This window comes from Felis catus, chromosome F2, assembly GCF_018350175.1.
Source record: "Felis catus isolate Fca126 chromosome F2, F.catus_Fca126_mat1.0, whole genome shotgun sequence".
NCBI classification, from domain to species: Eukaryota; Metazoa; Chordata; class Mammalia; order Carnivora; family Felidae; genus Felis; species Felis catus.
In genome coordinates, this window is record NC_058385.1 from 20,785,488 (window position 1) to 20,929,666 (window position 144,179).

The following is a 144,179-nucleotide window of genomic DNA, read 5'->3' on the forward strand; positions in this document are numbered from 1 at the left end:
TCCTCTGAAGTTGAAACTCATTAAAAAATACTGAACCAGACAAGTAATAAAATGAGGGAAAGAAAAGGAGAATAATTATATTAAAGAACTGAATTTTAAGAAAAATTGCTTTAAGACTAGTTTCCAGGAAGCCAAGGCAAAAAGTGAGCATGGTGAATTATCTAGACATCATCTCACGTATAGTTTTGAAACATGGTTAATGTTTAGTCTTACATGGATTCTCTCTTACCTGGAGTATCTCATGAATGGGTTTTACATGGGGTCTGGGATGCATGTATTTTTAAAAATTTCCCCAGGCAATTTTGATAATTAGCCAAATTTGATGAACACTAGTCTAATAAAGAAAGCACAGCAGTTCATAGAAAAGAAAACCTTTTATCCAGCTCTGAAATCTGAAAGGGATTTTGTTCCATGGAAACCAAAGAACACTGAATAATAAAATAGACAATGTCCTTGATAGGTAGCATTAAAAAAAAGAGATTTTATTTGTGTGTATCTCACAGCAACCTTTGATAAATAAAAGCCAACAACCCAATACTAAATTAGAATTCTTTTTTTTTTAAATTTACATCCAAATTAGTTAGCATATAGTGTAACAATGATTTCAGGAGTAGATTCCTTAGGGCCCCTTACCCATTTAGCCCATCCCCCCTCCCAAAACCCCTCCAGTAACCCTCTGTTTGTTCTCCATATTTAAGAGTCTCTTATGTTTTGTCCCCCTCCCTGTTTTTATATTATTTTTGCTTCCCTTCCCTTATGTTCATCTGTTTTGTATCTTAAAGTCCTCATGTGAGTGAAGCCTTATGATATTTGTCTTTCTCTGACTAATTTCGCTTAGCATAATACCCTCTAGTTCCATCCACGTAGTTGCAAAAGGCAAGATTTCATTCTTTTTGATTGCTGAGTAAGACTCCATTGTCTATACATACCACATCTTCTTTATCTATTCATCAGTCGATGGTCATTTGGGCTCTTTCCTTCCTTTGGCTATTGTTGATAGTGCTGCTATAAACATGGGGATGCATGTGTCCCTTTGAAACAGCACACCTGTGTTCCTTGGATAAATGCCTAGTAGTACAATTGCTGGGCCGTAGGGTAGTTCTACTTTTAGTTTTTTGAGGAACCTCCATACTGTTTTCCAGAGTGGCCGCACCAGTTTGCATTCCCACCAACAGTGCAAAAGAGATCCTCTTTCTCTGCATCCTCGTCAACATCTGTTGTTGCCTGAGTTGTTAATGTGAGCCATTCTGACAGGTGTGAGGTGGTATCTCATTGTGGTGTTGATTTGTATTTCCCTGATGATGAGTGATGCTGAGCATTTTTTCATGTGTCGGTTGGCCATCTGGATGTCTTCTTTGGAGAAGTGTCTATTCATGTCTTTTGCCCATTACTTCATGGGATTATTTGTTTTTTGGGTGTTGAGTTTGGTAAGTTCTTTATAGATTTTGGATACTAACCCTTTATCTGATATGTCGTTTGCAAATATCTTCTCCCATTTTGTTGGTTGCCTTTTAGTTTTGCTGATTGTTTCCTTTGCTGTGTAGAAACTTTTTATTTTGATGAGGTCCCAATAGTTCATTTTTGCTTTTGTTTCCCTGCCTCCAGAGACGTGTTGAGTAAGAAGTTGCTGCGGGCAAGATCAAAGAGGTTTTTGCCTGCTTTCTCCTAGAGGATTTTGATGGCTTCCTGTCTTACATTGAGATCTTTCATCCATTTTGAATTTATTTTTGTGTATGGTATAAGAAAGTGGTCCAGGTTCATTCTTCTGCATGTCGCTGTCCAGTTTTCCCAGCACCACTTGGTGAAGAGACTGTCTTTATTCCATCGGATATTCTTCCCTGCTTTGTCAAAGATTAGTTGGCCATACTTTTCTGGGTCCATTTCTGGGTTCTCTATTCTGTTCCATTGATCTGAGTGTTGGTTTTTGTGCCAGCTAACTTAGAATTCTATTGGTATCAGAAAAGAATCATCTGGGTTGATAGAAGAAATTATATTCCTTGGTCCTCTCTAGAAATTCTGATTTGGTAAATCTGGGAGGTTCCAGAAATGTGTATTTGTAGTAAGCTCCCCAGTTGATAGTGATCCAAGTGGTCCAAGAGCATATTTTGTGCTGAGAGACTAGATGGCTAAGAGTATTCCTGGGAGTTTCAAGTTTAGATACAAAATTTTGAGATATACCATTTTGATAGACATTTTTACCTTTTTTGAAAACTGAAACAGGAGAAGGAGGCTGGATTATCTACTTCCACAAAGTATGCTGGGAAGACTTCTGTGGTATGAAACCAGAGAGCTTCTGCTAATAAAAATTTTTCTTCACCTCTTGGGAAAATATGAAGAGCATAGGTTGCTTTATATGGCTCCAGAGTAGATGTTAGTCTCACCCTAAAAGGAGGAAATGGATACTGAATGGATTAAAATCTCATGGAATTATGGGGACAAACGTGGGAAAACTAAGTAACTGGTCTTTTGTCAGAGAAGTACTTTCCTCCAAACTTAAGTACCAAGGATATCACAGTAGTATTATAATCATGCACAAAATAAGTTCATTATAGCCTGGATTGCTGCAGCCTAATTTATATTTGGAAACCTCTGATTTGGAAAAATACTATTTTCTTCAGAGGAGTGCTTCTATGGGGCCAAAGTTCTTAAAAACGCTAGTAAACGTAAGTGAGGAAATCTGTCATTTTAGTGTTAGCTTGCCTGCAAATTCTGTAGTGGGTAACTTAACCAACCACAGAGAAAGTATTTGTTGAGAGATAGAGGCAAAATCTTTTTCTCTTTACATTGGCTAGTTACTGAATCCTAAATTCAGTTTAGATCTCAATGGGAGAAACTTAAACTATGATAGATCTTTAGTACTGTACTGTGTTATGATTGGAATACAAAGTTGGGATCTACCATACAGCTATAAATAGTACTCTGCTGGCTTCGGGTAACCTCAGGTCTAGTTATCTTTAGATGGTTTCATACTGCAGTGAAACTTTAAAGGCCATGGACGTCCAGTTCACCTTCATTCTCCAGGTCCTACAGTCTAGATACTAGGTATAGGATTTCCTCTTAGGGGAATCTTTATGCTTCAGATTTGTATCCATTAAGGATTATGAACTTGGAAGATTCTTACCCTTTGGGCTAAGAGAAGAGTAAATAAGCATGTGTCTCTTATTGTTTATAATTCCTGAGGATTTTTGCAAGAGCACATTCTATGACAAAAGTGCTTGCTCCACCGGACTAAAAGAGTTGGAATTTACCCATTGCATACTATCACTATTTTGACATTAAAATGTTTAGTTTATATCACATTTATTTAAAAATTTCTTTAAAAATTTTTTATTTAAAATATTTTTAAAATATTTAAAAGTTTATTTAAAAATCAAATAGTGCCAACAGGAAAACCCTTTCCCAATCTCTTCCTTTTTTTAAGATGCCTTTTCTGGCATTAATGAAATTCTAACCCTTTTATTTCCTGATTTATCAATTTTAGACTTTATTGACTTTCTATTATCATAGGTGATGATTCAGCACTCACAACCTCTTATTTCCTTTCCTCTATTATCCTTATACCACATTAAAAAAAAGTTTATTTACTCATTTTGAGAGAGAGAGGGAGGGAGCGAGAGGGAGAGAGAAAGAGCAAGTGAGAATGAGTAGGAGAAAGGCAGAGAGAGGGAAAGAGAGAATCTCAAGCAGGCCTTATGCTGTCAGCATGGAGCCCGACACAAGGCTCGATCCCAGGAACCAAGAGATCATGACCTGAGCCGAAATCAAGAGTCAGATGCTTAACTGACTGAGCCACCCAGGTGCCCCCTTAACACAATTTTTAGTCAGTGTTTACATTATTGCCTAGGTAGAATTGCAGAGACCAAAACTATTTCATAATTATTCCTTCCTTGTGTAGCTTGTGTTTTTTGGAATCAGTGCTTGCCTCATTTTTTCCCCCACCAGTATAGTTTTCTATTTACTGATCATTGTTTCAGTTGTTCAGCTAGTGCTGTTGTAGGACCACCACAGATTTTTTCCTCCCAAAGGCTCAGGAGTACCAGGTAATCAATCAGTTTCCCCTCTGGAGATCTCTTTTTGAAGCCCCTACCTCCTCCTGCCCCGAAATAAATAAATAAATAAATAAATAAATAAATAAATAAATAGGATAAATAAATCTAGAGCAGGGTTTAGGCACACCTTTGCCTTAGAATATACTTTTGACGTTTTTCTATTTTGGATTTACTATATCAGTTGTGTGCCTTTTTCTTGTTCTTCTGGAGTACATTATCCAGCAGTTCCTGAGAGGTGCATGGCAGCCATAAACTTTTTGAGTCCTTGCATTCACACATGGCTGATAGCTTGGTTGGTTACAAACTTCTAGGACAAATAATTTCTCCCTCAGATTATTGAAGGCATTATGTCCTAATACACACTGAAAAACAAAAACAAAAACAAAAAAACAGTGCCGTTTCGATTCATGCTCCCTTCCAAGTGACTCCAAATCCCCAATCCTACTACCATACCCACAACCCAGACTCTTTCAAGATCTCCTCCTTAGCCCCTGAAATTTTATAATGTTATGCTCAGAAATCTTATAATGTTATGACTTAGTGTGGGTTGTTTTATCTTTTTTGTATTGCTGGGCATTAGTAGACCCTTTCAACTGAAAGACTCATGTCCTTCAGTTCTAGGAAATTTTTTTGTACTTCTCCTTTGATAGTTTCTGCCCAATTTCAGTCCTTTTTTTTCTGGAACCCCAATTACTTTGATGTTGTACCTCCCAGTTTTCTCCCAAAATCTTCTATCTTTTCCCTTCTGTTTTCCATCTTTGTTTTGTTTTCCAAAATTTCTATTTATTTTGGTTATATCTTTACTTAATCAGGCTTTTTCCTAGAGCTGTTTTTCACAGCATCCTGTTCTTGTTTTACAAATTATAATACCTTCCCTTATCTAAGAACACTAATAATTAAAATATTTTTTTGTATACTCTTTTTTTCCCTATCCCTGCTTATTTTGTTCTTTCATTTCTTATGAACTTTGGATTTCTGTTTATATTAAGAGATATTGATTGGGAACTGTATATATGTGTGGGTGGGCTTCCCTGGAGGGAGATATAGCTAATCTGTTGGAGAACTCCTCTATAAATTTATGTAAAGTTTTTTTTTTTGTCTGTACCATTCACTTTCTCTAGAGATGAAATTCCCAATATTCTATCTAACATTCATCTCCTTGGAAGCCACTGTTCTGGGGACAGGTAAGGAAAGGGGAATGGGAGTTTACTGTTCTTTCACTTAATTTTTTTTTTCTGGCCTTCCACTTCTAAGAATAAACTTTGGTTTCTTTTTTGGGGCAGCTGTTGCCTGGCTGTGTATCACTCGGGTATGTTGCACATATAAGCTTTCAACAATCCCACTTTTAGAACAGAGCACTGCCCCCACCTTCTGTAGCACCTGGTGCCTGTAAGTCCTAATCTTCTGAAAGGGTTGTTAGGGTGACTTGGCTCTCTTCCTTCCTACAGCAATTTCAGGATATAGTTTTATCCCTGCCCTAGCTCTATCTGTAGTCTTGCAAAATTTGGTTGTAATCTATGTGGTCCCCTCTTGCATTCTGTCTTCTCAGGTTTATGCGTTTTACTATTATTTTTTTAATCTATAACTCTGTATACTTAGTATGTATTATTTTTTATTGGGTCTTGGAAAGGAGTAGCAATAAACATGTAGTAAATCTGCCACAAATGGTACTAAATAGAATTACATTCTCAAAGAATAATGCTTACTGTTTTTTAAAACTGCCTATAATGTTAATGGATTTTAATGTGGATTTCTTGGGGATTCAGAATTTTAGCATTTATGTGCAATCTTTCAGGATAAAATTGGTAATATGCAGTAACAATATGGTAATATTGTTGAGGATTTAATGTTATATAATCCAATAATGGGTAAAATAAGCATAAACAGCACATAAGAGTCTTTATTTAATACTACTGACTTTTTTTTTTTTTTTTGGCTGGTAAAACACCTCTGTCCTAGTGATTACCCTATCCTTTTGGTATTTTTGGTATCTTTCCAGAGATATTTTCTGCATATGCAAGTAAATACACCTATACATATCCCTCCTCCATTTTAATTCCAAATGTTTCAGAAGGCCCCGCTCCATGGAGGTTGGAAGTAAGACTTTCACAATCAGTGTTTCAAATATTGAACCTTTTTCTTCTATCAAAATGAAGTCTCCGTTCAAGCACCCTGCCCCCCCCCCCCCCTCCCCGCCAACGGAATGGGGGAAAAGACCGATAATGGTGCATTTTCCCGGTCCAACAATGCCTGGAAGTTCGTAGCGTGTCTCACGCTGGTCCACGCTCTGGTAAGCACAGAGTGATTTGCAAGGGAGGTGGTGCTAATGTATCGTCCTGGCAGGTTGAAGAAACACCTGTACTTGAATCTTTTCTCGTTTTCTCTAGGATTTTAGCTTCCCTGCTACTAGCCAATTTTACTTTTTCTTGAAGTGACAATCGGGGACGTGAAGATACTCCCAAATAACTTAAAAACACTCAAAAACTCTCACAGAAATACACAGGAAAGGTTCAGTTTGCATAGAGTTGGTCCGGACATTCTGTGAGCTACTGCAGGGAACTGTTTTATCATACACTGGAAGGAAAGGAAAGCAATTCAGTAAGGAATCCATATTGCTCTAGAATTCCTTTGACTCTTCTTTATCTGAGAACAGACCTCATCCACTCTGGCTACAGGGGTAGGCATGTGACCAAACCTGGGCCAAATTACAGTACCTTATGTCCTGTACAGCTGAGACTGGCCTAAGGAATGGGTAATGAGCCAGTGTAAGTCACGGAGCCCTTCCCCTAGGATTTTTTCAAACCGAACCTGAAAGCATCAGTTTTGCTTGCTGGTTATGGAGCGGTTAGGATATGAGCCCAGAGAGGCCTGTAGCCATGTCTCCTGCCTTGTGAAGAAGCCAGTCTGACCCGCAAAAAAGGAAACAGAGGTGAGAGGTTTGGGGTTGTATTGATGGGATCCATATCTTTATTCTTGTTCGCAAGCCTGGCTCCACCCTTATCCTTCTTAGGTTGGTTACATGTGCCAACCAACTTCCCCTTTTGCTTAAGCTAGTTGAAAATAAGTTTCTGTCACGTGCAGCAAAATAGATCTTGCCTATTCGGCTCCAGTTCCATAGACCTAAGTGCCTCCTAGGTATCTCCCTCTGTACGTTCCTTGGTACTTCCAACTCATCTATAGTACAATGCATCTTTCCTTCCTTAACCCATTCTACCTTCTCTATTTCCTGTATTTTCTCATCCTGGTTATCGGGTCAACATCTACCCAGCTGCCCAAGCCAGGAATCTAGATCTCTACTAGACTTGTCCTTTTCTACTTGATCCCCCTCTTTCAAGATCTAGTAGTTTCTAAGTACTATTCCTTTTCTTAAATACTTCTTATACCCTGTCTTCTACTACCTTTGAGACCCCTTCTGCTGCTCTTTTTCTTCTCACTGTACTGAAAAGGCCAATCTCAGAATCCTTACCCAGTCCACTGTTGAATGGGGTTCCCTTCTGGTCCCAGATGATTGGTCTAGAGTAGTTACATAAAGGCTGGTCAGTAATATAAAAGACGGGATGGCAGGAAAGCACTTGAACAGGGACACTGAAGGTTAATTACACCAAGCAGGTCCTCTTCTACGAGGAGATCTGCATCTGAGACATGTACAGGTCTACTCAGTTGTTGTGAAACAGAAGTTGAAGATATACAGAGAAAGGCAAAAGTGATGACAAGGAGAATGCACATTCTTGAGTAAACAGAAAATGTGTTTAAGCAGAAGCTGTGAGTAATTCAAAACTACTGAAAGGGTATATTGAAAGGAGGGTATAGTAATTGGCTATGACAAACAAAGAGGAATGAAATCACAATTGTTGGGAACCAACTCTTGCTGTTGGGAAGACAACAAAATAATACTACAACTGCTCTAGACTATGATTAACTGTAAAAAAATTTTTTTAATTTAATTTTTTGAATTTGCATCCAAATTAGTTAGCATATAGTGCAACAATGATTTCAGTAGATTCCTTCGTGCCCCTTACCCATTTAGCCCCCCCACCAACAACCCCTCCAGTAACCCTCTGTTTGTTCTTCATATTTAAGAGTCTCTTCTGCTTTGTCCCCCTCCATGTTTTTATATTATTTTTGCTTCCCTTCCCTTATGTTCATCTGTTTTGTCTCTTAAAGTCCTCATATGAGTGAAGTCATATGATTTTTGTCTTTTCTCTGACTAATGTCACTTAGCATAATACCCTCCAGTTCCATCCACGTAGTTGCAAATGGCAAGATTTCATTCTTTTTGATTGCTGAGTAATACTCCATTGTGTGTGTGTGTGTGTGTGTGTGTATATATATATATATATATATATATATATATATATATATATATAAACCACATCTTCTTTATCAATTCATCCATTTGGGCTCTTTCCATCCTTTGGCTATTGTTGATAGTGCTACTATAAACATGGGGGTGCATGTGTCCCTTCGAAACAGCACACCTGTATCCCTTGGATAAATGCCTAGTAGTGCAATTTCTGGGTCGTAGGGGAGTTCTATTTTTAGTTTTTTGAGGAACCTCCATACATTTTGCAGAGTGGCTGCACCAGCTCGCATTCCCATATGATTAACTTTCTAATTCCTAAATTATGCATATTCCAGCCTGTGCGAAGCATGGCTGGATGACAATACATTGGTTCCTGTGAGATTTCTATGTTCCCTTGATTCTTTTTGTCTCTAAGACCTCAACCCACAAACATTATACTTAGTTCTCCAACCATGTGATGCTCTGCATATCTGTTTATGTGCATACACTATTTCTTCCAACTGGAACAATTCTTCTCATCTCCTAAACATCTCTAACTTCTAGGGGTGCCTGGGTGGCTCAGTCAGTTGAGTGTCCAACTTTGGCTCAGGTCATGATCTCATGGTTCATGGGTTCAAGCCCCACGTTGGGCTGTGTGCTGACAGCTTGGAGCCTGGGGTCTGCTTCAGATTCTGTCTCCCTGTCTCTGCCCTGCACACTCTCTCTCTTCTCTCAAAAAAATTAAAAAAAAAATGTAAACATTTCTAACTTCTTTACCTGGATACCACTTTCTCATCTTTGAAGACTGGGCTCAGGTTCCTCTAAGCTTTTTTTTTTTTAATTTTTAAAGTTTACTTATTTTGAGAGAGAAAGAGAGAGGCAGGGAGGGGCAGAGGAGAGGGAGAGGGGGAGGGAGAAAGAGAACCCCAAGCAGGAGCTTGGAGCGTGGAGCTGAAATTCATGACCTGAGCTGAAACCTAGTGGGTTCAACCGACTGAGCCACCCAGGTGCCCCATCCTCTAAGCTTTCTATAACCCAACCAAATTTCATGGTACCGCATATTGTAACTATGTATCTCCAGAACTAGAATATAAGCTTCTTTTGAGAGCAGAGATGCTGTTTTGTTCCCCTTTGTGTCCCCAGTGCCTGATCCAGTACCCAGCACAAAGCAGATATTTAATGAATGCCATTGTTTTTGTTAAAGGTCAGTTGCTTAGACTCTGAAAAATCAGGAAGTTGAAGGGCCTTCCATTATCACCCCTCCTCCAATAGGTCCACTTGTAGTGGTGCCATGGTACTTAAAAAAGACCATGATTACATGGCTTTGTGCAGATTTCTTCAGTTCAGAATGCCCTTCTCATCCCTGTCCCCTCACTCCCTCCAAGAACAGAAGTAGGGAGACCAGAGTTATGGGCTATGGCAGTTGTCCAAGCAAAAAAGGGTGATGGCCTGGGCTAAGGACTATTGGTGGAGTTAGAGGCAGAGACAAGTTCCAGAGCTGGAACAGTCAGTATGTACTTGATGAAGAACTGGATATGATATGAGGGATGGGGCATATCAAAAATAACTATTGGGTTTTCTGGTTTGATCAACTGCTGTTTTATTCAAAGAGATTGGAAAGAATGGAGGACATGCAAATTAAGAGGTAAACTAAACATTCACATACACACATAATCAGATTTCTTGTCTAAATTTTGCTGGTATCTGCTATACTTAGGCAATGGGAATACAGATTTTTTTTTTCTTTTTTGGTGGTGGTGTTGGGGAATATATTTATAGCCATTTTTTACCATTTTAAAAAAGTTTTTAAAATGTTTATTCATTTTTGAGAGACAGAGTGATACAGAGCACGAGTGGGGGAGGGGCAGAGAGAGAGGGAGACACAGAATCCGAAGCAGGCTCCAGGCTTGAGCTGTCAGCACAGAGCCCGACGCGGGGCCTGAACTCACGAACCATGAGATCATGACCTGAGCTGAAGTCGGATGCCCTAGCTGACTGAGCCACCCAGGCGCCCCCATTTTTTTTTTTAACAATTTTTAAGTATACTGTTCAGTGGCATTAAATACATTCATGATTTATGTACAATCATGATCACAATCATCTATTTCCAGAACTTTTTCATCTTTCCAAATTGAATTCCTTACCCACCAAACACTTACGCCCCATTTCTCTGTCTCTCCCAGTCTCTGGCATCTACCATTCATTCTTTTTAAAAAAAAAATTTTTTTTTTTAACGTTTATTTATTTTTGAGACAGAGAGAGACAGAGCACGAACGGGGGAGGGTCAGAGAGAGAGGGAGACACAGAATCTGAAACAGGCTCCGGGCTCCGAGCTATCAGCACAGAGCCCGATGCGGGGCTTGAACTCACAGACTGAGATCATGACCTGGGCCAAAGTCGGAGGCTCAACCGACTCAACTACCCAGGCACCCCACCATTCATTCTATTTTCTGTCTCTTATCAATTGGACTACACTAGGTATCTCAAGTAAGTGGAATCATATAGTATTTGTCCCTTTGTACTGGCTGATATCACTTAGAATAATGTCTTCAAGTTTCACCCATATTGTAGCATGTGTCAGAATCTCCTTCCTTTTTTTTTTTTTTAATTTTTTTTTTAACATTTATTTATTTTTGAGACAGAGAGAGAGAGAGAGAGAGAGCATGAACAGGGAGGGTCAGAGAAAGAGGGAGACACAGAATCCGAAACAGGCTCCAGGCTCTGAGCTGTCTGCACAGAGCCCGACGTGGGGCTCGAACCCACAGACTGTGAGATCATGACCTGAGCCAAAGTCGGACGCTTAACCGACTGAGCCACCCAGGCGCCACTATCTCCTTCCTTTTTAAGGCTGAATCATAGTCCATTGTCTGTATATACACCATTTTAGTTACCCATTCATCCTTAAATAGACACTTGGGTTGCCTCCACCTCTGGCTATTTTGAATAACACTGCCTTCATGAACCTGGGCGTGTAAATATCTATTCAAGTCTTTGCTTTCAATTCTTTTGGGTATATACCAGAAGTGGAATTGTTGAATTGTATGGTAATTCTGTGTTTAACTTTGGAGGAGCCACCACAATGTTTTCCATAGCAGCTGCACCATTTTACATTCCACCAGTGATGCCCGAGGGTTCCAATTTTTCCACATCCTCCCCAATACTTATATTATTATTTTTTTTGATAATAGCCATTCTAATAGGGATGAAGTGGTATATCATTGTGGTTTTAATTTTCATTTCTGCCGTGATTAGTGATGTTCAGCATATTTTCCTGTGCTTATTTGCCATTTGTATATCTTCTTTGGAGAAATGTCTATTTAAGTCCTTTGCCCATTTTTGAATGGAGTTGTTTATTTTTGTTATTGTTGAGTTCACAGTTATTTTGTAATGTGAAATGGTTTCAGGAACACAATAGGTCTCTAAAGCATGAGAATAAGTGTTTAGAATAGTATGAACATGCTGGGGACCTTGGGAAAAGGAGCAGAAAGAGGTGAGGATATCAAAAAAAGCTTAAAAAAATTTTGTAATGTCACCTTTAGGAAAGAATTTTAAAAGGGCCATTTCTCAGGATTCTGAGCTCATTTTAGTATTGTAGTTTGGCAACCTTGTGGGTTAAATAAGCACTGGAGAGCTGCCCTGAGAACCTAAACCCTATTGAAGAACACTACTTATATAAAAAATGCCCTGTCTTATAAATCCTCTAATTAGTTAAAAAAACAACTTTTGGCATATAATTCATATATATGCTGATGACTACATACTAAAAACTAAACTTGAAAAAGTATGTTGGTTGTAGTAATGGACTACAGAAATAATTATTATATAATGACTTTAATTGGCATTATGCCAATGTTGATGTTCATAAATTATTGTGGGAGACCATTATAAGAAAATATACAAGATACAGGGCTATAGAACTAAAATAAAATCATAATCGATAGAAGCATGAAAACAAAGCTGTTATCTACAGACGTAAAGAAGGATTATGTAGAAATCTGTGCTGTTAACTGCAGCAGCTGGAGAAAATAGCATTATTGGCCATTTGTAACAGATAACTAATCTCCAAGAATAATACTCAGTTTTAAATTACACAAATTCTATTATTTTTAAAGTAGCCATTTTATTGAATCTGTTGAACATGGATAAATTGTTGGATTCTGAATTTTTGATAAAATGTTATACGACTCAGGTTAGATAAGTAACATGTAAAATGTAAAAGGTAATATTTATTTTAGAAGAAAATATGACAATATTTTAAAGTATATCTAGGGTTATTTTCAATGTTCTATACTCTGTCTTTTGTGTAAATAATTAATAGTTAAGAAAATCACACCATTCTCTAAAAACAAACCAACACAAGCTTTCATTAATCTGCAACTAAAGATTAGCTTTCCATTTCTTGTCAGGATCCATGTTGCTAACTGTGGAAAGAAAATTAGAGAGTAAAAATTTAACAACAGATAAGCAAATTTAACGGATTTTAAGTTATTTTGTGGCTAGTAAAAACATTCATTCCTAAAATAATTTTATTGCTCAATATAAAGTGGGTATTTTTTTTTATTTTTGGACTTATAAAAGCATTGTTGAGGCTTCTACACAAAATTCAAGCTTTAAGCTTCTTGATTTTAAGGATTAAACTTCTAGAAAGATTAATTTGATGAATTAACCTAAAACTAGTAAAGACAGATTGACTGCTTTAATATCTTTGTGTTACTACCTTTACTACTGCTAAAACATTTGGCTGTTCCCAAGCCTTCTACATGTGAAATTCTTTGTGGTCTTGTGGTTGGGAGAGGAGAAACTATCTTTCCATTACATGCCTTTGATTATAGTTCTGGTGGGTAAGAACTGCAACCCCTAAGCAAAATTCTAATTCCTGTGGGAACTTTAGGTTCCAACTTGTGGTCCACTGGCCTTTCACTATTAACCCTTCCTAGTGTGTTTCTCCATCTTACAGTGACGTTCAAGGAAGGACTTGTAAGAAAATATTTTAGATGCTGGTAATAAAAGAAGTGAAGTTTGGAAGTATACTTACAGATTTTTCCTTCTTTTTCTAATTTTATTAAATGAAGCAAGACATTATGTTCAGCCATCTTATATAAATGCTCAGGAACAGTCTAAAAGAAAGACAAGAGTGAAAGAAAATATTTCCTTTTTAAAAAAAGAAGTAAATCGTTTTGAAACTATTGAAGAAAAAATGCATCAAAAGGGGAAAATTTTAACTTAAATACATTTTTATAGAGGAATAATCAAAATGATTTCACCTTGTACATGTCTTGCTTTAGGCCACTGTATTTCTATCTATATACCTGTAGATCAAATAGACTGAACAGTCTAGACAGTTAATAGTGTCAGTTTTGTTCATCACTGAATACCCAGTGCTTAGCATAATGGCACAGAGTAGGAGCTCCACATTTTATGAATGAATGAATAACTAACTAACTATGAAAATTATTCTAGATAGTTTTGATGATGCCACAGATCCATTGGCCCTATGGTTTATTTATTAGGTTACATGATAGTATATTTGTATGTTTCCATTGGTTATACTACCTCTCCCATCATTTAGTTTTCATTCTGAAAATTTCCTTAGACTTCTCTTAAAACACTCATTAAAAAAAAAAAGTTTATTTAATTTTTTTGGGGGGGAGGGGCAATGAAAGAGGGGTACAGAGGATCCAAAGTGAGCTCTGCATGGACTCATGAACTGCAAGATCATGACCTGAGCTGAAGTCAGATGCTCAACTGACTGAGTCACCCAGGCACCCCTAAGCATTCGTGCAACAATGAGTTGTATTGTTGACTCACTTCTTACACAACCAACTTGGCACAGCAGTATCAGATATTAATGTTCCCAAATATAAACTTCTAACCCCCAACTCTCCCTTAAGCTCCATTTACCATATCTGCCATTGTGATCTTCTAATTTTTTTTAAATGTTTATTTTTTAGAAAGAGAGAGCGAGCAGGGGAGGGGCAGAGAGAGAGGGAGACAAAGAATCCTAAGCAGGCTCCAGGCTCTGAGCTGTCAGCACAGAGCCCAATGCAGGGCTCGAACCCACAAACTGCAAGATCATGACCTGAGTGGAAGTTGGATGCCCAACCAACTGATCCACCCAGGTGCCCCCAGCATTGTGATCTTCAAGATCTGATTATGTGACTCCTCTCCCAAGATCCTTGAGTGGCTATGCCCAGGTTTATTGGCTAAAGCCCAACTTTTTAGCATGGTGGTGAAAGCTTCCATGATCTGATCATGCTTGCCTTTCTGCCTCATTCCCTGGGATTCCTTTCCTGCCCATCCCCATATGCATTGTGTGCTCCAGTCATATGCAGTTTCTTTGTGGGTTTTCAAATGTACACAATGCTGGTTTATTACTCCCAGGGCATGTTTTTCCTTCTGTCTAGAATGGCTTCTTTTCTCCTATACTCTGGCTTGGGAAATGCTTACTCTTTAAGACTCAATTAAATGATTAAAATTTTAAAGCTTTTCCAGGCAAGCCTTAATACCCTGCATCTTCCATCAGATATAATTTATTCTTCTTTCTTTAATGCTCTGATATACTATAAAGAGGTCTTGGAGGAAGCCTGGTGTGATAGAAAAAGCAAGATATGAGTAGTATCTGACATCTCACTTTTGAGTATGTGACATCTGCTAGTGGTGTACCTTTGGAAGTTACTTAACTCAAACTTTCTGAGTCAGTTTAAAAAAAATTTTTTTTAACATTTATTTATTTTTGAGAGACAGAGAGAGACAGAGTGTGGTGGGGGAGGGGCACAGAGGGAAGTAGACACAGAATCTGAAGCAGGTTCCAGGCTCTGAGCAAGCTGTCAGCACAGAGCCCGACACGGGGCTTGAACCCACGAACCATGAAATCATGACCTGAGCCTAAGTTGCTTAACTGACTGAGTTGCTTAACTGAGCCTAAGATGCTTAACTGACTGAGCCGCTCAGGCGCCCCAGTTTTTTGTTTTTTAAGTCTATTAAATTGGAATAATAGTATCTTCATGTATTGAGAATTCGAGGTATATGAATTAAGGACCTCAAATTACATTTGTAAGTGTGAAACAAGGAGTACAGCATCTAGCACATAATAATGTGTTCAAAAAATGCGAGTTAGTATTACAACTATCTGTTGAACGTGTCTGTCTTCACTAAACTATGAGTCCTTTGAGGGCAGGGATCTCTAATCATCTATGTAACTCTGTATCTCGTCCATTGTGTGGCACAGGAATCTAGTAATGTTGACTGAATACATCTCTGTGTAATACCTAGTACTATTCTGTATGCAACAGGTACTTGACACATATATACAGTGAGTATACCTCTGAACATACCTCTGAATGCAGAACCAGCATTTTTTAGGGTATGGGAAACTGCTTAATGACTCATCTGGGAGGGTTATAAGAGTTCTGCTGTCTATACTTAAGTTAGGAGAGAAAACCCCAGTGTACCAATGTATAGTCTAGAGTGGCTATACTCTAGTATTATGAGGAAATGAACTCTTTCACAGAATTTAAATATTTATGTTACCAGGGTGGCTCACAGAATTTAAATATTTATGTTACCTGGGTGGCTCAGGCAGTTAAGCATCCGACTCTTGATTTCGGTTCAGATCATGATGTCATGGCCGTGGGATTGAGCCCTGAGTTGGGTTCCACATGTGGAGCCTGCTTAGGATTCTCTGTCTGGCTCTCCCTCTACCCCTCCCTTACTCATGCATAAGCATTCTCTCCCCCTCTCTCAGAGAAAGAAAATTTGTATTACCGCTTTGCCAGTGGCACTTTTTATCTTTAGCCATTTTAACCACTCATCCTTCCTTTTTAAAACAAAGCACACTGAGTATGATGTGATTGTCTTGATAACTTAGGCCTATGGAACGTTACAGTTCTTTACTAATTATAACTGGGCCCAGGTACTTTTCAAGCTCATCTTTATACTCCCATGTATCTTATGGCTATACAGGTTGTGGTAGTAGTTATATGTGATATGCTCAAAGGCCACTGATGCGAGGGTTTCTTTTCTCTATATACTAAGTTATTTACTCATGTTCTGTTACATGTACTTTCTCCTTCTTCTTCCTTGTTAGGCATTGCTACTTCTCCCTGCTATCCCAGTATGTCTCTAGCAGATAACCCTTCTCACTTGCTACAGACTAAGACACCAACAATCAAGAGGGATACAATAATACATAAATCGCTACAGGCTGTTGGTAATGGTCTCTCCTACAGAATGAAGTACATAAGGTTTAATTATAGTTCAGAATGGTTTGTTTGGTTTCCCGTGTCCATTTTTGTTTAACTTCTGTGTTCTAGAAAGTTGAGATTGTTGATCTCAAATTTATACAAGCGCACTACTTATAAAATTAACAGACTTATTCTGTTCTGGGATGTGATAAGTCTACCATATGTGTTCTATTACATAGATTCTTCTTCTTTTTTTTTTTTTTCATCTATTTATTTATTTTTGAGAGAGATAAAGTGAGAGCAGGGAGGGGCAGAGGGAGAGAGAGACAGAGAATCCCAGGCAGGCTCTGCTCTGTCAGCTCAGAGCCTGATGTGGAGCTTGAACTCACAAACTGTGAGATCATGACCTGAGCTGAAATCAAGAGTCTGATGCTTTAACCGACTGAGTCACCCAGGTACTCCTGTGTAGAGTATTCTAATAAAACTGTTGCTATGTACAAATAAGATAAATGAAAATTACCTTGTAAATGTTTTTTACCAGCTCCATTGTTGTAAATGATTTTTCAAAATTATCCTGAAGTAATGCAAGAATTTGCTGTTCTCGTATATTTCTGTGAGAAATGTATTCCAGAATTTTATCTTCGGCATTATGGATTACTGGGCCGTGTCCTGAATTAGAATTATAATATTTATTTCAAACAGATAAAAAACACTAAGTACAACTGAAATTAATTCAGTCTGTTTAAAAATAATGCACATGATGTACTGAAAAAGCATACTAAGTGTTCTAAATATGAATTTGTGGAAAATGATACAGGTGTAAGAGATTTAAAAATTACATACAAATTTTAAAAATTACATTCAAAATTTAAAAATTACATACAAACTCTGGCCAAAACCAGAGTATTATATCAGATAAAATCTGCATGAAATGTTACTATATACTTAAAAAAAAATTAACAACAAAAACAGTAAGCACATGAGTAAGGATAGGTACTATTTATAGTGTGCTCATTATCTGCCAGGCACTGCTCTAAATGCATAATAATTTAGAGCATAATATGCTCTAAATGCATATTTAAATATGAAATTTATTGTCAAATTGGTTTCCATACAACACCCAGTGCTCATCCCAAAAGGTGCCCTCCTCAATGTCCATCACCCACCCTCTATATATTATTGTTATAAGAGTCTGATGAGGTAGGCACTCTTATCATACCTTCTTTATAACAGAAGTGGGAGTGTAAGGAGGGTAAATAATTTGCCCACAGTTCAACAGTGAGGAGGGGACAGTGCTGGGGTTCTGACTTGTGAGCTTTTAATTACTCTGTGCTCTTACCCACCATGCCACACTTATAAAAGATTGAAAGGAGGAATGTAAAAAGTAGCTTCATGTAAGTGACCAAGATCTATTAAAAATTCATAAGAACCACAGTAAAACTTTAAGCATCTTATGTATAGGCTAGTCATTCAGAAATGCTGACAACCCCGATTAAGTTATAGTAAAAGTTTTTTTTTAAGTTTTTAAAGTTTTTTTTTTTTTTTTAACATTTCTTTATTTTGAGAAAGAGAGAGCACGAGTGGGGGGAGGGCAGAGAATCCAAGCCGGCTCCATGCTATTGGCGCAGAGCTTGGACGTGGGGCTCGAACTGAGATGAAACCAAGAGCCAGATGCTTACCTGCATGAGCCAACCGGGTGCCCCTAAGTCATATTGAAATTTAGTTGCTCTTTCAGATAGTGCAAATTATGTATGACCCAAGTCTGCAAGAGGGATGTTTAAAATACTTGAGAACAAATTCAGCAGACTAACCTGTTACCATATACAGAGCATGGGCTTTGGTTGGAATATTGACTATCACTTACTAGTTGCGTGGCCATCAGAAGTCTGAATCCCTGAGCTTGTTTCTTCAGCCATGCAATGAAGATCCCACAACCTGCTTCACTGGGTTTTTGTGAGGACAACACTGTAAAGGTCCCTGCACAGTACCTGAGAGGTAGCAGGCCTTAATATATAGTAGCTATGGTTACAGAACGTTTTTTAGTTCCTGCTATGCCAGTAGGCCAGTTCACTGGAGTCACTAAAGCAAACACTCTACGAACCTTTACCAAGGCAGCCTCTCATTAGTTTTACTCCAATGTGAGTACATCAAACATGTGCTCTCTTCTCTTTAAAAACAGCTGTCAGCTTCCATTCCTCTTAGGTCATAATAAATCCAAATGCCCAGCTCCACTATGTTTCCTATCCCCTCAGCAGTAGAAACTCATGAAAGAATATAAGGGGATTGAGGACACTGTAATTACAAGTCTCTCCATGGCTCTCTGGTTAGGAACAAGTTGGAAGGACTTAAACAATTAGGTAACCTCGTTTCTTTTTCCTTCTGGGCCCTCTTGTCCAGTCCTATGTCTTTCTTCACTTTTAGGATAAAAGGGAGGTTCATATTGAAGAGCAATGCCGTGACAGCTGAGATACTAAAACAGGCTTCTTTTTCTGGAGAAGTGAAATGAATACACAATTTTACAGTTGACATGGAAGCTACTGATATTTCAATAGTGTGAGTTAAAGAAACTAGAGCTCAGAGTTCACTGCTAAAATGCAGTCTACAACAGAAACCAAATTGACAGAAGTGAAGACAGTTTGTGGAATGAAAATGTAAATTTATTTCCTTTGTTTAACAGTTCTATTAATAGCTGTGTAGATATTAAAAAATAACCCTTATATCTTTATATAAAGTTATTAATATTACTCTCAGCCTTTTTAATTGCATGTCTTGATAAGACCTGGCGGGGGGGGGGGTGATTTAAAGAAGCACTGTCTATCTCTTCAAGCCCTGAAAACATAAATACACATACAGACAAACCAAAATGAACCTTCTCCATCATGTCACACACGTGGATCGCTACATGTAAGAAACTACCCACCTGGATATATAATATCAGCTTTGACTTTCAACAGTTCTTTTAGGGAATTCATATAATCATAAAGGTCCTCAAATACAGTTGTTCCTTCTCCTAGGATGCAATCTCCAGAAAAGAGAGCATTTTCCTCTTCTAAAAGTAGAGCCATATGATCATCAGTGTGGCCAGGTGTGTGTATAACTCTAGTTAAAAGACAAAGAAGAAATAGTAACAATTATAGACTCTGAGGCTTAGAAGAAATTTTGAGAAGTAAATTATTCTCTGTCCTCATCTCAGTAAGACACAAATAAATGATGTTAACCTGTTAGAAAGCTCCTTTAAAAATTTTTTTAAAATGTTTTTATTTTTGAGAGGGAGCGAGAGAGAGAGCATGTGCGAGAGAGAGTGCACGAGCGAGCACGAGTGGGGAAGGGGCAGAGAGAGAGGGAGATACAGAATCTGAAGCAGCTCCAGGCTCTGAGCTGTCTGCACAGAGTCCAATGTGGGGCTTGAACTCATGAACCACGAGATTGTGAGCTGAGCCGAAGTTGGAGGCTTAACCAGTGGAGCCACCCAGGCGCCTTGGGAAAAAAACCAAAAAACAAAAAAAAGTCCTTTTTTTTCTTGTGGCCCATTGAAAATTATCACCAGAAAATTCTCTCCTTTAAATCAAATTTCTCATTCTGAAGTGCAAACTCAATACTTTCCCACCTTTTTCTCAATAATAAGCATGCACTGATTACAACAAATTTTGAAAAGAGAAAGGAAAATACTTAAAGGAGACAACAATTCACAATCATTGCACTACTCAAAGACAGTGCTTTTATTATTTAAAAACAATTTTTTTCAATTTCCTTTGCATATGTTTATTTTACAATATACTTTATGGCAAGACTATGAGAAAAAAGCACTTTCGTGAGTTGCTGGTGGGAGAGCAAAACGGTAAAGCCCACAATGAAGGGAATTTGGCATTTTCTAGCAAAATTACATAACCCTTTGACCCATCGCTCCCACTGCTAGAAGTTTACCCTGAAGATATACCTTCACAAAAACAAAAAATATATACAAGTTATTCATCACGCTATTTATAAAAACAAAGTATTAGGAACAACCCCATACCCATCCATAGGACACTGTGGTCACATTGTGGTACATCCACACAATGGAATATATGCAGCAGCCATCAAAAAAAATGATGAAACTCTCTATGAACTGATATTGAGTAATCCGCAGGATATACGGTCAAGTGATAAAAAAAAAAAGAGAGAGCAAAGCGTGGTTCTTTTCATGCTTTGCTTTGTTGCTGGTGCAGGCTGCGAAGTCTACTTGGCGTCGCACCCCGGTCTTTCAGGCCATGCGCGGTGGGCCTCAGGACGAGGTGGCTGGTGTGGTTCTGGGAGCCTGCGGGTGCGTGTCTGGCCTGGCGTTTGGACCCCGGAGACACACAGGCAGCTGTACTCCGGCACCCCGCACTGCCCTGATGAGAGCGCGTGGCCCTGGGCCAGCCCCTAACATCAACTTTGCTGAATGTGCCACGAAGCAGATCCTTGACCTCCCTCCGCCTACAGACCCCTCACAGTTGGGTAAGCTCTCCCCCTGCCCTGTCTCCACTTGGCCTTATCACCAAGCACCTTTTCCACACAGCCATCCAGACTGAGGAAGACCTGGAAATTTCAGGGCCACGGGAGCCACAGCCACAGACCCAGCAGTAAGCACGGAAGCGCCCAGAAGGCTGGGATAATGCTGGTGGCATGCATCACCACGGGACCGACTTTGACAAGTATCATCCAGCTTGTTTTGGGAAAGTTGATATGAGGCATCACGACAGAGGAACCGGGGCTTCTGCCCAACCGTCAACCTTGATAAACTGTGGACTGTGGCCAGTGGGCAGACACGTGTACATGCTGCCAAGAATAAGACTGGCGTGGTGTGATCGGGGTACTACAAAGTTTTGGGGAAGGGAAAATTCCCCCAGACAGCCTGTCACCTTGAAGACACAATGACAGTGGGAGAGCTGAGCAGAAGATTAAGGGTGTGAGTGTGTGTGTGTGGCGGGGGGGGGGGGGGGGGGGGGGGGCTGTGTCCTGGTAGCTTGAAGCCATGTGGAGGGAGGTTCATTAAAGGCTAACAGATGCTTTTCTCTTAAAAACAAAGTGTGCAAGAGTGTTGATAATTGCTCTTTTGTATAGAAAGTTAGGGAAATGAAAATGTATCTATTTCCTTATTTTTGTAAAAAGAAAAGAAGGATAAATAAAAAAATGAATGAATGTAGTTGCCTATAGGGGTAGGCAGGTAGGATGTAGGGAACAAAGATACAAGCAAGAAGTCTCTGATAGTAACTTTTTATTGGTTTTAACTTTTAAGCTAATATATTCTAAACATGAAACTAAATAAAAGGCGAAAGAAAACGTTAACATTGAATACAGAAAGAAGCCAATCTTACTATGCACCAGATAGATAACAGCCATACTAATGTTAACTCCAGTAACTCTTAAGTACTAAGATTATACATCCTTAATAGAATATATCCCAAGATTAAAAGAACTGGAAGGATTTTGAACTTGGCTTAATAGGTTTATTTTTGGCAGTGTGAAGGTTACCGTGTTTCTGAGATTATTTTGTGTTTATTGTATCATAGTATAAACGAGTAAGTAAATTGATGTTGAGAAGCAAGGTTTTTACTGTGGGATAAGGAAGAAATATATATGAATGAGGGAATTAAGGTTTTGGGTTGTTTCTCATCTGAACTGAGGAATCATTATGAATTCATTTTTTTTTTTTCTAGCTCCATGAAAGGCCCAGAAGCACACCTCACACTTAGTTCTTTGTTTCTAAATACTATTTCCCACTTAATGAAGTCAGGGTTCTTGAAGACATGGCTGGCTCCAGGTCTGGGGCAGGGAAAGTAAAAAGTGATACGGAGACATCTCTTTTGTCTGGTTCAATGTTACATGAAAATAATTCCGGGAGGCGTATTTTCACAGCTATAAACATGTGTGGGTTGTCTGATATCTTATGGACAATCTTATGAACAATCACACATCCAATGCATTTATAAACAGAACCCCAATCTTTTTTTTTTTTTTTAATCTACAAAAATTGATCAGGAGAAGCACTCTTTTTCAGAGTCTGCGGACTGTCTTATCTGTCACTGTGCTTGCAATGCGTCCTTTCTTTTTCCCTCCCATTCCCTACTCCTGAACTCAGTAATGGTTTTCTTTGATAACCAAGGCAATAAGATTTCTTAATTAGGGGATCAGAAATTCCAGTTCTCCAGTCACCTGGGCAGCAAATGCTTTAATCTGCATAAAAACGGTATTAAAATTCACTTCACATAGGCAGGGGGAGGAAAGGAGATGACATCAGAGGTGCTTTGCCACAGATCAGAGGGACTGCAGCTGTGGCCTTCCCATTCATCAGGTGCCACATTTATCTAGTTCTGCCACTTGTGTGATACAGCAGACTTTATAAGGACGGCTCTCTTAAAAGATTTAGAACAGGTAACAAAAGCTGCCAGACTGACTTGTCTTTGAGAAATTGAATTTAGGTCACTAGAAAATTCTTGAAGGTTATATTCAGAATCAAATCCTACTGAAACACCTGCTTTCTTCTTTTTCACTAAAGGGTTCTTGGTGGGTATTGTCTCTATCTCTATTGTATTTCTCCCCCCAAATTGGCAAGTAGACCAGATCAACTGGACATGAAGTACTTGAGGACTTAAGTAGATTTTAATCTTCTGTTTATGGAACTTTTGCTTAACGAATCTTCTCGTTAACATTTAAAACAACTGGGTTTTACTAACTTTATTAAAGATGGAAATTGGAAACCATGTCATCAATAAACTAAATGTTTTATTCAAATTCTAGTATAATTTGGGGCGCCTGGGTGGCTCAGTCGGTTGAGCGTCCGACTTCAGCTCAGGTCATGATCTCACAGTCTGTGAATTCGAGCCCTGCGTCAGGCTCTGTGCTGACAGCTCAGAGCCTGGAGCCTGCTTCCGGATTCTGTGTCTCCCTCTCTCTGCTCCTTCCCCACTTGTGCTCTGCCTCTCTCTCTCTCAAAAATAAATAAACATTAAAAAAAAAAGAGAATCAAACTTTGGTATAATTAGATTTTTGTGCAAAGGTTATTTACTAAGTCATTTTTAAAAAGCGTGTCTACTTTTTTTGATTCTTTTCATTTACCTCCCAAATCTTAAAATAGATTCCCATAATTCATCTTAATCAGAATTCAGTGAAAAATTAAATGCAGTTCAGATAATATCGAGGGCTTTGGCATCAATTCACCCCATGAATCTAAGATCACATTCAAATGAGGGGGAGGCAGTGACACGAAGCACGCACATGAGAGGCTTTAGGGCACTGATACTGTCATCACTTGATCCAGTGCTGCTCACATGGTTTGTCCAGTTTGTAATAATTCACCATGTTGCGCACTGATGATATGTACACTTTTCTTTTTGTATACTTTAATAAAAAGCTTAAAAAGATATGGTCTGTTCATGGCAGATGGGTGGTAATTAGTTACCTGGGACCAAATGTTCTCAATCTGCAAATTAGGTATAAATCTAATATCCATGATTCTGTAATAACTAATAAACCAGTACCATGGTTCCCAAGCCTTTGAGACAGACCCTTACTGTGTGATGGGGGAAATTCATCATTGCTGAGAACACTCCCTGAAGAAGTAGTAATGTAATGTTTATTATCCTTAGGTATCATGAACAAATTATAGGAGATACTACCGTATTTCCAACAAGAACATTTTTAGAAAATTGCCCATAAATTTATGGTTTATGAATTAAATTTATAAATCAATGGCATGGTAGGAAAAAGGGAACACTGGTTTGAAAGAGGGCACGGATACCTAGTTCTTCATCTTCTCTTTTTCATTCATCTGTTCATCTATTTCCCTCTTTGTAGGTATTTACTATGTGTTGGTAAATATTCCATGCCTTCTATGTGCCAGGGACTGAGGATCTGAAGATGAATCTGGTATCTGCCTTGTGTCAGAGAATAGCTAGCTTATCATCAAACCTTTCTTCTTTTTCCTGGGCATGAATTTAAACTCCATTTTTCCAGCCTCCCTGCAGTCAGCAGTGGCCCACCATGACTGAATTTACAGCCGATGTAACAAAAGGTCTGGTTTGTGAAAGCCTCCCATGAAAGATCCCTTCCATGCTCCTTCTCTACAACCCAATGGATTGACTGAGGTGAACAAGGTGACCTTGAAAACCAACTATTGAGGATGGTGGAGTCGTAAGATGAAAGGTATCCGAAACATTATTTGCAGGGGCAGGGGGCACTGGATAATCAGGAAGCTTTTCTGGACTTTATGTGACTGGGAAGAAAACTTAATTCATGTATGAACCATCATACATTTTGGGATTGGTTTATTACAGCAACTGTCATTAACTAACACTGTGAACCTAAGGGGTTTATTACCGTTTAAGGAAATACCTACTCACACACACACAAATTACAATACAACTCAATAATTACTATAATAAAATACAAGTTATATGAAAGTTAGAGGAAGGAGCAGTTAATTCTGCCTGGGTAAGTAACATGTGAACTGAAGTTGGAATATTTGGATACGGTTAATTGTGTTTACAAGGAAGTGGTAGAATTCAGGCCAGGAAAGTGGTTTGGGGCCAGACAGTGACATGGTAAGGAAAATGAACATGATCTTGTATGCAGTTGAGAGTTATTCAAGGTTTCAAGTGACATGGGGTGTGAAGGGTAGATTGAAAAGGGGAGCCTGGAGACAGAAATATTAAGCAAGAAGCAGTGGTGGTGGACACAAAGAAAAGGGGACAGAATAGACAAATATTTTTAAGGTAAAAACTAACCTCATTAGATGTGGTGGGTGGGGAAAGGGGGAGCGATAAAGGTGAAGTAGAGCCAGCTTTCATCTTAGAAGAAAAATTAAAATCTTATGTGCTGAGAGCAATAGGTATTCTGAAGTCGGAAAGCAAGTCGATCATGGGGGACAGAGGAGAACCATCAGTAGTTCGGTTTTTAAACTACTGAGTTTGAAACAACTCTTCAATCTCACTTAGGTTATGGGAGATTATGGGTCTGGCCTAAAATGTATTTACTTTAGGTACGGATCATCTTTTGGAACTGACGGCATGAGAAGGTCCTTAATTTGACTGAGAGCTCTAAACCACCCTGGCAGGAAATGCTGATCTATTTTTTTAATTTAAATTTTATTAAAAAATGGTAATCCTATAATTCAAACAAATTAATTTTAAAAGAGTAGATAGAGTGAAAAGTCTCTTCCCCTATTTCTCAAGCAACTGGTTTTTCTTCCCAGAGTAACCAATGTTATCAGATCTTTTATATCCTTCTTGAGATACTCTTCACTCTTATAAGCAAATATGCAGAAATCTTCCCCTATTTACTTTTTATAAGACATACATAACCTCCTCCCCCTTCCCTGGCTAAAGGATGTTTACTGACCTGAGAGTGGCACCCTCAGTTTTAATCATGTCTCCATCTTGCAGATAAACATATTGTTGCTTTCCATCTCCTATAATTTCTTCTCTTGGAGGGTTCCGTGGGAGTTTTTTAATGCAATAGGCAGTGTCTAGTAACAAAACATGTAAAATAGATTAAGTCATACTTTCAATGACAATTCAGCCTTTTAAGAGATCAGCTTTCATAGAACTAACACTGTGCATGACGGCAAAAAATACTAACATTAAGAGAGAGACAAGAGGAAATGATGGGTTATAGCAGCGTTACCTCTGGAATAGTATTTTTTCTATCCCAACAAAAGAGCTTTTTATTCTTTCATGTGCTTCTAGGTCTACATAAATGCCCTTGAGATTTTCTAGTCACCCTTATTTTATACAAAAGTTTGAAAGTAGTTCTTCATAATCTCAGCTAGTTTTGCTAGCAAGATGGGTGTTGAAGAGGCAGTAATACAGTACCTGAGAATTTTCTTTCTATCTAGGTCTTAACATAGAGTAGAAGTAGTCATGGCATCATGGCAGTACTTAATAATAAAAGGATGAGAGCACAGTGTTCTTTCTGTGAATGTTGAACGGAAGCCTCAAACCCGGGGCTAAGATATTAAATTGTTAAAATAAATTTAACCCATACTAGACCTCTCACTGACGTTAAGAAAATCAATTAACCAATCAATAGCTGAGTGTGAATTATCTAACCGGTATACTATACATAGTGAATAGAAGCACCATGACATCCAGATGCTTAAAAACTGTCACAGTTGGGGACATAAAATTTACAAACCAGAAATAATTAAAGAACTATCCTTGGTCTCATTTAATGAATACTACGTGGACAATTCAGCTCATAAATGCAACGCTAGTTAAGAGAAAGAAGAAACAATTAGGAAAAAAATTCATAGACTTGATATAACTTGAAGCGTGGCATAAAGGATGAGTAATTTGGGAAAAGGTACTGAGAAGGACTTATAGATAAGGGGAACAGCATCTGGAAAAGCACAGAGATGACCACGTGCGTCTACCAACCTGTCTAATGCAAAACACTGGCTGAGAAGCAGAGATAAAGTGGGATTAGATGCGCTCAGACCATGGAGGGCCTTATATTGCCTTTCACAGAATAGAGGAATTTAAACTTTACCGTATGTGGCCGCTGTACACTCTTTGGAAAGAAAATGAAATAATGTTAAGCCGTTGATCAATATGGCAGCTCTAGGTGGGACAATGGAGGGGAAGAGATCAGAAAGACCAGGAGGGGATGACTAGGTGTCAGAACTAAGGTGACAGCAGTGGACAACATGGAGAAGAAGACATTCAGGGAAACACTGACAAGGCACAGAAATCAGGCTAGAACGGAAGAGAAAAGAGATAGAAATACTGCAAATGTAATAAAAATAAAACAACTGGGACCAGACCTTCCCTCTCCAGCCCCAAACTCCACTATTTTGTATCTTGGAGGCTGAAGCAAAAAATAATATGCTATTCTGGGAACTGGCATTACATAATAAGGCTGTCTTCATTCTGGAGTGAGATGGGGAGGTTTTTTGGTATGTGTTTATTTTTAATCTGTATAATTTTGTCTTTCAGTAGAGAAGTAGAGGTATTACATTTCTTCTGGTTATGAGACCTTTGGTACACAATCCTTCCCAAAAAATCACCGTTATCTCAAAATTATAAAACAAATGTACAATAACTTTGTGTTAGTTTTTAAAGTTACGTGCAAATATGAAAACACATGTCCTCCTCAAATTAACAATCTATATAGGCAGGATGGAGAAGGGCATGCTGAAAGCAATCATATAATAATAATTGTATTTAATAAAAGCTTATTGAGAGATAATTCAATAGTATAAAATTCATCCTTTTAAAGTGTACAGTTCAGTGTCCTTAAAGTATATCCAGGGGTGCCTGGGTGGCTAAGTTGGTTAAGCATCTGACTCTTGGTTTCAGTTCAGGTCATGATCTCACACAGTTGGTGGCTTTGAGCCCCGCATCTGGTTCTGCACTGATAGTGCGGAGCCTGCTTAGGATTCTTTCTCTCTCCCTCTCGCTCAAGATAAATAAACTAAAAAAAAAAAAAAAAAAAAAAAAAAGTATATCCAAAGAGCTGTATAACTCTCTCCACTATCTAATTTTATAATGTTTTCAAAATCCCTCAAAGAAACCCTTTACCCAACTGTAGTCACTCCCTATTCTCTCCTTCTTCCAGCCCCTGGCAACCACTTACCTACTTTCTGTCTCAATCATATAATTATTATTTTTTTTTTTTAATTTTTTTTTTCAACGTTTATTTTATTTTTGGGACAGAGAGAGACAGAGCATGAACGGGGGAGGGGCAGAGAGAGAGGGAGACACAGAATCGGAAACAGGCTCCAGGCTCTGAGCCATCAGCCCAGAGCCCGACGCGGGGCTCGAACTCACGGACCGCGAGATCGTGACCTGGCTGAAGTCGGACGCTTAACCGACTGCGCCACCCAGGCGCCCCAATCATATAATTATTTTAACAGGGAGAAGCCCTCAGTCATTTGTTAAGGTTCGAATAACGGTTTATAACATCATTGTTAATGCTAATTACTGAAGCTGATACAAGTGATATTGTTTATAATACCTTCTAATGAGAATACATTCTAATTGAATGGCATAGAAGCAAACATTTGACTCTTAAGACTGGGATGGGAAATAAACGGCAAAGACCCAGCTTTAGCTGCAAAATAACAGCTATCAGATTACAAAATATATTTTGTAAGATTTACTTAAAAATAAGCCAAAATATTGGGGCAGCCTGGGGCTATATACTTCTCATGTCTAGTAAAATTCTCGTTTCCTGCCAGCTACTGGGAGTTCCTAAATTATACACTGATTGTATATTAAACGTTTGAAAGCAGGATGCTTCGAAGTTACTGTATCTTCTCACAGAAGTCTTTTTTTTTTCTTAAAATTTTTAAATGTTTATTTTTGAGAGAGAGAGAGCAAGCAGGGGAGGGGCGGAGAGAAAGAGAGACACGGAATCCAAAGTAGGCTCCAGGCTCCAAACTGTCAGCCCAGAGCCTGATGTGGGGCTCAAACCCACAAACCCACATGAGATCATAACCTAAGCCGAAGTAAGACATTTAACCAACTGAGCCACCCAGGCACCTGGTCACAGAAGTCTTATAAATGGCATTCATAATTTAGGTGTGGCCTGTAAAACCACAGGTTGTTAGCATCATAAAGCAGTTGAAAAATTTCTGCCATCTGATAGTTAACAAAAATAGTAAAATGATATGGAGCAAAGAAAGTAATAAAATAAAATGGAACAAGAATGCCAGTAATTAAGGATTTAGAGAATGAAGAAATACATGGGACTCTTGCGGGGAGATTCTGAAAGGTACCTCTGTATGATTTCAGTGCTGAGCAACTCAAGGTCTGTATTCAGTTGGTCTAGCTTCAATAAAGTTCAGAATGAAAGTCAACAAGTTACTTCTCAAAATATTAAAATTTTAGTGGCTATAGAGCAGTGTCAATTTTTTTTCTTTATTTTGGGGCTTGAACTCACGACCCTGACATCATGACCTGAGCCACCCAGGTGCCCCTTCTCAATTTTCTTTAAATCAACCTAATAGGTAATCTATTATACAAATATTCATTATTTTATATGGAACCCAAAACTTTTAATTTTTAATTTAAAGAAATAGGTCAAATGTCCATTGGCAGGTGAATGGATAAACAAATCATGGTATAGTCCCACCATGGATTACCACTAGGCAATAAGGAACAAACTACTGATATATGAAACCTAGGTGAATCTCAAAAACAAGACGCTGTGTGAAAGAAGCCAGAGAGTGATTCTGTATGCTTCTATTATGTGACATTTTATTTATTAAAAACATTTTTTTAATGCTTATTTATTTTTGAGGGAGAGAGAGCGAGAGAGCAAAATCAGGGGAGGGGCAGAGAGAGGAGGACAGAGGATCCAAAGCGGGTCTACGCTGACAGCAGCAAGCCCGATGTGGGTCTTGAACTTGCGAACTACGAGATCATGACCTGAGCCAAAGTCAGACACTCAACAGACTGAGCCACCCAGGTGCCCCCCATTATGTGACATTTTAAACAGGCAAAACTAATCTATAGTGAAATAAAGCAGATTAATGGCTGCTGGAGGGAGACTCACTGCAGAGAGGCACCAGGGGACCTCCTTTTAGGGGCACGAGAGTGTTCTTTATCTTGACTGGATTGGTCACAAAGGTGTTTATCAAACTATACTTTTAAAATGGGCACACTTTATGTATATAAATTCAAGTTCAATGAAGTTGATTTATGAAACAGTAGGCCATAAAGATTAAAAAATTTCAAACTGACCCTCATGCTAAAAGAGTTGGCCAAAGCTAGTCAAGAACCTTCAGCATTGATTTTTAATTCACAAAATTTAATGGGTAGACAGATAAAAGAAGGGTGAGGAAAAGTGACACTGAGAGATAATGATTTCCTATGGCATACGGTCCCCTAGGATTGTAAGAAAGGAGGTAAGAGGGGGAGACTGGGTGGCTCAGTCAGTTAAGTGTCCGACTTTGGCTCAGGTCATGATCTCACTGTAAGTTCGAGTCCCTCATGGGGCTCTGTGCTGACAGCTCAGAGCCTGGAACCTGCTTTGGATTCTGTGTCTCCTTCTCTCTCTGCTCCTCCCCCACTCACACTCTGTCTCTCTCTCTCAAAAATAAATAATAAAACATCAGAAAAAAAAAAAAAAGGAGCTAAGAAGGTAACAAAGGTTGGAGCGTTTTTTAATAATGGGCCTGGTGATATTGGGTGCCCTGGCTGAAAATATCTTGGTGTCCCAAATGTAATCTCAAGCCCAAAAAAGACGACACTTAAAAATATTTAAAACATGAGTTGAATGCAGATATGCATTCCTTTTGTGAATGAATGCTCCTGACCTTCTGTCCTTCATGTGTCTTGAACTTGCCAAGCACACCCCAATTCCAGTATCTCTGCTCTTGCAATGCCTTCTGTCTGTTCAGACACGCCAGCCAGCCAGCCATACTGTATGGCTTACTCCCCCTCCCCGTCCACTCTTGATACAAACCACTGCCCTTCCGCCACTTTGGCTTCTCTCCCCTTTTACTTTACTTAGCTTTATTTTTTCTTCATGGCACCTATCGCCATCTGACCTATTATGTATTTACCATTTACCTTCCCTACTAGAATGCAGGCTTCAGGACAGCAGAGCCTTTGTGGTGTTCGCTGCTATATCCCTTGTGCCAAGAACAGTGTCTGGATATAGTGGTCACTTGGGTATTTGTTAAAGGAAGGAATGAATAAATCTGTGTGTGATGGCGAGATGGGGGAATAAAGAGAGAAACAGTAAAGTGTCAGTTCTGAATGGGTTTCAGGTACAGAGAATTATCAGTGCAATTTACCAGCATTTCAGTGTATTGCAGTAAGTGCCTTAAAGTTACAGAGGACCTGAGACCAGGTTTAGAACGTGGACAAAAACAGCAGCTCCCTGTAACACGTTTAGCACAGTGCCTGGCACACAGTAAATGCTCAATACTGGTTAGTTATTGGATCTGAAGTAGTAACTGTCACACAGACAAAATTAAAACCGACCTTCATCACTGGGCAAAGGGGAAAAATAAGCGGGATAAGAGATCTGAAGTAGGAAACAGGACTTTCCCTCTCCTCTTTTGTTAACATTGGGGCAGTATTAAAGTATATTAACTTCTAAAAGTATGACATAAATATATAAGGTACTCAGTAAATGACCAACTAGCTTACATAGTTGTGTAACTGAAATAAATTATTCTGAAAACGTACTTTTCCTCAATGAGCTCAATTAATGCTTTCTGTTTACCATTACTGATGCTTTTACAAATATCTCCTATGCCCCCGGTATGATCATGGTGCCAGTGAGTCACTACGATTTCCTGGATTGTTGTATTAAATTCAGTCAGAGCCTGCTTTAAACAGTTGATATATTCTGGAATTGCTGGTTCTCCAGTGTCAATGAGGATTCTCCTGAAAATTAAATGGAAGATAATCACACAATTGGAACAGAGAGTATCAGCATATGTCTCACATAGATAATTCATATTACATTTAAGAAACTACATAAATTGCTTGGCTTTCAACCTCCTCAAAAACCAACTAAAGGATACTTTGCCTTAACCACAGTAATCTCACTGTAAGAAAAGTTCTTTGAAAAAAACTTATAGGGGCGCCTGGGTGGCTCAGTCGGTTGAGCGTCTGACTCTTGATTCCCCCTCAGGTCATGATCTCAGGGTTGTGGGATCAAGCCCCATGTCGGGCTCTGTGCTGACTGTGGAGTCTGCTTGGGATTCTCTCTCTCCCTCTGCCTCTCTCCAGAGCCTGTGTGTGCATGCTCTCTCTTTCAAGAAGAAACAAAAAACAAAACAAAACAAAACCTATAGTTAAATGTGAGTCTGAACTTGGCAAGTTCAAGGCACAATAATATTGAATACTTACATAGCACTTAAATATGGCATTGTTCTAAGGACTTTACATATTTTAACAATTATGTTCCTTATGAAACTATTTTTTTTAATGTTTATTTTTGAGAGAGAGAGAGAGAGAGAGAGAGAGAGAGAGAGCGAGCGCATGAACAAGCGGGGGGAAAGGCAAAGGGAAAAGGGAGACACAGTATCTGAAGAAGGCTCCAGGCTTTGAGCTGTCGGCACAGGGCCCAACGTGGGGCTTGAACCCACAAACCACGAGATCATGACCTGAGGCGAAACGGGATGCCTACCCGACTAAGCCACCCAGGCCACCTCACTCCCATAAAACTATTTAAAATAGGTATTTCATGGGGTGCCTGGGTGGCTCAGTAAGTTAAGCCTCTGACTTCAGCAGCTGATGATCTCACAGTTTGTGAGTTTGAGCCTTGCATGGGGCTCTGTGCGGACAGCATGGAGCCTGGAGCCCACTTCCATTTCTACGTCTCTCGCTCTCTCTGCCCCTCTCCTGTTCACACTGTCTGTCTCTCTCTCAAAAATAAACATTAAGAAAATGTTTTAAAAATAGGTATTTCATTATTATATCCAGAAATTAAGTAACTTGCCCAAGGTTACTCTGCAAATAAATGGCCAAACCAGCATTCAAACCCAGATATTCTGGCTCCAGAATGTGCTTTTATGCACTTTCCCTTTAATGTTTATTTTTGAGAGGGAGACAGCATGAGCAGAGGAGGGGCAGAGAGAGGGGGACAGAGGATCCAAAACAGACTTTGCGCTGACAGCAGAGAGCCCGATGGGGGGCTGGAACTCATGAACTATGAGATCGTGACCTGAGCCGAAGTTGGAGGTTTAACTGACTGATCCATCCAGGTGCTCCTATCCACCCTTTGAGATCTTTTATGACATCCTCAAATGTCTCATAGATATGGAAGAATTAGATTTAACGGTATTCCTAAAGAAACCTCGTCTTCTGCACTACATAAAAACTTACACTCAAGTTTTACATTGGTTCCCTTCCACATAAAAATGAAGGTAGGAGGGAAGCATGGGGAAATGCCTGAGTTGCTTTATTTCTTGACTTAGACAACCCTGTTATATTTTTCGGCTTTGTGGTTCTGAACCTTCCTTATACTTTGTCCTTCCTCACTATTTTATGGGATGATGTTCTTTCTCCGTGAGGTTTTCCTGAACTAAAGAACCAGCTCACAAACTTCTTAATTCATGCTGCTTCACAGTAACACCTCCCTAATTTATATTGGGGGAGAGAAGATTAGTCTTAATGAAAAGTCTGAGTCATTCATTAATATAATAACTGTATGAATTATCTACTATATGCCATGCCTTTCTTACAAGACAAAAAATCCCGTTTATACTAGTGGAGGGTGGGAAGAGCTATGAAAACAAACAGTAACAGTTGACAGATAAACAGTTCAGCATTCTGCAGAACATTAATATGGGGTAAATGACAGGAAGAAACCGTATGGCTCTTTTATATTGGATGGCTTGTTTCCCTAACCCTATTCCCAGAGACCCAATAAAAACAAACTGTCTGCTTGCAGGATTGGGGTGTTTCTGTGTGTGTGTGTGGGGGGGCATGAATGGCCTTGTGGTCCACAGCCTTTTATCTACACCTTAAGTTCCATGGAGCAGTGGCCATACTTCACAAGTACATAGTATTCTAACTGTCCCTTCTGGAGACAGGGAACTAGATGGTTATATTGGCCCAAGAATGCATTACGAGGTCCTGTAGGCAGTGGAAATGTAAGGAGGAGATGGTTAAAAAACATTGACACAATCAGCAGGATTTTTTTTTTTTTTTTTGAGGGAGACAGAGTGAGCATGCACGCACATCTGTGCGTGCATGTGGTGGGGAGGGGCAAAGAGAGAGGCAGAGAATCTTAAGCAGGCTTCATGTTCAGTGCAGAGCCCAACTTGTGCTTGCTCTTACGACCATGAGATTGTGGCCTGAGCTGAAATCCACAGTTGGACACTTAACCAGCTGAGCCACCTGGGCACCTCAACAGGATTTTTTTTTTTAAACAACTGGAGTTGGAAGGGAAAGGAAAGAGTTGACGATTCTGTGGTTTCTAGGTGAGATGACTGGTACGTCATTAACCAGGACTGTAAACACTGGAGGGAACAAATGTGAGATAAATCTGGTTTGGGCCAGGGTGAATTTTGATGACATTCCAGCCATCTTCCCTTGCTGTTTCTCCGTAGCACCTATTACCATGTGACACATTATATACTTACATGTTTATCTATTGCCTATCTCCATACCCTCCCACAACCTACAAATTTAAGCTCTCTGAGGACAGAAACCTTGTCTGGCTTTGCTGGAACCTAGATAGTGGCATGTACTAGGGAATAAATGTTTGTTGGAGGCAGTGGCTTTATTTTTATCTTATTTAATTATCAAAACAATCCTGAGATTCTTCTCTCATTATATAGATGAAGAAACTGAGGCCTTGACAAGTTAGACATATAAGTAATATAGTAACTTGCTCAGAGTCACAAACTCTAGCAGAGAATATAATTGAATCCATACCTTTCTAACTGCAATGCACATTTTCTTTGGATATGAGGAATACCCTTTGAGGTGGATACTATTCAGCTCTCATTGCACAAATAAGGAATCTGAAGCTTAAGAGAGTCAACTGTCTTGTCCGAAGTCATAAGCTAGGATCCAGATTTAGGTACAGAGTCTTAACTCTAGTTGCTACATTAGACTGCCTTTTCCTATTAAAAGATATACTATTTGCCATCAAGGGAGTTACAATTTTGATAGTAAAGGTTAAACTTGCAGCTTTTGGAGATTCTTTTTTTTTATGTTTATTTATTTTTGAGAGAGAGAGAAAGACAGAGCATGAGTGGGAGAGGGGCAGGGAGAGAGAGGGAGACACAGAATCCAAAGTAGGCTCCAGGACCCGAGCTGTCAGCACAGAGCCTGACGCAGGGCTCACACCCCATGAACCGTGAGATCATGACCTGAGCCGAAGTCGGACGCTCAACCGACTGAGCCACCCAGGTGCCCCAGCTTTTGGAGATTCTTGAGCAGAGGAGGAACACGGAAACACTTGTCAGAAGATCTGGCTATTATTTGTCCACTCAAATGTTTACCGAATACCTGTGTACTGGGCATCACAGGATGGTTAGTAATGCTTTAGGGAAATTTATTTGGCATACACAGGCTAATGAGAATGAAGAATACCAGCTACAACTGCAGTTATTCAGAAATCTTTGAATCATAGTACTGAAAATGAAAAGAAAACCTAGAGAACCCTCATTCATTCATTCAGCAAATATTTACTGTACTACTGCAGCATGTACAAAGCTCTGTGTGAGGTGCTGGGGATACAGTGATGAGTAAGCCTTCATTGCACTTAGTTTGGTGGGCAGTGGAAGTGAGGAAAGACATGAAGTTTCTTCTTACACAAAAATTCATTTTTTGGAGGAAAGATGGCGGCGTAGGAGGACGCTGGGCTCATGGCGTCCTGCTGATCACTTAGATTCCACCTACACCTGCCTAAATAACCCAGAAAACCACCAGAAGACTAGCAGAACGGATTCTCCGGAGCCAAGCGCAGACGAGAGGTCCATGGACGAGGGTAGGAAGGGTGGCGAGGCGGTGCGCGCTACACGGACTGGCGGGAGGGAGCCGGGGCGGAGGGGAGGCCCGCCGGCAAAGCAGAGCCCCCGAGTCTGGCTGACAAAGCGGAGGGGCCAGACGGAGTGTGTTCGGACAGCAAGTGGGACTTAACACCTGGAAGGTTATAAGTTAACAGCTCTGCTCAGAGAATGGGAGGGCTGGAGGACAACTGGAGGGAGAGTTGTTGATCCCCGGACGACAGAGCGCAGCTTGGCGGAGAACAAAGGTGCTTGCCAGTGCCATCTCCCTCGCCCATCCCCCAGCCAAAATCCCAAAGGGAACCGATTCCTGCCAGGGAACTTGCCTGCACCGCGCAAACACCCAACGCTGTGTTTCTGCGGATCCATCCCTCCAGTGGCGGGTCTGACTCCCTCCCGGTGCTGCAGGGCCCCTCCCGAAGCAGGTCTCCGAAGGAAAAGCGAGCTGAGCCTGCCCCTCCTGCCCCCGTGCACCTTGCCTACCCACCCCAGTTAATATGCCAGATCCCCAGCACCACAAGCCTGGCAGTGTGCAAGTAGCCGAGATGGGCCACGCCACCACACAGTGAATCCCGCCCCTAGGAGAGAGGAAGAGAAGACACACACCAGTCTGACTGTGGCCCCAGCGGTGGGCTAGGGGCAGACATCAGGTCTGACTGCGGCCCCGCCCACCAATGCAAGTTATTCAAGACAGCACAGGGGAAGTTCCCCGAAGTCCCGCACCACTCCAGGGACTATCCAAAATGACAAAACAGAAGAATTCCCCTCAAAAAAAACCTCCAGGAAAGAACGACAGCTAACAAACTGATCAAAAACCATTTAAACAATATAACAGAAAGTGAATTTAGAATAACAGTCACAAAATTAATCGCTGGGCTTGAAAACAGTATAAAGGACAGCAGAGAATCTATTGCTACAGAGATCAAGGGACTAAGGAACAGTCAGGAGGAGCTAAAAAATGCTATAAATGAACTGCAGAATAAAATGCGGATGACCATGGCTCAGATTGAAGAGGCAGAGGAGAGAATAGGTGAACTAGAAGATAAAATTATGGAAAAACAGGAAACTGAGAAAAAGAGAGATAAGAAAATCCAGGAGTATGAGGGGAAAATTAGAGAACAAAGTGATGCACTAAAGAGAAATAATCTACGTATAATTGGTATTCCAGAGGAGGAAGAGAGAGGGAAAGGTGCTGAAGGTGTACTTGAAGAAATAATAGCTGAGAACTTCCCTGAACTGGGGAAGGAAAAAGGCACTGAAATCCAAGAGGCACAGAGAACTCCCTTCAGACGTAACTTGAATCTATCTTCTGCACGACATATCATAGTGAAACTGGCAAAATACAAGGATAAAGAGAAAATTCTGAAAGCAGCTAGGGATAAACATGCTCTAACATATAAAGGGAGACCTGTAAGACTCGTGACCGATCTCTCTACTGAAACTTGGCAGGCCAGAAAGGAATGGCAGAAAATCTTCAATGTGATGAACAGCAAAAAATATGCAGCCGAGAATCCTCTATCCAGCAAGTCTGTCATTTAGAATAGAAGGAGAGATAAAGGTCTTCCCAAACAAACAAAACCTGAAGGAATTCGTCACCACTAAACCAGCCCTACAAGAGATCCTAAGGGGGATCCTGTGAGACAAAGTACCAGAGACATCGCTACAAGCATGAAACCTACAGATATCACAATGACTCTAAACCTGTATCTTTCTATAATAACACTGAATGTAAATGGACTAAATGTGCCAACCAAAAGATATAGGGTATCAGAATGAATAAAAAAACAAGACCCATCTATTTGCTGTCTACAAGAGACTCATTTTAGACCTGAGGACACCTTCAGATTGAAAGTGAGGGGATGGAGAACTATTTATCATGCTACTGGAAGTCAAAAGAAAGCTGGAGTAGCCATACTTATATCAGACAAACTAAACTTTAAAGGCTGTAACAAGAGATGAAGAAGGGCATTATATAATAATTACAGGGTCTATTCATCAGGAAGAGCTAACAATTATAAATGTCTATGCCCGAATACGGGAGCCCCCAAATATATAAAACAATTACTCATAAACATAAGCAACCTTATTGATAAGAATGTGGTAATTGCAGGGGACTTTAACACTCCACTTACAGAAATGGACAGATCATCTAGACACACAGTCAATAAAGAAACAAGGGCCCTGAATGAGACATTGGATCAGATGGACTTGACAGATATATTTAGAACTCTGCATCCCAAAGCAACAGAATATACTTTCTTCTCGAGTGCACATGGAACATTCTCCAAGATAGATCACATACTGGGTCACAAAACAGCCCTTCATAAGTATACAAGAATTGAGATCATACCATGCATACTTTCAGACCACAATGCAATGAAGCTTGAAATCAACCACAGGAAAAAGTCTGGAAAACCTCCAAAAGCATGGAGGTTAAAGAACACCCTAGTAAAGAAAGAATGGGTCAACCAGGCAATTAGAGAAGAAATTAAAAAATATATGGAAACAAACAAAAATGAAAAGACAACAATCCAAACGCTTTGGGATGCAGCGAAGGCAGTCCTGAGAGGAAAATACATTGCAATCCAGGCCTATCTCAAAACAAGAAAAATCCCAAATATAAAATCTAACAGCACACCTAAAGGAACTAGAAGCAGAACAGCAAAGGCAGCCTAAACCCAGCAGAAGAAGAGAAATAATAAGATCAGAGCAGAAATAAACAATATAGATTCTGAAAAAACTGTAGAGCCGATCAATGAAACCAAGAGTTGGTTTTTTGAAAAAATAAACAAAATTGATAAACCTCTGGCCAGGCTTCTCAAAAAGAAAAGGGAGATGACCCAAATAGATAAAATCATGAATGAAAGTGGAATTATTACAACCAATCCCTCAGAGATACAAGCAATTATCAGGGAATACTATGAAAAATTATATGCCAACAAACTGGACAACCTGGAAGAAATGGACAAATTCCTGAACACCCACACTCTTCCAAAACTCAATCAGGAGGAAATAGAAAGCTTGAACAGACTCATAACCAGCGAAGAAATTGAATCAGTTATCAAAAATCTCCCAACAAATAAGAGTCCAGGACCAGATGGCTTCCCAGGGGAGTTCTACCAGACGTTTAAAGCAGAGATAATACCTATCCTTCTCAAGCTATTCCAAGAAACAGAAAGGGAAGGAAAACTTCCAGACTCATTCTATGAAACCAGTATTACTTTGATTCCTAAACCAGACAGAGACCCAGTAAAAAAAGAGAACTACAGGCCAATATTCCTGATAAATATGGATGCAAAAATTCTCAATAAGATACTAGCAAATAGAATTCAACAGCATATAAAAAGAATTATTCACCATGATCAAGTGGGATTCATTCCTGGGATGCAGGGCTGGTTCAACATTCGCAAATCAATCAACGTGATACATCACATTAATAAAAGAAAAGATAAGAACCATATGATCCTGTCTACTGATGCAGAAAAGGCTTTTGACAAAATTCAGCAAACTTTCTTAATAAAAACCCTCGAGAAAGTCGGGATAGAAGGAACATACTTAAACATCATAAAAGCCATTTATGAAAAGCCCACAGCTAACATCATCCTCAATGGGGAAAAACTGAGAGCTTTTTCCCTGAGATCAGGAACACGACACTGCTGTTGTTTAACATAGTGTTGGAAGTTCTAGCATCAGCAATCAGACAACAAAAGGGAATCAAAGGCATCAAAATTGGCAAAGATGAAGTCAAGCTTTCACTTTTTGCAGATGACATGATAGTATACATGGAAAATCCGATAGACTCCACCAAAAGTCTGCTAGAACTGATACATGAATTCAGCAAAGTCGCAGGATACAAAATCAATGTACAGAAGTCAGTTGCATTCTTATACACTAATAATGAAGCAACGGAAAGACAAAGAAAGAAACTGATCCCATTCACAATTGCACCAAGAAGCATAAAATACCTAGGAATAAATCTAACCAAAGATGTAAAAGATCTGTATGCTGAAAACTATAGAAAGCTTATGAAGGAAATTGAAGAAGATATAAAGAAATGGAAAAACATTCTGTGCTCATGGATTGGAAGAATAAATATTGTCAAAATGTCAATTCTACCCAAAGCTATCTACACATTCAATGCAATCCCAATCCAAATTGCACCAGCATTCTTCTCGAAGCTAGAACAAGCAATCCTAAAATTCATATGGAACCACAAAAGGCCCCGAATAGCCAAAGTAATTTTGAAGAAGACCAAAGCAGGAGGCATCACAATCCCAGACTTTAGCCTCTACTACAAGGCTGTAACCATCAAGACAGCATGGTATTGCCACAAAAAGAGACACCTAGACTAATGGAATAGAATAGAAACCCCAGAACTAGACCCACAAAAGTATGGCCAACTAATCTTTGACAAAGCAGGAAAGAACATCCAATGGAAAAAAGACAGTCTGTTTAACAAATGGTGCTGGGAGAACTGGACAGCAACAGGCAGAAGGTTGAAACTAGACCACTTTCTCACACCATTCACAAAAATAAACTCAAAATGGATAAAGGACCTGAATGTGAGACAGGAAACCATCAAAACCCTAGAGGAGAAAGCAGGAAAAGACCTCTCTGACCTCAGTCGTAGCAATTTCTTACTTGACACATCCCCAAAGGCAAGGGAATTAAAAGCAAAAATGAACTACTGGGACCTCATGAAGATAAAAAGCTTCTGCACAGCAAAGGAAACAACCAACAAAACTAAAAGGCAACCAACGGAATGGGAAAAGATATTTGTAAATGACATATCAGACAAAGGACTAGTATCCAAAATCTATAAAGAGCTGACCAAACTCCACACCCAAAAAACAAATAACCCAGTGAAGAAATGGGCAGAAAACATGAACAGACACTTCTCTAAAGTCTAAAGAAGACATCCAGATGACCAACAGGCACATGAAAAGATGCTCAACGTCGCTCCTCATCAGGGAAATACATATCAAAACCACAGTCAGATATCACCTCACGCCAGTCAGAGTGGCCAAAATGAACAAATCAGGAGACTATACATGCTGGCGAGGATGTGGAGAAACGGGAACCCTCTTGCACTGTTGGTGGGAATGCAAATTGGTGCAGCCACTCTGGAAAACAGTGGAAGGTTCCTCACAAAATTAAAAATAGACCTACCCTATGACCCAGCAGTAGCACTGCTAGGAATTTACCCAAGGGATACAGGAGTGCTGATGCATAGGGGCACTTGTACCCCAATGTTTATAGTAGCACTCTCAACAATAGCCAAATTATGGAAAGAGCCTAAATGTCCATCAACTGATGAATGGATAAAGAAATTGTGGTTTAAATACACAATGGAGTACTATGTGGCAATGAGAAAGAACGAAATATGGCCCTTTGTAGCAACACAGATGGAACTGGAGAGTGTGATGCTAAGTGAAATAAGCCATACAGAGAAAGACAGATACCATATGGTTTCACTCTTATGTGGATCCTGAGAAACTTAACAGAAACCCATGGGGGTGGGGAAAAAACAAACAAACAAACAAACAAACAAACAAACATAGGTTAGAGTGGGAGAGAGCCAAAGCATAAGAGACTCTTAAAAACTGAGAACAAACTGAGGGTTGATGGGGGGTGGGAGGGAGAGGAGGGTAGGTGATGGGTATTGAGGAGGGCACCTTTTGGGATGAGCACTGGGTGTTGTATGGAAATTAATTTGACAATAAGTTTCAAAACAAAAAACAAAAAACAAAAAAGAAAAAAAATCATTTTTTTCCCCACTAAGACAAGGACCATGAAAAGCATAGAGTGCTAACACAGTGCATTATGTCAACCTAACATAGTCTAAGGGGCCAGGGACAGCTTCCTTGAAGAAATATTTTGGAAGAGTTCATCCTGAACTCTACAGGATGAGTGAAGATAGCTTGGTAAAGAGGAGAGGGATAAGTGGGAGACTTAGGGGAAAACCTGCATGAAAGCCAGGGGGCAGAATGAATACAACCCATCTGGCTGGGATGGAGAAGGGTTGTAGATGAGGTTGATGAGACAAGTGGAAGCCACAAATGCAAGACCTTCTAATTTTAATTTTGAAAATACTATTCCTGCCACATGGGGGAGAATAGATTAAAGAAGGACAAAAACAGTTCCAGAGAAGCCAGTTAGGCTTTCTAGAAGCGTAAGCAGCAGTCATACTGGCGCAGTCTGGGTGACAGAAGTGGACATGGAGAGATCCTCCAAATGGCGTGGAAGTGTGTACAGGAAGCTGAGAAGTGGCAGGGAGGGTGCTAAGCATTTGCACCGATCAAATGTGGGGATGGTTCTGTTTACCGAGATACGGATGACTGGAAGAGGACCAGGTTTGGTGGAAAGCACAGGACTTCAGCTTGTGAAACACTGAGTTTCAAGTGGCTGTGTCATCCAAGTAGAGATTTAAGAAAAGGAGCTGGATATCCTAGTCTGAAGACCAAGTTTGTATTTCACCTAAACTGGAGCTATAACGTTGGGAGGTATTAATGGATAGATAATACGTGAAGCCAAGGAAGTAGACAAGATCCCCTAGATAGAGAATATAGCATGAGAATAGAAGAGAAACTACGATTATATCCTGAGGAACTCACACACTTAAAGATCTGCTAAAGAGGCTGATTCTATAAAGAAGATTGAGAAATAATAGCTAGAGAGGTAAGAGGAAACCAGGAGACTGTGGTGTTAGTAAATCGAGGGAATGGTCAATAGTGTCAAAAGGTCCTGAAGTCCAAATAAGATAGGAATGGAGAAATGCCACTAGGTTTGGTGATATAAGCACCACCTGTGATCTTAGAACTGTTTTGTGCAGAACAAGTGGATACCAATATCTGATCTCTTATTTGTACCAAATTAATATTCATCTCTTGCCACCTGACTTCTACTTTATACAGTAGAGTAACATCATCTGCACGTTATTCTAGCTCCACTGTAGGAATTCGTCATATATATGTCATATATGAGCGATTCCACTGGCCATTTCACCCCATGAGTTGACGTGAGTGGTAACATAAGCAGTATAAAGTGGGAGACTATGAAAGTTTCCCTTAGTCACTTCCAGGTTCTCTATGTCCCTTTTACCACAAGCACTCTGCTACAGTGAAAGTGATTCCAGTGTTTAAAGATACAGTATGTATTTTTCGTACAACATGGCCCCTAAATGCAAGCCAACTTCGTCATCTGGTTTTCAAACAGAACCAGCCATCTGCTTCATTGCTGGAAGAAAAGCAGGCTGCACTGAACTCATTGTTAGATAGTACACGACCTCCAACTTAGTGCCTCCTAAGAGACTTCTCAGGGTAATTCTGACTATATTCCATTTTATCATGGTACTGACGTGGGAACTAGTTTAAGATGACACGCTGACCTAGGGACTTCCTGGGGTGAGGGAGTCCCAGCCAAGACAGAGTCTATCCTAGCTCTGAGGTATGTTTTCTGCTGAATTTTCTATCCTTCTAGTTCTGGAGGCAGCCCAAAGCAAAGCTTTTGTACCTACTTGATCCTACCTTGTTACTCTGAACTTAAGTTTTGTTTTCCTGACTTTAGCATTTCCGATTCCTAAAGTTTTGTTTTCCTGACTTTAATACTTCCACTTCCTTTCATCCTGCTCCATCTAACATTCAGCAAATACAGCAGACACTTCAAATGAAAACTCCAATTATTCTTACTAAACTGTTTTTGGAAATCACGTCTTGAAATATACGATTAAATTCTAGGTTCAAGGAAAACTATTATCTTATTTTTATTTTGTATTACATAGGATATATACTAAAGACGAAGCCTACAAAAACTGTTCAATGCACATTTGTGCAGTACAACACCTCCCCACTTCTGCAGAATTACACTAAAAAAATGCAGCTGAATAAGAGAAAAATCTTAGAAATACAGATAGGTTATTCCACCAACAAAATAACTTAAATGAGGCCACACAATAGTAACAAAACCCAAAATCTGTTAGTGGGCTCCTCTTTCCCAAGAGCTGGGGGGGGGGGGGGGGCTCTAGACTTGAGCAATTTGCAAGCAAGAAAATCCTGCCCTCTGCTGCTGAATTAAGAAAAAGGTCTCAGCACAAGAAATCTACTTTCGTGAAGGGCAATTTATACTCTGAGCAAAACACTAGGTCAAAGGCAGAAGGTGAGCAAAGTAAACGCTTTTCTGGATTACTAACTCTAGGCGATCCTAATTTCTCAACATCTTAAATACACTCACTCTGACATTCAACATCAAGCAAAGTAAGTGGGGTTTCAAAAACAGTAAGGTTCCCCCTCCTCCATTATTTCTCCCCATCGGCTATTTGTCAGTTAGAGGGGCTACCACCCGGTACTACAGTGATTTAGGGGATGGCTGGAATCGGGGCGTCTGACGGTGGTCCCGAGTGGGGCAGCCTGGCCCGGGCAGGTCACTGAGCTCCAGGGTGCCGGCTCACAGCCTCTCCGTCTCCGGCGAGCAGTCGTCGCAACCCCAGTTCCGTGTGTCCCGCAGGCCCGGGTGCTTGTCGGAGAGGAAGAGGGACGTTTACCTGCTGCCGGTCCCTACCAAGTAGGTGTTGGTGCCCTGCAGGGTCATGGGTCCCGGGTTACAGCCCAGAACGCGCACCACCCTGCTGGACAGCCGCTCGACGCGCTGCAGGATAGTCGACATCTCGGTTTCCGCCACCCGCCGACGCGCGGAGACCTGAGCGCGGAACTGGAGACTAGGCTCGGGGCGGGGCCGGCAGTCAGCTGAGCTGACGCCGCGCTCGCCCGAAGGGAGGAGAACTCAGCTGTGCTGGGGGCGGGGCCAGAGGTCAAAGGTCGCCTCCCGGGCTGCGCGGGCACCGGCGGGAGGGCGGGTGAGCGAAGGCGCATGGCTCGAGGCGTCTCGAGGCCGTGTTGGGTTCCGGCTCGTCGGGCACTGTCGCCTGTCACAGGGCCTGGTGCCTTCACAGGGATTTGTGTCCAGACAGGCGAGTTCATCTCAGTGGTCGAGAGACATTTTAACCCAGGAAGTCTTGTAGTGGAGCAAAGGGCAGGCAGGTGTGGGGTTGGTTACAAAACACTGGCCTCTCGTTGTTTTTCGGCCATGGCGCGTGTGTGTGTGTGTGTGTGTGTGTGTGTGTGTGTGTGTGTGTGTGTGTGTGTGAAGGAGCTTGTGAATCTTTTATAATAGCGGCAGCTAATATTTACTTCGTCCTTACTGCTATGCTGAGTGCTTTCTCTAGACACTATTTAACCCTCACAACATTAAGACGTAGGCGCTATTTTTATGGCCGCTTTACAAATGAAAAACGATTTGGAGACTTGCCCAGGTGACAGCTATGAACCCCCGCTCAGCGTCTGCTGCTTTGCCCCCATCTGGTCACGTTCAAGGAGCTTGTCACTCCCTCCGCGGGCCGTGTTCCTGCCCAGACGCCTCGGTCGGCCTTGAGGAGTTGTGTGCCTAAGACCTAAGGGAGTTATTTTCTCTATAAGGAGTCCATTTCTAAGCTGTTCAGCACTAACTATCCCAGTATTAACCACTGCTACCTATTAAAAAAAAAAATCTAGTTACAAGTTACCTAAAAGGAAATGCACAGATCCTATGATCAGTTTCATTGAGTTACGACAATCGTCTGTAAGCCCTACCTCAAAAGCGATCTAGATCATCTTCACTGTCCCAGCCCACTTCTTTTTCAAAACAAATGAGAAATTGACAGTAGATGCTTGTGGTTCTAAAATTTAGGAAACACAGTTTAACTTTTTTTTTTTTTTTTTGCGGGTATTTCTGAAGAAAAGACTGCTATTAATTTGTACAATATTTATTTTGCAAATTATTAGTTTACTATTCCAGATTTCTTGAAAGACACACCTGTATCATGTATAACATTTTCTTTGCCTTGTGTCTCAAAGATGTACTTTTAATGGAAAAGTGTTTCAAAAACCTTTGCTGAAATAATCACGTAAATTATCCCCGTTGTAATAGGAAGGCTGGCAATATGCCCTTTAAAAAAAATGTTTGGAAGAATCATAAAAATTCCCCACATCAGGCATTTTCAACTTCCCAATTTTATTTATTTGTAGCCATCACTTAATGGGTATTCAGTCAGGAAGCTACTTCCATTTTCCTTTTTTAAAATCCCTGAGCTGGAAAGTCAGCCAACCTTTGAGAAAATGGTGGAACAATAATTTCTGGGACTTGTGGGCAGCTCCATTCTTCTATCCCTTGACTTTTTGTTTTAAGTTAGACTTTCCTTTGTGGGTTCCATCTCAAGTTCTTTTAATCCGTTGCCAAGCTCTTCATTTGGCAGAGAATGGACCCAACAAATAATATAAAAGTTGAGTGACTTGATTTGAGACATTAGACACCAGCAGAAGAGGAGGAACAGAGATTGGGTAGTGAACTTGGTTTGGACAAACTGAAGTTAGGATGATTATGGGATATTCTGGTGAAGAAATATATAGACAGTTGGATATATGTGTTGAGCTCAGAAGAGTTCTAGGCTGCTGATACAAAATTGTCTTTGTGGATATGTTTAGAAATGTGACTTGAAGTTAAAGCCCTTCTTCAAGAAATAAGATGAAATATTTTATATTCTGTTCAGTTAATTTATTTACAATCATTTATCATCTGCCTACAATGTGCAACGTATTGTTGTAGACATATGGGGGGGTGTTAAAAATGTTAGTTGGCTTTCTAGAGGTTTATAACTAGGAAGGAGACATACATTATCTTATTTTAAAGCATGTGTGGGTAAATCCTAGAGAAGTATAGTTGAAGTGGTGGGATTGCAAGGGGGAAGGGGAGAATCAAATTAACTGGGAAGATCTGGGAAAGCTTAAAGGTGGTAGGGCTTTGAACTGATTCTTAAAGGACTGATAGAACTTGATCAGGTAGGTGGAGGTAGGAAGGGTATTCTAAACAGTAAATAATGTTGAGAAAAGGCTTGGAAATAGAAGAACTGTAGTATTTATTTGGGGAAGAAAAACCAATAATCATATGTTCTTGGGGCATAGGGTTTGAGAAGGTATATAGTTTGAAAAAGGTAGGTGGTACTAAGTTAAAAATACTTCGTAAATTTCTTTATCAGCGTACTTCAAATTGAACAATCTCTCTTCTTCCTTTTCATACACTTGTCATCTACTTGGATATGCTGGGAAGCAAATTGTATTTTCTTGAAACTTAAATTTTGAATACAGTAAAACCTTGTAACCTAGTTAACTTATAAAAGGGGCCATGTGATTCCTTCTCCCAATGTGATAGTTATGAAAGGGTGTACTGTAAGTTCCAGTGACATAAACTCTGTTATCACTAGATGAGGAAATCCCATAATATGACTAACAGATGATTTCAGTTTCATTTTAGTATTCGATCTTAAAGGTTTACATACCCTTTAATGACACTTATTTTCAGTGAAGAAGAAATAAAAGATGCCAAGGATGAAGATTTTCCAGAAGGGACTTTGAGTTAAAGACAGCTTTTTATACTTGACAAGTAAGTCTGTATTTTATATGTATTGAATTTGGTTAACAAACGAAAGTTTGCTAGTTTTTATTTCTTCGGATGTCTGGATTATTGCAAAGAGATCCCACACAGCGGGCAAAGGTTATTTATTTTGGCTGGCAGCCAGTTAGCCACATAGCTGGGTTGACCTTTGACTGAAATTGGATTGAAACTGTCCTATTAAGTCAGCACGTATCACAAATTCTCTATGAAGTCAAATTTTGTAGGTGGTATTATTTGTCCTAAGGTGATAAATGGAACAGTGATTATACTGTAGGGATAGATAGGAACCATCCTTTATATAATTTATGCAACTATGTGGTCATTGAAGGAGCTGGAGAGCCTCTTTATGAGAGCTGCTGTGTTTATTGCCTTGCTATGTAGTTTTCTTTCCAGTTGGCATTATGTTCTGCCTGACTAAGTTAGGAATATAGAAGTTGCCATGTCGGATCAGTCTATTGAGTCTGATGTTTTGCCAATAACTTAGGAATTATTTTTGCCATTTTGTAAAATTTGTTTCAGAATTGCAAGTGATTTGCATATCCAGGCCAGGTAAAGGAAACTATCTTTGTGGGGATAGTGATTAAGAAATGTACCCATGGAGTGCTTAGGTCTGTAACGTTAAGGAAATTATCTACATTAAAGTCAGTTTACTCATTAGAGATAACTCACAAGCCTCAGAATTCTGGCCAATAATACCCTTCTCATAGAGATTTGTGAGTATTAAATAAAATGTGTCTAAAAATACTTCACACATAGTAAACCCTCAGCAGTGGTATCTATTGTTACTATTATCTGTTCTTCCATTATATATGTGATATTCTTTTCCCTAGGTAGTGAAGCTTAACAAATTTCATTTTTAAAATTAAAAATGGGACTACTCTATGACCCAACAATTGCACTACTAGGTATTTACCCAAAACAGATACAAAAATACTGATTGGAAGGGGCACATGCAACCCAATGTTCACAGCAGCATTATCAACAATAGCCAAATTATGGAAAGAGCCCAAAGATCTATTGACTGATGAATGGATAAAGAAGATGTGTATATCTATACAATGGAACATTACTCAGCCATCGAAAAGAATGAAATCTTGCCATTTGCAGTGATGTGGTTGGAGCTAGAGTGTATTATGTCTAGCAAAATAAGTCAGTCAGAGAAAGACAAATACCATATGATTTCACTCATATGTGGAATTTAAGAAACAAAACAGATGCACATAGGGGCAGGGAGAAAAAAAAGAGGGAGGCAAACCATTAGAGACTCTTAATGATAGAGAACAAACTAAGAGTTGCTGGAGGGGAGGTGGGCGGGCGATGGGCCAAATGAGTAATCAGTATTAAGGAGGGCACTTGTGATGAGCACTGGGTATTACATGTAAGTGATGAATCACTAAATTCTCCTGAAACTGATATTATATACTATATATTAACTAGAATTTAAATAAAAACTTACAAAAATACTATATTTTTTAGAATGATATTAGAACAGGGTTTGGATGCACATTGAACACATCCAGTATGACCATGGTAAGGAATTTGCCAATTTTTGGTGGAGCTTTTGTTTCTGGAGGATATATTTGAAATCTAGTACATTAGATTTTCAAACTAGCTGTTCTTTTCACCTGGAAAACTTTTCTACATGATATAGATATAACTAATTTCATTACTCATTTGCCTACCTCCTCAGTGAGGCCTGTCCTGACTATTCTAGTTAAAATTGCAACTCATAATGGGGGGCACCCAGGTGGCTTAGTCAGTTGGGGGACCGACTTCAGCTCAGGTCACGATCTCATGGTCTGTGGGTTTGAGCCCCTCATCGGGCTCTGTGCTGACAGCTCAGAGCCTGGCACCTGCTTCAGATTCTGTGTCTCCCTCTCTCTTCTCTTCCCCCCCCCACCTTGTGTTCTATCAAAAATAAGTAAATATTAAAAAAATTAAAAAAAATAAAATTTCAACTCATGATGAGACTATCTCTACTCTCAACTCCTAGAGTTGTGTTTTTTTTCCATAATAGTTATCACCTTCCAGTATAATATTTCATTCACTTACTATTTTTATTGTTAATTGACTGTCTTCCTCTGCTAGGATGTAAGTTCCACAAGGGCAGGAATTTTTGTCTCTTTTGTCATTTGATATATCCCAAAAGCCTAAAATAGCACATGGTAGGTTCTAAGTAAGTATTTAATTCAATTGAACAGAACCTTCTGATTAAATTTCATCCTCCTAAACTCCATGCTTATGTTGGGCATGATGTCTTTCATTTTAAAATAAGAAGCATACTGCAGGGAAATTCAAGGCCTGCTGGATAGGGAAAACTCAGATTTTAAAATTATTTTTTTCTATCCTGTTGGCCACAGCATTCTTGACAGGAAGAGTAGTAATAGCGAGCTTTTTTTTTTTTTTCTGTAAGAAGAGTGAAATACCTTTTAATATAATTTTGAAGACTTTTAAACAAAATACTTATACATGGTAAAATAACGAGAACACTGTAAGTATTGGGTTGTGTGTGTTTTTAGTAACATTGCCCCCTCCTGGTTTTTAAAGTAATAAATGTTCTTTATAGAGCATATCAAGTGTTAGTCTATTCAGGCTGCCATAACAGAATACCGCAGACTATGTGGCTTAAACAACAGAAATTAATTGTTTACAGTTCTGGAGTCCAGAAGTCCAATATCATGTTGCCAGCAGGGTTGGTTTCTTGTGAGTCCTCTTTTTGTTGGTTGCAGATGACTGCCTTCTTGCTGTGTCCTCATGTGAGTGTATGGGAGGAGGGTGTGTGGGGGAGATAGGTCTGTGTTGTCACTTCATTGAAAAAAAATTTAACGTTTTATTTTATTTTTTAAGAGACAGAGAGAGACAGAGTGTGAGCAGGGGGAGGGGCAGAGAGACAGGGAGACACAGAATCTGAAGCAGGCTCCAGGCTGTGTCAGCACATGGGGCTTGAACCCATGAATGCGAGATCATGATCTGGGCTAAAGTCGGATGTTCAACCAACTGAGCCACCCAGGCACCTCTGTCACTTTGTTTTATAAGGGCATCAGTCCTATTGGATTAGGGCTCTGTCCTTATTCCTTTTAAACTTAATTACCTCCTGAGAGGCCTATCTCTAAATACAGTCACACTGGTGGTTAGTACTTCAACATAAGAACATGCCACAGTATTTTTACTTAACATTCTTGAAAGTGAAGTCAAAGATGCCAAACTCAGATGCTTATAGAGATCAGGGAGGCAGGCAAGGTAATGATGGTAACTTAACATTTATTGAGCTCTAACTGTATGCCAAGTGCTAGAGGTTTATGTGTATTATACATATTACCTTTCTTAGTTTTCACAACAACCCTGTGAGGTATATGCCATTATTATTTCCATATTTCAGGTGAAAGAAAATAAGGCATAGGCAGGCAAAAGAACATGTTTAAGGAGACACAGCTAGTAGGTAGCTGTATTAGCATTGAGACCCAGCTGCTGAAATGACTGAAGTTAGGTGGCTTACTACTGTGGTGAACTTGAGAGAGCATGCCCCCATTAGTAGGAGGCATCCACTACTAATGAAGGAATATTAGCCTATTGTAGCAGATCTTTCAGTTTTTTGATAGCCGTGAAAAATCTGGATTTTTATATGAAATATTGGCAATTACTTAGGAAAATTAAAAAAAAAACACTGTTGACTCAAACTTTTTTTCTTTTTCCTTTTTTTTTGTAGCTTTGAAACTTTTATTATAAAAAGCTGGCACTCTTAAACATAAACTAATAAGAACTTAAAATTCATTGCACATGCAGCACCTGGGTGGCTTAGTTTGTTGAGTGTCTGACTCTTGATTTCGGCTCAGGTCATGATCCCAGGATCAAGCCCCACATCAGGCTCCATGCTGAACATGGATCCTGCTTGGGATTCTCTCTCTCTATCTCTCTGCCCCTCTCCCCCACTCTCTCTGTCTCTCTAAAATTAAAAAAAAATCATTGCATATTTACTTCATTTTTTAGCTTGACCTTGTAGTAAATCTTTAGCTTCATTGATTTTGGCTGCTATAAGGAGATCCTCTCCTGTCTAGGTGATTTAAAATCGTAATTCGTTGATGAGCATCTCTTATTTTTCCTTTATTGGCAGTAGAGCTTATGCCTACTACTTATTTTTTATTTTTATTTTATTATTATTATTTTTTTAGCTTACTCCTGCTATTAGTGCTGCTTCTCATTTTGTCATTTCGGGTTCAAACCCACCTCTGTAACAGCGACCACTGAAGGCAGATTTTGGTAGACTTTGAAAAGCTTGTTTTGCTTTAGGCTCCGTATGGTTTATGGCTTACAAAATTATAACAGCCTGCAAATCCTGCAGCAGTAATGGTCAATCCATTTGCTACCACTGTATTGGCTCTGGCTCTGGGTCTGGTTTAAGTCCCCTGCTTCTACCCAGCCTAGAGGCTGCAGCCACCAATTCCATGCCTTTACCAGAGAGCACCACTGGCCGGTGCAAAGGGCCCAGACACACACACCCCACGAAATGTGGGAGCATCTTTCAAGTCAGACAGATTTTGTCTGTGGATTGCATTCATCCCACATTTATAAAATAGGGGTCATAATAGTAGTACCTATCTCCTAAATTTGATGTAAGAATTAATCTTACATCAAATTTAACCTTACATCTAAATCTTGTATAAGATTTAGTTTAATGCCTGACACATAGGGCTAAGTAAATGTTAGCTAACATTAGTAGCATAAACATTTTTTCCAGTCATTCAAATTCTTTAAAAGTATCATTTCCTATTATTTTTATTTTAAGAGATTATATAAGTAATACATGAGTACATGTCTCTTGTAAAAAACTCCAACAATATAAAAGAGTAATTAATTGCAGGATTGAAATTGCATTTACTTTCTACTCCCAGCTTCCTTACTTTCTCCATATATAATTGAAAACCATAAATGCTATATTTTTCCTTCTGGCACTTGTTTTTTTTGCTTAACATATCTTGGAGACCTTCTGAAGTCAGTTTATACAGAGCTGCTTCATTCTTTTTAAAAGTTGCATAGTATATTCTTTGCTATGGAGGTAAATTAACTTATTGAACTAGGTCTCTTGTCATCTAAATAGTTTTCAACTTTTTGCTGTTCTAAAAACAGGTTTTGCAAAGAGCACATATCTTCGTACACATTTGTGACTATTTCCCTAGGCTTGATTCTTAGGTAGAATTGCTGAATCGAAACCATATAAAGTTAACTCTAGAGAACAAACTGATTGTTACCAGAGGGGAGGTGGGTGGGGGGATGGGTGAAATAGATGATGGGGGATTAAGAAGTGAATTTGTGGTGATGAGCACTGGGTGATGTACGGAATAGTTGAATTACTATATTGTACACCTGAAACTAATATAACACTGTGTGTTAACTAATGAATTAAAATAAAATTTAAGAACCATATTAAAAATTTTCACAGCTGTTGCACCTTTGTTAAATATTTTTTGGTAGCTGTGTCATGTTGCATTTTGTGAATCTACCATTATTTACCAATTCCTTATGTTGCCACATTTAGATCATTTCTAGTTTTTTGCCACTTTAGATAGACAAGTGATAAATATTTTTGTTAGTAGGTTATAGTTTTTAAAAGTAGTCTGACAGGAAGTTGTCAACTAATAAGTTTATTTCTGAGGCTTTACTTTACCAAAGCTATTATAAGAACTGTATGTAGTGGTACTATGTTGTTTTTAGAAAAAGTACATGTTTGATAAAGTTATGGACTAATATTATACTCAAGATTTTTAGAATCTTTTATGTATCTTTCATTTTAGGTGTTGTCATCTGTAATGAAGATCATTGAGAAAACTGAATGAAGACTTTTAACATTGGATCTGGATAGGAGGTTTAGAAAAGAAAATTAAAATTAGTCACTTTAGTTTTAGTGTTCCAATCTCATAATATTTATTCTTTCTTCTGAATAAATTCAGGGAACAGAAACTAAAATTCATTGCTATCCTAATGGACACAAATATTTGTTCTTTGTGTGTGTGTGAGAGAGAAAAAAGTAGCTAACCAAGAGCTATAGTGATTCATAATGAAATACACTAAATTGAATTTTATGATGTCAGTTCTTGGCATTGTAATCTATATAACTGATTTAATTGTGGACATCTGGGTGTCTGTCAGGTTTTTCCATGAAGGACAATATGTTTTTGGTATTTTAACAGTAAGCTTTATGTTCTTTGGAACACTTGTGGTTCAGTGTTTTAGTTATTCTTGGTTCAAGGTTGATTTAAAAAAAGCAGGCCAAGAAAGTCAGCATTGTTTTCTTCTACTTCATTGCTTGCAAGGAGGAGTTTTTACAAGGTGAGCATACACTTTTGATCATTAACACTATTTTTCCTTCATCCAAATAAAAACTATGTTTCTGTGTTTGGGTAGTGAAATGTACAAAGATCCCCTATTTGCATGTAGCACAAAGGTTACTTGCTCCTTAGTATCAGTGCTTATATGAGTCATTGCTGTACTGTTAGAATTTTCCAGGTTCATTAATAGACTGTTTTAATTTACCTAATTAAGTTATTTTTTCTGATATGTATTCACTTAATATAGGAGGGGAATGACTCTTTTCTGTGCCTTGTGAATCTTTTATCTTCTATTTTATATTCCAAGCCTGATAATGTAAATATGGATTATCACTTGCAACTCTGATAGAGCACTTAATTTTTCAAGTTACTTATACCACTGATTTAACTAAATGAAATTTTTACTGCAATAATGCAGTAGCCATGTGCATAACTAAAAACAACCTTAAGAATCATCTTGTTCAAAACCTTATTTTATAGTTAAAGAAACTAGGATCCAAATAGTCCTGAGAATTCTGTGATTTTCCATATGTCTAATTTCATCTGACATTTTCATTATTATATTAAGGAATTTAATTATGTTAAAAGCAATATATATATTCTAGGTAAAGAGAAAAATTAAAGACAAATATTAAGATGATAGGATTAATTGTTTTGTTACAGTTAGATTTTGAATTTGGGCTATTTTAATAACCATCTATCTTGAGAGATATTTTAGTGGCTCTAGAAATCTACTGAGTAGTTATTTTGTCTCTGCATATTATATTTTCTTGGGTTTCCATTGTTGCTATTCAGAAATTAAATGCCAGTCTTTTCTAAAGTTTTGCCACATTTCCTTCTGGGATTCCAAGAAAATATAAATTAGACCTCACACTGTCTAACGTGAGTGTTACATGTTAGATGTTTTCAATTTTTATTTTCTGACTCTCTGTGGTACATTCTGTGAATTTTTTTCATAACTCTTTAAAAAATTTCACTAGTACTTTCTTTTGCTGTGGGCAAAATGTTATTACATCCAACCACTGAGTTTCAAATTTTGACTATTATAATTTTTATATTTGGAAACTCTATTTGGTTCTTTTCAAGTCTGCTATGTCACTTTTTATAATTTCCTTAGTTGTTTCATTTATAATTGCAATGTCTGAAGCCTTTTCATGTTTGTTCCAACTGGTTCTGCTTCTGCTCTCGAGTACTCACATTGCCTTGTTTTCCTGTGTACCTGGTGTCAATGATCATATTCTGGTCATTGCTCTTGAAAAAATTATTTGTGGGGCCTTCACCAAGCCCTCTGTAGAGGCTTTGAGTTTTTTCTTAGGAGATGCCTAAAAGGTCTATCAGATGGGCTCTCCATTTAAATTCTTAGCTTGAGGTTCCTTGGTCTTACTTAGGTAATGCATAACTGGTATACGACTCTGTGCCAGGAAAGTCTGTGTCAACAATAAATATACTGATCAGTTTTTAAACAAATCAGCTTATTAAGGTATAATTTTACATATGATAAGATGCACATATACATATATAAAAGGCATCTTAAGAGTTTTGAGTCATTTAGTCTTCTAGTCCATGAGCAAGGTTTTTCTGTCCATTTATTTAGACTTTTGAAAATTTCCTTAAACAAAGTTTTGTGGTTTTTTCACGTATAGGTCTTTTTTTAAGTTTATTTATTTATTTTGAGAGAGAGAGAGAGAAAGAGCATGTGCAAGAGGTGGGGGAGCAGAGAGAGAGGGAGGGAGAGAATCTCAAGCAGATTCTGCACTGTCGGTGCAGAGCCCTATGTAGGGCTTGATCTCATGAACCACGAGATCATGACCTGAGTAGAAATCATGAGTCTAACACTCAACAGTCTGAGCTACCAGGTGTCCTTAATGTATAGGTCTTATATATGTTTTGTTATAGTTATCCCTAAGTATTTCATTTTTTTGGATGCTATTATAAAAGTGCTATTTATTTTTAATTTTAATTTCCAATTTTTTATTGCTGATATATAAAAGTATAGTTTTTATTTTTTAAATGGATTTTAAAAAACTGAAGTATAGTTTATATATTAGTTTCAGATGTACAACACAGTAATTCAACTATTATATATGTTATAAAATGCTCACCAGGATAAGTGTGGTTACCATCTGTCACCACACAAAGTTATTATATTATTGACTACATATCCTATGCTGTACTTTTTATCCTCATTTATTTTATAACTGGAGGTTTGTACCTCTTACTCCCCTTCACCTATTTTGCTTATCCTCTCATTCCCTGCTTCTGGTAACTGCCAGTCTGTATTTATGAGTCTGTTTCTGTTTGTCTTGTTTTGATTTTTAGATTCCACAGATAAGTGAAATCATATGATATTTGTCTTTCTCTGACTTATTTCACTCAGCATAATGCCTTCAAGGTCCATCCATGTTGTTGCAAATGGCAAGAGCTCATTCTTTTATGGCTGAGTAATACTCCATTGTGGGAGTGCCTGGGTGGTTCAGTCGGTTAACTGCCAGACTCCTGATTTTGCCTTAGGTCATGACTCACGGTTCGTGAGATCGAGCCCTGTGTTGGGCTCTGCACTGAAAGCATGGAGCCTGCTTGGTATTCTCTCTCTCCCTCTCTGCCCCTTCCCCACTTCTGCACACGTGCACATGCACTCTCTTTCAAAATAAATAAACATTAAAAAAATACTCTGTTGTGAATATACTACATCATCCTTATCCATTCATCTATTGATAGATACTTTGGTTGCTTCCGTATCTTGGTTATTGTAAATTATGCTGAAGTACACATAGGAGTGCACATATCTTTTTGAATTAGTATTTGTGGGGGGGTAAATGTGGAAATGAAATTATTGGATTGTATAGGATTTCTATGTTTAATTTTTTGAGGAAACTATGTTGTTTTCCATAGTGGATGTACCAATGTATATTCCCACCAATAATGCATGAGGGTTTGCTTTTCTCTACCTCCTTGCCAACACTTATTTTATGTCTTTTTGATACTAGCCATTCTGATTGGTGTGAGGTGATATCTCATTGTGGGTTTTGATTTGATTTCCCTGATAATTGGTGATGTCGAGCATGTTTTCATGTGTCTGTATGTCTTTTTTGGAAAAAAATATCTCTTCAGGTTGTCTGCCGATTTTTTTATCAGATCATTGTGGGTTTTTGGTGTTGAGTTGTATGAGTTCTTTACATATTTTGAATATTAACCCCTTGTCAGAGATATCATTTGCAAATATGATAGGTTACCTTTTTTTTTGTTGTTGATTGTTTCCTTTGTTTTGTAAAATCTTTTTAGTTTGATGCAGTCCCAGTAGTTTATTTTTGCTTTTGATTCCCTTGCCTGTGGAGACATCCAGAAAAATGTGGCTAAGGCTGATGTCAAGAGTTTACTGCTTGTGTTTTCCTTTAAAAGTTTTATGTTTAGGTATTACATTTGGGTCTTTAAACCATTTTGAGTTTATTGTTGTGTTAAAAAGTGGTCCGGTTTCATTCTTTTGCTTGTAGCTGTACAGTTTTCACAGCACCATTTATTAAGGAGACTGTCTTTTTCCCATTGTATATTCTTGCTTAGTTTTTGTGGATTAATTGACATACAAGCATGGGTTTATTGCTGGACATTATTCTATTCGTCGATTTATGTGTCTTTTTTTTTTTTTGGTGCCAATACCATACTGTATTTTTAAAAAATGTTTATTTTTGAGAGAGAAAGCATGAGTGGGATAAAGGCAGAGAGAGAGGGGGGCAGAGGATCTGAACACGGGCTCTGTGCTGAGAGCAGAGAGCCTGATGTGGGGCTTAAACTCATGAACTATGAAATCATGACCTGAGCTGAACTCAGAGGCTTAACCGACAGAGCCACCCGGGTGCCCCAATACCATACTATTTTGATTACTATAGTTTTGCAGTATAGTTTGAGATCTGGGATTATGACACCTCCAGCTTTGTTCTTTCTTAAGATTGCTTTGGTTTTTCAGGATCTTTTGTGTTTCCATACAATTTTAGGATTATTCATTTTAGCTTTGTGAAAAGTACTGTTGGTATTTTGATAGGGTATTTTGTGTTGGATCTTTAGATTACTAGAGTAATATGAACATTTTGACAATATTTGTTTTTCCAATCCACAAGCATGGTATATTTTCTCACTTGTTGTGTTTTCTTCAGTGTCTTACAGTTTTTAGTGTACAGGTTAAATTCACTTCCTTGGCTAAATTTATTCCTAGGTATTTTATTCTTTTTTTAATTTTTTTTTAATGTTTATTCATTTTTGAGAGACAGAGAGAGACAGAGCATGAGCAGGGAAGGGGCAGAGACAGGGAGACACAGAATCCAAAGCAGGCTCCAGGCTCTGAGCTGTCAGCACAGAGCCCAACGTGGGGCTTGAACTCATGAACTGCGAGATCATGACCTGAGCTGAAGTCGGATGCTCAACCGACTGAGCCACCCAGGCACCCCCCTAGGTATTTTATTCTTTTTGATGCATTTGTAAATGGGATTTTTCTTTCTTTCTGCCAGTTAGTTGTTTGTGTGTAGAAACACAACACATTACTGTATGTTGATTTTGTATCCTGCAACTTTACTGAATTCGTTTATTAATTCGAATAGTTTTTTGGTGGAGTCTTCAGGGTTTTTATATATAGTATCATGTCATCTATAAATAGTGACAGTTTAACTTTTTTCTTACCAATCTGGATGCCTTTTATTTCCTTTTGTGCTGTGGCTAGGACTTCTAGTAATAGGTTGAATAAAAGTAATGAGAGTGGACATCTTGTCTTGTTCCTAATCTTAGATGAAAGCTCACAGGTTTTCACCAATGAATATGATATTGGCTTTGGGTTTGTCATACATGGTTTTTATTATGTTGAGGTATGTTCCCTCCAAGCCCAATTTGTTAGAGTTTTTATCATGAATGGATGTTGTGCTTTGTCGGATGTTTTTCTGCATCTCTTGAGATGATCATGATTTTTATCCTTCATTCGTGTTTTTTATAATGATCTTCTATCCTATGACTTTGATAGGGTCACTTATTAGTTCTAATAGCTTTTTTTGTAGACATTTACTAGTTACAGTAACTCTTTTGTAGACTCCTTAGGAATTTTTTTTAGGAATTTTTTACATAGGGAAGCATGCCGTTTCAAAAGAAACCATGTTGTCTTGATTACCGTAGCTTTATAATACTTCTTTATGTCATGTATGCTTTTCACTCCTTTAGAGTAGACTTTATTTTTTTAGAGCAGTTTTAGGTTCAAAGAAAAATTGAGTAGAAAGTAAAGTTCTCATATATCCCCTAATCCCCCATCAACAGCTTTCTATACTAGCAACATTCCTTACCAGAGTGTTACATTTGTTACAATTGATGAACTTATATTAACACATTATCCTCACCCAAAGTCCATAGTTTACACTGGAGTTTATTCTTGGTGTTGTACATTCTGTGGGTTTTGACAAATGTATAATGACACGTATCCACCATATAGTATCATATGTAATAGTTTCACTGCCCTAAAAATCCTCTGGGCTCTGTCATCCCTACTGCCTCCCTAACCCCTGGCAACTACTGATCTATTTACTGTCTTCCAGTTCTTTCCCAGAACATTATACAGTTAGAAGCATGAAGTATGTAGCCTTTCAGATTGGCTTCCTTCCCTCAGCAATAGGCATTTAACATTCTTTTGTATCTCTTCATTTCTTTTAGCACTAAATGATATTCCTTTGTCTGAATGTATCACAGATTATTTATCCATTTACCCAAGGAAGGATATCTTAGTTGTTTCCAAGTTTTGGGAATTATGAATAAAGTTACTGTGAGTATTCATGTATAGGCTTTGTATGGACATAAATCTTCACTAATTTGATACATACCAAGGAACTGGTATGTATTGCTGGATCATATGGTAAGAGTAAGTTTTTGGTTTTTTTAACAGAGTATGTGTGTGTGTTTTTAAAGTTTATTTATTTTGAGAGAGAGAAAAAAATGAGTGGGGGAGGGGCAGAGAGAGGAAGAGACAAAATCCTATGCAGGTTCCATGTCATCAGTGCAGAGCCTGACATGGGGCTTAAAATCAAAAACTGTGAGATCATGACCTTAGCTGAGATCAAGAGTCAGATGCTCAGCTGACTGAGCCACCCAGGTGCTCTAAGTATGTTTAATTTGGTAAGAAAATGCCAGACTATTTCCCAAGGTGGCTGTACCATTTTCTGTTCCCACCAGCAGTGATTGAAAGTTTGTATTGCTCCACATTCTTGCCAGTATTTGATGTCAGTATTCTGGATTTTGGCCGTTCTAATAGGTGGGTAGTGGTACCTCATTTTAACTTGCGTTTACCTAATAACATATGATATAGAGCATGTTTTCATATGCTTGCTTGCTATCTATGTATCTTCTCAAGTGAGGTATCTATTCAGGTTTTTGCCCATTTTTTTAATCAGGTCATTTTTTTATTGTTGAGCTTTAAGAGTTCTTTATATATTTTGAATAACAGTTGTTTATCATATGTATTTTACAATTATTTTCTCCCAATCTTTAGCATGTCTTCTCATTCTCTCGACATATCTTTACTTTCAATCTGTATGCATCTTTATGTCAAAACTGGGTTTCTTCTAGACAACGTATAGTTGGGTCTTGAAGTCATATATTCATTATGTTTTTTTTCAAAATTGTTTTGTCTATTTTAGGGCCTTTGTATTTCTACATAAATTTGAATCAGTTTTCCAGCTATTATAATTGGCATTGTCTTTAAAATGTCATTTTTCAATTATTTGTTTCCACTGAGTAGAAATACAACTGACCTTTTTTTTTAACTTAATCTCCTGAGAACTTGCTGAACTCACATAGTCTATTTTTTGTTTGTTTGGTTTCTTGGTATTTTCTGTGTTAATCATCATGTCATTTGCAAATCGGAATAGTTTGATTTCCTTTTTAAAAATGCTTATTCCTTTTATTTATCTTTTGTATTGCATCATTCTCTGTCTAGGTCTTCCAGTAAAATATTGAATAGAAGTGATGACAGTGACATTCTTGGTTTGTTTCTGATCTCAGGGATAAAGTGTTGCATGTTTTGCCGTTAAGTTTGGTGTTAGCTGTAAGGTTTTCATAGCTGCCCTTTATCAGATTAAAGAGATTTCATTCTCTTTTAATAATCTTGAGAGATTTATTTTTATGGATTGATGTTTAATTTTGTCAAATATTTTTTTTGTACCTGTTGAGATCATATGGTTTTTCATTAATTCATTTTTCATTGATTGATTTAAGGCTATTAAACCAACTTTGCATTCCTGGGACAGACCCTAATCGATCTTGATTTTTTTTAATACATTGCTGAATTTCATTTGCAAATATTTCATCAAGCATTTTTGTGTCCATGCTCATAAGGGATATTTGTTTTACAACAAATTGTTTTACAATTTTCTTTTTCTTTTTTGGTGGGGGGTGGGGGAGGGAGAGTATGCACATGTGTGCAAGTGGGGCAGAGGGAGGAGGGTGAGAGAGAATCTGATTCAGAACTTGATCTTACAACTGTGAGATCATGACCTGAGCCAAAAATCAAGAGTCAGATACTTAAGTGACTGAACCCCCCAGGTGCCCTACAATTTTCCTTTAATGTCATTGGCGGATTTTATTTTTTGTTATTTAGTTAAAAAAATGTTTATTTACTTAGAGAGAGGGAGGGAAGGAGGATGGGAGGGGCAGAGAGAGGGGGAGAGAGAGAATTCTAAGCAGGTTCCACTCTGTCAGTGCAGAGCTGGACTCAGGGCTGGATCTCCTGACCTAAGCCAAAATCAGGAGATGCTTAACTGAGCCAACCAGGCACCCCTCACTGGCAGGTTATAGATAGTTTTATGCTAGCCTCATAACCCAAGTTGGAAAGTGTTCCTTCTTTGTTTATTTTCTGAAGGAGTTAGTATAAGACTGGTGCTATTTCTTCCATAAATGTTTGAAAAAATGTATTGGATGGAGTTAATGTGTGTAGATTTTTTAGAACAATTAGATTTATTCAGATTTTCTGTTTGATCGTTTGTCAGTGTTAGTAAGTTGTGTTTTTCAGCAAATTTTTCTGTTTCATCAGAGTTGTTCAGTTTATTGGTGTAAACTTGCTCCTAATATTCCCTTATTGTAGTTTTGCTCTCTATAGGCTCGTTAGTGCTGTCACCTTTTCTATTCCTGATATTGGCATTTTGTGTTCTTTACCTCTCCCCACCCCACAGCAGTCTTGTTTGAAGTTTATCAGTGTCTAATGTCTTTTTAAAGAACCAGATTTTGACTTTGTTTTTTTCTATGTTTGTCTCTTACTTATTTTATTGATTTTTGCTTTTATCTTTATTGTTGTCTTCTTTCTATGTGTTTAGGGCTTTTTTCCCCCTCTTTTTGTAGTTCATTTCTATGAAAACCTATATCATTACTATTAAGCCTTTCTTTTTTCTAATAAAAGTATTTAAGCTATAAAGATTTTCCAAACCTTTGAATTAGCTGTTTTCCAGACATTTTGATAGTTTGTGCTTTTATTATCAATCAGCTCAAAAACTGTTTGCTTTCCATGTGACTTCATCTTTTACCCAAATGTTAGGCTGTATTTAAAGAATTTTTCAGGTATTCAGGTATTCTGTAGATATTTTAATATTGATTTCTAATTAATTCCATTATTATCAGCTAACATACTTTTGACATTTCAATCTTTTGAAATTTATTATGGTTTGTTTTACTGTCCTACATATGGTCCATCATTATGATTTCATGTGTACTTGAAACATATGTGTTCTGTTGTTGTTAGTTGTAGTATTCTATAAATGAAATTTAGTAAATGTAGTTGATAGTATCACATAGAAATTCTACATTCTTAATGATTTCTTGCTTTGTCATTAGGTGTGTTGGGAGAACTGGGTAGCCATTTGGGGGAAAAAAGCATATGTGAATTATAATTAGACTGGACCTTCATATAAAAGTCAGGCTTAGCTCATAACCTAGCATGGCACATGGTATTGAAAAGGGTTTAGCTTGTTCACTGATAAAGGTGAACTCTTTAGAAGTAGCTTGATAGAAACATACAGGTGGGTATTGGGAGAATTTTAAAATGTTGCAGTTTATGTCTTCAGCCTCCCAGTCTTTTATGTGAGAAAATATGTGTTCTAATTCCTGCTAGACAGAAGAACATATGAAAGGATAAATTGGAAGACTTTTGTTTCCAGGGTAGCACTACTCCCTGCCCCTCCAAATCCAAACCACAAGGATAAGAAAAGAGGTGTTTTTGTCTGTATGCCATGCAAAGACCACAGATTGTAGAAATATACCAGACTAGAAGAGGAAACAATAGCAAGTATATGCAGCATTAGAACAGTAAAGTTTTGATTAACTTTAGAGTAGGGATAATTTAAGATTGCATGTTATGGATTATATTCTAGGTAAGTTATCAAACACCAGGATAGATTCCAATTGAATAAATAGTTAATGTAAAAAAGCAAAAAAAAAAAAAAAAGGTGCTATAAGAAAACATGGGAGAATTTCTCTATAGCCTTGGAGTCAGAACTTTCTAACCATAACTTACCCATAAGCCATAAAATTATAGGTTTGACCTATAAAAATGCATGTCAATAAACAAAAACAAAAATTCCCCAAGTCAACAAAAACAAAAGCAAAGCAAGAAGAAAAGGCAACATTAGGGGCACCTGGGTGGCTCAGTCGGTTAAGTGGCCAACTTCGGCTCAGGTCATGATCTCGTGGTCTGTGAGTTCGAGCCCCGCGTCAGGCTCTGTGCTGACAGCTCGGAGCCTGGAGCCTGCTTCAGATTCTGTGTCTCCCTCTCTTTCTCTCTCTCTCTCTCTCTCTCACTCACACACCCTCCCCCATTCATGCTCTCTCTCTGTCTCAAAAATAAACGTTAAAAAAAATTAAAAAAAAAAAGGCAACATTAACAGGGAAGAAAAATATTTGCAGCTTATAACAGACAAAGCGCTAGTCTTCTAATATTTAAAAAAATTTTTTTTAACGTTTATTCATTTTTGAGAGACAGAGACAGAACATGAGCGGGAAAGAGGCAGAGAGAGGGAGACAGAATCTGAAGCAGGCTCCAGGCTGTGAGATGTCAGCACAGAGCCCAATGCAGGGCTCGAACTCACACACTGTGAGATCATGACCTGAGCCGAAGTCGGTCACTCAACCAACTGAGCCACCCAGGCGTCCTAGTCTTCTAATATTTAAAGAGCTTGTGAAGTAAAAAGTAAAATAAAAATATAATAGAAATAGAATAAGAAAATGGGAATTTTCTTTTTTTTATTCATTTTTTTCATTTTTTAAAATTACATCCAAGTTAGTTAGCATATAGTGCAACAATGATTTCAGGAGTACATTCCTTGATGCCCCTTACCCATTTAGCCCATAACCCCTCCAGCAACCCTCTGTTTGTTCTCTATATTTAAGAGTCTCTTATGTTTTGTCCCCCTCCCTGGTTTTATATTATTTTTCCTTCCCTTCCCTTATGTTCATCTATTTTGTCTCTTAAAGTCCTCATGTGAACGAAGTCATATGGTATTTGTCTTTCTCTGACTAATTGCACATAGTTGCAAATGGCAAGATTTCATTCTTTTTGATTGCTGAGTAATACTCCACTATATGTATGTATGTATGTATGTATGTATGTGTGTATATATATATATATATATATATACATATATATATACATATATATATATACGTATATATATACATATATATATGTGTGTATATATATATACACATATATATGTATATATATATATATATATATACATACATACATATGCCACATCTTCTTTATCCATTCATTCATCAGTGGACATTTGGGCTCTTTCCTTATTTTGGCTATTGTCGATAGCACTGTTATAAACATTGGGATGCATGTGCCTCTTTGAAACAGCACGCCTGTATCCCTTAGATAAATACCTAGTAGTGCAATTGCTGGGTTGTAGGGTAGTTCTATTTTTAGTTTTTTGAGGGACTTCCATATTGTTTTCTAGAGTGGCTAGATCAGTTTGCATTCCTACCAGCAGTGCAAAAGAGATCTTCATTTTCCACATCCTCGCCAACAGCTGTTGTTGCCTGAGTTGTTAATGCTAGCCATTCTGACAGGTGTGAGGTGGTATCTCATTGTAGTTTTAATTTGTATTTCCCTGATGATGAATGATGTTGAGTATTTTTCATGTGTTGGTTGGCCATCTGGATGTCTTCTTTGGAGAAGTGTCTATTCATGTCTTTTGCCCATTTCTTCACTGGATCATTTTTTTTTTTTTTTTTTTTTTTGAGTGTTGAGTTTGAGAAGTTCTTTATAGATTTTGGATACTAACCCTTTATCTGATATGTTGTTTGCCAGTATCCTTTCCCATTCTGTCAGTTGCCTTTTAGTTTTGCTGCTTGTTTCTTTCACTGTGCAGAAGCTTTTTATTTTGATGAGGTCCCAGTAGTTCATTTTTGCTTTTTTTCCCTTGCCTCTGGAGACGTGTTGAGTAAGAAGTTGCTGTGGCTGAGGTCAAAGAGGTTTTTGCCTGCTTTCTCCTTGAGGATTTTGATGGCTTCCTGTCTTACATTGAGGTCTTTCATCCATTTGAGTTTATTTTTGTGTATGGTGTAAGAAAGTGGTCCAGGTTCATTTTTCTGCATGTCGCTGTCCAGTTTTCCCAGCACCACTTGGTGAAGAGACTGTCTTTATTCCATTGGATATTCTTTTCCTGCTTTGTCAAAGATTAGTTGGCCATACGTTTGTGGGCCCGTTTCTGGGTTCTCTGTTCTGTTCCATTGATCTGAGTGTCCGTTTTTGTGCCAGTACCATACTATCTTGATGATTACAGCTTTGTGATAAGCTTGATGTATGGAATTATGATGCCTCCAGCTTTGATTTTCTTTTTCAGGATTGCTTTGGCTATTCAAGGTCTTTTGTGTTTCCATACAAATTTCAGGATTGTTCTAGCTCTGTGAAGAATGTGAAGAATGCTGGTGTTATTTTGATAGGGATTGCATTGAATATGTAGATTGCTTTGGGTAGTTTTGACATTTTAATGATGTTTGTTCTTCCTATCCAGGAGCATGGAATCTTTTTCCATTTTTTTTGTGTCCTCTTCAGTTTCTTTCATAAGCTTTCTATAGTTTTCAATTTATAGGTTTTTCATCTTTTTGGTTAGGTTTATTCCTCGGTATTTTATGGTTTTTGGTGCAATTGTAAATGGGATCAATTCCTTGATTTCCCTTTCTGCTGCTTCATTACTGGTGTATAGAAATGCAATCAATTTCTTTGCATTGATTTTATATCCTGCAACTTTGCTGAATTCATGCATCAGTTCTAGCAGTTTTTTGGTGAAATCTTTTGGGTTTTCCACATAGAGTTTCATGTCGTCTGCAAAGAGTGAAAGTTTGAATTCCTCCTTGTCGTTTTTGATGACTTTTATTCCTTTGTGTTGTCTGATTGCTGAGGCTAGGACTTCCAATACTATGTTGAATAACAGTGGCAAGAGTTGACATCCCTGTTATGTTCCTGACCTCAAGGGGGAGGCTCTCAGTTTTTCCCCATTGAAGATGATATTAGCGGTGGGTTTTTCATATATGACTTCCATGATCTTGAGGTATGATAATTTTATCCCTACTTTCTTGAGGGTTTTTATTAGGAAAGGATGCTGTATTTTGTCAAGTGCTTTCTCTGTATCTATTGAGAGGATCATGTGGTGCATGTCCTTTATTTTATTGATGTGATGTATCATATTGATTGTTTTATGGGTATTGAATCAGCCCTGCATCCCAGCTGTAAATCCCACTTGATCATGGTGAATAATTCTTTTAATACATTGTAGGATCTGGTTGGCTAGTATCTTGTTGGGAATTTTTGCATCCATGTTCATCAGGGAAATTGGTCTGTAGTTCTCCTTTTCAGTGGGGTCTTTGGTTTTGGGACTAAGTTAATGCTGGCCTCGTGGAATGAGTTTGGAAGTTTTCCTTCCATTATTATCCTTCCATTATTATATTCCTTCCATTATTTTTTGGAAGAGCTTCAAAAGAATAGGAGTTAACTCTTGTTTAAATGTTTGGTAGAATTCCCGTGGAAAGCCATCCAGCCCTGGACTCTTGTTTTTTGGGAGATTTTGATTACTAATTCAGTTTCTTTACTGGTTATTGGTCTGTTCAAATTCTCTATTTCTTCCTGTTTCAGTTTTGGTAATATATATGTTTCTAGGAATTTGTCCATTTCTTCCAGATTGTTCAATTTATTGGCATATAATTGCTCTTAATATTCTCTTATTGTGTTTCTGCAGTGTTGGTTGTGATCTCTCCTCTTTCATTTTTTATTTTATTTATTCGGGTCATTTCCCTTTTTTTTTTTGATCAAACTGGCTAGGGGTTTATCAATTTTGTTAGTTCTTTCAAAGAACCAGCTCCTGGTTTCATTTATCTGTTCTACTGCTTTTTTGGTTTCACTAGCATCAATTTCTGCTCTAATCTTTAGTATTTCCTGTCTTCTGTTGGTTTTGGGGTTTATTTGCTGTTCTTTTTCCAGCTCTTTAAGGTGTAAGGTTAGGTTGTGTGTGTGAGATCATTCTTCCTTCTTTAGGAGGGCCTGGATTGCTATACACTTCCCTCTTATGACTGCCTTTGCTGTGTCCCAGAGGTTTTGGGCTGTGGTGTTATCATATTCATTGGCTTCCATGTACTTTTAATTTCCTCTTTAACGTCTTAGCCCATTCATTCTTTAGTAGGATATTCTTTAGTCTCCAAGTATTTGTTATCTTTCCAGATTTTTTCTTGTGGTTGATTTTGAGTTTCATAGCATTGTGGTCTGAAAATATGCACAGTATGATCTTGATCTTTTTGTACTTTTGAGGGCTGATTTGTGTCCTAGTATATGATCTGTTCTGGAGAATGTTCCATGTGCACTGAAGAAGACTTTGTATTCTGCTTTAGGATGAAATGTTCTGTATATATCTGTTAAATCCATCCAGTCCAGTCATTCAAAGCCATTGTTTCCTTGTTGATTTTCTGTTTAGATGATCTGTCCATTACTGTGAGTAGGGTGTTGAATTTCCCTACTATTATAGTATTATTAATGAGTTTCTGTATGTTTGTGATTAATTGATTTATATATTTGGGAGCTTTCATGTTTGGAGCATAAATGTTTACAGTTGTTAGATCCTGTTGATAGACCCCTTAATTATGATATAATGCCCTTTTTCATCTCTTGTTACAATATTTATTTAAAAATCTATGTTGTCTGATATAAGTGTTGCTACTCCAGCTTTCTTTTGGCAACCATTAGCATGATAGATGGTTCTCCATCCCCTTACATTCAATCTGCAGGTTTGTTTAGGTTTAAAATGGGTCTCCTATAAACAGCATATAGATGGATCTTGTTTTCTTATACATTCTGTTATCCTGTGTCTTTTGATTGGGGCATTTAGTCCATTGACATTTAGAGTGAGTACTGAAAGATATGAATTTATTGCCATTATGTTGCCTGTATAAAATGGGAATTTCCAATAGAAAAATGCGAAAAGAATAAGATACTTCATAAAAAAAGGAAATGCAGGTGGCTCTTAAATTATGTGAAAGGTGCTGTGCCTTGTTCATAATTTAAAAATGCCAACTAAAAGTTCACTGAGATGTTTGTCACTTACCAGATTGGCAAAAATCCAAGTGGTAATATACTCTCTTGGAAAGGCATGGGAAAACAGGTACTCTCATATTTCGTTGATGGGAGAATGGATTGGTACAATCCCTGTGAAGGCAATTTGATTATATTTCAAATGTATATATATACCTTTTGGCCAGAAGTTCCTCTTCTGGGAATTTATCATACCTACATACATGTAAAATGACACATATGAACACAATTTTCAGTCATAGATTTTTTTTTTTTTGTAAAAGGCGAATGATAGAAACAGTTTCAATAAATGTCTGTTGGGAGAGTTTATGGTATATCCAAGGCAATGGGGTACTTCATAGCTATTACAAAGAATGTTAAGTACTTTATGTACTGAAATGAAAAGATCTCCAAGATGTATTTTTTCTGAGTTTTTATTTAAATTCCATCTAGTTAACATACAGTGTAATACTAGTTTCAGGTGTAGAATTTAGTGACTAATCACTCACCTACATCACTTGGCGCTCATTACAAGTGCCCTCCTTAATACCCATCACCTATTTAACCCATGCCCCCCCTCCCACCTTACCTCCAGTAACCATCAGTTTGTTCCCTATAGTTAATAGTTTGTTTCTTGGTTTGCGTCTCTTTTTTTCCCCTCATATGTTTATTTGTTTTGTTTTTTAAATTCTATATGAGTGAAATCATATGATATTTGTCTTTCTCTAGCTCATTTCACTTAGCATAATACTCTCTAGGTAAGCGTAATCCTCTCCATCCATGTCATTGCAAATGGCAAGTTTTCATTGTTTTTGTGGCTTTGTAATATCCCATTGTGTGTGTGTGTGTCTGTGTGTGTCGCACCCCAGACACACACCACATTTTTTTTTTATCCATTCATCAGTCAGTGGACCTTTGGGCTCTTTCCATTGTTTGGCTGTTGTTAATAATGCTGCTATAAACATTGGGGTGCATGTATCCCTTCAAATCAGTATCTTGTATCATTTGGGTAAATACCTAGTAGTGCAACTAATGGATCATAGGGTAGTTCCATTTTTAACTTTTTGAGGAACCTCCATACTGTTTTCCAGAGTGGCTGCACCAGTTTGCCTTCCCACCAGCAGTGCAAAAGAGATCCTCTTCTCTTCAGCCTCACCAACATCTGTTGTTGCCTGAGTTGTTAGCCATTCTGACAGGTGTGAGGTGGTATCTCATTGTGGTTTTGATTTGTATTTTCCTGATGATGAGTGATGTGGAGCATCTTTTCATGTGTCTGTTAGCCATCTGTACATTTTCTTTGGAAAAAATGTTTTTTCATGTCTTCTGCCCATTTTTTAACTGGATTATTTGTTTTTTGGCATGTTGATTTTGATAAGTTCTTTATATGTTTTGGTTACTGACCCTTTATCAGATATGTCATTTGCAAATATCTTCTCCCATTCTGTAGGTTGCCTTTTAGTTTTGTTGATTTGTTTCTTCACTGTGCAGAAGCTTTTTTTTTTTAATGAGGTCTCAATAGTTTATTTTTGCTTTTGTTTCCCTTGCCTATGGAGACATATCTAGAAAGCAGTTGCTATGGCTGATGTCAAAGAGGTTACCACCTAGAATTTTGATGGTTTCTGGTCTCACATTTAGGTCTTTCATCCATTTTGAATTTATTTTTGTGTGTGGTGTATCAAAGTGGTCCAGTTTCATTCTTTTGCATGTTGCTGTCCAGTTTTCCCAGTACCATTTGTTGAAGACTAAGATATACATGTGTGCATGTGTATATGTATATATATATATATATATTTTTTTTTTTTTTGATGTTTACTTATTTTTGAGAGAGAGAGTTAGAGAGAGAGAGAGAGAGAGAGAGAGAGAGCAGGGGAGGGGCAGAAAGAGAGGGAGACACAGAATCTGAAGCAGGCTCCAGGCTTAAAGCCATTATCACAGAGCCCGACGCGAGGCTCAAACCCATGACCTATGAGTTCATGACCTGAACCAAAGTTGGATGCTCAACCTACTGAGCCACCCGGGTGCCTCTAAGATATATTTTTAAGTGAAAAGGCAAGGTGCAGGCAGTAAGTATGATATGATACAATCTGTGTAAAAGAAGGTGGTGAAAGGCTTATATGCTTGTTTTTGCTTGCATATACATTAACAAACTCTAGAAAGGTATGCCTGAAACCAGTAACAGTGAATTCTTGTGGTCATAGGGGAGGGTAAAAACTGGGTAGTTGGGCCAGAGGAGTGGGAAGAAGTTTTTTCAGTGAATAACTTTTTGTATTTTTTGATTTTTGAATTATGTATTTTGCCTGCTCAAAGAATTAAACAAAAGAAGAAAAGAAAAAGTTGAATTAGATTGGCTCTTAGTGAAAAATGCCTGCCAGCTAGGTAAACAAAAACTCTTCCTTCTTTTTGTCTTTCTTTTTCTTTGTGTTTTAGTTAGTGTAAGAAGTGGCAGAATACTGAGACAAATAGAAATAAGCAAAAATTAAAACAGTAAAAATGGGCAAATTATCCCGGGGTTTGTCCAGACTAAGTAGAGAAAAAATTGAGACATACTGAATTATGGATTCATTTCCTTATAGGATAGCTAAATTGAGTTTGTGTTGGTAGATGAAAGACAAGGAATATCAACATGAATTATTTATTAGATATAAGTGCCTGTTGTTAGTAAGTATGCTGTTATTGCTCAGGGGTCTGTGGAAAAAATGTTTCACTTTTCAGAATATAAATTAGATGACCCTTTCGCATTTCCATTTTATGTATGATTTGTGATAAAACCTTTTTCTTTGTCAAAGGAGACTTTCCCTTTGATAGATACATGAAAGACATTTGAATTATTTAAAATATGGAATTTATTTTTGCTCCTTTTGAATACATTGTAAAAAAAAGTTCAAATTGTATAAAACAGAATACAGTAGGTGATGAGTCTCTTCCTTCCCACAGATCCCTACACCCTTCTTTATAGAGTTTCTCAAATGGGCATTAAATTGTTGAACCCTCTTTCTTATTTATTTTCTATCTGAAACTCTTTAGAGACATGTCCTTTAGTAATGTTCAAATGTCCTAGGTTGCAATATTTATGAAACTTTAGGATCTGGATCTTTTACCTCAAACTCTAAATATTTGGGGATTTTCCTAGATATTTTATTGTTGATGATCTCTCATTTAATCATACTTTGTATGATTCAACCTTCTCAAATTTATTGAGACTTCTTCTAAGGCTCAGCGCATAGTCTAACTTGGTGAATAGTCCATGTGCATTTGAAACGAATTTATAATTTGCTATTGTTGGGTGCAGTGTTCTATGCATGTAAATTAGGTCATTTAGGCTGATAGTGTTATTAAAATCTTCAGTATGCTTATTGATTTTTTTCTTTTTGCATTTTTCTTTCAGTTACTGAGAGATGCATGTTAAAATCCTCAACTAAGATTATGAATTTGTCTTTTTCTCCCTTTATTTTTGATAATTTTTGCTTCAGGTATTTAAAGCTCCAATATTAGGTACACACAGATGTCTTCATGAAGAATTTATTCTTACATCGTTTTGACATGACCCTCTTTTTCCCTGGTAATAACCCTTGATCTGAGGTCTCTTTTGTCTGAGATATTAATATAACCCTACCAACTACTTTTTTCTAATTTTCTTTCAAACTATTTGTATATTTATGTTTAGAGAGTGTCTATTGTGAGATGGCTGTGTGGCTCAGTCAGTTAAACGTCTGACTTCGGCTCAGGTCATGATCTCATGGCTTGTGAGTTTGAGCCCTGTGTTGGGCTCTGTGCTGACAGCTCAGAGCCTGGAGCCTGCTTCAGATTCTGTGTCACCCTCTTTCTCTGCCCCTCCCCCGCTTGTGCTATGTCTCTCTCTCTCTCTCTAAAAAATAAACACTAAAAAAATTTATTAAAAAAGAGTGTCTACATAGATCAATGGAATAGAATAGAAACCCCAGAACTAGACCCACAAAAGTATGGCCGACTAATCTTTGACAAAGCAGGAAAGAATATTCAATGCAAAAAAGACAGTCTCTTTAACAAATGGTGCTGGGAGAACTGGACAGCAACATGCAGAAGAATGAAACTAGACCACTTTCTTACACCATTCACAAAAATTAACTCAAAATGGATAAAGGACTTGAATGTGAGACAGGAAACCATCAAAACCCTAGAGGAGAAAGCAGGAAAAGACCTCTCTGACCTCACTGAGGGCACCTGAGATTTTGAGACCATTTTGCGACTTCAAGTTGAGTGGCAGTGAACTCAGGAGCTGGAGCAGTCCATTCACCCTAAAATTTCTCTTTGGTCACATCCTTTTCAGCAGTAGCCTGCTTCTTTTTTCCAGTTTCCTCAAGATCTCTGTAGAAGTAGAGGTCGGGCATGACCTCCCATGGGTGTTGACAGGAGATGGTGCCACACGTGTGTAGAACTTCCTGGAGCAGCGTCTGCCACATTTTACCCAGAAGAGTTCCAGGCAGAGGCGGGTAGCAAAGATAAAGCCTTTAAATTGGAAAAAATAGCAAGAAGAGAATACCAAAAGTGTGAGAAAAATATGATGGAAAGGTAGCGGGAGTAATGCATGTGAGGCAGATTATGAAGGGTATGTAAAAAGTGGTAAGACTTTGTTTTTTTTCTAAGTTTGATGGAAATCATTGGAACATTTTGAGCAGAGTGACATCAGAACTATGTTTAACAGGTTCAACCTAGATGCTATCTAGGGAGTAGAATGCATTGGGAGCAATAGAATCAGAGAGCCCAGTTATGAAACTATTGAAGTAATACAGACTGGAGATGTTGGCTGCTTAAACTAGGATTGAAGCGGTGGAAGTGATGATGTGTTTAGATTTGGATATATTTGAAGTTAGAACCAAGAACCAAGAGAACCTGGTGAGGAATTTTTTTAGGTTGTGAGAAAAAGAAAGGAGTTAGAAATTATTTCCATGTTTTTGGTCTGAGCAGCATGGTAAATGTTGGTACCATTTACTGAAATGGGAAAAATTGACAGAAGAGGCAGGTTGAAAGAAGGTATATATCACTGCCCTTATTTTATATATGAGGAAACTGAGGAATAGATAAAGAGTTTTGATAAGCTTTGGGCTAGAATCCTGGTTGCCTTGTTGCTAGCTCCAGATTTCTTCTAAATAAGTGTCTCGATATGTTTTGTTATTAGTTTTACTTGCATGGTGAAAAATCATGTTCATTTTAAAATTCTTTAAAAAGAAGAGCTTGAGCAAGAATGTTTTAAAAGTCTTTGAGAAATTACATATTTTCTAGGATGGTAGTGGTCAAAGAGCGTAGCACTTTGCAGATATTGAGTAATTGTTTGCTAGGTTCAGTCTTATCTTCAACCTTGACATTATCATAAAACCATGTATCTGTCTTGTAGTTAAGATAAATCGCATGAATTGAAAATTGCGATTTGTCTTTCAGAAAGTAGTGGTTAAGACTAGGAATCTTAAGATCTACGTTTGGAGTCTATGTCTGCCTCTTATGCTCTGCATAACTTTCAGTGAATCACTCTAACATTCTCAGCCATAGATTTCTCATCTGTGAAAATGGAATAATACCTACTCATTTCCTCTAATTACTGTGAAGATGAATTGAGATCATGTATGCTTAGCATGTGTGCTAGCATACAACTACAAATCAAACATGCAATTAAAGTTTATGGAGTCTGAATCTCAATATAGCCACTATGAAATATTCAGAATTGAAAGAAATTTTGTAGTAGACAAAGTTTGTATGAAAATTCTATACTTAAACATGTTACCTTTTCCAAAATTATTATGTATATTAACATACATTTATAAAGAATATATTACTGGAGGGGCGCCTGGATGGCTCAGTCGGTTGAGCTTCCGACTTCGGCTCGGGTCACGATCTCACGGTTCGTGAGTTCGAGCCCCGCGTCAGGCTCTGGGCTGATGGCTCAGAGCCTGGAGCCTGCTTCTGATTCTGTCTCTCCCTCTTTCTCTGCCCCTCCCCCATTCATACTCTGTCTCTCTCTGTCTCAAAAATAAACGTTAAAAAAAATTAAAAAAAAAAGAATATATTACTGGAGATAAATGTTTGTGTTTACAGGTATTGGTTTGCCTTGAAAAAAGGTTATCATGTGGCTTTCAAATACAGCAGCAAAACTGATAACTTCATGGAAGAACAAATTGATCAGCATAAAGAAGTTATAGATAGAATGACTGATTTGAGCATGCTCAGGCTGTTTGAGACCTACCTGGAAGGCTGCCCACAGCTTGTTTTGCAGCTCTACACCCTTCTGGAACATGGTCAAGCAAATTTCACTCAGTGTAAGTCTTTCCTCACACCCTATGTTAAATGAATACACTGAGATCTTGTGTCAACTACACAGCTCTTTGGCAGGTTTTAGAATTTTTCTTACATTTTTTCTTTTTAGAATTATTCTTTTTTTTTTGAAAAGAAGTACATTGTGGAAATATCAAAAAGTATATGAAGACATAGTCTCTCTCTCCCTTATTCCCATTCCTTCTCTTCATCTGCCCAGAAAGGAAACTATTATTGTCAATTTTTTGATGATTCTTTCAGAAAAATTTTTAAAAAGCCTATATCCTTTTTTCCTATTGTTTCTTTTACAGAAATGGTAAACATAAAAACTGTCTTTGCTTTTTGAACTTAACAGTATGTGTTGGAAATCTATCCATATCTGTACAGCAAGAGCTCCCTCATTCATTTTTATTATCTGTATAGGATTACAAATTATGGATGTACAATGAGTTATTTAACAAGTCCCATATTTACATTAATTTAGGTTGTTTCTAATATTTTACTATTGTAAAATTACAATGAGTAATCTTACGTAGTCATCATTTTGCATGTGTGAAGTTTATTCATAGGGTAACTTCTGGGAATTTCCAGAATTCGGTATTTCCATTAAAAAAACCCCTTTTTAGGTATTTAATTTAGATATTAAAAAAACCTACTTGCTAAATAATAGACCCAGTTTTCAATAATGACTATTGTTCTGTGCAGACATGGATTCATCTCAGAGGAACAGATTATCATCTTCCCTGGAGTTCTCTTTGTGGTAGAGTCACCCATGAGATCAGTTCATTCTCCCAGGCTTCCTGTTTCTGGTTTCCCATAAACCTCTAGACTGCAGCCCTTTTTAATGTTTTTACCTTTACTTTGATAGTAAGAGATTGAAGAGAACCTACTTATGAGACATTTTATTCCTTGTGATACAAAGACTTTGTGGGCTTGGGCTTAAAAGTTCTATATCATATAGTTCCTGAAGCTGGAAGATCAACCTTTAGAATTACAGCCTATATTATGGTGGATCTTCTGATGATTTTGAGTAGTACACAGCATCCAGACTAGCAATGGGTTCCAATGACAGCTAGCTCTATGTTATGGTTCTATCCTCATCCTTTAGTTTCTTCATGAAGTAAGAAGTTGAGGTGTTAGTAAAAAATAGCAAAAAATGAGAAACCTAATTGGCTAACAGTGGAATTAGTAAATAAATTATTGTAGACTGTTAGTATAAAAAATGATATAGCCACTAGAAATAGTACTTACAGATAACTTTTGATGACAAGAAAGTAATTCTAAAATAAAATTTAGGCAAAAAGCAGTTTATGAAATTTTCTATCAGCATACTTTTAAGGATACAAAGAAATCATTATATAAAAATGTCTGGAAGAAAATATGCAAAAATGTTAACTGTGGCTGCTTCTGGGTAGTAGGATTATGAGTGATTTTATTTCATCTTCTTTATACTTTTCTGAATTTAAAAATTCTCTGCAGAAATCACATATTGTTTTGACAATCAGGAAGAATAATTCAAAATGTAAAAAATAATCAGGTTATATATAGAAGTACTTCAGAAGACTGAACATATTCTTTATCTTTGCACTTTCCTGAAATTATACTAAAAAGGAGAGTAAAGGAGTAAAAACAATATAAACCCACAAGGACAAAGAGAATGCAGAGTAGAATAGCAGATTAGAAATATCAACAAATGTTTAGAAGATGGAAAGCAGATGGAAAACTCAGATTATTTAAATAAACCCTACCACTGAAAGGCTAAATTACTTGAATTAATCCTCTCTCTGAAAATATGTAAAACAATTGGATAAATATTTTAAAAAGCCTTCCTAAAACCATAAAACAATCTGATACCACAAGCCAAAATATGTGAAAGTGGGAACACAGCAGGGTTAAGTAAGACTTTGAAGGCATACCTGGAGGTTTTAACCAAACCTATAAATAATAGATTCAGTTTCAATAGCTTCCAGTGTGTGGAAGACTGAAGACAAAACTCAGAGTCCTCACAAGGGAAGGACATCTGGTAGAAAATTCTAATCTGTAAAACTGGTACTCCAAAAGGTACCCCCCTCAAGATAAAAGTGTGAAGTTACTTACCTCCCTCTCTACTTTGAAGAGACAGCAAGGAATATTGCCTGGTGCCAAGTAGAGAAGGTAAACATCACACTGTAACAATTGTGCAATCAAAATTCTCACCTTTGGTTAGTCCAAAAAACAAAACAAGACAAAAAACCCCCCCAAAACAAACCAATAAAAGCCTATAACCTATGAATATAGGTTAAAGTGGTTCCAGACTGATAGTGACCCTGTCTAGCACAAACAAGTATAAATCCTCCCTGGAGGAATTCACTTTCTCTTAGGCATCAAATAATTTTCACAGTTTTCCAAGGAGAATGAATGTTTTACAATATTTTATAGCACCAGAAGGAATAAGGCATCATGAGTAAGAATCAGCGGAAATAGAAAAAAATGTATGTAGTAAGGCTTTAGATATTGGAAATTAATGGTTGCCAAGTATGTATGACATACATCCTATTATGTTGAAAGAGGTAAATGATGAACTTGAAAATATGGAATAGGAAGCTATAAAAAATGAATTGTGTAGGGGTGCCTGGGTAGCTCAGTCGGTTAAGTGTCTGACTTCGGCTCACGTCATGATCTCCCAGTCTGTGGGTTTGAGCCCCATGTCAGGCTCTGTGATGACAGCTCAGATCCTGGAGCCTGCTTCGGATTCTGTGTCCCTCTCTCTCTCTGTCCCTCCCCTGTTCATGTTCTGTCTCTGTCTCTCTCAAAAATAAACATTAAAAAAATAAAAAAAAATGAATTGTGTATTTGACAAAAGAGCAGAATTTTTGAGAATTAAAAATTTTAAGAATTGAAAATGAAAACTTAGCAGATAAGACACAACTGTATCGACAATTAGTGAGTCAAAGCTAGATCAGAAGAAATTATCCAGATTATAGTTTACAGAGACAAAGAGATGGGAAATATGTAAGAGATATTAAGAGACATGGAAGAAGAGATGAGAAGGTCTAATATACATCTGAACAGAGTCTGGGAAGGAAAGAGAAAGAATGGAACAGAGGCAATATTTGAGAAGTTAATGGCTGAAAAAATTTCAGAACTGATGAGAGTCACTTACCTACAGATTCAGGAAGCCCTTTATCTCACAAGCAACTAAGTAGAAAGAAATTCATACCTTAGCATATCCCCACTAAAGGAAATTCCAAAGAATGTACTTCATACAGAATGGAGGTGTTCTGAAATGCAAGAAGGAATAAAGAGGAAAGAAAATAGTAAATATGTGGGTAAATCAACATGAAGATTGTATAAAAGGAAAATAATACTATGTGGTTAAGAAAAAGATAGAATGAAAGTATAAAACAGCAAAAATGTGTAAGTCCGGTAAAAGATAATGAGCTAAAGTGTTTTAAGTTCCTTGTGTAGTCCAGAAAAAAAGGTAAAGCAAAGGTAGATCTGGGTTTTTTGAAGTGTAAAGCTAAAACATTTAGAAAGACCCTATTTAAGAAAAAGAATGTAATATGTAAACAAATTAGGTATTGTGTTAGTCTGTGTAGGCTTCCATAATAGAATTTCACAGCTTAACCATCAGAAATATATATATTTTTTTATAGTTCTGGAGACAGGAAGTCTAAGATCAAGGTGCCATTTGGTTTCTGGTAAGGGCTCTCTCTTTGGGTTGCAGATGGCCACCTTCTTGCTGTGTCCTCACATGGCCTTTCCTCTGTGTGTGGAGAAGGTTCTCTGGTGTCTCTTCTTCTTCTTATAGGGACACTAGTCCTATCAGATTTGAGTCATGCCCATGTGACCTCATTTAATCTTCATTACCTCTTTAAGGCACTATCTCAAAACAGAGTCACACTGAGGGTTAGGGCTTCACCATATGAATTTTGGAGGACCGCAGTTCAGTCCATAAAAGGTATGAAAGTAGACATTTAAAAAAATTTTTTTTTAACGTTTATTTATTTTTGAGACAGAGACAGAGCATGAACAGGGGAGGGTCAGAGAGAGAGGGAGACACAGAATCCAAAACAGGCCCCAGGCTCTGAGCTGTCAGCACAGAGCCCGACGTGGGGCTCGAACTCACGGACCGCGAGATCACGACCTGAGCCAAAGTCGGCCGCTCAACCGACTGAGCCACCCAGGAGCCCCGAAAGTAAACATTTTTAAAAAATAAAATAAATTGTAGTAAATTACAGATATAAGAAAGGTGACAAATACTATAAATTTCACAAGAGAGAAAACAGTAATATGTTTTTATTATTTTGATACTCTTCTAAATTTTTTGGCATGTACTCTCTGACTGACTTGATTTGATAATCATTTTATAATATTTATGGAGAGAATAGAAAATTTCAATCCGATTTTTAGCATAGTTGATTGAAATTTGTTTTTTATTTTAACTTAGAAAAGCTTCATTCAATGTCACAGATTATTAATAATATGCATAGTTTTTTGATTTTGTTAAATTTGGGAAAAACCCTGGCAATTTTGTCAATAATGTGCTATAATATCAGAGTATATAAAATTTTTTTAGATGAAGTAACTAATTTTAAATATTGTGTGAATTGACAACATTAGTTTATTGTTGATGTCTCAGTAAATATTGAGTCTTAGGTTTTCTTCACCGGTGTCAATAATTTCAAATCAAAAAGAAATTAATAAGGATCTGTGTATGTGTAATTGGGCAAGGGCATTTCAGACTGAGAGAAATACATAGGCAAAGACATGGTTTGGCAAAGACAAGGAATTCAGTTTGGATAGAGTATAATACAATGTTACATTAGCTAAATTACAAGAAAAATATGTTAGAGCATATAGATTAGTAAGAAATGGGAAGTAGTGTCAAACTAATAACGTCTACTGGATGAGGCAAGATCATCGTGCCTTCCTGTTACATAGTCAAAGGCCTGTTGATGGCAATCTAGTGAAGTGTTAAAATCAGGCAAACAGAATTCTAGCTCTGTCACTTACTAATCTTAATTATTGAAACAGATCTTATAAACATGTCCCTCAGACCTACACTTAATGTATTCTCAACTCAATTTCCCGTTAGCCAGATCTCCAAAATGACCCACAACTACTTCAATACAGCAAGGGAAAATGTAAGAGAGAGTAAGTAGGGGTAGAGACAGGAATTTTAATCAACTTCAATTAAAATGTTTTATTTTCCTGAATCTTATAAAAATATATGACAAAGTGAACACATTGTTAGGGTTTTGCTAGGCTTGGAAGGAACCTGGGCAAGTGTGAGTCCCTGAAATTTAAGCTTCATTACCATTGTTGTAAATCCACCTCTGAGGTAGAGCATTAACTTATAACTTTGATATATTTGATATGCATATTGTGATTTGTAGTGAAACCACCAAAGAATAAAATAGCATATCACTGAAGGATGTGGGTTATTAGATTGAAAGCATGAATAAAAATGGGCATACCAAGCCCATCATTATAACATTCAGAGAAGCAAGAATAAAGATAACTTTCTGTAAGATTTGAGAGAAAAAAAAAGATTACTTAAGGATAGAGAAACTGAATGGCATTGAAATTCTTAACCCTAGTACTTGAAATTAGAGTTTATAGAGCAATGACTTTAGAATTTTAACGGAAAACATTTTTAAACACTCAATTCTATTTCTAGCAAAACTGTGTATCAAATTTGAAGGTAGAGTAAAGACATTTTGAGGCATACATGGTCTTAAAAATTTTTGCTTAGATGAAGCTTCTCTCAGGAATATCTGGAGAATGCTTGGTAAAAACATGAGAATAAAGCGAGAAACAAACATGAGAACAGGAAACAGAAGTCAACACCGAAGAGAAGTGAAGGGAAGTTCTTGGAAGGCAGGAAGCAAACCTTGGGAACAACCACCTTAGACCAGGAGGATTATATTCTTAAAAAAATAAGAACTGATAGATATATATATAGGGGAGTTTTATTAATTAATTTGAAGATTTTCCTAAGAAATATTAATACAGCTATAAAAAACTAAATAAGTAAAGGAGCAATGGGCAGTTTTAAAGGAAAGAAAATATAATGAATGTAATACTTGGCTGAGCAGTAAAAAAAAAAAAGCTCTACTTATGTAGTTATAGTAAGATAAACACCAAATATAGACTTTTACCAAAAATTGTGATGTTACTCTGTTGAGCAGATGGAGGGAGAGGAAAATGCAAGGAGCATGTGCATATATGTGTATATGTGCTAAGTTTTCCTCTTTCCAAATAGGAAATCAGTAAGCACTGTCTAAAGCAGATAAATTATGAAATAGAATAGGTGTGTTTTATTTGCAAATACGGCAATAAGTGTCAGAAGAGAAACTAGAAATTGATAGTGATTTCTTCTGGGGGTTGTGACTTGGAAGTGAGGAGGCAGGTAGAACAGGGTATTTTTCTTATAAGTTTTATAGTACTTACTGACTTAAGTTATATATGTGTATTAATTTGTTTTTGTTTATTTGTTCAATTGTTATATATATGTATTTGGTAGAAGATAAAACTAATTAGAAAAAAACAAAATTTAGGGGAAAGAGATGCTTTAAAATATGTTTGAATTAAAGAAGAAAAAAAAAAAGTCCAGCTAATTGTGTGGTCCAGAGTGGAATATGCTAAAACCAGGAGGGTAGATGAAGGCATTTATAATCATCATAATCCTCTTTAATAGGTCAGTTTATTTTAAGTCTGCCTTTTTATCATAATATATAGACCTCCAATGAGGCTAAATGGGAAGGAATAGCATTCTGTAGTCTGCTTTAAATTCTAATTCTCTAATGTCTTTGCTTTCAGTTCTGTTAAAGTTTCCAGCTTTGGCAATGGGGCTAATGGCATACCTTTTTACAGTAGTAATGAACTTACTTTTCTGTTACTTGTTGGGGGAAAAAATGGGACAGAGATGTCAAACCTATAGAAATTTGTAAGTTTTAGAATATATTTGCTCATTTGACTCGTCTTATAGAACTGGAAATTAAGCTTGTTGATACCTTATACTGACATTAAATTTTCTGTTTAACATCCCTCTTTTCCTCTTTCCCTTCCTACCCCCATCCCCCATCTTGCTGTCTCTTGGAGAATTAGGTATATGTCCAAGGTCAAAGCCAAAAAGACTGGAAAGACTAGGACTGTAACTGTAGTCTCTTAGAGAACTTCTAGAGTGTGCAGTTTTCATTATATAAGTTGCTCAATAAGATTTGTGCAGTGAATTTATTTAAAATTTTATAAAGCAGTCTAATATAGCATTTAAGTAAACCAACTTTGGAACCCTCAGGCAGATTTAGCTTCAGATCTCTGCAACTTGCTAGCTGTGTGACTTGAGTCAAGTAATATGTGTATTCTCTAAGCATCAATTCTTTCATATGTAATATGGGAATATTAATATCTACTTCAAAGATTAGATGAAATGAATATATAAGGTACCTGACATGTTTGTGGGCATGCGTATATACAGATAAAGCATGTATGGCATATAGTAATTTGATATTGCTATTATTATTCCTATAACAATATATGTTTTTATTTTTTGTTTTGTAGATGCTGCCATCATGGTTTCTTGCTGTGCTATTTCTTGGTCGACTGTTGATTATCAAGTAGCTTTAAGAAAATCCTTGCCTGATAAAAATCTCCTTAATGGATTCTGTCCTAAACTCACATACCTCTTTTACAAATTGTTTACATTATTATCTTGGATGCTGAGTGTTGTACTTCTTTTGTTCATAAATGTTAAGATTGCATTATTTCTGTTGTTATTTCTTTGGTTTTTAGGGATATTGTGGGCATTTAAAAAGCAAACTCAGTTTTGTGCTTCTATAAGTATGGAATTCTTATACCGAGTTGTTGTTGGATTCATACTTACCTTTACATTTTTTAATATTAAGGGACAGAACACCAAATATCCAATGTTCTGTTATTATATTGGAAGGGTACTGGTCACAGTGGGGATATTAATTGTGCTTTGGGTTTGCCCAGTCTCTATTTTTAATTCAGACTATTTTATACCTATCAGTATCACTATAGCTCTTAGTCTGGTCCTTGGAATTATTTTTCTTATTGTTTATTATGGGACTTTGCATCCAAACAGAAATGAAGAAACAAAACCTGATGAAATTGATGGAATAGCAGCTGAAAGAGATTGTAGAATGAAGTATTTTCTAATGGAATAGCTATTCATTTATGAGATATGTTTTTTTTATTTTTTGTTTCATTGGTTAGTAAAGAAAATGTCATATGTATGTGTTGTTTCTTATTTTTGCCTCCTTCCTGCCCCCCCTTCCTTCGCACCCTCTTTCTTCCCTCCCTCTCTCTTTCTTTCCTTTATTTTGAGATCAGTTTTGGTATATTAACTATGAATATGAGAGAGTATTGTAATATTTTATTATTTAAATTAATTTCTCATTGGGCTTTAAAGATCTTGAGTACTCAGATACGTTTCCCTATTGCCTGGTAGAGTTGCCAACTTGACCTGAATTGGAAGAAATGTTCTGGTTCCCCCAAATCAGAAGCCTGGAATTGAGCTTCCCTCCAATTTTCCCCTCACTGTCTCTGAACCAAAACTAATGCTTCTTGTGGAGAACTGCAAAGGGAGGAGAAGAACAGAATGCTCGTTTTTCCTTCCTCTATTTTGTTGATTCAGTGCATATATTTTGAGTTTGGGACAGATTGGGTAGAGGGAAAGGGAATGGAAAGAAAGAGGAAGAAAGCAAAACATAAAGTTTACCATTGTTAAATGCACAGTTTAATCGTGTTAACTAGCATTCACCTTGTGCATCTCTATAACTTTTTCGTCTTGTAAAACTGAGACTCTTTTCCCACTGAACAACTTCCCATTTTCCTCTCTCCAGCCTCTGGGAACTATAGTTCTATTTTCTGTTTCTATAAATTTGAAACAGGTATCTAAAGTAGATACCTCATACAAGGGGAATCTCAGAGTTTTTGTCTTTGTGTGACTGGTACATTTTATGTATCATGTTGTCTGTTGTGCTGTGTGACAGGATTTCTTTCTTTTTAAAGGCTGAGTAATATTTTGTTGTATGCAGATGCCACATTTTCTCTGTTTATCCATCACTGGGTAGCTTCCATCTCTTGGGTATTGTGAATAATGCCATTGTGAACATGGGTTTGCAAATATTTCTCCAAGATCCTGCTTTCATCTCTTTTGGATGTATACCCAGAAGTGGGATTGCTGGATCATATAGTAAACTCTATTTTTAATCTTTTGAGGAATCTCCATACCATTTTTTGATAGTGGCTGGCTGCACCATTTTATAGTTCTACTAATAGTATACTAGGGTTTCTTCCAGTTTCTTCATGTCCTCACCACCATTTTCTATTTTTTCTATTTTTGATAGCGGCTATGCTAATAGGTGTGAGGTGATAATCTCATTATAGTGTTGATTTTCACTTCTCTAGTAGTGATGTTGAACATCTTTTTATATACCTGTTAGCCATTTGTGTATCTTCTTCAGGGAAATGTCTGTATCTGATAAGGCATTAATATCCAGAATGGAGGAGGAACTACAGCTCAACAATAACAAAACTTAAATAGCCTGATTAAAAAATAGGGAAAGGACTTTAACCAAATCATATATTAATAGTTTTTTACATTACTCCTTACAGTAAGAAGTAAATTTTGGTCCTAGGAGTAAATAGGATGATAAGATTACGTTGAACTTCTGGAAATAATCAAACTTTTTCCATCAGATTCTCTTTTCTTTTTCAGTTTCTTACCTTTTCTTTTCCTTGGGTCAGCTGTTAATGAATGAGCCCTCAAACAATAGCCTTCTCTAATACCAGGAGAAAAAATTGCCATTTCCACATTTAGTCTTATAACTTAAAAATTTTTTAAAATTTATTTTTGAGAGAGAGAGAGCGCGTGAGAGCGCGCGCAGGGGAGGGACAGAGAGAGAGGGAGACACAGAACTCAAAGTGGGCTCCAGGCTCTGGACTGTCAGCACAGAGCCCAACACGCAGCTTAAACTCATGACCTGAGCCAAAGTCGGATGCTCAACAAACTGAGCCATCTGGGCATCCCTAGTCTTCTAAATTAATGTAAAACTACCGTATAACTTTTGGAATGAGATTAAACTTAACTGGATACAACACATTTTAACTATCAAAGCTATTTGAAAAAAATAAGTAAATGTTAAACACTCACTCTGCCCAGCATTCTGTTAGGTATTGTTCAGGGTAAAAACAAGTGTATAATAGAGTTCTGTTCCTTGAAAAGGTTATATACTGAAGCATTTATAGAAACTGATGAGTTATCTTTCAGAATGTTTAATGTTTGCAGTTTTCATTTTATAGTAAGTGAAACAAAATATTGACTAACAAAAGTGGTTATATTTATAGAGTATATAAACTCAGTATCTCCATTGAGAAAGATAGGCAGTGTGGAAAAACCTTGCAGGAACTAGAGAATCTACAGTTTACTTTGGGCACCTAATCCTTGTATATGTGAATACCACTTATTGGATATCTCCCCATCCCTGCATGTTTGGTGCTATGTATACATGTATGTTTGAGAAAGTGAAGTTGGGAAAAGAAGTTAGGCCCATTTAGTAGCACTTTAATCAGAATCTTTGAGTCATTTTAAAAGACACACTTTGAGGCATAAACAGAAAGTGCTCTTTATTCCTTTCTGGTGATTTGAATACTCATGTGTTATCATTTCCCTTCAGCCTAGAGAACATCTTTTAGCATTTTCTGTAGTTTAGGTTTGTCGATGATGAATTGTTTTCTTTGATCTGAACATGTCTTTTTTTTTTTTTTTAAAGTTTATTGATTTATTTTGAGAGACTGAGAATACAGTGTGGAGCCCGATACAGGGCTTGAGCTATAAACTATAAGATCATGACCTGAGTGGAACTCAGGAGTTGGAGGCTTAACCAACTGAGCCACGCAGGTGCCCCTTATCTCAACATGTCTTTATTTAAAAAAAAATTTTTTTTTTAACGTTTATTTATTTTTGAGACAGAGAGAGACAGAGCATGGACGGGGGAGGGTCAGAGAGAAGAAGACACAGAATCCGAAACAGGCTCCAGGCTCCGAGCTGTTAGCACAGAGCCGGACGCGGGGCTCGAACTCATGGACCACAAGTTCGTGACCTGAGCCAAAGTCGGCCGCTCAACCGACTGAGCCACCCAGGCGCCCCTCAACATGTCTTTATTATTCCTTTGTTCTTATATTTTTTCTGGATACAGAGTTCTGGGTTGACAGTTTTCTTTTCCCCTTATGCATTTTAAATATTATTTTGCTAATTTCTGGCCTCCATTGTTTCTGATGAGAAGTTAGTTATCATTCAAATTATATCCCCTATATGTAATTGGTTGTTTTTCTCTGGATGTTTTTAGGTTTTACCTTTAGTGTTTTGTTTGCAGTAGTTTGACTACTGTGTTTATGAGTGTAGTTTTTCTTTGTATTTATCCTACCTGGGGCTCTCTGTGCTTCTTGAACCTGTAAATTTTAGTCTTTTACCATATTTAGAAAGTTTCGAGTCATTATTCTTCACATATTCTTTCTATCATTTTACTTCTCTTCTTGGACTCCATTGACACATGTGTTAGACTTATTGATGTTATCCCACAGATTTCTGAGAAACTCTGTTCATTTTTTTTCCAATTTATGTTTTCTGTTCTTACTGGACTTGTTTTCAAGTTCGTTGACTTCTTCCTTCATCTTAAATCTACTGTTAAGTTCATCCAATGAATTTTAAAAAAATGTTTGTATTTATTTTTGAAAGAGAGAGAAAAAGAGAGAGCCAGCATGTGAGGGGGGAGGGGCAGAGAGCAAGGGGGACAGAGGATCAGAAACGGGCTCCATGCTGATAGTAGAGAGCCTGATGTGGGGCTCAAACTCACAAACCATGAGATGATGATCAGAGCTGAAGTTGGATTCTTAACAAAGTGAGCCACCAGGCACTCCCATCCAATGGATTTTTAAAAAATTTCAGAGATTTTATGTTTATGTTCTAGAATTTTCATTTTTTATGGTTTCTATTTCTCTGCTAAGATTTTGTATTACTATGAGCATGTTTCCTTTATATCCTTGACCATAACTGTAATAGATGCTTTAAAATCCTTGTGTGTTAATTTCAGTATCTGAGTCATCTCAGGTGTGGTCTCCATTGATTGCCTTTGCTCTTGAGTACAGGTCATATTTTCCTGTTTTCTCATAGGTCTACTAATTTTTTTGTGTGTCCTGGATGTTATGAATGATGTATTTTAGACCTCCCTTGATCATGTTTGTTTTTCAGAAGAATATTTTTTTTTCTTTTAGCAGACAGCTAACCTGAACTTCAAACTCTGAACGGTCTTTATTTGCTTAGCCTTCATTGTGCTGATTGGATTTTGCCCTTCTATATATTTTTCAGAGTCAGAGAATTAGGAAGACTATTTAATATATGGAGTAAGGCTTACTTTCTATTGGCTCTCTCTTTCCCTAGGATTTTCACCCTCACTTTTCAGCTGCTGTGGTCACTCCATACTCTGTCTTCTAGGCTTTAACCACTAAGACTTCAGGTTTTCCGTGTTTGTGTACTCAGGGTGTTGACTGGGGTCTATCCTTGCTCAGTGCCATTCTTTCTTATAAATGTTGACCCCCTCTTCAATGTCTGCTTGCTTTTTTTCCCTCAAGTGCTTTCAGGTAGTTTTTTTCTATATTTTGTGCAGAGTTCATAGTGGTTATTTGTAAGGGTTTTGTGCAGTAGGAGATACGGCCATCATTTTATTAATCAATAACAATTTTAATACTCTGTAATATATGCCATTATTTCTGGGATATTTGCTTAAACATGATGTGTAAGTTTCTTTTAACATTTAATCTTCCTTTAGTCTTATGTACTTGACCCTCACAAAACCTCAGTAATACAGATATCATTTTTTTCCACTACTCTTTAGCTGGGAAACCATGACTTATAGAGTTTAAGTAACTTACCAAAGGTCACATAGATCAAATCTCATATATATATATATATATATATATATATATATATATATATATATATGTTTTTTTTACCTCAAGTCTATTTTGCTTTTTGTAGAACCACACCATCTTTATCTGATGAACAGAGTAAGTGACCATTAGCAGCCTAGAGCTGACACTAAGTTATACATGATTTAAAAATTATTGAAATATTTATTCAAAATATAATTTTTAAAAAGTCTGGCTTACATAGTTTTTGGCCTTAGCTCAGGATGTGGCTGTGGTACTGTCTCTGATCGTTTGAATAATTCAATTAACAATGTATGTAATGGGAAGTAGCAATTTATGTAATGGAAAAATGGGTAGAAAATAATATACATCCATTAAAGAGCTTGGATATTAAATTCTCCACCCAAACCTGGATTTAATATTTAGTTCATTGAACAAACATTTTCTCACTGACTTATAGACAAGTAACAAATAGGTAGATCCTGATCAGATGTTTTGGTTAGTCAGCAAGGTCTTAAAATGAATTTACTTTTATTCATTTTATCCTATGTTTTTCTGTATCAGTTAGTGATGGCTTTTTAGCACTTTTAAATCTCCCCAAATGAATGTAAGCTTTTCTTAGAGTATTCTGTGCATATAAAAGACCTTTCAAAATTCAGAAAAAGCATAGGAATAATTATGAGCAGTACTCTTATAAAAGAACACTTATATTTACTGTATTAGGTTTCTTCAGAGAAAGGACCAATAGGAGATAGATAGATAGATAGATAGATAGATAGATAGATAGATACATACATACATACATACATACAAGAGGAGATTTATTATAGGAATTGGCTCATATGGTTAAGGAGGCTGAAAAGTCCCATGATCTCTGTCTGTAAGCTGGAGAATCATGAAAGCCAGTGGTGTAATTCAGTCTAAGGCTGAAAGCCTGAGAATTGGGGGGCTAATGGTGTAATTATTCATCTGAGTCTGAAATCTTAAAACCAGAAATGCCAATATCTGAGGGCAGGAAAATATGGATGTCTTAGCTCAAGTAGAGAGAGAGCAAATTTGCCTTTTCTCTGCCTTTTTGTTCTATTTAGACCCAGTATGTGATACCCACCCATGTTGGGGAGGACTTTTGCTTTACTCAGTTCACCAACTCAAATGCTAATCTCTTTAAGAAATACCGTCACAAACCGCCAAGAATAATGTTTTATTTAATAGCTATTTGGACATCCCTTAGTCCAGTCAAGTTGACACACAGAACTAACCATCACATGCACCTATCTGTATTCACATTTACTTCAAATTGAATAAAATGCTTCCCTTAGACTAGTGAGTGGTTCCCAAAAGCTACTGTGCATCAGAATTGCCTGGAGGGTACATTGAAACAGATTGTTGCGTACCATCCACAGAGTTTCTTTTCACTAGATCTTAGGTAGGGCTTGAAATTTGTATGTCTAAGTTCCTGGATGTTGCTGATGATGTTGATCTGCTTACACGCTTTGAGAAGCACTTGCTGACTTTCAAAGGCTACCGTTAATAACTAGTTGCAAAATCTCCACTAGAGGGCAATGGAACCATGGACAAATTGGATGTGCTGCTTAATAGGTTCCCTGGTTTATGCCATAAACTACAATATTGCTATAAGCCATGAGAATACCCAAGCCAAACATTAATTTCCTGTACAATATCTTGAGGCTCATTCTCAATTGTAATATAAATCAAAGCTTGTCCTTATGATTGTGGGGGTCAGAGATGTATAATGCAGCTCTAACTCTGGATGAAGCCCATTTAGTGATCATGATAAAGTAAAAGTTGGACTTCTTTAAGTGGGCATTTGCACATATACCTAGTAGTCTTTGAGGTTAAAAGGAACTATTTGTGGTTTCCCAAAGAGACTACATTTTGATAATAGGTTTAGTTTGTTATGGAGATAATGCCACACTTAAGTGGTATTGTTTTAAGACCCACCTTTTATTTTATGAAAGCGAGATCGAAGTACTTTTTAAAGATACTAAACTTAGTAGATTAAGTTTATACTAAACATGAACTCACAAAACATAAAGATCCACACAGTATATGGAATTTGTAATTTTTTTCTCCTAGATACTTGCTTTGATAGTAGACAAGGATTAGAGAAAAATCAAAAGATGTAGTCTGTAGGGCTGTTATATTTTTTGTTTGCCTGGCCTAGTACAGAACTTGAAAGCTGCCTTTAGTGCTGCTGTTATTAGTTTAAAAAATCATTTTTGATAGATCATGGCTGTAGACATAGACATCTTTCTGAGTAGGCCTCTTTCTTAGATTGAACCAGCGATTGCTTTTCATTGTATTGCAGAAATTTTGATTTGAAAGCCCAAAGACTTGAGTTTGATTCCCTGCTTTGACATTATTACCTATGTGACCCTGATGAATCATTTAATGTCTCTAAGTCTCAGTTTCTGTGTATGTAGAGTGAGAATTATGGGTAAAATAATTTGTTTGCATTTTCCAAGGATATGAAGATTAGTGGTAGTGGTGGTATTAGTGGTAGTTTGTCCTTTTGAAAAAAAAATAGCTTTATTGAAGTGTAATTCACATACATTTCACCTATTAAATTGTATAGTTCAGTGTTTTTTAGTGTATTTACAGACATGTTCAACCATTACCACAGTCAATTTTAGAACATTTTCATCATCTCAGAAATAAACCCTGTACCTTTATCTATTAATCTTGTGATGGTTAATTTGTGTGTCAACTTGGCTGGGCCACAGTGCCCAGAAATGTGGTGAAACATTATTATGGATGTTTCTATGAAGGTGTTTTTGGATGAGATTAATACTTAAATAGATGGACTTTGAACCTAATCCAATCCGTTTCAAGGCCTGAATAGAATAAAAGACTGATTTACTCAAAGCAGGAAGGACTTTTGGTATTTACGCTTGAACTACATCATGACTTTATCCTGGGTCTCAGCCTATTGGCCACTCTGAAGATTTTGAACTCACCAGTCTCCATAATTGTATAAATCGATTCCTTAAAATAAATCTCCTTCTTTATATACACACTTTCTATTGATTTGTGTCTCTGGAGAACACTAATATAACCCTCCTCTCCCATCTTCCCTTCCACAGCTCCCAGCCTGAGGCAACCATTAATCTACATTCTGTCTACAGATTTCCCTATTATGGATTTTCATATGAATGAATTATATAGTATCTGGTCTTTAGTGACTAGCTTCTTTCACTTAACATATTATTTTCAAGGTTTATGTTGTAGTATGTACTAGTACTTCATTTCTTCTTTTTATGCAGAATAATATTCCATTGTATGAATATACCACATTTTGTTTATCTGGCTGTTCCTTAATGGACATTTGGGTTGTTTTCACTATTTGGATATTATAAATAATGTTGCTATGAACATTTGTACAAGTTTCTGTGTAGACATGTTTTCATTTTTCTTGAGACTATACCTACAAGGGGAATTGCTGGGTCATATGGTAACTCTACGTTTAATTGTTTGAAGAACTGCCACTCTTTAGCAGAGTAGCTACACCATTCTACATTCCTATCAGTAGTGTATGAGGGTTCCAATTCCTCCACCTCTTCACCAACACTTGTTATCTGAATCTTTTATTCTAAACACCTAGTGGTAAGAAATGGTATCTCGTGGTTTGATTTGTATTTCCCTGATGACTAATGATGTTAGGCATCTTTTCATAAACTTATTATTGGCCATTTGTTTTTTGTTTTATTTTATTATTTTATTTTATTATTTTTAATTTATATCCAAGTTAGCATATAGTGCAACAATGATTTCAGGAGTAGATTTCTTAATGCCCCTTACCCATTTAGCCCATCCCCCCTCCCACAACCCCTCCAGAAACCCTCTGTTTGTCCTCCATATTTAAGAGTCTCTTATGTTTTGTCCTGCTCCTTATTTTTATATTATTTTGCTTCCCTTCCCTTATGTTCATCTATTTTGTCTCTTAAAGTCCTCATATGAGTGAAGTCATATGATTTTTGTCTTTCTCTGACTAATTTTGCTTAGCATAATACCCTCTAGTTCTATCCATGTAGTTGCAAATGGCAAGAATTCATTCTTTTTGATTGCTGAGTAATACTCCATTGTCTATACATACCGCATCTTCTTTATCCATTCATCCATCGATGGTCATTTGGGCTCTTTCCATCCTTTGGCTATTGTTGATAGTGCTGCTATAAACATGGGGATGCATGTGTCCCTTTGAAACAGCACACCCGTGTTCCTTGGATAAATGCCTAGTAGTACAATTGCTGGGCCGTAGGGTAGTTCTATTTTTAGTTTTTTGAGGAACCTCCATACTGTTTTCCAGAGTGGCTGCACCAGCTTGCATTCTCACCAGCAGTGCAAAAGAGATCCTCTTTCTCTGCATCCTCGTCAACATCTGTTGTTGCCTGAGTTGTTAATGTGAGCCATTCTAACAGGTGTGAGGTGGTATCTCATTGTGGTGTTGATTTGTATCTCCCTGATGATGAATGATGTTGAGTATTTTTCATGTGTCAGTTGGCCATCTGGATGTCTTCTTTAGAAAAGTGTCTATTCATGTCTTTTGTCCATTACTTCACTGGATTGTTTGTTCTTTGGGTGTTGAGTTTGATAAGTTCTTTATAGATTTTGGATACTAACCCTTTATCTGGATATGTCATTTGCAAATATCTTCTCCCATTCTGTCAGTTGCCTTTTAGTTTTGCTGGTTGTTTCCTTCACTGTGCAGAAGCTTTTTATTTTGATGAGGTCCCAGTAGTTCATTTTTGCTTTTGTTTCCCTTGCCTCTGGAGGCGTGTTGAGTAAGAAGTTGCTGTGACCGAGGTCAAAGAGGTTTTTGCCTGCTTTCTCCTCGAGGATTTTGATGGCTTCCTGTCTTACATTGAGGTCTTTCATCCATTTTGAGTTTATTTTTGTGTATGATGTAAGAAAGTGGTCCAGGTTCATTCATCTGCATGTTGCTGTCCAGTTTTACCAGCACCACTTGGTGAAGAGACTGTCTTTATTCCATTGGATATTCTTTTCCTGCTTTGTCAAAGATTAGTTGGCCATACGTTTGTGGGTCCATTTCTGGGTTCTCTGTTCTGTTCCATTGATCTGAGTGTCTGTTTTTTATGCCAGTACCATACTGTCTTGATGATTACAGATTTGTAATACAGCTTGAAGTCTGGGATTGTGATGCCTCCAGCTTTGGTTTTCTTTTTAAAGATTGATTTGGCTTTTAGGAGTCTTTTCTGGTTCATACAAATTTTAGGATTACTTGTTTTAGGTCTGTGAAGAATGCTGGTGTTATTTTGATAGGGATTGAATTGAAAATGTGGATTGCTTTGGATAGTACTGACATTTTAATAATGTTTGTTCTTCCAATCCAGGAGCATGGAATATTTTTCCATTTTTTTGTGTCCTCTTCAGTTTCTTTCATAAGCTTTCTATAGTTTTCAGTGTATAGATTTTTCACCTCTTTGGTTAGATTTATTCCTAGGTGTTTTATGGTTTTTGGTGCAATTGTAAATGGGATTGATTCCTTGATTTCTCTTTCTGTTGCTTCATTGTTGGTGTATAGGAATGCAATCAATTTCTGTGCACTGATTTTATATCCTACAACTTTGCTGAATTCATGAATCGGTTCTAGCAGTTTTTTGGTGAAATCTTTTGGGTTTTCCACATAGAGTTTCATGTCATCTGCAAAGAGTGAAAATCTGACTTCCTCCCTGTCGTTTTTGATGCTTTTTATTTCTTTGTGTCGTCTGATTGCTGAGGCTAGGACTTCCAATACTATGTTGAATAACAGTGGTGAGAGTGGACATCCCTGTCTTGTTCCTGACCTGAAGGGGAAAGCTCTCAGTTTTTCCCCATTGAGGATGATATTAGCATCAGGTTTTTATTGGCCATTTGTGTATCTTCTTTGGGGATATGTCTATTCAGAACCTTTGCTCATCTTTTTAGTTGGGTTATTTGTCTTTTATTACTGACTTGTAAAGGTTCTTCATATATTCTAGATTCAAGTCCCTTATCAAATATATGATTTACAAATATTTGCTCCCACTCAGGGGTTGCTTTTTCACTTTCTTGATGGTATTCTTTGAAACACAAAAGTTTTAATTTTGATGAAGTGCAATTTATCAATTATTTCTTTTGCTATTCATAATTTTGGCATAATATCTAAGAATAATTTGCAACTTCGAGATCATGAAAAGACTGTTCTTTCCCCAACTGACTGGTCTTGACACCTTTGTTGAAAATCAGTTGACAACAGAAGTAAGGGGGTTATTTCTGGACTCTTAATTCTATTCTTTTGCTCTATGTGTCTTTCTTTGTGCCAGAACCATGCTGTGCTGACTACTTTTGCTTTGTAGTAAATTTTGAAATTGGAAAGTATGAGTCCTTTTAGTTTTTTCTTCTTCTTTTATTTATTTTTTATTTTGAGAGGGAGGGGAGCAGAGAGCGAGCACACGCACGCACGTGCAAGTTGGAGAGGGGCAGAGAGAGAGAGAGACAGAGAGACAGAGACAGAGAGACAGTGGGAAATAGAATCCCGAGCAGGCTCTATCCCACAAACTGTGAGATCATGACCTGATCTGAAATCAAGAGTTGGACGCTTAACTGACTGAGCTGCCCAGGAGCCCCTAGTTTTTTCTTCTTTTTCAGAATTGTTTTGGCTATTCTGATCCTTTGCAATTCCATATAAATTTTAGAATCAGTTTGTTAATTTATACAAAGAAGTTGGCTGGGATTCTAATAGGGAATGTGTTAAATCTATAGATTAATTGGAAACTAATACTATCTTAACAGAGTTAAATCTTCCAGTACATGAATGTGAGATGTTTTTCCATTTATTTAGATCTTTAATTTCTTTCAACAGTGTTTTATGCTTTTCAGAGTATGAATTTTACACTGCTTTTTATCAAATTATTCCTAAGTATTTTATTCTTCTTGTTGCTATTGTGAATGAAATGATTTTCTTGATTTCATTTTCAGATTGTTGCCAATGTATAGAAATACGACTGTTTTTTGTGTATTGATCTTATGTCCTACAAACTTGTTAAACTTATTTATTAGTTCTAATAACTTTTTAGTGGGACCTTAGGATTTTCAATTATACAAGGGTGTATCACCTGCAAGTAGAGATAGTTTTATTTGTTCCCTTCCTATCTGGATGTCTTTTGTTTCTTTTTCATATTTAACTCCCTTGGCTAGAATTTCCAGTACAGTGTTGAACAGAAGTGGTGAGAACAGACATCTTTGTGTTGTTCTTCATCTTAGAAGGAAAGCTTTCAGTCTTTCACCATAAATTATAATGTTAGCTGTGGGTTTTTCATAGATGCCCTTTATGAACTTGAAGAAATCCCATTCTATGCCTGGTTTATTTAATGTTTTTTTATTTTTTTCAACGTTTATTTATTTTTTGGGGGACAGAGAGACACAGAGCATGAACGGGGGAGGGACAGAGAGAGAGGGAGACACAGAATCGGAAACAGGCTCCAGGCTCTGAGCCATCAGCCCAGAGCCCGACGCAGGGCTCGAACTCACGGACCGCGAGATCGTGACCTGGCTGAAGTCGGACACTTAACCGACTGCGCCACCCAGGCACCCCTATTTAATGTTTTTTTAATCATGAAGGGGTGATGGGTTTTTTCAAAATCTCTTGAGATTCTTTTGTGATTGAGATGATTATTGATGACTTTTGTTTTTTGTTCTATTGATATGATGTACTGTGTTAGTTGATTTTCAGATGCTAAACCAATCTTGAATTCCTGGGAAAAATTCACTTGATCATGGATTTTTTCCTTTCTTCTTTCCGGGTACTGCCTTTATCTGTATGTTGTTGTGCTTAGCGGGGTCTCACATTTCTCTGAGGCTGTTTATTTTTCTTCATTCTTTTTCCTCTTCTGTTCTTTAGTTCCCATAATCTCCATCAATCTATCTTCAAGTTTACCAATTCCTTCTTCTGCCAGCTCAAATCTACCGTTGATCCCCTTCTTGTAAATTTTTATTTCAGATATTGCATTTTTAACTCCAGGATTTCCATTTGGTTCTTTTTTAAAAGTAAGTTTTGAAGGAGGAGGGAAGATGGCGGTGTAGAAGGACGCTGGGCTCACAGCGCGTCCTCCTGATCACTTAGATTCCACCTACACCTGCCTAAATAACCCGGAAAATTGCCAGAAGACTAGCAGAGCAGAGTCTCTGGAACCGAGAGCAGACAAGAGGCCCACGGAAGAGGGTAGGAAGGGCGGCGAGGCGGTGCGCACTACACGGACTGGTGGGAGGGAGCCAGGGCAGAGGGGAGGCCCGTTGGCCAAGCAGAGCCCCCGAGTCTGGCTTGCAAAAGCAGAGGGGCCGGAGGGAGTGTGTTCCGACAGCAAGCGGGACTTAGCATCTGGGAGGTCATAAGTTAACAGCTCTGCTCGGAAAACAGGAAGGCTGGAGGACAACGGGAGGGAGAGTTGCTGAGCCCCGGACGACAGAGCTCAGTTTGGCGGGGAACAAAGGCGCTCGCCAGCGCCATCTCCCTCACCCATCCCCCAGCCAAAATCCCAAAGGGAACTGGTTCCTGCCAGGGAACTTGCTTGCTCCCTGCAAACACCCAACGCTGTGCTTCTGTAGAGCCACCCCTCCGGCAGTGGGTCTGACTCCCTCCTGCTGCCACAGGGCCCCTCCTGAAGTGGATCACCTAAGGAGAAGCGATCTAAGCCTGCCCCTCCTGCCCCCATGCACCTTGCCCACCCACCCCAGCTAATACACCAGATCCCCAGCACCACAAGCCTGGCAGTGTGCAAGTAGCCCAGATGGGCCACGCCACCCCACAGTGAATCCCGCCCCTAGGAGAGGGGAAGAGAAGGCACACACCAGTCTGACTGTGGTCCCAGCGGTGGGCTGGAGGCAGACATCAGGTCTGACTGTGGCCGCCCACCAACTCCAGTTATACACCACAGCAGAGGGGAAGTGCCCTGCAGGTCCTCACCATGCCAGGGACTATCCAAAATGACCAAGCGGAAGAATTCCCCTCAGAAGAATCTCCAGGAAATAACAACAGCTAACGAACTGATCAAAAAGGATTTAAACAATATAACAGAAAGTGAATTTAGGATAATAGTCATAAAATTAATCGCTGGGCTTGAAAACAGTATAAAGGACAGCAGAGAATCTCTTGCTACAGAGATCAAGGGACTAAGGAATAGTAAGGAGGAGCTGAAAAACGCTATTAACGAGATGCAAAATAAAATGGAAATGACCACGGCTCGGATTGAAGAGGCAGAGGAGAGAATAGGTGAACTAGATGATAAAGTTATGGAAAAAGAAGAAGGTGAGAAAAAGAGAGATAAAAAAATCCAGGAGTATAAGGGGGAAAATTAGAGAACGAAGTGATGCACTAAAGATAAATAATCTACGCATAATTGGTATTCCAGAGGAGGAAGAGAGAAGGAAAGGTGCTGAAGGTGTACTTGAACAAATCCTAGCTGAGAACTTCCCTGATCTGGGGAAGGAAAAAGGCATTGAAATCCAAGAGGCACAGAGAACTCCCTTCAGTCATAACTTGAATCGATCTTCTGCACGACATATCATAGTGAAACTGGCAAACTACAAGGATAAAGAGAAAATTCTGAAAGCAGCTAGGGATAAATGTGCTCTAACATATAAAGGGAGACCTGTAAGACTCGTGACCGATCTCTCTACTGAAACTTGGCAGGCCAGAAAGGAATGGCAGAAAATCTTCAATGTGATGAACAGAAAAAATATGCAGCCGAGAATCCTCTATCCAGCAAGTCTGTCATTTAGAATAGAAGGAGAGATAAAGGTCTTCCCAAACAAACAAAACCTGAAGGAATTCGTCACCACTAAACCAGCCCTACAAGAGATCCTAAGGGGGATCCTGTGAGACAAAGTACCAGAGACATCGCTACAAGCATGAAACCTACAGACATCACAATGACTCTAAACCCGTATCTTTCTATAATAACACTGAATGTAAATGGACTAAATGCGCCAACCAAAAGACATAGGGTATCAGAATGGATAAAAAAACAAGACCCATCTATTTGCTGTCTACAAGAGACTCATTTTAGACCTGAGGACACCTTCAGATTGAAAGTGTTGAAAGTGAGGGGATGGAGAACTATTTATCATGCTACTGGAAGTCAAAAGAAAGCTGGAGTAGCCATACTTATATCAGACAAACTAGACTTTAAGTTAAAGGCTGTAACAAGAGATGAAGAAGGGAATTATATAATAATCACAGGGCCTATCCATCAGGAAGAGCTAACATTATAAATGTGTATGTGCTGAATACAGGAGCCCCCAAATATATAAAACAATTACTCACAAACATAAGCAACCTTATTGATAAGAATGTGGTAATTGCAGGGGACTTATCACTCCACTTACAGAAATGGACAGATCATCTAGACACACGGTCAATAAAGAAACAAGGGCCCTGCATGATACATTGGATCAGATGGACTTGACAGATATATTTAGAACTCTGCACCCAAAAGCAACAGAATGTACTTTCTTCTTGAGTGCACATGGAACATTCTCCAAGATAGATCACATACTGGGTCACAAAACAGCCCTTCATAAGTATACAAGAATTGAGATCATACCATGCATACCTTCAGACCACAATGCTATGAAGCTTGAAATCAACCACAGGAAAAAGTCTGGAAAACCTCCAAAAGCATGGAGGTTAAAGAACACCCTACTAAAGAAAGAATGGGTCAACCAGGCAATTAGAGAAGAAATTAAAAAATATATGGAAACAAACAAAAATGAAAAGACAACAATCCAAATGCTTTGGGATGCAGCGAAGGCAGTCCTGAGAGGAAAATACATTGCAATCCAGGCCTATCTCAAGAAACAAGAAAAATCCCAAATACAAAATCTAACAGCACACCTAAAGGAACTAGAAGCAGAACAGCAAAGACAGCCTAAACCCAGCAGAAGAAGAGAAATAATAAGATCAGAGCAGAAATAAACAATATAGAATCTAAAAAAACTGTATAGCAGATCAACGAAACCAAGATTTGGTTTTTTGAAAAAATAAACAAAATTGACAAACCTCTAGCCAGGCTTCTCAAAAAGAAAGAGAGATGACCCAAATAGATAAAATCATGAATGAAAGTGGAATTATTACAACCAATCCCTCAGAGATACAAGCAATTATCAGGGAATACTATGAAAAATTATATAACAACAAATTGGACAACCTGAAAGAAACGGACAAATTCCTAAACACCCACACTCTTCCAAAACTCAATCAGGAGGAAATAGAAAGCTTGAACAGACCCATAACCAGCGAAGAAATTGAATCAGTTATCAAAAATCTCCCAACAAATAAGAGTCCAGGACCAGATGGCTCCCCAGGGGAGTTCTACCAGACGTTTAAAGCAGAGATAATACCTATCCATCTCAAGCTATTCCAAGAAATAGAAAGGGAAGGAAAACTTCCAGACTCATTCTATGAAGCCAGTATTACTTTGATTCCTAAAGCAGACAGAGACCCAGTAAAAAAAAGAGAACTATAGGCCAATATCCCTGATGAATATGGATGCAAAAATTCTCAATAAAATACTAACAAATCGAATTCAACAGCATATAAAAAGAATTATTCACCATGATCAAGTGGGATTCATTCCTGGGATGCAGGGCTGGTTCAACATTCGCAAATCAATCAACGTGATACATCACATTAATAAAAGAAAAGAACCATATGATCCTGTCAATCGATGCAGAAAAGGCCTTTGACAAAATCCAGCACCCTTTCTTAATAAAAACCCTCGAGAAAGTCGGGATAGAAGGAACACACTTAAACATCATAAAAGCCATTTATGAAAAGCCCACAGCTAACATCATCCTCAACGGGGAAAAACTGAGAGCTTTTTCCCTGAGATCAGGAACACGACAGGGATGTCCACTTTCACCGCTGTTGTTTAACATAGTGTTGGAAGTGCTAGCATCAGCAATCAGACAACAAAAGGGAATCAAAGGCATCAAAATTGGCAAAGATGAAGTCAAGCTTTCACTTTTTGCAGATGACATGATAGTATACATGGAAAATCCGATAGACTCCACCAAAAGTCTGCTAAAACTGATACATAAATTCAGCAAAGTTGCAGGATTCAAAATCAATGTACAGAAATCAGTTGCATTCTTATACACTAACAATGAAGCAACAGAAAGACAAATAAAGAAACTGATCCCATTCACAATTGCACCAAGAAGCATAAAATACCTAGGAATAAATCTAACCAAAGATGTAAAAGATCTGTATGCTGAAAACTATAGAAATCTTATGAAGATAATTGAAGAAGATATAAAGAAATGGAAAAACATTCTGTGCTCATGGATTGGAAGAATAAATATTGTCAAAATGTCAATTCTACCCAAAGCTATCTACACATTCAATGCAATCCCAATCAAAATTGCACCAGCATTCTTCTTGAAACTAGAACAAGCAATCCTAAAATTCATATGGAACCACAAAAGGCCCTGAATAGCAAAAGGAATTTTGAAGAAGAAGACCAAAGAGGAGACATCACAATCCCAGACTTTAACCTCTACTACAAAGCTGTAATCACCAAGACAGCATGGTATTGGCACAAAAAGAGACACCTAGACCAATGGAATAGAATAGAAACCCCAGAACTAGACCCACAAATGTATGGCCAACTAATCTTTGACAAAGCAGGAAAGAACATCCAATGCAAAAAGACAGTCTCTTTAACAAATGGTGCTGGGAGAACTGGACAGCAACATGCAGAAGGTTGAAACTAGACCACTTTCTCACACCATTCCCAAAAATAAACTCAAAATGGATAAAGGCCTTGAATGTGAGACAGGAAACCATCAAAACCCTAGAGGAGAAAGCAGGAAAAGACCTCTCTGACCTCAGCCACAGCAATTTCTTACTTGACACATCCCCAAAGGCAAGGGAATTAAAAGCAAAAGTGAATTACTGGGACCTTATGAAGATAAAAAGCTTCTGCAGAGCAAAGGAAACAACCAACAAAACTAAAAGGCAACCAACGGAATGGGAAAAGATATTTGCAAATGACATATCGGACAAAGGGCTAGTATCCAAAATCTATAAACAGCTCACCAAACTCCACACCCAAAAAACAAATAACCCAGTGAAGAAATGGGCAGAAAACATGAATAGACACTTCTCTAAAGAAGACATCCGGATGGCCAACAGGCACATGAAAAGATGCTCAACGTCGCTCCTCATCAGGGAAATACAAATCAAAACCACAGTCAGATATCACCTCATGCCAGTCAGGGTGGCCAAAATGAACAAATCAGGAGACTATAGATGCTGGCGAGGATGTGGAGAAACGGGAACCCTCTTGCACTGTTGGTGGGAATGCAAATTGGTGCAGCCTCTCTGGAAAACAGTGTGGAGGTTCCTCAAAAAATTAAAAATAGACCTACCCCATGACCCAGCAGTAGCACTGCTAGGAATTGACCCCAGGGATACAGGAGTACTGATGCATAGGGGCACTTGTACCCCAATGTTTATAGCAGCACTCTCAACAATAGCCAAATTATGGAAAGAGCCTAAATGTCCATCAACTGATGAATGAATAAAGAAATTGTGGTTTATATACACAATGGAATACTACGTGGCAATGAGAAAGAATGAAATATGGCCCTTTGTAGCAACATGGATGGAACTGGAGAGTGTGATGCTAAGTGAAATAAGCCATACAGAGAAAGACAGATACCATATGGTTTCACTCTTATGTGGATCCTGAGAAACTTAACAGAAACCCATGAGGGAGGCGAAGGAAAAAAAAAAAAGAGGTTAGAGTGGGAGAGAGCCAAAGCATAAGAGACTGTTAAAAACTGCGAACAAACTGAGGGTTGATGGGGGGTGGGAGTGAGGGGAGGGTGGGTGATGGGTATTGAGGAGGGCACCTTTTGGGATGAGCACTGGGTGTTGTATAGAAACCAATTTGACAATAAATTTTATATTGGAAAAAAAAGTAATTTTTAAAAACTTATTTATTTATTTATCTGTTTTGAGAGAGAGAGAGAGAGAACACATGATTGAGGGAGGGGCAGAGAGAGAAGGAGAGAGAAATCTCAAGCAGGCTCCATGCTGTCAGAAAAGAGCCCGTGATGGGGCTCGAACCCATGAACTGTGTGATCATGACCTGAGCCAAAATCAAGAGACAGTTGCTTAACCAACTGAGCCACTCATGCCTAAGTAATTTTTATCTCTTTTTGATATTTTCTTTTTGGTACAATATTATCAATATACCTTCCTTTACTTCTTAATCTTTATTTATTTTTGAGAGAATGAGAGAGAGACATAGTGAGGGCAGGGGAGGAACAGAGAGAGAGGGAGACACAGAATCCGAAGCAGACTCCAGGCTCTGAGCCTTCAGCACAGAGCCCACTGTGGGGCTCGAACCCACGAACCGTGAGATCATGACCTGAGCCAAAGTCAGACGCTCAACTGACTGAGCCACCCAGGAGCTCCATTGCTTTACTTCTTAAAACATGGTTTTCTTTAGTTCTGTGAACATAATTATAATGGCTATTTTGAAATATTTTTCTGTTATATCAGACCTCTGGTTGCTTTCACAAGAAGTTTCTGTTGCCTGCTTTTATTTTTTCTGAGGTATGGGTCATACTTTTCTATTTCTTTGCATGCTTCTTAATTTTTATTGGTATTATTGATATGGTAATTTTATGGCCTTTTTAGACAATATATTGTAGTAACCCTGGGCAGTGTTCCCTCATTCTGGGGCTTGTTATTGTTACTTGCCTATTTATTTGTTTAGTGATTGGCTGGATCATTTTAGTGAAATCTATTCCCTGCTTTCCCCACCCACCTCCTCACCCCCCCAAGGTTATGAGTCTGATGTTGCTCCTCAGGGAGGCACAGCTTTAGGTGTGCCCACCATCACTTTGGGATGACAGCAGCAGTGGTAGGGCTCTTTTCCACTCTTTCCCTGACTGTACTCAGCTGTTAAAACTCCTGTAATTGCTGCCTGTTATTCTTTTTTTTACAAAAATGTCCTGGGGCATACATTCATCTACAAATGAATCCAATCAGACTGTGGCTCTTTGGACAGAATCATTTCTGAGATCAGGGTGATATTTGTCCTGACCCAAGGAGGGCTCTCTACTTCCCCAGTTCTCTAAATTACTAGCCAGGCCACAGTCTAGGCCTTTTCTTCTTTACATACACGAATCTCTTCCCAATGGCCTTTTACCATAGCCTCTGCTGTTCTGTTCTTTCTTTCTTTCTTTCTTTCTTTCTTTCTTTCTTTCTTTCTTTCTTTCTTTCTTACTCTTTCTTCATTCCTTCCTTTTTTTTTTTTTTTTTTTTTTTTTTTTTAGGTTTTATTTATTTTTGAGAGAGCACAAGCAAGGGAGAGGTAGAGAGAGAGGGACAGGGGATCCGAAGAGGGCTCTGTGCTGACAGCTCTGTGAGCCTGATGTGGGGCTTGAACTCACAAACCGTGAGATCATTACCTAAGCCAGAGTCGCTCAACTGACTGAGCCACCCAGGTTACTGTTCTCAAGAGTGCTCTTAGGTTAAACTTCTCCAAAGCTCTATTGCAGATGAAGTCAATTGCTTTGCGAAAATATCAGGAACTATCTGTTTTATGGCTGCTTCTCCCCTAGGCAAAATCTGTGGGCTAAGGGCTCTGGAGCTGGGAGTGGGGACAATGACAGGTTCTGTTTGGGTGACATACCACCATAGGAACCTCAGTTCCACAAGTGGGAGTTGGGTGAAAGAAGAGAGCTCCCACCTCGTGACTGTACTTGCCTGGGACTTATCCCCAGCAATGGGCAGCCGGGTGCAAGATGAGAAGCACTGAAATCTTGCTAGCTTCCAGAAAGAAAGCTCTCACTCTCTGGGAGAGAACAGGGGACAGAGGGAGGAGTTCCCTGCCACAGCAGTCTTGAATGAAGTGTCTGCCTCACTGTGCTGGGTGTGGGGTGGAAGAAGTGGTCTTCATTCAAATGCCACAGACTGTCACTTATCTTATAAGAAATTTCTTAGGTTTTATCAAAAAGATGTTTTTCTTCATTTGCTGTTTACCCACAGGACCATTTCCAGAGGCTTCAGTTGCTTGCTTTTTAATAATCCTGTCCAGTTTGGGAATGAGTCAGTGGAGCTCTTTGTGCTGTTATGCTGCTTTCATAGCGGTCTGTTGCTCTTGACAACTGTCCACTAACCTGACATTATGAAGATTCATTCAACTCAAGCCAATAAGAAAGTCTCTTAATTCATTATGAGAATTCAGGGCTGTTTAGGCACCCATTTAAATAGAGCTCTTCCTTATACGAAACTGTCCAGATAGTTTGAAATCAAGGGTGCTTGGAGACCCAGCTCCCAGTTCCGTTCTTTCTAAACACTTTTCCTGTGACACAATGGTGACATTTTTTTGTCTTTCACAAATAACAGTTACATTTAGACATTGCCTTTTTAAAAGTCAGTCTTGGTGACACAATTTCTTGGGTTTAAGATTGGAGTGGCTTAACACCTTGCATTTTCAGTTGTCCTTTACCCTCTTGTTTATATTATCAGCAATAGTCAAGCCAGCGGGCTTGAGCAGTGCAGTTATATAGTAATGGCAGGGTTCTGTATTTGTGGCCTGACTCAGCTGGCGCTTCATGTGGAGCTGTCTGGCTGGTCTAGTGGCAGAACTCTGATGTGTTGGCCTGCATTACTTGCAATTGTTTGGGATGAACTATGCAGAGGTCTGTTTAGCAATCTGTGACAGGCAGAGATCCTTCGTTTTGTACTGCTAAGTCGTGGTGTGTGAACAAAAAGGGCAGAAGCCCTTTTTGGCTGTATTGTATGAGAAAGCATAAAATTTCTGTTTCCATCACAGAATATAGTCAAATATCTTTTATTGTATGTGTTGTTCTTTCTATAAAGGAAAAAATACCCACATAGAAAATAAAACTGAGTCATTAAAACACTTATAACAAGGAAAGATTTATAATGGTTAGAGATAATTATAACAAATTTGTAAATATTAAGAGGCAGAATTCTTAGATTTTATTTTATTTATCATGCTAGTCACTCAAATCTGATTTTTCTACATCTTTCACTAGGTTTAGACAGTCTAATGTCAAGAAAATTTCTTACTCTTGGTAACAATACACAAATTGTGCTTTCATTACATACCGCATTCCCCTACCTTTTCATGGTTGGTACATTTGGCCTCTAGAGGGACATTGACAAGTCTTTAGAGTTAAGAGTCTTTCCAATTTTCAGTTGCAATGAGTTTGTGGTTTTGCCAGAATTTTCTTGTCGACTGTTTTCTTTTTTGGCAATGAAGAATGTAAGCTTTTATCATAGAATTTTTCATACAACTCAGATCCATGCAATATATTGCTGAATTGTGCTATACTGGTCCCGGTACACTAGGCCTTATTAATAAGACTCACTTCTTCAGGAAATAACTTATTTAAAAGGGGGATGGAAGATAAGGAAGGGAAGAATAAAAATAAAAAAAGAACAGTTCTTCTAAGGACATAGTTCAGACAGGGGATATATGCAGATGAATTTTTTCCCTTTTTATTATGGGGAATCAACTGTCTGAGAGCTCATGTATCATTCTTGACCTTGTTATTTTAATCCAGCAGTAAATAGAAAGCAATGTGTTTCTTTTTCCTTTAAGGTATGGTTATGACATCTTTAGTAATTTAAAGATAATAAGCTTTTATTATTTTTTAGTAATTTAAAGACAATAAGCTATTTCTTCCTCTGTCTTCCCTACTGTCATTGTGTAGGAGAAGGACGGCATTCCATGGACTTGTTTTAATTATCCTTTCGGTGTGTGCCATGACATCTGGTGGCATTGGTGAGCTCACCTGATGGGCCACAATGGACCCTGATTTATGAACCCATAATTGGGTTTCCAATAAACATTTGTCAAAATAATGTATTAGTTCAAACCAAAGCCTTCTTTATTTATTCATATAAAAGAGCACTTAACTTTCAACAAAGAATTGCCTATCATCAAAAACACTCTATAAATGATTCAAATTTATGAAGACACAGTTCTAGAGGGTGACCGCTCACAGACTACAGCTTATTTTAACTCTTTAGAGGACTTAGTGTTCTAACTTGCTTGTATTCACCGTATTATTTCATATTTTTACTTTCAGATATATATTTTAATATTTACTTGTTGAGGTACTTATTACAGAATAAACATAGTGACTTTTAAAAATATTTAGTTGTGAAACTAGCATATCTTTAAAAGGTATCATTCTTTAGCTATTTCAAATTCTGTTACAACATACTTTTATCTCTTCTTATTCAGTGTACATCTAAGTAAGAACAAAATGTACACTGCCCTCAATCCAGTCTGTAAATTGTTAAGGCTTCTGATGAGGAGATAGTTATTGATCTTTATTTTCAATATTTTAGCTGTTTTACTTGTATTCCCATTAACAGATTCATCTGTTTCTGTTGGAAATTCACATCGGTAACTAAGGTCTGTAATGTATACAGCATGTATCCCTTGGAGACTTTTTGTAGGGTGCATTGTTACAAAACACCATACGAAGCATTGTTTTAATACTTACTAGTTACTACCTTTTTTATTGTTACATAATATACATAACATAGAATTTAGGATTTTAACCATTGTAAGTGTTTATTTTAATTCCAATTAGTTAACATACAGTGTTATATTTCAGTACAATATAGTGATTCAGCAATTCCATACATCACCTGGTGCTTATCACCACAAGTGCATTCCTTAATCCCCAAACCTATTTAACCCATCCCTTCATGTACCTCCCCTCTGGTAACTATTGGTTTGTTTTCCATAGATAAGAGTGTGTTTCTTGCTTTGTCTCTCTCTCTCTGTTTTTTGGTTTTTTTTTTTTTTTTTTTTTTTTGAGAGAGAGAGAGAGAGAGAGAGAGAGAGAGAGAGAGAGAGAGAACACACGTGCTGGGGAGGGGCAGAGGGAGAGGGAGAGAATCTTAAGTAGGCTCCCTGCCCAGCATCGAGCTGGACGTGGGCCCAGATTTCACGACTGTGAGATCAAGACCTGAGCCAAAATCAAGAGTCCCACGCTAAACCAACTGAGACACACCTCTCTCTTTTTTATTTTCCTTTTGCTTGTTTGATTTTTAAATTCCACATATGAGTGAAATCATATGATATTTGTCTTTCTCTGACTTATTTCGCTTAGCATTATATTCTCTAGCTCCATCCATGTCATTACAAATAGCAAGATTTCATTCTTTTTTTATGACTGAATAGTATTCCAGTGTGTGGTGTGCATGTGTGTGTACCATATCTTCCTTATCCGTTCATATATCGATGGACCTGTGGGCTACTTCCATAATTTGGCTGTTGTAAATAACACTGCAATGAGCATCAGGGTGCATGTATCCCTTTGAATTAGTGTTTTTTTTTTTTTTAATATTTTAATTTTATTTTTGAGAGAGAGAGAGAGAGAGAGAGAGAGGTTCCAGACTCTGAGCTGTCAGTGCAGAGCCCACCATGGGGCTTGAACTCATGAACCGTGAGATCATGACCTGAGCCAAAGTTGGACGCTTAACTGACTGAGCCACCCAGGTGCCCCGGAATTAGTGTTTTCGTGTTTTAGGTAAATATCCAGTAGTGCAATGACTGGATCTTAGGGTAGTTCTATTTTTAATTTTTTTAAGGAATCTCCATACTGTTTTCCACAGTGGCTGCATCTGTTTGCATTCCCACCAACAGTGTAAGAGGGTTCCTTTTTCTCCACATCCTCATCAAACCCTTGTTGTTTCTTGTGGTTTTGATTTTAGCCATTCTGACAGGTGTGAGGTGATACTTCATTGCAGTTTTGATTTGTGTTTACCTGATGATGAGTAATGTTGAGCACCTTCTCATGTGTCTTTTAGCTATTTGTATGTCTTCTTTGGAGAGATGTCTATTCATGTTCTCTGACCATTTTTAATTGGATTGTTTTTCTGGGGTATTGAGTTGTATTAGTTCTTTATATATTTTGGACACTAACCCTATACTGGATATGTCATTTGCAAATATTTTCTCCCATTCAGTAGGTTGCCTTTTAGTTTTGTTGTTTTCTTCACTATGAAGAAGCTTTTTATTTTGATGTAGTCCCAAGAGTTTGCTTTTGTTTTTGTTTTCCCTTGAGGAGACTTATATAGATAAATGTTCCTATGGCCAGTGTCAGAGAAAGTACTGCCTGTGCTCTTCTATGGGATTTTTATGGTTTCAGGTCACACATTTAGGTCTTTAATCCATTTTGACTTTATTTTTGTGAATGGTGTAACGAAGTGGTGTGGTTTCATTCTTTTGCATGTAGCAGTCTAGTTTTCCCAACACTATTTGTTGAAGAGACTATTTTTTTTCCCATTGCATATTCTTTCCTCCTTTGTCAAAGATTAATTGACCATATAATTGTGGGTTTATTTCTGGATTTTCTGTTCTGTTCTATTGATCTACATGTCTATTTTTATGCCAGTACCATACTGTTTTGATGATTACAACTTTGAAAATATAGCTTGAAGTCTGGATTTGTGATTCCTCTAGTTTTGTTCTTCTTTTTTCAAGATTGCTTTGACTATTTGAGGTCTTTTGTGGTTCCATACAAATTTTAGGATTGTTTTTTCTAGTTCTGTGAAAAATGCTGTTGGTATTTTGACACAGATTTCATTAAATCTGTAGATTGTTTTGGTTAGTATAGACATTTTCACAATATTTATTCTTCCAATCCATGAAGATATCTTTCCATTTCTTTGCATTGTCTTGAATTTATTTCATTGATATTTTATAGTTTTTATAGTACACCTGAAAAAGAGGTTTTCACCTCTTTGGTTAAAGTTTTTTCCTAGGTATTTTGTTCTTTTTGGTACAATTGTAAATGTGATTGTTCTCTTTATTTTAAGGGAGATTGTTTTCTTAATTTCACTTTCTGCTGCTTCAATATTTATATATAGGAATTCCACAGATCTCTGTACATTGATTTTGTATCTAGCAAATTTAATGAATTCATCGATCATTTCTAGGAGTTTTTTTGTTGCTTTAGGGTTTTTTTTATATGTAGTATCATATCATTTGCAAATTTGAAAGTTTTACTTCTCCCTTACCAATTTGGATGCCTTTTATATCTTTTTGTCATCTAATTATTGTGGCTAGGACTTTCAGTACTATGTTGAATAAAAGTGGTGAGAGTGGATAGACTTCTTTTATAGAAAAATCTGTGATGGAGTCAGATATGCATTTTCATTTGTTAAACAGGGACCTCAAGGAATTTAGAAAATCCTTTTCTCTCCTACAAAGCCTGCTTTCAAGACTATTTCTTATCCTCATTGACTTGACAAGATTGACTTGAAAATTCTATGTTGTGGTCTAAGTGATTACTAATTTTTATTTCTACTTATTTTAATGCTGCCACAATCCTAATCTCCTCACCCAATTTCAAAGAAGATATATAATTTATGATGTTTTGTGGTATATAAAAGAGGAAAGCTGTTGATACACTATAAAAAGTATTATGCTTGTTATATATAGATCAAGTGACTCTTAGTTAATCTGGCTTGAATATGATATTAGCCTATAAATGAAGATAAGGTGAGACTATCTCAGAAGAAAATGTGGCCTATACCCATTGATAGAAGGCTGGTAGTACCTGAAATGTTCCTTGACTGTGTGTTCCACTAATGGTGTCCTGTGAGTAGACCTTCAGAGAACCCACTCACACTTGTCAAGCCCTGTTTTCTGGGAATTGGGTGAAGCAGATGATCCAGTCCTGCCGTAGCATGAATTGTTTAGGACCTGGCCAAAAGATAATTGTGGATATTTACAGATCTTTGCCAGTCTTTAAAAAAAAAATAAAAATTGGCTTATAAAAAAAACCCAAGAAAATTTCCTAAATGGGCTTTAGGTAAACAAAATAAAATATACAAAATAAAAATGTTTTGTTTGCCATGTACAATGTACCATTGAACACTTTTATAGTTAGATTTTATTTAAGATGGTCTGGCTAACTACCAAACTTACACTTATATATCAGAAAGTTAATACAATAACACCACGAAAATGCCTCTATTTTTGTGTAATTAAAGGATGTTTTCTTTATTAGACTGTAAGCAACTTGAGACCAGGACTGTGCCTTAATCACTTTTGCAACCTTAGACTGTAGCATGATAATTGGAACACTGTAAATACTTAACGTATGTTTGATGTCTGTATAGATCTTTGCTGATCTCTGAACAAAAGACTCATAAAAGAGAACACAAAGGAAATGATGTATATCTCTTTTTAGTGTTTTATGCTTAGGATAATACTCCATGACAAAGGAACCTAATGATTTGAATTTCAACTTGTGTTGACCCCGAAAGGATTTTGGATGGCCCAGTTTAATAATAGGCAGGGATAGTGGGGAGAAACAGATTTCTTGGCAATGTGCTCTAGTTTAAAACACCATGAAATGCTTTGGTTATCACAACCTCCATAAGCTAACAAGCCAGGAATCCTATAATGTTTATGACACTGATAGGAGTTTAATAATGTATGCTGTGTAAGATTTCATTTGATGGACTGCAAATATTCTGAATTGTGATATCTCCTCATAACATCATGCTGAAATACCATGATGACTCTTTCTTTTTATTCATACAAATATTTTTAAAATATAAAAAGATCTGTGTAAAGATGAACAGCAAAATTAGTCCTTTGACTTCTAATTTATGAGTTGTAAGTCTTTGCTTATTAGGACTTGAAAAATCTTTTAGTTTTCCCCATTTCTAGCCAGGTATCCAGTAAAGGGGAATATTTTGGTATGAAACAAAGAATTTTAATGGCAAGGACAAAAAATGTTGGTTCCAGTTGAATAATTGTTTTGAGAATTGATTTTTTTTAATGCTGTGTCCATAGGCTGGGTAGGAAATTAATAGATCATGAAAATATTAAGGTATAAGGTTATTTATACATGTAAGGGAAATGCATTTTTGTGATGAACTTACTGTATAGTTATTGTACTATGAGAGAGGTCTTGTTACTTTGTAAAAAGCCCCAATATTGTGATTACTGAGTGCTCAGAAATGTTCTTTGAGTGGTTATAAACAGATCTAACCAACAGATATGGTGAGGTAAACAGTTTGTAAGTGTCATTGAGGGATTTTTAATTAAGGTTGCCCGACTGAAAAAGGAGTATTATTTGGCATGTCTGTGGATATAACGGTATGCAGGGCAACAGGGCTATGGCCTAATTCAGCAGAGAACATGTGTTAACAAATTGGCTCTGTCAATGATGGATTATGCCTGAAAGAAGTTAACTGAATGCAATCTACTGGCCATGGTCATAGAGGAACACAGCTTTTTTTCTTCCCATCAGGCTGACTTTTCTTTTGGTGTAGCACTTAACAAACTCCACATGCAAAATTGGATGATCCCGATTGTTGTAAAATGGACTCAACTTGTGCATTTTGAGAAAAGGAAGAAAAGCTTGGATTAAATTTTGTGTGTTAATCTTTTGGAATGTGTGTGGATCAGACTCCAGGAAAGAAATTGATAGCTCCATGGTGAAATGTTGGCATACCATTTCTAACTTCCATTTGTCAGTTAAAAAAGAGGGGCGCCTGGGTGGCTCAGTCGGTTGAGCGTCTGACTTCAGCTCAGGTCACGATCTCGCAGTCGCGAGTTTGAGCCCCGCGTCGGGCTCTGGGCTGATGGCTCAGAGCCTGGAGCCTGCTTCCAATTCTGTGTCTCCCTCTCTCTCTGACCCTCCCCCATTCATGCTGTGTCTCTCTCTGTCTCAAAAACAAATAAACGTTAAAAAATTTTTTTTTAAAAAAGAGAAGTGTTCAGACTCAAAAACATTGATCTATTTGGTACCTACAAAGACAATGAATGGACAAAATGAGTGTGTCATTGTAATATTTGCAATTAAAGTCCAGCATGAAGTCCAGCTATTTAATTAGCCCCTGAGCCAGTTGGTTGCAATGGTGTCTTCATTTCTTTGTAATCTTGGTAAGATTTAGTTAGAAAACAGAACTCAGCTATTGGTACAGAGTCATCTTTATGTAGAATAAAAGTATGGAGATTTAAAATCTAGAGCAGTGGTTTATTAGAAATGATTTCATACTTTTCTCTTGGTGTTCTTTTAATAATACTTTTCTATTTTTTTTTCTTTTCCCAAGTCACCTTTACCAGCATTTTTCTTTATTGAAGTCTTACCTCCAATATCATGCTTGATTGAAGTTCTCAACTGATGATTTCCCAGATTTATAGATTAAAAGTGCCAATAAGATCTTACATTTCTAAGAAAAATAGCATATGAACTGTATAACCAAAACATTTATTACTGACTGGTCTAGAATATGCTTCAGTAGCAAAGAATGCCCAAATATCAGTGGTTTAACATAACAAAGGTTTAAGTCTCACTCATGCTACGCATCCACAAAGGATCTCTGCACTTTGCATTTTGACAGATGCTTTCATGATTACATGAGAAAAGGAACATGTTATATCATACCCTGGCACTTAAATCTGCCCCTTCATATCCATTCACATTTTTTTTTTTTTTGGGCCAAAGCAAGTCAATATTTGCTACTCCAAAGTCTCAAAGATTTTCTCCTGTGTTTTCTTCTAGAAGCTCTATAATCTTCACTTTAATTCTATGAGCCATTTTGGGTGATTGTTATGTGTGGTATGAGGTAAGGATTTAATTTTTTTCCATATGGCTTTCTAGTTGTTCCAGCAAAATTTGTTGAAAAGACTGTCCTTTCCCCATTGAATTATCTTAGCACCCTTATAAATAATGAATTGTGTGTGCATATATATATATATATATATATATATATATATATACACACACACACGTACATATATGTATATGGATATATATACATATACATATACATATACATCATATACATACATACATACATACATATGCCCATAGCCACTGGTTTAGCCTGTTCTATTTGTTGTCCTAAGGCCAATTCATAATGTTCTGATAACTGTAGCTATAAGTATTGAAATAAGCTGTAAGTATTGAAATAAGTAGTGTAAGTTCTACAACTTTGTCCTTCTTCAAAACTGTTTTCACTATTCTAGGTCTTTTGATTTTCCATATAAATATTATAATTAACCTGTCAGCCTGTATAAAGAAGCCTCCTGGGGTTTAATTAGGATTGCATTGAATCTTTGGATCAATTTAGGGAGGGATGATTTATATCTTGTTTTTACATTTATTTATTTTTGAGAGACAGGGCGTGAGCAGGTGAGGGGCAGAGAGAGAGGGAGACACAGAATCAGAAGCAGGTTCCAGGCTCCTAGCTGTCAGCACAGAGCCTGTTGCGGGGCTCGAACCCACGAACTGTGAGATCATGACCTGAGCCGAAGTCGGACGCTTAACTGACTGAGCCACCTAGGCACCCCAGGGATGATTTATATCTTATATCTTAAGCCTATTGAGTTTCCCAATATTTTCTCATTGTGTGGGTCTTCATTTTTGCTCAGTAATTTTGTAATTTCAATGTACATATTTAATTTTTCATGCTAATGCAAATGATATTATTTTCTCAATTTCTCCAATTGTTCATGCTAAGATATATATAAATACACTGATTTTTTTCGTATTGATCTTGTATCCTATAAACTTGCTAAATTCACTTAATTCTAGTCACTTTTTCTTCATAGATTTCTTAACATTTTCTATGTACACAGTAATTTCTTTTGCAAATTAAGACAGTTTTACCTTTTTCTTTCAGACTGTATACTCCTTCCTTCCTTCCTTCCTTCCTTCCTTCCTTCCTTCCTTCCTTCCTTCCTCACTTTCTCTTTCTCTTTCTCTTTTCTTTCTTCTTTCTTTCTTTCTTTCTTTCTTTCTTTCTTTCTTTCTTTCTTTCTTTCTTTCTTTCATGTAGTCCCAATAGTTTATTTTTGCCTTTGTTGCCCTTGCTTGAGGAGACATATCTACTTCATTCTTCTGCTTTTTCCAGCCTGCTGTTCATTGCATGAAGCTTGTTTCCAAACTTGTTCATTGCATTCTCCATCTGATTGATTCTTTTTTTTACTCTTTTATCTCTCTGGTAAAGGTCTCAATGATTTCTTTTATTCTTTTCTCAAGCCTGGTGAGTATCCTTATGATGTTTGCTTTAAATTCTCCATCAGGCATGTTACTTATATTTGTTTTGCTTAGATCTCTGGCCATGGCCTTGTCTTGTTCTTTCATTTGGTATAAATTCCTCCATCTTGGCATTTTATCTAAGTCTCTGCATGTCTCCTGCTCCTGAAAGTAATGGCCTTATGAAGAAGAGGTCATATAGTGCCCAGGGCATGGCACTTCAAGGAATGTCTCTGGTGTGAGCTGTATGTACTCTGCTCTTGTGTTTTGGCTGCTCTGTCCTTCAGGCCAGTTATCTGCAGAGGCTCTCTTTGCCTGTTGTGGGAAGTGTTTGGTCCCTGGCCTGAATGTGGCAAGTTTTAGCTGGGTATGCTCTGGTCTGCCTGTGAAATGAGATCTGACACCAACTCCACCAGAACTGAGGTCCTGCAGAACTCTCTGGTTGAGAGATGTGGTGTGGGCAGGAGTTTGTGCTGGTCTACTAAGGAAGGGGCCCACCACGCTGGGACTGAGGCAAGCTTGACTGAGAAGGGCAGTCCTGCCAGAGTGTAGGGTTGTGGGGCTTGATCTAAGCAGCAAGTTAGTCAGCCCATGTCAGTGCTGTGCTGCTTCATTTGGGTGGTTCTATGTTTGTGCTGAGAGGTGAGGGCTGAAATGTTGCCAGCCACTCTTTGTTCCTGCAGAGGTGTCTCCATGAATGCTGCCTCTCAGGGACATGCTCAGAGTAGAGCTACTAATCTCCCCTGTGTGTGCCTCAGGAATTCTTCTGATGCTGTTCCCACACTGTGAACCACACACCCCCCAGCTCAGGTTGTTTACCTGTCTTCTCTCCAGAAGCAGGGAAGTGCCCTCCAGGCTATATCCCAGCCAAGCCTGATGACCTTTAAAACTCCAGGCTTTAAGCCCTGCTGGTTGCAAGAACCCACAAAATTCAGCCCCTTTTATTTTCTAAGCCAATGGCTTTGGAAAATGTCCTCCTGTGTTCCCCTGTATGCTCCTCTCTCTCTTGCCCTTCTCTGTGACCATGGCTCCCTCCCCTCTGCAGCACCTTTGATCCATTTATCCCCTAAACCGTGTCTCCACACTTCCTACCTTCAATGTGGTCTCTTCTCTCCTTTCAGTTGTGGAGTTCTGTCAGTTTTCAGGTTGATTTTGGTGGTACTTAGGGTGATTTGATAGTTATCTAGTTGTGTTGGTGGGACAAGATGAGCTTAGGGCTCCTCCTATTTTGCCATCTTCCTCTCCTTATCAGTCTTTTAAAGAGTAGAAGTTTTTAATTTTGATGAAGTACAATTAGTCAATTTATTTATTTTTAGCAGTCAATTTATTTTTTAAAGAAGTGTCCTTTTTGTTTTATCTTTAAGAAATTTTAGCTTAACCCAGGAATCAGCCAACTGTGACCTGGAGTCCAAATCTGGTCTGCTGATTGTTTTTGTATTATTTCAATTATTTTAATTGAAATTTTTGAGGTAAATGTAGATTCATGTGCGATTGTAACAAAATGTACCAAGGTATCCATGAACACTTTCCCTAATTTCTCCGGATGGTAAGAAGGATGGTAAAAAGGATACAATTTAATATCGCAACAAAGATACTGACATTGACAGAATCCACAAACCTTATTAAGATTTCCAATTTTACTTGTACTCATTTGTGTGGGTAAGAATGATTTTCACATTTTAAGTTAACTCAATGCCTATCATGGGCTCAAACTCACAATTTTGAGGTCAAGTGTTGCATGCTTACTGAGTGAGCCAGCCAGGTGCAGTTTTTACATTTTTAAATGGTTGAAAAAGTCGAAATAATAATATATCTTGACTTATGAGTATGATATGAAATTCGCATTTTAGTGTCCATAACTTTTATCGAAGCATAGCTACATTTATTCATATATGTATTGTCTATGGCTGCTACTGCTCTACGAGAGAAGAATGGAGTAGTTGTTACAGAGACCATATGTGGTGATCTCATTGACTTCTGCTGCTCAGTGAACTATAAATTGCAACGATGCAGTTATAATTTGACAGCATTTTGTGTACCATACATCACCGTACAGTTACATTATATTTCATTTTAATTTCCAGTGCATTCCCATCATGTCGTAACAAGAAAAGAAGGGAAGAGCAGACTTTGAATATCATGCTTATAAAGCACAATGGAGTTTAGATTATTTTCTTAACAAACCAGATGGTAAAGCATTGTATTTATTATGCAGTGACACCATACCTCTGCTGAAAGAATGAAAAATACATGGACATTATCAGACTATCACAATATTCCTGACTCATAGGAAAGAAACAGAAAAAATTAGAAAATTCAATGTGGAATATCTCATCATGGCAAAATTTCATTCCAAAAATAAAAAATGAAGCTGCAACCAGAGTCAGTTTTCGAGTGGCCCATTTGTTAGCCAAGCAAGGATTTCTGATGCTGAATTAATGAAATCGTGTTTGTAGCAGTTGAAGAAAAAGTGTGTCTAGAGAAAACATTTCAGATTATTAATCTTTTGGCAAAAGCAATTTCTCAAAGATTTGAGGATATTAATATATTAATAGTAACATCAGTAATCAGTTAAAAAAGAAGGCAAATTATTTCAAGTGGTTTTCCTTGACTCTTGATGAGTTGAAAATGTTATTAATATTTCTCAATTGTTTTTACTTATTCCAAGATTAAATACCAAGTTTGAAATGATAAAGTATTAGCCCTATGAATAGTCTGTATGGAACAGCTACAGGTGAGAATATTTTTAAATAAGTTATGAAAATGCTAATATAGTACAACCTGAAGATGATATCTGCTAAAATGTATTACAACTGATAGTAGTAAAAATATGTGTGAAGCAGGAAAGATTTTGTTGAACAAATTAACAAAGCATTTGAAAACAAAAGATGTTTATTTGGTTATTCAGTGGTACTTTGCAAGAAATATTTCAATCTGTCATTTGTTATTGAACCAGTAGTGTCAACAGTGGAGTTCATTCACTCTTGTGGACTTAACCATCATGAGTTCTGTGAATTTTTGTCAGAAACAGAAGTGAAATATCCTCGTTTGCTCTTTCACATAACAATTCAATGACTTAGCAGTGGTAATGTTTTATTGTGATTTTTTTGAGCCCAGAGCCAAGATTGAAATTTTTCTGAAAGAGAAGAATGTCTTTGAATTACTATTATCAAGCACCAAGTAGCTTTCGAAATTGGCTTTTGCTGCAACTTAATAAAATGTATTAATGAGTTCAACCTAAAATTACAAGGAAAACAGCACTTATGTAACTTGTACCAAGGCAAAGTCATCTTGATTTTTGTTGTTTGAATCACAAGTAATGTCAAGCTATTTTATATACTTTCTCTATTTTGAAAGTTAAAAAAAGAAATGAGATCTTTTTTCCTACACAAATTTGTAGCAGACATTTTTTTTCCAGCAGCATATTTTGGACTATGTTGCAAATGTATAATGATAAATATACTCAATTAAAATCAGATAATTATGGATTGATATCAGTAGTTTGTAGTACCTGTGTGAAAGACATTTTCAAAGGTAAAAATCTATAAAATCTCATTATAGATGAGCATTAACAGTTGCACATTTGCAAATATTTTTTAAAATTTATTTTTTATATTGAGATATCTACATATCAGAAAATTCATCATTTTAAAGTATCCACTTCAATCATTTTTAGTATTTTCACAATGTTGTACAACTATTATCCAGTTCCACAACACTTACGTCAGAACCAAAAGAACCTCATAACCATTAGTAGTTACTAATTTTCCCCTTCCCCCATCCCCTGCAACCACTACTTACTTTCTGTCTCTATGGAATTGCTTATTCTGAACATTTCATATAAATGAAATCATATATATATATATATATATGGCCATTTGTGCCTGGCTTCTTTCACTTAACATAATGTTTTCAAGATTTATCCAGGGATATCCTATTTCAGTACTTCATTCCTTTTCCTGGTTGAATAGCTTTCCATTGTATGTATATACCACATTTATTTTTTATTTTTATTTTTTATTTTTATTTTTTAATTTTTTTTTCCAACGTTTTTTTTTTTTATTTTTTTATTTTTATTTTTTTTTTATTTTTGGGACAGAGAGAGACAGAGCATGAACGGGGGAGGGGCAGAGAGAGAGGGAGACACAGAATCAGAAACAGGCTCCAGGCTCTGAGCCATCAGCCCAGAGCCTGACGCGAGGCTCGAACTCATGGACCGCGAGATCGTGACCTGGCTGAAGTCGGACGCTTAACCGACTGCGCCACCCAGGCGCCCCTATACCACATTTATTTATTCTCTTATTAGTTGACAGATATTTGGATTGTTTCCATGTTCTACTATTATGAAAAATACTCCTGGGAGTGCTCATGCACAAGACATTGTTTGAGCATCTGTTATTAATATTTTTTGGGTATATACTTTATAGTGGAATTTCTAAGTATTGTGGGTTAAATTGTATCTTCCCCAAAGATGTGTTGTAGTCCTAACCTTTAGGACCTGTGATATGACTGTATTTCAAATTAGGATCTTTGTAGGTATAATCAAATTAAGATGAAGTCATACTGGGTTCAGATGAACTCTAATCCAGTGATGGATGTCCTTATAAGAAGAGACAAATTTGGACAGAGAGACAGACATACACAGAGAGAAGACAGCCATGTGAAGACAGAAGTAGAAATTGAAGTGATGCAACTCCAAGCCAAGAAAGCTAGGGATTGCTGGCAACTACCAGAAGCTAGAAAAGACAAGGAAGGATTCTTCTCTAGAATCTTTGGAAGGGGTGTGGTCTGAAATCACACACTAATTTAGAATTTCTAGGCTTCGGATCTGTAAAGGAATAAATTTCTATTGTTTTAAGTCATCCAGCTTATGGTAATTTGTTTTGGAAGCCCTATGAAACGAATACACTGGGTTATATAATTCTATGTTTAACTTTTTTAGAGATGTCAAACTGATTGAACAACAGCTGTACCATTTTACAATTCCATCAGCAGTATTTGAGGGCTTCAACTTCTCCACATCCTCGCTAATAATTTTTTTAATATAGCCATTCTAGTGTGTGTGAAGTGGTATCTCATTGTGGTTTTGATTTGCATTTCCTTAATGAGTAATGGTGGTTAGCATCTTTTCATGTGCTTGTTGGTCACTGTGTATTTTCTTTGAAAAAATATCTGTTGAAAATTTTTTCCTATTTTTAAATTGGGTTGTCTTTTTATTGTTGAGTTGTGTTCTTTATATATTCTGGATGTTAGACCTTTATCAGATATATGACTTACAATATGTTCTCCCATTCTGTGGATGTCTCTTCACTTTCACTTCCCATTCTGTGGATGTCTTTCATTATTCTTTGATACATACTAGTTTTTAATTTTGAAGAAGTCATGTAATGTTTTTTTCTTTGATTGCTTGTATTTTTGGTGTCATAGATAAGAAACCATGCTTGATCCAAGGTCATTAAGACTTAAACTTATGTTTTCTTTTAAGAGTTTTATAGTTTCACCTTTTAGATTTAGGTCTTTGATTCATTTTTAGCTAATTTTGTGTATGGTGTGAGGTATGGGATCAAATTAATGTTTTTGCATGTTGATATCCAGTTGTCCCAGCACAATTTGCTGAACAGATTATCCTTTCCCCATTGAATGATCTTGGTACCTCTATCTAAACGTGCATGTGTTTACTTGTGGAATATCAACTCTATTCCTTTGATCTATATATCTGTCTTTATACCAGTATCACACTGTCTTGATTACTGCAGCTTTGTAGTAGAATTTGAAATAAAAAAGTGTGAATCTCCCAACTTTGCCCTTCTTTTTCAAGATTGTTTTGTCTATTCTGGATCCCTTGTAATTCCATATGAATTTTAGGATCAGCTCTGTATTTCTATGAAAGAAAAGGCAATTGGAATTTTACAAGTGATTGCGTTGAATCTCTGGATCAATTTGGGAAGTATTGGCATTTTAACAATATTAAATTCTCCATTCAATGAACACAGGATGTGTATCTGCCACATATTTATTTCTTTAATTTCTTTTAAGTATAATTCTTATACTTCTTATGTTGAATTATATCTAGGGGTGCCTGGATGGCTCAGTCGGTTAAGCACCCAACTCTTGGTTTTGGCTCAGGTCATGATCTCACTGTTGGTGAGATCAAGCCCCAGGTCAGGCTCTATGCTGACAGCACAGAGCCTGCTTGGGATTCTCTCTTTCCCTTTCTCTCTCTGCCCCTCCCTCTCTAACACATGCAAGTGCTCTCCCTCTTTCAAAATAAATAAATAAATTAAAAAAAATTATGCCTAAATATTTTGGTATCTTTTGATGCTTTTGCAAATGAATTTGTTTTCTTCATTTCATTTTCAGATTGTTCATTGCCAGGTTATAACTGATTTTTATTGAACTTGTATCCTGCAACCTTGCTAAACTCGTTTATTCTAATAGATTTTTTCTTTTCTTTTTTATATATTGAGGTAAAATTGTTACATAACATTATGTTTCAGGTGTACATTATAATTTGACATACATATATAAGACAAAGGAATCACCACTAAAAGTTTAGTTATCATCCATCACCATACAGTTGACCCCCTTCTTTCATTTCACCCACTCTTCCTCCCCTCTTCCACTTTGGTAACTCCCATTCTGTTTTCTGTATGTATGAGTTTGATTTTGTTTTGTTTTATTTATTCTTTTGTTTTTTTGTGCTTGTTTAGATTTCATATATGAGTGAAATCATGTTGTCTTTCTCCATCTGGCTTATTTAACTTAGCATAACACCTTCAAGGTCCATCCATGTTGTCATAAATGATTTTTTTGTATGTGTGTGGCTGAATAGTATTCCATTCTATATTCCACATCTTTTCCCACTAATTTATTGATGGGCATTTAGTTTGTTTCCAACCCTTGGCTATTATAAATAATGCTGCATTGAGTATAGGGATACATATCTCTTTTTAGATTAGCATTTTTAATTCTTTGTATAAATACCCAGAAGTGGAAGAGCTAGATCATATGATAGTTCTAGTATTAATTTTTTTGAGGAATATCCATACTGTTTTCCATATTGGCTGTACCAATTTACATTCCTATCAACAGTGTACAAGAGTTCCCTTTCTCTACATCTTCTCTAACCCTTATTATTTCTTGTCTTTTTGATAATAGTTATTCTAACTGGTGTGAGGTAATATTTCTTTGCGGTTTTGATTTTCATTTCCTTAATAATTAGTGATGTTGAAGATTTTGTCATGTGTCTGTTAGCTATCTGTATGTCCACTCTGGAAAAATGTCTATTCAGCTTTTCTGCCCATTTTTTAATCAGGTTGTTGGTTGTTGTTGAGTTGTGTGAGTTCTTTATATATTTTCAATATTATATCCTTGTCAGATATATGATTTGCAAAAATCTCCCATTCAGTAGTTTGCCTTTTGGTTTTGATAATGGTCTCTTTTATGTGCAGAAACTTTTTGTTTGATGTAATTCCATTTGTGTATTTTTGCTTTTGTTTCCCTTGCCTTTGGAATCAGATTCACAAAAAATATCACTAAGGCCAATGTCAAGCAGTTTACCTCCTGTATTTTTTTCTAGCAATTTTATGGTTTCAGGTCTTACATTCAAGTCTTTAATCCATTTTGAGTTAATTTTTGTGTATGATTAAGATAGTTTAGTTTCATTCTTTTGCATGTTGCTGTCCAGTTTTCTCAGCACCATTTATTGAAGAGACTGTCCTTTCTCTGTTGCTTATTCTTGGCTCCTTGGTTGCAAATTAATTGCCTATATATGTGTTGGTTTGATTCTGAGCTCTCTATTCCGTTACACTGATTTGTGTGTCTCTTTTTTATTTTTATTTTTTTTTCAACGTTTATTTATTTTTGGGACAGAGAGAGACAGAGCATGAACGGGGGAGGGGCAGAGAGAGAGGGAGACACAGAATCAGAAACAGGCTCCAGGCTCTGAGCCATCAGCCCAGAGCCTGACACGGGGCTCGAACTCACGGACCGTGAGATCGTGACCTGGCTGAAGTCGGACGCTTAACCGACTGCGCCACCCAGGCGCCCCATGTGTGTCTCTTTTTATGCCAACACCATACTGTTTTGATTACTATGGCTTTGTAGTATAGTTTAAAATCAAGAAGTGTGATACCTTCAGTTTTGTTCTTTCTCAAGATTTCTTTGGTTATTTGTTACCTTTTGTGGTTCCATACAAATTTTAGAATTATTTGTTCTAGCTCTGTGAAAAATGCCTTTGGAATTCTGATAGAGATTGCCTTGAAACTGGTTTGCTTTGGGTAGTATGGACACTTTAACAGTTCTTCTATTCCATATGCATGGAATATCTTTCCATTTACTTATGCCATCTTCAGTTTTTTTCCTCAGTGTCTTATAGTTTTCAGTGTGTAGGTCTTTCACCTCATTGCTTGAATTAATTCCTAGGTATTTCATTCTTTCTGATGCAATTGTAAATGGGATTGTTTTCTTAATTTCTCTTTCTGATGATTCATAGGTATTAGTGGAATGTTTTGTGGGAAGCTTTTTGAGTACTAACTAAATCTCTTTACTTGTTATATGTGCATTCAGATTTTTAATTTCTTCTTGAGTTAATTTTGGCAGTTTGTGTCTTTCTAGGAATTTTTCCATTTTATTTATCTAATTTGTTGGCATATAATTGTTCATTATACTCCCTAGTAATCCTTTATGTTTCTGTGTGGTTAATAGGAATGTTTCTCCTTTTATTAATAATTTTAGTAATTTGAGTTTTCTTCTCTTTTTTCCTTTGTTAAAGGTCTGTCAATTGTTTATCTTTTCATACAAGCAACTTTAGGTTCCATTGATTTACTGTGTTATTGTTATTATTTTTTTTAAGTTTATTTTTGAGAGAGAGAGAGACAGCATGAGCAGGGGAGGGGCAGAGAGAGAGTGAGACACAGAAACCAAAGCAGGCTCCAGACTCTGAGCTGTCAGCGCAGAGCCCGATGCAGGGCTTGAACTCACTAACCATGAGATCATGACCTGAGCCAAAGTCAGACACAACCAAGTGAGCCACCCAGGTGCTCCTACTGTTTATTTTTCTATTTTCTATTTCATTATTTTAGCTGTAATCATTATTAGGTTATTGATTTGAGGTTTTTTAAAAAATATATATAAGCATGTACAGGTATAAATTTACTTCTGAATACTGCTATTCCTACATTCCATAGATTTTGGCATGCTGTTTCTTCATTTTCTCTCATCTCAAACTATATTTAAATTTGCCTTATGATTTTTTCCTTGATCCATTGCTTAAGAGCACACTGTTTAGAGGGTGCCTGGGTTGTTCAGTCGGTCAGTATCCAACTCTTGATTTCAGCTCAGGTCATGAACCCAGTGTTGTGGGATCAGGCCCTGCATTGGGCTCTGCACTGAGCATGGAGCCTGCTTAAGAGTCTCTCTTTCCCTTTGCCCCTCTCCCCCACTCATGTGCTCTCTCTCTCTCTCACTCTAAAATAAAAATAAAAATAAAGAGTGTACTGTTTAATTTCCATATATTTGTAAATTTCTCACATTTTCTTCTCTGTTTTCCTCTCAAACTTTTGTCATTGTCAACTATGCTTTGTTTGATTTCAATCTTTCAAGATTTATCAAGACTTGTTATACAGCCTAGCATATGATCTATAATAGAAAATGTTACATGTGCATTGAAGAATGTGTATTCTGCTGTTGTTCTGTAGATACCTGTCAGATCTAGTTGGCTTAAGTTGTTGTTGAACCTGTGATTTCTTTGCTGGTTTCCTGTGTAGTAGTTCTATCCTTTATTGAAAGTGAGATATTGAAGCCTCTAACAATTGTTGAATTGTCTATTTCTTCTTTCACTTCTGGCAGTTTTTTTTCATGTAATTTAGGATGTTTATTATATACATATATATATATAATTTTTATATCATTTTGATGATTCACCCTTTTATCATTATAAATGTCTTTCTTTGATTCTAGTATCAATACTAGTCCTAAAGTCTAATTTGTCTAATATAGTGTAGACTCTCTAATTTTCTTTTGCGGACTTTTACTATTAACATATTTTTGTCTTTGAATTTAAACTGTTATGTAGTCAGTGTATAGTTAGATCATGTTTTTAAAACCAAGTCTGCGATTTTCTGACTTTTAAATGGAGAACTTCATCCATTTACATATAATGTAATTATTGCTAAGGTAAAATTTATACTTTCAATTCACTATTTGTTTCTCATATTTCTTTTTTCCCCCTCAGTCTCTCCATTAATGCTACCTTTTGTGTTAAATGGATATTTCTACATGTTTTAATTCTCTTATAAATTTTTGGTGTATATATTTTTAATCTTTTTAAAAAAGTTTATTTATTTATTTTGAGGGAGAGAAAGAGAGAGAGAGAGAGAGAGAGAGAGAGAGAACACGAGTGGGGGAAGGTCAGAGAAAGAGGGAGAGAGAGAGAAACCCAAGCAGGTTCTACACTATCAGCATGGAGACTGATGGGGGGCTTAAACTCATGAATCATGATATTATGACTGGAGCCAAAATCTAGTATCCTTTCATTTCAGCCTGAAATACTCCTTTTAGTATTTCTTGTAAGGCAGTTCTGCTTGTAACAAATTTTCTTAGATTTTGTTTATCTGGAAATATCCTAATTTCTTCTTCATTTTACAAAATAGACATTAATTTTTTTAATGTATTATTTATTTTTGAGAGAGCACAAGTGGGGGAGGGGCAGAGAGAGAAAGAGACAGAGGATCCAAAGAGGGCTCTACACTGACAGCAGTGAGCCTGATGGGGGGCTTGAACTCACAAACCATGAGATCATGACCTGGCCTAAGTCAGATGCTGAACTGACTGAGCCACTCAGGTGCCCAAAATAGACATTAAAAAAAAAAGAAAAACAGAAAAAAAAAGAACGGGTTTAGGGGTGCCTGGGTGGCTCAGTCGGTTAAGTGTCCGACTTCGGCTCAGGTCATGATCTCATGGTCTGTAGGTTTGAGCCCCGCATTGGCTCTGTGCTGACATCTCAGAGCCTGGAGGCTGCTTTGGATTCTGTGTCTCCCTGTCTCTGCCTCTCCTCCACTTGTGCTCTGTCTCTCTCTCAAAAATAAAATAAAAACATAAAAAAAAAGAACAGGTTTAGTGTTATCTCCTTCATTTTTGGAAGATAATTTTGCCTGATTTAAACTTTTTGATTGACAGGTTTTTTTTTCTTTCACTAGTTGAATGTTATCCTAATGCCTTCTGGCCACCATGATTTCTGATGAGAAATCAGCTGTTAATCTTATTGAGACTCCCTTGTATGTGATGATGTGATGAGTCTCTTCTCTTTGCTTTCAAGATTCTGTTTTTGTCTTCTGCTTTCAACAGTTTTATTATGATTTGTATAAGTGTGGATATCTTTAATTCTTATCCTATTTAAAATTTGTTCAGCTTCCTGATTGTACATATAAATGTTTTTCAACAATTTTTGGAAGTTTTTGACCATCATTTCTTCATATATTCTTTCTACTCTTTTCTCTCTCTTTCCCCCTACAATATTGTGTATGTTGGCATATATGATGGTGTTTCACATGTCTTTGAGGTTCTATTCATTTTTCTTGATTCTTTTTTATTTCTGTCCTTCAGACTGGATAATATTAATGGACCAGCTTTAAGTTTGCTAATTGTTTTTTCTGCCTGCTCAAATCTGCTGTTGAGTTCTTCCAGTAAAATTTTCATTTATTTACTTTTCAACTCTAGAATCAGTTTCATTCCTTTTTATAATTATATTTCTTTATTGATATCTTCTATTTGAATGTACATAATTTGCTACTTTACTTAAATATATTTTTCTTAGCTCTTTGAGCATATTCAAAATAGCTGATTTAAAGTCCTTGGCTAGTATGTCCAATGTCTGGCTTCCTCAGGGACAGTTTATGTTGATAACTTTTTCCTGAGTTTTTCTAATTCTTTCTGTGTTTTCACATGTCTTGTAACTTTTTGTTGAAAAATTTTTTGTTGAAAAACCGGACATTTCAAATAATATAGTGTAGTGCTCTGGAAATTAGATTCTGTCCCATCACTAGAATTTAGGGTTACTGTTCCTTGTAGTAGTAGTAGTTTTTTGTTGTTGTTGTTGTGGTGGTGGTTGTTTGTTTCTTAAGTGGCTTTTCTGACCTAACTTTGTATCTTTTTTGTGTGAATCCACTGAAGTCTTCATTTGTTAGCTGAGTGGTCAGCTAACTATTAAACAGAAATTTCCTTAAATATCTGGCACCATTAGGTTTCCCAGTATTTTCCAAGGGATTATGAATGCTTTTTGAGACATGTTTTCAACCCTCAGCCAAGAAGTTTACAACACTGCCTTACCCTTCATTTCCTACTTGTACAGAGACTTAAGGTCAGTTAGAAGTGAGAGAATGGGGCATTTTTAGGTCTTTTCCTTAACATACTTATAGCCCTGGGCAGGCATATGGCCTTCTACACGCCTGGGAATATGTCAGATCTTTTTTTCAAAGCCCATATGGACATTTCATTTCTCAGGTTTTCCTTTTAAACTTTTTGATTAGTATATTGTTTGCTCCAACTGTTATCCATCACCTCAGGTATGTGTGATATTAAGCATTTGGCAAATGCTTCCCAGAAAGAGACATTTGGTACTGGACAAGTTCAAGTGAGATCAATAAATGCAGGTATTTTAAGTGGAATCTTCCAGGGAACCACCAGATAGGTCAAAGAATAATTCTTTGAGATGAATTTTGTTGTACTCCCTCTGGAACTGAGAATGTGAGCTATGAATTTTTTTTCAAGACTCTCTGGGATAGGGTATGGGACTAATGCAAGTTAAAACAAAGCTCAATTTCTTATTGAGATTTAGTTTTTTTTTTTTTTTTTTGATTAAATGCTTCCTGGATTGCTACAAGCCTTTTGTTAATTTCCAGAGTTCTAAAAAAGTTAATTTTGACAATTTTTTGGGGGGCATTTTTTGGTTGCTTTTATGGAGAGGTAAACTTGTGGATGTACTTACTCTGCCAGTTTTATTGATGTCATTCTGAAATCAGTTTTGATGTTAGAAAACACTAACTTGGGGTCCAATTAAGTGAAATATTATCCCTCCACCTATTCCATTATTCATATTGACAACCATATTGTGGACATGCACCACAATGATTGCACTCAGTTATCATGATTCTATTTTGAATTTCTTCAAAATTTTATGGAAATTTGTTTTCTTTCTTGCCATATAAGTACCTATATAATATTCTTATTTTTTCCCTCTTGATCCCGAGCTTAAAATATTTACTCTCTGGCCCTTTAAAGAAAAAGTTTGCTGACCTTTGGTCTAATCCAAAGTCCAGAGATTTTCTCCTATGTTTGTTCTAGAGGTTTTATAGTTTTAGATTTCATTTAGATCTATCATCCATTTTTAGTTTTTTTTTTTATTGCAAGATGTGGATCCACATTCATTTTTTCTATATGGATATGCAGTAATTCCATCACGATTTATTGGAAAGGCTTATTTTCTCCACTACATTTTCTTTGCACCTTTGTCAAAAATCAGTTTTCTATTTCTGTGTGGATTTATTTCTGGGACTGTATTCATTTCCATTGATGTATTTGTTTAATATTTATGCCAACACCATACTGTTTTGATTATATAGTTTTGTAATAATTCTTGAAATAAGTAGTATAAATTATTGAACTTTCTTATCATTTTTTTCATAGAATTGTTTGACTATTATAGGTCTTTAACATTTTTTAAGTCTTTAACATTTTTATATGCAATTTAGAATTAGCTTGTTAATTTCTAAAAGAAAGTCTTGCTGAGACTTTTATTGAAATTGTGTAGAAATATAGATCAATTTAAGGAGAGTTTACATCTTAATATTGAGTCTTTGGACCTGTGAATAAGGGATATCTCTTCATCTGTTTAGGTCTTATTTGATTTTCCAGCAATATATTTTTTCTAACCCAAGGGCCTTGGAAATTAAGTACTACATATACTACTGTGCTAAGCATAAACATGGGAGCTCTGACTTTTAGTCCAGGTTGCTTGGTTTTTAATTTCAGTTTCACTACTTACCAGCTGTGTGATCTTGGGGAACTCCTTGACTTCCCTTTGCTTTAGTTTACCATTTATAAAATGGGATAGTGGTAGTATTTATTCACAGGATTAATATGAGTTAATCTATATAAATTGCTTAGGACCCTTCCAGGCACAGATTAATTACTATGTAAAGATCAGCTTTTGTATGCTGTGATAAGGAATTCATATATGTAAAATTTGGTTAATGCTATTAATACTAGTGGGATGGTATGCCTAAAACTTTCGTATTGTATAAGGGCAAATAAAAATTAAAAATCTAGGGGCACCTGTGTGGTTTAGTCAGTTAAGCATCTGACTCTTGGTTTCAGCACAGGTCATGATCTTATGGTTTGTGAGTTCAAGCCCTTCATTGGGCTCTGTGCTGACTGTGTGGAGCCTGTTTGGGATTCTCTCTCACTCTCTGTCTGTCCGTCCCCTGCTTGCTCTCTCTCTCTCTCAAAATAAATAAACTTTAAGTGAAAAATTAAAGATACAGCAAGTGACATTAACTGCAAAAACATTTTTCCTGAAGCACAGTCTTTAAATTCATACGTAGTAATGATGCTAAGTGACATAGTATAGTCTTTTGAGTACTGTGGATAATAATAGTTTGCATTTGTAAAGAACTTTTAGCCTTTAATTAATTTTACAAAAATTATTTGAGCACATGGTAACTGTGAATGGCTTTTAAACTATTGCGGTCACAGAAGAGAAACTCTACTTGACTAGCCAAATAATATGAGTTAGACTATTTCCCATTTTGATTTTTAAATAAACACAAAAACCGTAATTTTAACTAGTGAGAGCTTTGTATATAACAATAGACTGTGTTATTTATAGTATATTAGCATAATGATTAAGAGAATAAGACTGTAGCATGACTGACTGGGTTCAAATATCTGCCTCATCACTTTCTAGATGTGTAAATGTGGGCAAGTTACTCTACACCTCAGTTTCCTCATCTGTAAAAGAGAAATAAAAATAGTACTAATCCTCATAAGGTTATATGATGATAAATGAATTAATATACATAAGGTATGTTTCTATACTGTTAGTTACATACTGTTATTTATTATTATTATCAGTACCAACAGTAGTAGCATTTTTTTATTGCTATTATTTTTAAAAGGACATTTTTCCTGATTATAAAAGTGATGCCTGTTAATTGTGGAAAATATAAATAATTCTTAAGAAGGAAAAGAAAATCATTTATAGTTGTATCCCCTGAGATAATTGCAACTAACCCTCTAGTGTGTGTGTGTATGTGTATGTGTGTGTGTGTATCTATCTATATCTATATCTATATCTATATCTATATCTATATCTAATCTATATCTATATCTATATCTATATCTATATCTATATCTATATCTATATCTATCTATATCTGTATCCATATCTATATCTATATATCTATATCATCTATATCTATATCTATATCTATATCTATATCTATATCTATATCCATCGCTAGACTTTTTTCATTATTACCACATGAGTTTACTTTTTTTAATACAAAATATATTACACTATAAATATTGGTTGTCTCAGGTGTAAACTTCTGGAAGAAAATAAATTTTGGTCAATTGAGTTTCCCAGCTCAGTTTATTAATTATGTGAATATAGGCAAGTTTTATTGCCTTTCTTTGCTTCAGTTTTCACATCTGCCAAATGTGATAATTGTTAAATGAAATTAAATGATATTGTGTATGTAAAGTTCTTAGCATATACCTGGCATATGGCTGTTATTGTCAGATAAAAATTGGGAAACAACTTGGAGATATAAGGTATAGTAAGGTGGTAGATATGTTATCCATGGATAACAAACAGGGACAAGGAGTTATAAAACATACTATTTTCTCTAAAAATGGTTTCATACTAAGAGTTTTTATGTTAGCTGAATCTAGTATGTGTAGTTGCCAAAATATATCTTGAATCAGTTTACATTTCTGCATCTCTGCTGCCATTTTCTTAGGCAGTACATCATCATTTCATGTATAAATAGCAATAGCATCCAACTGTTTTTCTTTTTGTCTTATCTCTTTCCAATTGATTTCCACATATTAGTGAGAGTCAATGCTTTTAGAAATGTAAGTAGGTTTATGTTAGTTCTTAGCTTAAAGCACTTAACTGGTTTTACATTGTATTTATAAATAAAATCAAAACTTTGTATCATGGACTACAGATCTTACATGTTCTATCCTATGATACTTAGCCTTTCTAATCTCAATGTTCTTCTCTTTGCTTATACTCTATCCACTATGATCTCCTTTCAGGTCTTTAGGTGTCGTAAAAACTCAGGTCATCTGCTTGTGGTGTGGGATAGAAGCAGAAAAATGTTCACCTTTAGCCTAGAAGGCTGACTTATAGCCTGCATAATTTCAATAAAGATAAAAAACATGTTAGTTGCTACAGTTTTAAAGGGTCTCATAACTGTCTGTACATCTCACTGATAGTTAATATCAGGCTGAATGATAAACACCAGAGAAATCTTGTGAAAGTAGTTTTAGGAGTATAAATTCTAAGAAAATGTTTATGATCTAATACTCCATGCATCTCTCCTCTCCTTTGAGCACTAAGCATGTAATCACCAGTTTCATACAGCAATAGTGCAGCTCTTTCTGCCCATGGGTCTCCATGCTACTTAAATAAACTTACTAAGTTGCATTATAAAACATCCCAAGAATTCTTCCTTGACCATTGTGCTCAACAATCTTGCAACATTTTTGGTGGCCTGGAGAGTGTCAATGAAACTTGGTAAGTCTTCTTTACTGCCAGTCTTTGTTTCTTACCTCTTCTTTTTCTTTTTTGAGGATATCCTGAATAGTATGACCCTTCAAAATGTGTCTCTCCTGAGTGCTCAGGAATCTCTTACCTGTGACTACACTATGGAGAGGGACAAACTCCTGCTGCCCAGCTGGACACCAGTACCTTGGCCATAATGGTGTTGAGCTCAGAAATCAGGAAATCCTTCTTTTTACCTGTTCTTTTAATACTTGTATTCTCCTAGGGCATGGGATGACCATGCATGTTATTAGGACAGTTATGGATCTGAAGACTCCTATGTAAGTCTTCCTTCTAAATAACCCTGTGAAATCTCTTGGTGAGCAAAAATCCAAGATACATCTGATTGTGAGCTTCCTGAAAGGGACTGGTTGGAGCTATTACCAAGTTGGGGCACTCATCCAATCTGGTGTACTCCTCTGGGACTGGATCATGGACAAAACTCACAAGAAAGGTGCCTGAATTAGATAGGAGTTCCATACTTTGATTTTTTCCATTGTTTTTCATTTGTTCTTACCCATGGGTGATTTGGTGTTCTTGGTCCTGCTCTCAGATTGAAAGTACTTCTAGCTTAGATATGTGGCTTAATATGATATGAAATAGCTGCCCCTTCTTAACAAAGGCCAGAATCTCTACCCCATTCATTAATACTAGATCTACAGGCTTACAAATGGTATTATTATTGGTCACCAAATGTACTGATTACTCCAAAATGGAAAGAGGCAGCCCCAATTTCTTTGGCATTTCAGTTCATCCACCAACACCTATTGTAACCTGGAATGCAATGGGGAAGCAAAGGGAGGCAGTACAAAGGTGTCAGAGCGTTTAAGAAAGAGGGATGCCTCCTGCCATTCTGAACCTCAGGAACCTCCGGCAGTATTCCTGATGGGATGCCATTCAGAAGCTGAAGGGAATTTTTGGTAATGGACTCCTAGTTAGTTAATGTACTCTCCTCGTTTTGTAGGAATCAGCCTTGGGATCAGCTTCCTTGATCTCAAAATATTCCCTCCTGAGCTCTCTTTTAGCACACTGGCGTCAATTTGTATTTAGAGAAAAAGCACCCCAAGCTTTTGGGCTATAAAAGATAGAAACCCAACCCTCGGGGTATGCAGCTCTCCTGTAAGCTGGTTGCTGCCAAGATCCTATACATGCCTGTCTATGTTTTTCCTGAGTCACTCGTCTCCTCAATGTTGGCTTCTCTTGTGTGTCAAATCTGGAATATATTTTGAGAGGACTGGATGAATGTTGCCGGGCACTTGTTGTATGTGGGGTTTTCTCCTTCGTTCATTACCCAAGTTAATGGCTATGATAATTGGAGCCAATAGTCTGGTTAGTCTATATTGGGACAGGGACTTGAAGGAATATTCCAAAGAAGCTGCTGAAATTCCTTTTGTTTGGGGAGGTTCCCTGTCTTCTCTGGCCCAATATGGACTACCTATTTTCACTTTTTGTTGGTGGAAGGAAACTGTGTGTCTGTTCATGTGTCTGAGCGGACCAGCTTTAGGACTGGGAGTTTTCTTTCTCTGCCCTCTGGGCTTTTATCTGTGTTCAGCCTTGTGGTGGCATCTCAACTCTTCTGCTCCCACCTGCCCCTCCTCCTGTTTCTGCATCACCATGGGTTCAGCTTGCATAACCACCTCCTATACTATGCTCCATGCCTCTGGCACCATTGGCTCCTGTTTCTCCTACTCTACCAAAGAGCAAAGGTCACCCCAAGCTGTTGAGCCACCTCCTTAACACGAAGGGGCCCAAAGGTTCCCTTGGACTTAAACTGCCCGCTTCATTTCCCCCACAGGTGCTCCAAGTAAAAATTGACAGTGGAGAATAAATTGAATTTTAGTGGACCCAGCTGCTACATATTCAGTATTTAAGGTAATTTAAGTTTTTTAGTTTAATTAAGGTAGACATACCTTCAGACGTATCAGCATTAAATATAACTTTTATTCTACCAATGTTTACTAAAGATCAAATATGCTTATGGTATCTCTGTTGCAATTTGTCAGCAAAAAGATGACTTAAATGATTGGTTAATTTTGTCTCATAAGAGTTTTCATGGGTAATCGTCGAGAACAAATAAGTTGAATAAATAAAAATGTTTATTGGTGAAACTTTTTTTTTTAAGTTTATTTTATTTATTTTGAAAGAGAGAGAGAGAGTGAGAGGGAGGGGGGAGGGAGGGGAAGAGAGAGAGAGAGAGAGAGAGAGAGAGAGAGAGAGAACGAGAGAGAGAGAACGAACAAGCGGGGGAGGAGCAGAGAGAGAGGGAGAGAAAATCCCAACCAGGCTCAGTGCTGACAGTGCGGGGCTCTATCCCACGAACTGTGAGATTATAACCTTAACTGAAATCAAGAGTCAGATGCTTAACTGACTGAATCACCCAGGTATCTTTATTAGTAAAACTTTTAAATAACTTTTGAAATTTTTGGTAACCTGAAACTTTGAAGTTTGGCCAAATTAAATGGATTGAATTCATTAGATATATAAGTCTTTTCCAAATAAGATAAAATACTAAAACATTGATTCCTGAATGTAGGTTTATCTATTCTGACTTCTTATCATGGAGAAACTGAAGATACTTGGGTCTGTTGGTAAGTATGCTTTATTGAAAGATTGTACTATGGAAAAACATGTTTTGTTTTTTGTTTTTGTTTTTTTTTTTTTAAAGAAATTGTGGAATGTATTAATGTATTTCAGATCTAACGAATTCTTGTGTAATACTTCACAATTAGTTACTATTTAATTTTTGCTGGAACTAAGGTTTCTAAGAGTTAAAATTCTGCTCAATGTAATTAAGACTGATGAAAATAAGGAAAGAATCTGTATGTAGGAAAATAGGAGATACATGAGAAATATATAAGGAATAGCAATATATTTTATTGTGAGTAAAAGACAATAATTTTGTCCTGAGACTGGTTGTTTAGAGAGAAAAGGCTTAGGACAAAATCAGAATGAAAAAGAAAATTGTAGAAGGTTTGTTAGGGGAAATCTTTGGAAAAGAGTTTTATGTGTGGTCAGGACTGAGCTTGAAATGAGTGAATTTTAAAAATATACTTGTATAAGCCTGAAATTCTGCTTTTCTCTTGGTTAAAAAGACTAAGTTTTCTTGGATTGTTGGTCTGCTTTCGATAAGAAAATATAAACAAAGTTTTTTTTCTTTATCTGCCCAGAAAGCCAAAGCTCCTGTTTTGTCTTTATTAGGTCTTTGATTACTTAAGAAAGTTAGGGGCGCCTGGGTGGCTCAGTCGGTTGAGCTTCCGACTTCGGCTCAGGTCATGATCTCACAGTCTGTGAGTTCGAGCCCCGCGTCGGGCTCTGTGCTGACAGCTCAGAGCCTGGAGCCTGCTTAAGATTCTGTGTCCCCTCTCTCTCTGACCCTCCCTCGTTCATGCTCTGTCTCTCTCTGTCTCAAAAATAAATAAACATTTAAAAAAAAAAAAAGAAAGTTAAATCTTCTCAGTGTTAAAGGAGCTAAGTTTTGCTAACAACTATATAGTTTCCTGTAGAACCCCTTATTGCCACATTTGTTAAATATAAATATTAAATTTATAATAATCTGTAATCCTATTTAGGCACATGCTTTAAGACTTTCTGAGATTTTTAACAAACTTCCCAATATTTAAATGGTAAATAAAGTCTTTTTGACTAGTTAGGCTTGTTTGTTTGCTATGTTAAATTACTTGGAAAGCACTGTCAAGCCCATAATGATAGGCCTTATGTTGTATTGTATGGATAAATGTTCTAATTATTCTAAGAAATATATGAAATTCCTGAAGTTTTAGTATATCCTGGTAAAAGGTCATTATTTGAATTATTGAAATGTGTGCCATAGAAATAACTGGGTTTCTTTGTCAATTTCATTATAATGAATCCTCATATCCGACTGTTAACTATGTCCATTTCTGGGTTTGTCATTTATAGTTATTGTTCTGATGTTCTTGAAAAATGTGTTTCATCTTCAAGTAGATTCATAAAACTATTTTTTTCCTTTTAAAAAAATTTTTTTACTTTTTATTTTTTTAATTTGTATCCAAGTTAGTTAGCATATAGTGCAGTAATAATTTTTGGAGTAGAATCCAGTGATTAATCCCCAACATATAACACCAAGTGCTCACGCTAATGAGTGTCCTCCTTAATGCCCCTTGCCCATTTAGCCCATCCCTCCACCCATAATCTCTCCAGCAACCCTCAATTTGTTCTCTATATTTAAGAGTCTCTTATGGTTTGTCCTCCTCCCTGTTTTTATATTATTTTTGTTTCCCTTCCCTTCTGTTCATTTGTTCTGTATCTTAAATTCCACATATGAGTGAAGTCATATAATATTTGTCTTTCTCTGACTAATTTTGCTTAGCATAACACCCTCTAGTTCCATCCACATTGTTGCAAATGGCAAGATTTCATTCCTTTAGATTGCCAAGTAATACTCTCTTGTGTATATATACCACATCTTCTATATCCATTCATCTGTCAATGGACATTTGGGCTTTTTCAATACTTTGACTATTGTCGAAAGTGCTGCTATAAACATGGGGGTGTATGTGCCCCTTTGAAACAGCACACCTGTATCTTTTGGATAAATACCTAGTAGCTCAATTGCTGGAAGATAGGTAGTTCTATTTTAATTTTTTGAGGAACTTCATACTCTTTTCCAGAGTGGGTACACCAATTTGCATTCCCACCAGTGATGCAAAAAGATTCCTCTTTCTCTGCATCCTTGCCAGCATCTGTCATCGCCTGAGTTGTTAATGTTAGCTGTTCTGACAGGTGTGAGGTGGTATCTCATTGTGGTTTTGATTTGTATTTCCCTGATGATGAGTGATGTTGAGCATTTTTTCATGTGTCTGTTAGCCATCTAGATGTCTTCCTTGGAGAAGTGTCTATTCATGTCTTTTGCCCATTTCTTCACTGGATTATTGTTTTTGTGTTGTTGAGTTTGATAAGTTCTTTATAGATTTTGGATACTAGCTCTTTATCTGATTAGTCATTTGAAAATATCTTCTCCCATTCTGTCAGTTGCCTTTTAGTTTTGCTGATTGTTTCCTTTGCCTTACAGAAGCTTTTTTATCTTGATGAGGTTCCGATAGTTCATTTTTGCTTTTGTTTCTCTTGCCTTTGGAGACATGTTGAGTAAGATGTTGCTGTGGCCAAGGTCAAAGAGGGTTTCCTGCTTTCTCCTCTAGGATTTTGATGGCTTCCTGTCTTACATTGAGGTCTTTCATCCATTTTGAGTTTATTTTTGTGTATGGTGTAAGAAAGTGGTCTAGGTTTATTCTTTGGCATGTCACTGTCTAGTTTTCCCAACACCATTTGCTGAAGAGACTGTCTTTATTCCATTCCATTGGATATTCTTTCCTGCTTTGTCAAATATTAGTTGGCCATGTTTGTGGGTCCATTTCTGGATTCTCTATTCTGTTCCATTGATCTGAATGTCTGTTTTTGTGCCAGTACCATACTATATTGATGATTACAGCTTTGTAACACAGCGTGGAGTCTGGAAATATGATGCCTCCGGCTTTGATTTTATTTTTCAGGATTGCTTTGGTTATTTAAGGTCTTTTTGGTTCCATACAAATTTCAGGATGTTTGTTCTACCTCTGTGAAGAATGTGAAAAATGCTGGTGTTATTTTGATAGGGATTGCATTGAATATGTAGATTGCTTTGGGTAGTTTCGACATTTTTAAAAATTTTTTTTATTTTTTACTATATGAAAATTATTGTCAAATTAGTTTCCATACAACACCCAGTGCTCATCCCAAAGGATGCCCTCTTCAATGCCCATCACCTACCCCCCCCTCCCTCCCACCCCCCATCAGCCCTCAGTTTGTTCTCAGTTTTTAACAGTCTCTTATGCTTTGGCTCTCTCTCCCACTCTAACCTCTTTTTTTTCATTTTTTTTCCTTCCCCTCCCCCATGGGTTTCTGTTAAGTTTCTCAGGATCCACATAAGAGTGAAACCATACGGTATCTGTCTTTCTCTGTATGGCTTATTTCACTTAGCATCACACTCTCCAGTTCCATCTGTGTTGCTACAAAGGGCCATATTTCGTTCTTTCTCATTGCCACATAGTAGTCCATTGTGTATATAACCCACAATTTCTTTATCCATTCATCAGTTGATGGAAATCTAGGCTCTTTCCATAATTTGGCTATTGTTGAGAGTGCTGCTATAAACATTGGGGTACAAGTGCCCCTATGCATCAGCACTCCTGTATCCCTTGGGTAAATTCCTAGCAGTGCTACTCCTGGGTCATAGAGTATGTCTATTTTTAATTTTTTGAGGAACCTCCACACTGTTTTCCAGAGTGGCTGCCCCAGTTTGCATTCCCACCAACAGTGCAAGAGGGTTCCCGTTTCTCCACATCCTCGCCAGCATCTATAGTCTCCTGATTTGTTCATTTTGGCCACTCTGACTGGCGTGAGGTGATATCTGAGTGTGGTTTTGATTTGTATTTCCCTGATGAGGAGCGACCTTGAGCATCTTTTCATGTGCCTGTTGGCCATCTGGATGTCTTCTTTAGAGAAGTGTCTATTCATGTTTTCTGCCCATTTCTTCACTGGGTTATTTGTTTTTTGGGTGTGGAGTTTGGTGAGCTCTTTATAGATTCTGGATACTAGCCCTTTGTCCGATATGTCATTTGCCAATATCTTTTCCCATTCCGTTGGTTGCCTTTTAGTTTTGTTGGTTCTTTCCTTTGCTGTGCAGAAGCTTTTTATCTTCATGAGGTCCCAGTAGTTCATTGTTACTTTTAATTCCCTTGCCTTTGGGGATGTGTCAAGTAAGAAATTGCTGTGGCTGAGGTCAGAGAGGTCTTTCCTGCTTTCTCCTCTAGGGTTTTGATGGTTTCTTGTCTCACATTCAGGTCCTTTATCCATTTTGAGTTTATTTTTGTGAATGGTGTGAGAAAGTGGTCTAGTTTCAACCTTCTGCATGTTGCTGTCCAGTTCTCCCAGCACCATTTGTTAAAGAGACTGTCTTTTTGCATTGGATGTTCTTTCCTGCTTTGTCAAAGATTAGTTGGCCATACGTTTGTGGGTCTAGTTCTGGGGTTTCTATTCTATTCCGTTGGTCTAGGTGTCTCTTTTTGTGCCAATACCATGCTGTCTTGATGGTTACAGCTTTGTAGTAGCGGCTAAAGTCTGGGATTGTGATGTCTCCTGCTTTGGTCTTCTTCTTCAAAATTACTTTGGCTATTCGGGGCCTTTTGTGGTTCCATATGAATTTTAGGATTGCTTGTTCTAGCTTCGAGAAGAATGCTGGTGCAATTTGGATTGGGATTGCATTGAATGTGTAGATAGCTTTGGGTAGTATTGACATTTTAACATTATTTATTCTTCCAACCCATGAGGATGGAATGTTTTTCCATTTCTTTATAACTTCTTCAATTTCCTTCATAAACTTTCTATAGTTTTCTGCATACAGATCTTTTACATCTTTGGTCAGATTTATCCTAGGTATTTTATGCTTCTTGGTGCAATTGTGAATGGGATCAGTTTCTTTCTTTGTCTTTCTGTTGCTTCATTATTAGTGTATAAGAATGCAACTGACTTCTATACATTGATTTTGTATCCTGCAACTTTGGTGAATTCATGTATCAGTTCTAGCAGACTTTTGGTGGAGTCTATCGGATTTTCCATGTATAATACCATGTCATCTGCAAAAAGTGAAAGCTTGACTTCATCTTTGCCAATTTTGATGCCTTTGATTCCCTTTTGTTGTCTGATTGCTGATGCTAGTACTTCCAACACTATGTTAAACAACAGCGGTGAAAGTGGACATCCCTGTCGTGTTCCTGATCTCAGGGAAAAAGCTCTCAGTTTTTCCCCGTTGAGGATGATGTTAGCTGTGGGCTTTTCATAAATGGCTTTTATGATGTTTAAGTGTGTTCCTTCTATCCCGACTTTCTCGAGGGTTTTTATTAAGAAAGGGTGCTGGATTTTGTCAAAGGCCTTTTCTGCATCGATTGACAGGATCATATGGTTCTTATCTTTTCTTTTATTAATGTGATGTATCACGTTGATTCATTTGCAGATGTTGAACCAGCCCTGCATCCCAGGAATGAATCCCACTTGATCATGGTGAATAATTCTTTTTATATGCTGTTGAATTCGATTTGCTAGTATCTTAGTGAGAATTTTTGCATCCATAATAATCAGGGATATTGGCCTGTAGTTCTCTTTTTTTTACTGGGTCTCTGTCTGGTTTAGGAATCAAAGTAATACTGGGAGATTTTTGATAACTGAATCAATTTCTTCGCTGGTTATGGGTCTGTTCAAGCTTTCTATTTCCTCCTGATTGAGTTTTGGAAGAGTGTGGGTGTTTAGGAATTTGTCCATTTCTTTCAGGTTGTCCAATTTGTTGTTATATAATTCTTCATAGTATTCCCTGATAATTGCTTGTATCTCTGAGGGATTGGTTGTAATAATTCCACTTTCATTCATGATTTTATCTATTTGGGTCATCTCCCTTTTCTTTTTGAGAAGCCTGGCTAGAGGTTTGTCAATTTTGTTTATTTTTTCAAAAAACCAAATCTTGGTTTCGTTGATCTGCTATACAGTTTTTTTAGATTCTATATTGTTTATTTCTGCTCTGATCTTTATTATTTCTCTTCTTCTGCTGGGTTTAGGCTGCCTTTGCTGTTCTGCTTCTAGTTCCTTTCGGTGTGCTGTTAGATTTTGTATTTGGGATTTTTCTTGTTTCTTGAGATAGGCCTGGATTGCAATGTATTTTCCTCTCAGGACTGCCTTCTCTGCATCCCAAAGCGTTTGGATTGTTGTCTTTTCATTTTCGTTTGTTTCCATATATTTTTTAATTTCTTCTCTAATTGCCTGGTTGACCATTCATTCTTTAGTAGGGTGTTCTTTAACCTCCATGCTTTTGGAGGTTTTCCAGATTTTTTCCCGTGGTTGATTTCAAGCTTCATAGCATTGTGGTCTGAAGGTATGCATGGTATGATCTCAATTCTTGTATACTTATGAAGGGCTGTTTTGTGACCCAGTATGTGATCTATCTTGGAGAATGTTCCATGTGCACTCGAGAAGAAAGTACATTCTGTTGCTTTTGGGTGCAGAGTTCTAAATATATCTGTCAAGTCCATCTGATCCAATGTATCATGCAGGGCTCTTGTTTCTTTATTGACCGTGTGTCTAGATGATCTGTCCATTTCTGTAAGTGGAGTGTTAAAGTCCCCTGCAATTACCACATTCTTATCAATAAGGTTGCTTATGTTTGTGAGTAATTGTTTTACATATTTGGGGGCTCCTGTATTCGGCGCATACACATATATAATGTTAGCTCTTCCTGATGGATAGACCCTGTGATTATTATATAATGCCCTTCTTCATCTCTTGTTACAGCCTTTAATTTAAAGTCTAGTTTGTCTGATATAAGTATGGCTACTCCAGCTTTCTTTTGACTTCCAGTAGCATGATAAATAGTTCTCCATCCCCTCACTTTCAACACTTTCAATCTGAAGGTGTCCTCAGGTATAAAATGAGTCTCTTGTAGACAGCAAATAGATGGGTCTTGTTTTTTTATACATTCTGATACCCTATGTCTTTTGGTTGGTGCATTTAGTCCATTTACACTCAGTGTTATTATAGAAAGATACGGGTTTAGAGTCATTGTGATGTCTGTAGGTTTCATGCTTGTAGCGATGTCTCTGGTACTTTGTCTCACAGGATCCCCCTTAGGATCTCTTGTAGGGCTGGTTTAGTGGTGACGAATTCCTTCAGGTTTTGTTTGTTTGGGAAGACCTTTATCTCTCCTTCTATTCTAAATGACAGACTTGCTGGATAGAGGATTCTCGGCTGCATATTTTTTCTGTTCATCACATTGAAGATTTTCTGCCATTCCTTTCTGGCCTGCCAAGTTTCAGTAGAGAGATTGGTCACGAGTCTTATAGGTCTCCCTTTATATGTTAGAGCACGTTTATCCCTAGCTGCTTTCAGAATTTTCTCTTTATCCTTGTAGTTTTCCAGTTTCACTATGATATGTCGTGCAGAAGATCGATTCAAGTTATGACTGAAGGGAGTTCTCTGTGCCTCTTGGATTTCAATGCCTTTTTCCTTCCCCAGATCAGGGAAGTTCTCAGCTAGGATTTGTTCAAGTACACCTTCAGCACCTTTCCTTCTCTCTTCCTCCTCTGGAATACCAATTATGCGTAGAATATTTCTCTTTAGTGCATCACTTAGTTCTCTAATTTTCCTTATACTCCTGGATTTTTTTATCTCTCTTTTTCTCACCTTCTTCTTTTTCCATAATTTTATCATCTAGTTCACCTATTCTCTCCTCTGCCTCTTCAATCCAAGCCGTGGTTGTCTCCATTTTATTTTGTAGCTCATTGATAGCATTTTTTAGCTCCTCCTGGCTGTTCCTTAGTCCCTTGATCTCTGTAGCAATAGATTCTCTGCTGTCCTTTATACTGTTTTCAAGCCCAGCGGTTAATTTTATGACTATTATTCTAAATTCACTGTTAAATTGTTGAAATCCTTTTTGATCAGTTCGTTAGCTGTTGTTATTTCCTGGAGATTCTTTTGAGGGGAATTCTTCTGTTTCGTCATTTTGGATAGTTCCTGGAGTGGTGCGGGACTGTGGGGCACTTCCCCTGTGCTGTCTTGAATAACTTGCGTTGGTGGGCGGGGCCGCCGTCAGACCTGATGTCTACCCCCAGCCCACCGCTGGGGCCACAGTCAGACTGGTGTGTGCCTTCTCTTCCTCTCTCCTAGGGGTGGGATTCACTGTGTGGTGGCGTGGCCCATCTCGGCTACTTGCACACTGCCAGGCTTGTGGTGCTGGGGATCTGGCATATTAACTGGGGTGGGTAGGCAAGGTGCACGGGGGCGGGAGGGGCAGGCTCAGCTAGCTTTTCCTTCAGAGATCTGCTTCGGGAGGGGCCCTGAGGCACTGGGAGGGAGTCAGACCTGCTGCCGGAGGGATGGATCCCGAGAAGCACAGCGTTGGGTGTTTGCGCGGTGCAGGCAAGTTCCCTGGCAGGAACCGGTTCCCTTTGGGATTTTGGCTGGGGGATGGGCGAGGGAGATGGCTCTGGTGAGCGCCTTTGTTCCCCGCCAAGCTGTGCTCTGTCCTCCGGGGCTCAACAACTCTCCCTCCGGTTGTCCTCCAGCCCTCCTGTTCTCTGAGGAGAGCTGTTAACTTATAGCCTTCCAGATGCTAAATCCCGCTTGCTGTCAGAACACACTCCATCCGGCCCCTCTGCTTTTGCAAGCCAGACTCGGGGGCTCCGCTTGGCCGGCGGGCCTCCCCTCCGCCCCGGCTCCCTCCCGCCAGTCCGTGTAGGGTGCAGAGCCTCACCGCCCTTTCTACCCTCTTCCGTGGGCCTCTCGTCTGTGCTTGGCTCCGGAGACTCCATTCTGCTAGTCTTCTGGCGATTTTCTGGGTTATTTAGGCAGGTGTAGGTGGAATCTAAGTGATCACCAGGACATGTGGTGAGCCCAGCGTCTTCCTATGCTGCCATCTTCCCAGCAGCTCCAGATTCTAGTTTTGATTAATTGTCTTTAAATATTTGTTTGCCTAGGGGTGCCTCAGTCATTTGAGTGTTTAAGTTTGGCCCAGGTCATGATAACACAGTTTGTGAGTTCAAGCCCTGGTTTGGGCTCTGTGCTGAGAGCTCAGAGCCTGGAGCCTACTTTGGATTCTGTGTCTCCCTCTGTCTCTGCTACTCCCCTGGTCGTGCTCTTGTCTCTGTCTCTCTCAAAAATAAATAAACCAGGGGTGCCTGCATGGCTCAGCCGGTTAAGCGGCTGACTTCGGCTCAGGTCACGATCTCGAGGTCCGTGAGTTCGAGCCCCACGTGAGGCTCTGTGCTGACAGCTCAGAGCCTGGAGCCTGTTTCAGATTCTGTGTCTCCCTCTCTCTGACCCTCCCCTGTTCATGCTCTGTCTCTCTCTGTCTCAAAAATAAATAAACGTTAACAAAAATAAAAAATAAACCAAAAAAATGTTTGTTTGCCTATACTAGACAACTAGAGATAAACTTCAGAGAAATTCCCATAATAGCTCATATATAGACAATCTTCCTCCTTGTTACCCTGAGCAGATAATAAAAGAGACCCCATGGACATATGATTATTTAAACAGCTGGATAATGGGATGGACTCCACAACAATTGTATAACTTAGCTGTCACCTTGATCAATTCGATATGGCTGGGATAACAAAATCGTTCCTTGAAAGTTAGAGTGTACCCTCTTCCACTGGGTTAACTATGGATTTGTGGAGATAATGGATGGTCCCATGTTCCTTATATTTGGTTTGGAAAATACACTTGGGGATGCCCTCATCTACTGGGACAAGTTATCTCCCACTTGCTAATAGGTTCTTGTATTTAGGATATTGTTAAGGCTAGACATCAGGCAAATAAGTCTTCTTAATGGTTTTATACATTTTGATATATATTTTTAAAGTTTATTTTATTTATTTAGAAGGAAGGAGCACAAGCTGGGGAGGGGCTGGCCTATGGTAAATGTTTCTTACTGCCCTATGGTAAATGTTACATGGGACTCTCTGGGCTTTTATCCTCAAACTATCAAAATTTTAACTGAATATGCCAACTCACAGGTAAGTTTATGACAAAAAATTCCCTGACTATGTAGTCCTTCCCATCAATACCCCCAGGAAGGATTATATCAAATATGGAGTGGATATATGTGGGTTACTCAATAGGACAACTAAGCTAAAAGGCCCTTTCATGATGGAAACAGAAAAATCATACCCTTCTTCAAGGCCCAGTAGTACTCATCAAATGAGATAGCTCTCTCCAGAAGCCTGTGACCACACCATTGTTTTATAGGCAACTGATTGGTTTACTACTGACTGGACAAGGCAACCAGACATCAGATGGCTAGAACCTAATGGAACACAGTGGTTATGTGGGCAAAATTTGTGGTCATGGCTTCCACCAGGCCAGATCAGAAAATGTATTATGGGTTATGCCCGGATGCATGGCTGTAGTGCTAGGCCTATCACAAGTCCAGCTGATCTTCCATATATAAAACAACAACAGACAAGATCTTTGTTCTGTTGGTATGACAGTCTGACATCTATTTTTCTTACATCAGTAGGTTTAGAAGATGTCATAAGGCATATGGAAGCCCTTGATAAATACACAATTAAGACCTTAAATGACTTAGGGCGCCTGGGTGGCTCAGTTGATTAAGCGTCTGACTTCGGCTCAGGCCATGATCTCGTGGCCTGAAAGTTTGAGCACCCTTTGGAGTTCTGTGCTGACAGCTCAGAGCCTGGAGCCTGCTTCAGATTCTGTGTCTCCCTCTCTCTCTCTGCCCCTCCCCCACTCGCTCTCTATCTCTCTCTCTCAAAAATAAATAAACATTAAAAAAATAAAATAACAAAAGACCTTCAATGACTCAAAATAGTATTACATTATTGAACACTAAGGTAACTCAAATGAGTATAACAATTATACAAAGTAGAATAGCATTAGATATCTTAGCAGCACAAGGGGGAACATGTGCCATTATTAAATTGGAATTTGTGTCTACGTTCCAGATTATGATAAAAATATAATAGGATTACTCGCTGAAATAAATAACCAAATTGGTGCCTTTAGACCCTACATTGTCACTTAATGATTGGTTAAATTTTTGGTCAGGCGGTGGACTGTGTTCTACCCTAAAGAATCTTCTTATCACACCTCTTTTTTTTAAATTATAATATTAATCCTAATATGTTGTCTCTTTTGCTTTATTCTG

At 37.5% G+C, this 144,179-nt stretch overlaps 2 protein-coding genes and 1 long non-coding RNA gene across 5 annotated transcripts; 1 reads left to right on the forward strand and 2 right to left on the reverse strand.

Moving 5' to 3' along the window:
* Positions 1–1,800: 1,800 nt before the first annotated feature.
* Positions 1,801–8,052, reverse strand: LOC123383243. Its single transcript, XR_006592797.1, has 3 exons — positions 7,516–8,052; positions 4,177–4,411; positions 1,801–2,382 (listed from the first exon to the last, which is right to left on the reverse strand). It is a non-coding gene; the product is annotated as an uncharacterized LOC123383243 (long non-coding RNA).
* A 4,379-nt stretch (positions 8,053–12,431) lies between these two features.
* LACTB2 (lactamase beta 2) lies at positions 12,432–44,630 on the reverse strand. The gene is made up of 7 exons (XM_003999877.6): positions 44,498–44,630; positions 31,713–31,876; positions 25,875–26,001; positions 19,435–19,613; positions 17,035–17,183; positions 13,367–13,448; positions 12,432–12,752 (listed from the first exon to the last, which is right to left on the reverse strand). Exons 1-7 carry the CDS (start codon positions 44,617–44,619, stop codon positions 12,709–12,711), a joined length of 867 nt encoding a protein of 288 aa, XP_003999926.1. The 5' UTR covers positions 44,620–44,630; the 3' UTR covers positions 12,432–12,708.
* Positions 44,631–44,860: 230 nt separating this feature from the next.
* XKR9 (XK related 9) lies at positions 44,861–82,859 on the forward strand. Of its 3 annotated transcripts, XM_045050267.1 has the most exons (6): positions 44,861–44,993; positions 47,347–47,427; positions 50,093–50,195; positions 53,229–53,763; positions 74,401–74,621; positions 82,162–82,859. In XM_045050267.1, exons 4-6 carry the CDS (start codon positions 53,492–53,494, stop codon positions 82,788–82,790), a joined length of 1,122 nt encoding a protein of 373 aa, XP_044906202.1. In that variant the 5' UTR covers positions 44,861–44,993; positions 47,347–47,427; positions 50,093–50,195; positions 53,229–53,491; the 3' UTR covers positions 82,791–82,859. The 3 variants fall into 3 exon arrangements, with proteins under 3 accessions (XP_044906202.1, XP_023104445.2, XP_019678335.2); XM_023248677.2 differs by lacking the exon at positions 50,093–50,195; XM_019822776.3 differs by lacking the exons at positions 44,861–44,993; positions 47,347–47,427; positions 50,093–50,195; positions 53,229–53,763 and adding an exon at positions 70,282–71,893.
* The last annotated feature ends 61,320 nt before the right edge of the window (positions 82,860–144,179 follow it).

Coding starts and splice junctions, on each gene's coding strand:
- LACTB2 (XM_003999877.6), bottom strand. CDS start 44,619: ATGTCGACTATCCTGCAGCGCGTCGAGCGGCTGTCCAGCAGGGTGGTG. Junction 17,184..19,434: donor AGCTGATATTATATATCCAG/GTGGGTAGTTTC, acceptor ATTCTAATTCAG/GACACGGCCCAGTAATCCAT. Junction 12,753..13,366: donor AGAAAAAGAAGGAAAAATCT/GTAAGTATACTT, acceptor TTCTTTCCACAG/TTAGCAACATGGATCCTGAC.
- XKR9 (XM_045050267.1), top strand. CDS start 53,492: ATGAAATACACTAAATTGAATTTTATGATGTCAGTTCTTGGCATTGTA. Junction 53,764..74,400: donor CAAGGAGGAGTTTTTACAAG/GTGAGCATACAC, acceptor TTGTGTTTACAG/GTATTGGTTTGCCTTGAAAA. Junction 74,622..82,161: donor TCAAGCAAATTTCACTCAGT/GTAAGTCTTTCC, acceptor TTTGTTTTGTAG/ATGCTGCCATCATGGTTTCT.